Source organism: Coturnix japonica, chromosome 2 (genome assembly GCF_054131305.1).
Source record: "Coturnix japonica strain WE chromosome 2, WE-NBRP24, whole genome shotgun sequence".
In the NCBI taxonomy this organism is placed as follows: Eukaryota; Metazoa; Chordata; class Aves; order Galliformes; family Phasianidae; genus Coturnix; species Coturnix japonica.
This window is the reverse complement of record NC_140664.1, coordinates 116,005,414-116,149,592: the sequence shown is the minus strand read 5'-3', so window position 1 is coordinate 116,149,592 and position 144,179 is coordinate 116,005,414.

The following is a 144,179-nucleotide window of genomic DNA, read 5'->3' as shown; positions in this document are numbered from 1 at the left end:
TTAGGGAAAGGTCTGTCTATCTGTCATGAGCTGTGAACTTCAAGTTAGCAGAAAATGATGGAAGTTACACTTTAAAAATGAGAAATTAAAAATGTCAGATTAGCCTTCCATGCACTCAGAAAGCCAAAACAAATTTGACACACTACCATTATTTTTTATGTAAACCATCCAGTTTACAATGGTGAAATCCTTGTTAGATCTATTTGTCTGACTATTTTTTCCTTTTAGATATTTTATTCCTTAGAGGGTATACAGCATTACTTTTAATTGGTGATTACATTGCAATTCTAATGTGGCCACACAGAAATCTTTGTAAATAACTTGTTACATCACAGTGTTATTCCCATTTCAGCCAGCAAATGTAATTTAATGGAGTCTGTTCATTTATTTTATTTCATTTTGAAGAAAAATTGAATGGAAAGAAAATGAAGACAACAGAGATGGTGATTTAAAGATCTCCTTAAAAAATAAGCATCTCTATTTTACTCACCTCTCTGACACAAAAGACAACATATTTTAAGCAAAGGTCTCATCATTGTGTTTCTGATCAATCAATGCTCCAATTCACCATTCCCAGAATTAGTGTGGCCCAAAGATACTGAGATTAATTCTATTTCTTTTGATCTTTAATCTCGAATGATGCAAAACCACATTAGAAACAGTGTAATATTTCACAGAACAAAATGAAAATTCACTGTAACTGAGGATGACAGAATCTGGCTTTCATAATGAGGTGAGTGCTTGTAAACAGGACCATACAGGGCATAACACACTGCTTGAAGATTGTTTTCAGAGTTCTCTCAATATGAGTGCTAAGCGATGCAAAGGATTTGCAGTGAGATAACCAGGAATGAGGACATGGAAAATTTAAGGCACATTGCATAGGAATTCTGCTCTCCAATATTTTAGGCACACATTATACACAAATGTTTATTGCTGACATTAGAATAAAAGGAAGTTACTCGTACTTTTAAATTAATTTCCAAGTGACTACTAACTTTTTTTTATGTGGCTTCAGATTAATACCTAAAGTGAACTATTATCTCACAACAGTATAAAGAAAGAGCAATCTTTCACTGCAGTATTAAACTGCAACTAAAATGATGATGTCCCTGCAGGGCTACAACTTCTGGTGTTGATTTAGGTGAGACACTGAAGGTTCTATCTTCAGCTAACCACATATAAAATTGATCTAATCATACTTTTTTGTAATACCTCATTCTCTTCCTGACTTTTCAAGAGCAGGAACCATTCTATATTGTATATCCGTACTTGACTGAGTGAAATTCAGTGTATTACTTGGAACACATAAATGTTACAGTATTAAGCAAAATGGTATTGAAAAGCCGTTGCGTATAAATTTCATTCAAAAGAATACAAAATTAAACAACGAAAATAACAGAATACTTCACTTACTACTTCACATACTTCTTCTATGTGCTATGGAATAGAGATATCTTTAGGTTAGCTATTACAACAAAGACTGCTATCCCATACCAAATCTACCCTTAACCATAATTATTTTGGCACATTCTATAAGCAACTTTGAGTTTTTGTGTATGTGTGTGTTGGCATGTGTGAGAAGGAAGAATTACCTACTCAAGGCAAAATTTAATCATTCAAGCTAAGTGAAAATGCAGTGCTCTTCCTCTGGCAAGTTGGACAAGCAACAAATGGCTTGTCCCCTGAGGACCTGCTGACAAGCTGTACTCTGTTTGCTTTTCTGGGCTATTTCACTTAAATAAAACTTTAAGCAGGTGATTTAGTTCCTTAAGTGAGTCTCAGAGTGAGATTATTCTGGCAGGTGGTCCTCATTGACAGCATGCTTGATTGGTACAGTAAGCCAGTTCACTTATACTTGAGGATAGCTTTCCAGTCTCATTCTCCCTAGAGTTCTGATCTTTCAAGCACCACTTTTACACCCTTCTATGCAGATAACAATGAGGTGGCTAGGACTCCTTCTGCAATCTCATATTTAATTTTGGCAGCAGTGTAAATATGTGAACAATAACACAAACAATGATGAAGGCAAACATTCCCCTCTCAGCAGAAGTGTTCTTCACCAGCATCAAAAGAAAGGAGAGTAGCCTGTTTGGTCATTCTAAGGAGAGGGAGAAAGGCGCAGATATTTTTGTTATATTTTATCCTGCATACTTTTTGGGCTTTTTGGGCACAGAGGTCTAAGCTAAGATTACTTCAGATTTCTGCTTCCAGAAATCTGTTTGTGAGGAAATATTTTCACATATGAAATGCTTCCTTTCCAATACTATATTCCTAGACGAGTCCTTTCACTGTTCTATAGTTTAGGTTTCAAATATTTGGAGAAATGTCTTGTGTGTAGTTTGTTAAACACTTAAAATTTTCTGGACTATTCTGTTGTTGGCCACAACAGTTTTCTTCAGATCATTACAATCTGGTCCACAGTTACATATATATATATATAACACTGCTTCGTATGTTGAAGTGTGGCTCAACTTGAGTGAGCGGAACCGACATCTCTTAGTGCAATTGATCAAGTACTGCTGCCCCAAAGCTGGCAAATATTTGGCATTATAGTCAATTCTGCTCCTTGATAACTGATATTTGGTCTGTACGGTGACAGTAATATTAACATTTGTAGCATAAGAAAATTTCTGTTGGGATTTGCTATTAGATTAAACCATAAAACTAATGCAGCTTTGCTTGCTGATGCAGCAGACGCTTGGAGAAAAGTAAGACACTATTTCTACGCCAGTGAAAATACTGGCTGGTCTGTGTTATGCTGTTCCATGTATTTTATCTTGATTGTGGAGGTACTCAAACATAGAATCACTTTTTTGTCTGCTGCGCTCCATTTTCTCGAACAGTCATAAAGATCAAAAGCTAAATAAGTAGTAACAGCAAAATAGTGGTACCTATCTGTCTGCTTAACCTCTAAATATGTATTTAAGTCATTGCCAGATTCTGAAGTAGCAAGAGGAAGTTAGATATCTCAGCTTGAGTACTGTTTATCCACCATTTTCCACCATGTTTTTGCACAATATTTGTGTTATTATAATGTCAATTTTCTGTCTGGACTTACGATGTAAAAAAAACCGTGAGAAACTACAAATTGCAGCAAAATCCCCTTGTGCTGAAGCTGGTAATTGCTTTCTTGCCACTTTCTCTATAAAAGTGTCACCATCATATTCATGATCCATTCTTTTTCTTGCTGAATTGAAAGGGAGGAAGACTTATTCTCCATTCACATGTGATCAGAATGCCTTGAGCCTGGAGATCAAAAATAGGAGAAGAGAATCAAGAGATATAAAGAAAGGAAGATATAGGAAGATCATGAGGTCATGACTTAAAAAAATGTAGTTTTTTTCTATGAGATTATTTGACTTTAAATTTTAATTGAGAAAAAAAGGTTATCTTGTAAAGTAACTTTCTACAGCTTATTTTTTAACAAGAAATAAGAACAACCAGTAACTTTTCTCTACAGTGTAGGATTAATTTCTACCAGAAGATACTTCTGCAAGAAGAATGAACCTCTGCATGGCAAAGAATTTTTATACAAAATCATTTACATGCCACATACACACTGTATGTATACTGGCAATCCACACCTGCCTCTGCATTACTTTTAAATGGAGAACCGCAATTGCCGGTATCTTTGCCCACACTCTTACAAAGACGTCACAGTGAGTGTTGCTTCAAAATGCCTATGATTTTATTATGAAGCAAAGTTGTGCCACTGAATTCCTCCATGAGGAATAGATGGCAACCATTAACATTCATGGACACTTGCTGTACATTTATGGAGACCAATTAGTGGATGTGGGCACAGTGAGGCATTAGGTGTTGCACTTCTGTGGTGGCAACAGAGAGAGCAGGTCACCTCAACTAGTGCAGTTTTTTACTAATACAACATGCAGGTTTTTGCTCATCACTGGCAAAAATGCACAGGTAACTTAATTCCTATGCTGAGAAATAGAGTTTTGTAACTGAGAATTTGCTCTGTCAGTACAGTTATTGTGCTCTTTATTTATTTTTATATATTTTAATTGTATATACACACATATATATATTAAAATATAAAATATATAATATATTAGTATATATAATTATTCATTTCCATGGAAATAAATTGGAAGCATTACTTTCAGAGCAACCTAAATAAATTTTGTGGTACTCAAATTGATTACTTTTATCTTTTAGACTGGTCAGTTTTCAATGATTTCTTATTCATCATACAGAGTGTAATCTGCTCCCTAGAAGCAGATGGATGTCCTTCTTGAGGTATGTTTCTCATTGGTATAGCAGTGTGTGCTGAATAATAACCAACACAGATCCTCTAAACTGCACCAGCCAAGCCACAGCTACTTACTATGCAATCAGGCAAAAAAAACCTCACAAAAAACAACAACCACCAGACCAAAATGTTTGTTCTTCCAAAGCACTCTTTCTCTCTCTCTCTCATGCCTCATCTCCTCAGTTGCTTAATGTACTCCATCTTTATGCTTTGTGGCTCTTTTACTAACGCTCCATGGATATTGTTTAAATGGGTTCAGTAAGCCATTGTTTTCACAGATCTACCTCTGTTCCCTCAGCTGACACCATTTCTACAAAAGCTGCAAACTGCACTGTTGCTGCTGTTGGTTGATTTTGAGAAGCAATTTCACAGTGAAGATTTGCTTCTTTTTCTCTACGGGCTGTTTGACAGTGATGCATGAGGAGGCTCCTATGACCAAGTACTGGCCTCCCTTCTTTCCCTCCTGACACAGCCATTGCTTTGAGCTTTGACACAGCTTACAGAAGACCAAACTGGAATTGAGGATTTTGCTCTGGTCACCAGTTTCTCTCTGACACTCTGCTGTAAATGGAATCATTGAACCCTACCTTCCTCCGGTAGCATTATGGATTTCTTTAAGTTGTCTTGCAAATAACTGTTCAATCTTCTGCTTGGATGGTTATGTACGTGAGGTCTAAATACACAGATATGGAGGAAATGCTGAAACATGAGAATCTTACCCTGATATTCAGAGACAGCCTGTCCTACAGCTGTTTAGACACACAATCATCTTGTGATGAGTCCTATCAGCTTTTAACCTGGAGCTAGGCAGTAAATAGGACTTAAAAAATAATAATAGTTTCCACATCTATGATGTACATAAATAAAGGCAAGCTCTTGCCTTCTTTATACAGAAACTTTTTCTTTAAAAAGCAACTCTAATGTAATGACTTCTATGCATTTTTACTGCCATCTATTTAATGTTAACATCCAATAAATAACTACTGCTAATAATAAAAGTAGAACTGAAATGGAAGCAAATGCTATTCCTACTGAAATATAAATGATGTGTTTATGAGAAAAAAGTGATGCCCTACGGGACAAGTTATTGTATGCAATACATGGGAGAGTAAGAACGTAAGCTCCTTGGGGAAAAGTGACAGCATGCTTGCAGATTTGAAAAGCAGGGAATGGAAATATTTTGCCAGAACTCGTTATTAATATGTTTATTTTGAAAGTGCTTCTTCAGATTTTCTTTTCTTTCAAGACTGATTTGTATGTTCTCTGTTGGGCTTCTTTAAATATATATTCTTTTCTTTCTTTACTTGTTTACATATAGTTGTAAGAATCTGAGAGTTCAGCTCATAAAAGTGTGTGATCACTATTCAAACAAATTAGTAAAATAATGGATTTTAATTTTAAAAATACTCAAGATGACAAATCTCTTGCAAAGTAAGTATCACATCCAGATTTATAAGTCTGTACTTATATTTTCCATTTCTTTTGTCCATGTTTAAATTGAGTCTCTCATAGAATGTCACAATAAAATTTGAGAAGCGGCTGAGAGAAGAGAAAATGCTGTTGTTACCTTTGTGGGACACATTACCAAATTGTTGTGCTAAGTGTATTTTTTTTTCCCAAGAAGTTTCATCACTGTTCAAGTAACAATTTAGCTTTTGTCTGGATTACTCATTCTGCCAAATAGCTGCAAGATTCTGACATTAATGGGGATAACGGAATATACAAATAATATTTATACCTGAAATATAATCAAGCATTAGCAACTCTTGATATATTTGTAAATATGTTCTTATTATAATGAACAGAAATGACTTTCCCAAGTATATATCCAAAGAACGTCATTATTTTTAATTTTTTTGTGCCTGAATATAAATGTATGGTAATTAAAAAAAAATTGAATTAAATATTTAGTTCTCTTTTAAAAAATGAAACCATATGACATCTTTGAAAAATATATAATTTAAACAATAATCTATATAGTTTATTGAATGGAATGATGAAGTAGAAGCATATATAAAATGCAATAATATTACAGATTGTGAACTGAAATAAGTATATTTTTGTATTGATTTTAGAAGGTGATTTTTTAATTTTTTTTTTTTCATTTATTTCATTTTCTACTGGGGAATATTTATGTGAAATGAATAAGATCATATGTGTTCATTAATACTGTATTTATTGAATATTCCTAAAAGTAAAAATAAAATATATCTAATAGGCCCAGTGTGTAAGTTAAAATATTCTCATTCAAAATATTAAAAAATTCAGAAGTACACAGCACTCTGAACTACTTCTCTAATACCGTGTTCCGTAGCTGAATGACTGCAAAAGGACCATGCGATAAAACTGCAGTATCCATGGTAACCTTGATTGTTTTTAATAGCAAAGAATTAAGAAACATAAAACATTACTTGAATGGCAGCTGCCCTTAGACTGCATCAACTCCTCTAACAATCAAAATACATTTTACTAAGTAACAAACTATCTTCTCGTTATTGATGTTGTTGCTGGTGATGATTGCCACTACTAGATTTTCAATATCTAGTGTTTTGTTATAATTTCTACAATAGTATTGATATTTCATATGGTAAAGCTCTTCTGAGTTATAAAAGAACTCTTCTGAGGTATAAAAGTAGAAATGTTAATAGCTTCTGTCTTTGTTTGATCAAGAATAACGAAACGTGTCCTGTTGTTTTTTTCTATGATATTAATAAAACTTTTCTCACTCAAGATTCACAAGCTTCAACATCTTTAGGCACAGGAGAAAATTTTTGTCCACTTTGCATCATAAAAATAACTTATGCTCATCATTTCCTGCTAGTCATTCTCTCTTTTTCTGCTTGATCCAAATTTCTCTGTGGCCCATATGGTCCTACTTGATTACAGTTTCTTCTCCATTCACATCAGAGACAAATCAGTTTCGTTAACAATTATCAGTTTATTATAATACTACCTTACTAAGAAGTCTATGTTTGCTGTAGTCTTCAGCAACAATATATATGCTATCTATCCACAAAAAGAAAAAAGGACACAGGATTCATCAATGACTAAGTTCATCTATATACAATCTATGGAGTTAAAAGTATTCCTTGTATAATATTTTGAGATAGTTGCATTATATTTATGCTCTTTCTGGATGGCTTGATTCTGAGAGTAGACATCTCTAAACATTCCCAAAAGTGCTACTGTTATGCTGAAATGAAATTTATTCCTTGTTGGAGTCAATACTTACTCAAATATCAGTACTTACATGAATCTTGCTAAGTCTTGTGTGTATATTCTTCAGTGTGTATAATAATTTCCCTTTTTTCTCTGTAGATGCAGAAGAAAGCTCTGGCTGTTGGAGTACTCTCCATGGGGTTTAAATATACACGTACACCATCTGGTTGTGATCCGAAAACTCCTAGTCTGAGATTTAGATATAAAAACACATAATGGATTGTATTAGTCAAATTCCAAAAACAAAAAAAAAATGCAAAACAGTGAATTTAAGAAAACTTGATCAAGCTTAATGGTCAATACACAAATACAAAAATAGTACAAAAATATTTTGGCTGATTAAAATGTTGCTTTATTATTGATAAAGTAGTCTTTCTGTCTTGACATTTACTTTGCACTATATTATAATAATATACTACAGTTAAGTGAGAGCTCTGTTTGATGTCTGGGAAGTCATCATCAACATCAAACATCAAAGGCTGTCCAGCCTTTCTAAACAAAACTAGCCTGGAGCTGAAGCGCCAAAGGCTGAGGAAGTGTATTTCTTTCACATCTGTGGTTAGTAAGGTGCTGAGGATTACACCTGTCTTTTCAGCACAGTACAATACATATATATATGCTATGCATATGCACTATATAAATAAGTTTGTGAGTATATCTGACTATGTGTGCTTGTATACTTGTATAACATACCAATACCATTTAGAAGTGCGGTCTGACAAGACCAGTAATAATTCCAAAGTCCCAGTGACTTAACCTGTTCCCTTCAGGCAAGATCATTTTGGAGAAATTAACTCTGAAATAAGAAAACACAGATTTAAACTTTATTCCTGAAGGCTGTTACAGATCTGGAAAAACTGGTGAATGTACTCTTGATGTTCCCATCACCATTATGAGCACTGGCTGAAGATCTTTATGCATGGTACTTTAGGCAGACAACTTGATGTCTCCACTGACTACTGTATCATGGTCTTTCCAGCTTTGTGAAGAGACTATAGAGCCTCTTCCCTCCTCCACCTTTTCAAGGGGGAATTTCTATTCCCTAGTTCTTATAACCTCCAGATTCTGAGTAGAGCCATCCAGCCTCAGCACTCTGTTAGTGGCAAAAAACTGTTTCAATAAATTTTGTACAGGAAATATTGATGGTCCCTGTGGGCTCAGACACAGCTATTCAAGTTCAGGCAGATCACCAAGTGTTCTTTTTCCACCTGTCAGGAAGTTAAAAGCTGCACCAGCCTCAACTGCAAGTTATTAACTCATACAAAGATATTCCTACCAAATGGATTATCCCAAAGAAAATGAATATTTATTTTTTATTCTTCTTTTTCACACTCAAAAAGTAGACTTTCACAAACTGTGTGCGATTGATGTTAATGGAAAAACAAAAGAGGGGAAGGAGGGACAGGAGAGAAAGGGAAAAAAAAAGACGTCAAAACAAAACAAATTCAAATTCTTTCATTTTCATAGAATCATAGAATGTCCAGTGTTGAAAAGGACCTCAAAGATCACCTAGTTTTAAAGAATTATAACAGAATTTATGCTAGAATAAATCTCTGAATATCATCTGGACCCTAGGTGGCCTGCTGCTCAAAGCAAAACTAACTTTGAAGTCATATCAGTTTGCTCAGGACGATATACAGTTGAGTCCGGAATATTTGATGGCAGTTGTGCAATTAGCAAGACTGATTTCACATACAAGACTCACCATTCCATTCCTCCATTTTAGCACACCTTAAGATTCCATAATACCCTCCTTTGATAAAAAGAAACACCAGGAAAAACAAAACAAAACAAAACAAACAAACAAACAAAAAAACAACAGAAAAAACTAGAGATCATCATCACAGTATCATAGTCTCGTGCTGGTTGGAAGGGACCTTAGAGATCATTGAGTCCAATCCCCCGGGATTCGAGCCTTCTGTGTAGCAGAGCGGCACTTCTACCACTTCCGCCCACAAAGGGGATTCGAACCCAGGGCCTCCGGTGTTGCAATGCGGCATTCCTACCACTGCGCCACCGGAGCACAAGTGATTGGTTTCTCATTATGGGCCACTGTTTGTTTATACACTAAAATGCATATAGCATTTGGGTAAAGTGACATCATCATATGATATATGAGTATTAGGCTACACAGTGAACTATAGAGATGGCTATAGACCATCAGGCAGATAATTTATGAAAAAAAAAAAAAGAAAAAAAAGAAAAAAAGAAAAGAAAAAAAAAAAAAAGAAAAAAAAAGAAAAAAAAAGAAAAGAAAAGAAAAGAAAAGAAAAGAAAAGAAAAGAAAAGAAAAGAAAAGAAAAGAAAAGAAAAGAAAAGAAAAGAAAAGAAAAGAAAAGAAAAGAAAAGAGAAGAAAAGAGAAGAAAAGAGAAGAAAAGAGAAGAAAAGAGAAGAAAAGAAAAGAAAAGAAAAGAGAAGAAAAGAAAAGAGAAGAAAAGAAAAGAGAAGAAAAGAAAAGAGAAGAAAAGAAAAGAAAAGAAAAGAAAAGAAAAGAAAAGAAAAGAAAAGAAAAGAAAAGAAAAGAAAAGAAAAGAAAAGAAAAGAAAAGAAAAGAAAAGAAAAGAAAAGAAAAAAAGAAAAGGAAAGAAAAGGAAAGAAAAGAAAAGAAACAGAGAAGAAAAGAAAAGAAAAGAAACAGAAAAGCCTTCAGCATAAATTTCTTCAAAAGTTTTCTGAGGATGTTTGAAAACGCACTTTTATATAAGAGGCTCAAACTATAAAAATAAAATCTGTTAATAGAAGACAGATACATAATTTTATATGCACTACTTCGATTTTTTCCTGGGCTTACTCTACTACACGGCACTATATTAGTATAGTACTACATGATACAGTATTAAAATGTACCCAGAGACAGGACTGAGACGTCTGCGATTATATTTTCAGTTTTTGCTCACATGTTGGATTCTCAGAGACCTTCAATAGTCCCACAATATTTCAAAAACTTCAAGTTGCCCTCACAAGGATCTTTTGGCTCCTCCCATGCTTTTTCTTTTTAAGACAGCTCCTGACCACTGCAGGAATCAGAGAAACTTGGAGCTGTTTTATACTTTTCAGTATAGAAAACACTGACTTGGGTAATAATTATAGCTTCAGGACCATCCTCTTAATGACCTTTTGAGGTTTTTTCCCAAAGAGCTGGCTCAAATCTTTCTCCTTCCATGTGTCTTTGGCTACTATGGACTTATCTATATATAGTATAAAACAAAACTGAGAAATTTCTTTGCCAAGGCTATCACCTTCCTCACAGGAAGTAAAAATTATGCTATGAAAAGGATTTTATTTGTTATGAGAACTGATCTTATACCGGATGCAGACAACAGAGGAATGAGAGTTCTTTCCTTCAACAAACCAAAAGGGGAATACAACTTGTAGAAAAGATGTTTCTGTCCTAAAACCAAAATCTGAACTGTTTAAAACAGAGAATTATTGTTCTCTAAAATACTGCATTTCTACTGTTTTGTAATTTTTTTCTTTCATCATATTTTTATAGTAGTAATAAGTAGTAGGGCTAGACATCATACTTTTTAGGCATGCAGAAGACTTGTAATTAATAATAATAATAATAATAATAATAATAATAATAATAATAGTCACTTTAATATTTTATTTCCCTGGGAAAGAATGAAGTACCTTTTGATAGCTAGCAACCCAACATGATCCAACACTCACTTAAGAGGAAGATATATTTAGGTTCTTGCTTTACCTGATTAATTTTACACCTTTTTGTCAATGTTTTATGGGCTGGTTTGGCCTGGTTCCATGACTAGTGGGGCAGAGGGATTTCGAAAAATCCTTGCCTCTGGAAAAGGGAAATGGGGACCACAAAATAATTAAAAACAGAGGCAATGATCTCAGGAGAAACAAACTAATATTACTAAATATGGTATCAGGATGCAAGATAACACACTACAATACAATATAATTAGAATTGAAGCTAATAAATCAAATATAATGAGAGAGTATTTGAAAGCTGTAGGCCTTACAGTAATACTGAAGTGATGTATGCCGTCGGGACAGGCAGCAGCGAGGAGAGGTGAAGAAGAAATGAGCAAAGAAGAACCAAAGAGCCTCATCAGTTGACCTTGCCAGGAATTATCATCTCCTCTCTGACTGCAAAGCCCCCTGGGAAATGTAGTTCTTCTCTTCCAGACAGGTACAAGGAACTGGAGCATTAACACTTCAACTCCCAGTGCACTACATGATGTTATGATGTGGAATGCCAAAAATTATTATTAATGTGATTAATTATTAATGTGATTTCGTGCTATACAATCACTTTTACATCTGAATGATTGATTGTCTTTCGTTTTTATGTAGGCTGCTTTATTTTTTGGACAGGTTCTAAAACTAAATTTCATTGAATAAACCCTGGACTGTTTTTCTATTTTTTTGTTCTTATCTTCCTTCCTTCCTTCTTTCCTTCCTTCCTTCCTTCCTTCCTTCCTTCCTTCCTTCCTTCCTTCCTTCCTTCCTTCCTTCCTTCCTTCCTTCCTTCCTTCCTTCCTTCCTACTCCCTTCCTTCCTTCCGTCTCTCCCGTCTCTCCCTTCTGTCTCTCTCTTCCATCTCTCCCTTCCTTCCTTCTCTCCATTCTCTCCCTTCTCTCCCTTCCGTCTCTCCCTTCCATCTCTCCCTTCCTTCCTTCTCTCCCTTCTCTTCCTTCTCTTCCTTCCTTCCTTATTCTTTGATTTAGTGTGTTGATTTTTATTTATTTATTTATTTATTTTCAGTGACAAATATCCATCTTTTGGTAATGAAACAGGCCTGTAAATTCTCAGGCTATGTAACTATTTACTTGATAAACTGAAATAAATGGAAAGGCTTTAAAACCACTGATGGCAAGTATTTCCCATTAATGAGTAAAAACAGTCATGGGAAATTACATTGCAGATAAACGTCATTATCTTTAAATGCAAGTGAAAATGTTTTAGGGTGAGCAACCTGTCTCAGATTGTAAGCAGATTGTTAATTATTTTTTTCTTTGTGTGCACTATACTTGTATATGTGCATGAAGTCAAATTTTGAGATGTTTAGAGGATTTTTTAGATAGGATTATATTAAAATGTAACTGAATTTCTAGTTGGATTGCACTCACTTGTTAAAGAATTTTTTTATAAATACCTTGTCAAGAAGAGAATTTCTGACCAGAGCTCAGGAATTATTCATTGTCTCAAAGTAGCTAGAACTAGCAATGGTGTGTCAGGTTCATGTTTGCTTTACTGAAATTTGGATCTTGAGCTTGTTCTACTTCCTGGAGGAATTCTGATCTTCTGGGAGCACAGCTAGAACAAGTCACTGTCTGAATTTGCTTCTTTCTTGTTTTCACACAAGAGGGAAGAAGAGAGACAAGTACTTCTGTTGTCTTTATACATCTTTGAGGTAAAATCCAAACAACAAGATTTTAGTGTAAAAGCAATGAAATTTTTCTTAGTTCATATTAATAAAATTCTCATTTTTCTACTTCACAGATAATCAAAAATCTTCCAACCTTCTCTGGGAGAATTCTAGAACAATAGAATCATAGAAACACAGAGGTAGGAAAAGAACTCAGAGTTCAGCATTCCCTACAGGAAGTTGAGCAGGAGAGTGTTCATATTGGTCTTGAATATATTCAGCTAAGGAGACTTGTCAGTCTCTCTGGGCATCTAGTTCCAGTGCTCTGTCAACTCTCGCAGTAAAAAAAATCATTCCTAGAAAGGGAAGGAGGTAAAATAACAAGACACAAATATAGAATGTTCTCCTCCATACTTCAAAATTAAATTTTTTAGCGCTGAATATTTAAAACAAATACAGAGGAAAAGCCAAGACTTTAAAAAGGATCCTACCTTTCCAGTCATGTTAACCATATCATTCTGACTTGCTCATTCAGGTTCTTGAAAGATGGTCTCATCAATTTGTTGGAGCCTTTATAAACCTTGCCCAATTAACTGAGTCATATAATCTTTTTATTATATACAATTTAATAATATTCAGATCCCAGATGGTCCCAGAGCAAAAAGGAGTAGTAGTTAAAACACAAAACCAACACATATATCTGAAAAATGGAAGAGTCTGACATTTTTCTTTTTAAATAAATACCATATTTTAATTGCTGCAGCCCCAAGGTAACTATGAAGCCATATACTGACAGCTCATGCGGATTTTATGAGGTTGTTTACTCTGTTCATGAAAAAAAAAAATTGTAAAGCAACTGCTGAAGCTCATGATACTTACATCACAAGTTGGTAAGTATCTTTTTAAATAAGAAAAACAGTAAGAAAGATTTTATCTGCAATTAAAACCTAAGAAAGGTTTTAGTCAAGTATCTACACAAAGCTAAGAGGTGGAGATGGCTTCAGTATGAATTGTTCCCTGGGTGTACCAGTCATTCCAATTTCTGATGTTATTCTACTTCTATTTAAGAAAATTGTGAAGTTCTCCCTGACTACAAAGATGGAGTAGGTACATAATTTCCTCTTTTAATTTCAAATTCCCCCCTTCTAAAATTGCAATGGTACTCTCAAGTTCTCTTTTACTAGCTTTTCAGCTTTGCAAAGGTTCTTGTAAACAATAATGATGCCTTGTAACATAGTTCAAGAAAATAAGGAGTAATGCTGAAGTTACATTATATTAGTATTACATAAAAAGATAAATAGAAGAAGAAACTTGCCTGTAAGTAACATTTAAGATTATTCTGATCCCCAGTGTAAGTTAATGATCCATACCTCTACTCTTTTAATATTTATTTAAATTTATTATATATTGCTTCTTTACAAATCATAAAAGGATTGAAACTGTGATGAAGTGACTTGGTAATCTTGCAGGCACATTTCTGCCCTTCTTGAAGTCAATTATTAATTTTCGCAAAATCCACATCATTATTAAAAAGCAAATGGTTTGTTATTTCTTTATTGTACCATTATAGAATCACAGAATCACACATTTAATACTAGACCAGGCTGCCCAGGGCTCCATTCAACCTGGCCATGAACACCTCCAGGGACAGAGCATCCACAACCTCTCTGGGCAGCCTGTTCCAGCAACTCACCACTTTCATAGTGAATAACTTTCCCTGTTATCCAAACTAAATCTTCCCTCCTTCAACTTAAAAGCATTTCCCCTTGTCCTGCTGTTATCTACCCTTCCAAAGAGTTGATTCTCCTCCTGTTTATAGGCTTCCTTTAGGCACTGGAAGGCTGCAATTAGGTCACCCTCCAGCCTTCTTTTCTTCAAGCTGAATAAGCCCAACTCTGGCAGCCTGTCTCCAGCACTCTACTCAGCTTAGTGGCCCTCCTCTGCACCGTTTCCAACAGCTCCCTCTATTTCTTGTACTGGGGGCCCTAGACCTGGACGCAGTACTCCTGATGGGGACATCACAAGGGTAATGTAGAGAGAGACAATCACCTCCCTGCCCCTCCCCTTTTCTGATGAAAACTTGAAAGGAAATCATACGACTATTCATTTGTGATTTCCCAAAGTACATTCATAGCAAGGGTGGGAATAAGGGCACTGTACAGCAGTAGCTGCAGACATAGAACATGGAAACTCTTGGTTTCTGGTTAAAAAAAAAAAAAAAAAAAGACTCAAGAAATGGAGTTTTAAAAAAGCTCTTCTTTTCAAAAGCATTAAAAATTTTGTACTGTTCTATAAATGGACATCTGTTCTATAAGCTACACCTCAAAAAGATGACAATGGTTGTCATGTCAAATCTCAACAGGCCACCTTTACTCATGTTCTCCTCAGTTAAGAAATGCCTCTGAATCAGAATGAAACATAACCTTTAATATTGCATGTAAGAAATCCCTTCCTCTCAGTGGATTTGGTTTAAGTCAGCCTCTCTCCTTTACAGCAACTGTCAGATGGGAGTTCTTCCAAAATGAAAGAGATGGCATTTTGTGTTCTTCTTTCAATCACTCTCAGGTGAACAAAGATAAAATTGGATTAATACATCTACCTGTTTATTCTGATCTTGTAGGATGATAAACCTACTGTTATAAATCTTGAATCATACTTAATATTCTTGGCTCAGCTACAAGCATGCATATGTTTTGTATATATTATACAGTGGCTATTCCTTGAATCTCTCATCTTGTATTACCCATAGAATTTCTACAGAAGTCTTGGTTACAATTCAGTGCTACAGATCTGCCTAGCCTTCCCAAAGATCAACATTTGCTAACAAAATATTACATTTCCCCAGAACATTTAAACCTTCTGGGCTACAAAGAACAGATTTGTTCTCTTTTTTCTATGATAATAACTACTACAGAAATTAAGGAGAAGGTGGAGAGAACTGGTCAAGTTTTTCTTTCTTTCTTTCTTTCTCTCTTTCTTTCTTTCTTTCTTTCTTTCTTTCTTTCTTTCTTTCTTTCTTTCTTTCTTTCTTTCTTTCTTTCTTTCTTTCTTTCTTTCTTTCTTTCTTTCTTTCTTTCTTTCTTTCTTTCTTTCTTTCTTTCTTTCTTTCTTTCTTTCTTTCTTTCTTCCTTTCTTTCTTCCTTTCTTTCTTTCTTTCTTCCCCCCCTCCTTTTTTTTTTTTTAATTTGTTCCCTTTCTGTTTTGTATTCAAGAATGTATTTTCCAAAGAATATAAGCAGTAGATTTTCATGACTCCTGGTCATTGAAGTGAAGTAGTGAAGTTCAGATGGCCCCTATTCATATTTCTAATTCATTAGGTGCTTTCATACACACACATACACACACACACACACACACACACACACAAAAAAAAAAAAAAAAAAAAGAGAAAAGGATCACGCATGATATGCAAATACTAACTCCGAGTACCCTGTTACAGATGTAAATGGTAGAATGCTACCCAGGAACTGTGTCACCCTCTATGCACTGCAGAACAGCTTCATTCAGTCATGCTCACAGCAGGTATATTCAGCAGCATGCACATGAGACAAGTTGTTGCCCTATCTGCTCAGCATGTTATGAAAGATTTCATGTGGGTAATAAAATGGATGGTTTGCCTTTTAAAGGAGGAATCAAAGTGATCAGTTTTTTCCTTTTTTAATTTTTATTTTTACTTTACTCACCCCTCTCCACTCCCCCACCCCCACCACCCCCCCTGTTTTGTTTTTTTTTTTAAATCCCTCCCCAAGGATTTATAAATAGCATATATAATTAGCATGGCATGAACTCCAAATGTAATCAACAGCATGAAGAAAGGTTAAAAAGATCAGAAATTTTGGAATCTGCTACTTCGGCAAAAAAAGACTGCGTTGTTCAAAGAGCAAGAAAGCAGAGCAAAAGGTTTTGCTAAATTGAGGGAAAGTGCTGTTCATTCCTTAAACTGGTACTGATGGTAATACTGTATCAAAGTGTTATTAAAGAGCTGTATTAAAGAAACCAGTAGACTTTTGGTAGTATGTAATTAAATATGAATGAAAGAGACTCTTCTATTCGTCTTGTCATTACATGTGCTTAATTCTTCATTTCAGCACCTAGTTACTGATTGGCATTTGAAGTTAAATTGGTACCTAGTATGTAGCTAGAACATAAGGTCTCCCTTCATATAATATATTGTTTACTGTGCTCAGGAGAAACATTTTTGTAATTTACTGGGCACTTCTGGGAAGTTAGAGCATTGTAATTGTCACAGAAAAGACATGTGCAAACAGGTTTCCGTTTATTTAATTTACTGTGTGACAGACAGACATCTCAATACATTTGTAACTGAGTTAGACAATGCAAAAGGAGAATCTAAAGCTGTGCAGTTCATATTTTAATGGTAACATAAATCAATGTCACTCTGCTGATGTTAATGTATTCTCATCAATCCACATGAGCTAAGAATCTGTCCCACAAGCTGTCACAACCAATTCTTTGAAAATCCAGTGGATATTTGACACTGAATGTCCAGTTGGCTTTAAATTATATTTGAAGACATTAATTCATCTTTTTCAGACCAAAGATTTACTGAAACTGAGACCAAATTGTAAAGACTCTCAGAGGACTGTTCTTTTCAACATTTCAGATAATTTTCATTATGATGAATGCATGATTCAGAAGGCAAATAGAAGAATATGCTTCAGTTGATCAAGCTTCTTCACTCAAAACTCAGTAGAAGGGAAAAAATATTGTATGTTTTCCACATTATTTGTTTAAATTCTTTAAAAGACTGTGTTTAAGTAGAATTTCAAAATGTTCACGTAAAATTTAAAGGTCAAAACAATATTACATGTCATATGTCATGCATTGCAGACAGGAAATTTATATTTTGTTTTCCTGTCCTCTTTCTTTCTTTCTTTCTTTCTTTCTTTCTTTCTTTCTTTCTTTCTTTCTTTCTTTCTTTCTTTCTTTCTTTCTTTCTTTCTTTCTTTCTTTCTTTCTTTTCTGAGCACCAAAAATTGAGTATCCTATGATTCTCACTTGTAATTTAAAGAATTTCAAACAAAACTCAACTACTTCTGCATCAAAATATCCCAGTAATTATAAAACCCAGATAAAATATGTGAGATTCTAAATATATGATTGAGATATACTATCAGAATACAATTTAAATATATATCATGTATACTATATATATGTGTGTGTGTAGTGTATATATATTATATAATATGTATTATATTGTATATATTATATTGTGTATATATATATTGTATTATATATAAATATATATGATATATATATTGTCACAAAGAAATACACTGATGTCTTCCCTTTATATGGAGAATGACACAGTGTGTTGAAATGCTTATTATTCTCCTTAGTTTTTAATTTGTTGGTTGGGAAATGGTGGCAAATACAAATTTCTAGTAAGGGACCTGAAGTTTATTGCTATAACATTGCATTCCACTTACAATAGTCAATTTTTGGCAAAGCTATTGCTAACATATCTTTGCTTGTTGAGTTTCTAGAAGTAGCAGGTAAGTACAGGGAAAAAATAGATTTTACGTCATACAAATGTGATGAATAAAACCATGAAAGAAAGATCATTACTTTAGAAAGAAAGATCATTAGGCCTCTTTGCCCAGTAAAGTTCATGAGAATATTTAACTCTTTCTGGGTTTTTTTGGTCTTTTTCTTTCTTTTTTTTTTTTTTTTTAACTCTTTCTGTTTGTATTTTTGTTTGTTTTTCACGCTAAAGCTCACGTCATTTTATCGTCATTTTTATCACAGATAACTCTGAAAGTTCTTTGTGAAATATAATATTTATGCTATTGTTGCTACTCTGACAGGTGTCAATGTTCTGTCAGGATCAGTGACATCAAAAAAGTTTAGATCAGGAAGATGAAAACTAACTGTAGATCAGTGGAGATTCAAGGACATCTGGTTCATCCTTCATATATTTGATGACATTCTCCAGAATCTTTAGGAATCTGATATTCAGGTTGTCACAGGCATTGTAGCTACTCATCCTCTGTCAGTCACTAAGATAGACAAAAGTCAGTGATGAGAAAGGAAAAAATAACACCTCTGTTTACTCATAGTGATGAACATCTCAGTTGAACAAACTACAAGAATCATACCCTGGAAGAAGATGTAAGATAAACTATGTGTTGTGAGTCAATGACTCCTAAAAGTTGGTTTGAAGGACCTTGACCTGGTCAAAGATATCTCAAGGTTCTACACGAACATTACATTTTCAGAAGACAACATTGTCTCAACACTGTAGCATGTGCAAAGATAACTGGAAAGGCCATTTATCACTGATGTAGGAATAAAGCAACAAATTGTGACCAGAATGTAATTAAGGGAATTACTGTTTGTGAGGTGCTTTTCAATTGTGTCTGGGCCACAATGAGTTAGGTATTGTTGATTCAGTCATGCCTGACACACTAAAAACTCTGCAAACAGTAGTCATTACACTCCACTCACATTTACCCATTTGCTCTCAGGAATGTTGTGCCTAACCAACCTGATTACCTAATGATTAAAAGGTCATTAAGGCCACTGTAGAATCTGTGCAGTGAAAACGGATGGGGATAAAAGAAGGTAAACAGACAGAATTGGCAAAAGATTATTTACTATCAATATAAATGGAGAAATAGTATAGAAATTAAAATTGAAGGAAATAATGCAATTTTCTGTCAGTTAACACTGCCTTCCAGGAGATAAACCACCAACACCAAAAGTCTGTTCTCACACAGACAACAGGGTGATGGGAGAGAAACTGCTTGTGGTTAAGAAATTGAGGAAATTATGTTGATGCAGAAAAAATAAATAAATCTATAAGCCATTAGAAAGCTTGGGGTTTTCATATATTATTTCAGTTCTTAAAAAGCAACCTCAGATCAACATAACTAGCAGAAACAATCAGAACTTCTCCAACTGAACTTTTATTTTTAAATATGAAACTAGTGGTAGGAGAAAAACCCACCACAACAGAAAACAAACAAAAAATCCAAAACAAAATGTTGGGCTTGAAATTCAGCTTTATTCAATATGGGCTTTATTTTAGGGAATTTGTGAGTTACAGGCAAAAAATAACAACAACAAAAAAAAACCCTATAATACAGTGCAGCTAAGCTTAGTTGTTGTGAGTATGACATCCTTTAAAAACACTTAAAATGAGCATAAGGTAATTGACTGGCGTTGCATGAAGAGCACTAAATATTCCAGGTCCCATTAGTCCTGTGCTGTCCAAACTCCAGTTTCTAGAAATTACATTTCTAGTGCCAAATTCAAATCAGCAAGAGGTGAGAGAGGGGAGTCATGCAGCTGAAATTACTGACTGCTTATTTAGAAGGAACTGGGAATGTCAACATTTTGCCTGCTTCTCAAGACAGTAAATCTTTGAATTTACCATGTTCATGTGAACTGTATTGAAAGAACAGCCCCATTTCTTGTCAGCTACTTTAGCAAAATGAAGTGTGAGGAAAAAAACAAAAAAACAACAAAAAATATTAAAATAAAAGATAAAAGGTTAAGTAGGCAGAAAGAGCTGAGCAGGCATTTGGACTTTAGTGCATACAAAATTAAAACACTGAAAAAATTGCATTCACTCAAAAGCAAACCAAACTGTTCAGAATAATCTCTGTTCAGCAACAGAGATAATGACATTACTTCATATAAATATCTAATGACTTCAATATGAGGAGCAATCTGTAATGAGCTGTCATCTTAAAATACAAGAAACACTGCTGGAAGATGCAGCTGCAATCCAATCTCTACCTTTCCATTTTATGTGGAGCTAGAGGTTTTGTGATTATGAATGGTATAAAAGTATCTTAATACAGAACAAATCTCATAAATATGATTGTGTCTGTCTTTTTAAAGTGTGAAAAGTGAAGAGGAAAAATTGCTACTGTTATTCAGAAAACTCCAATGCCTAAAGAATCCTTTTAAATTTAGGTAAACACTAAAAAAGCATGAAGTATCTTCTAATATAAAAAAAATAATGTCTTCCAGATCTTCCACAGCAACACATAGAGAGACTGAAAATATTTTCAAAGTTTATCTTTAGGTTTTGGTTAAAACCTAACAGATGTCTGTTTCAACTTTGCTTCATATTCAAATGCTAGTGAATGAAACAAGGACTCTCAGGACTATAATATAAATATCAGCTGAAGAAAAAGAAATCACAGCATAGCACTGTAACATGCATACAGATGTTATTTGAAGTGCACATGAAGCAAATGTGTGTGTTAAACAGTTACAGTGACAAGACAGTAGAGATGATTGAGCAATTTATGAAAATATAACTAAATTATTTGATCACAATCTTATTGTCATTAAAAATAAATGTTCGCCTTAAGGCGACAGGAAAATCAAGACATAGATCAGCTCCTTCTTCAGAAGGTTTAAAGTTATTAGGTTTCACTAATGTTATTACTCATTTAAAAGTTTATACTAGGGGAAAAAAACAAAACAAAACACAAAAAAAAAAACACAACTCCTTCCTTTAGTAACAAGCTAGTGTTACCCAGGTAGAAAATGAAAATCACATAATTCACTTGACAAATTATCATAAATCTCAAATTCATCGTACCTTCACATGACATAGTTAAAAATAGGGAAAAATTTACGCACAATGGCTGAAGAAAAATGAAAGGATAAAGGAGCTGCACCAATACTAGCATATTTTCTCCCTTAGAAACTACTTATCATGAAGGTCTGAACATCAAAAATGTCTCATCAGAGAGAAAGAAAAGGCCTAGCCTTCCTATTATGTACTGCTTCTTACTGCATTCTAACATGAGAAATAATCGCCTTGTCTGAGACCACTTGTACTGTACTGCCACTATCACCAGAACACCTAGAGTGTGACAAGGTGCTGTCTAAGATCAATATTAACACATGAACTGATGTCCTGGTTTCAGTTGACACAATGTTAATAGACACTCAATGCTTTGCTTACTACTGAATGATGAAGACAAACCTAAAACCAAATCAGTACAGAAGAGCCCCTGAGTGGAGCCAATACAGCTGGCCTGAATTAGGCAAGAGGTTATTCCATACCACATGACATCATGAAAATATTGATAAATCTGTGGGAAGTTGGCTAGGGAATAGACCACTGCCTGGGGGACTGGCTGGGCATTGGTTGGTGGGTAGTGAGATACTGTGTTGCTAGCAGCGTGAGGGTCAACAAGCAAGTCCTGTTTTTAGCTGAGTAATATTTGATGCTGAGCAATTACAATGTGGAAATATGAGGGCTGCTTTGGAAGTAATGTTCCTATTTTATTGATCTGGCCTGCAACATCAGAGGCAAATGTAGGAGGTATGACAGGAGTGGTTGGGCCTTCCTACTGAAATTGTATTATGCTTTGTTGCCATATAAAAGATGGCAGCAGTAGGGCAATTTGACAAAACGGCATCCGACATGGAAGTGCTTATTAAGCAAAGACGTGGAGTTGAATTCCTTCATACAGAAAAATGACACCAACTGATATTCATTAATGATTGCAGAATGATTATGGAGAACAAACAGTGCATGTTAGCAAAGGGAGGTGATGGGTGATGTGTTTCAGAAGGGTTGACAGAGATGTGAAAGTCATGTTCTGGATGGCAATGTAGATCTTTACAAGTGCAGCATGCAGGCTCTTGTTCACCACTGGCAAAAATACACAGCTAATGGTGGTGACTATTTAGAAAAATAGTGTTTCATAACTGAGAATGTGGTCTATCCAGTAATGTTATTGTGCTCTTTGTATTTTTAGTAGTTTCTGTGGAAACAAATAGAAGACATCATTTTTGGAGTGACCTATGTGTATATATTGTTATAATTGTATTTTTGTTTCTTTTTTCCTTGTCTGTTTTAGTAAGCAGTTTTTAATCTCAACCCAAGAGTTCTATTTTATTACCAATTCTCTCCCTCCTCCCTCTGTGAGGGTATTTAGAAGACGTCTATGTGGTCCTTACCTGTCTGCTGGATTAAATCACAAGAGTTTAGAACAGAATGGAAGTACAATTTAATGAGGGATTTCAAGAGTCTGAAATTTATTTTCATTCTGTCTAGGAATAATTGTTTAAAAAATTAAAAAACAACGAGAACTAATTTTAGACTGAATAAAATGGCAGTATGATCAAAATATATTAGTGATATTTTTCTCTACAAAAACATTTTAGCTTCTAAGGAAAACAGATATTGTTACCTTTCCAGAAATCTCTCAACTGAAAAAAATTCTGACAAAGTTTTCTTTTCTCAGTAAGTAATTCTGAATGATCCACCTGTATCACTGAATCAAATATTTTCAGATGTACTACATAGATTTCTCTGAGTAAAACTGCTTCACAGTAAAGAAGATGGGGCATGTAGTTATGGTTTTGTGACTTAAAAGACCAATATCAGAGCTCATAATTTCCAGCAGTTTTTCTCCCTGCTGCCAAGACAGTAGGCTAAACAGGGCACGATAAGAGTTTTCTGTCTGCAGTTTTATTTCCTTAGATATTTTCTTTGTTAATGTAAATTAGAGATGCCATCAGGTCATTCTGCTTCACCACTGTAATGGTCAACTTGGTTACAATGGAAGCATGATTAGAAAAATGTAAAAGAAACCTGGAGTACAGGGATATTACTTCCAGTGCTTGTAGCTTAACCCAAAGTTTCATCATGTCATTTGTAACTGAGTGTACAGTCTGTCCTGTTTTTCTAACAGCCTTCCTGCAACCTCTTTTCTAAAATACAGCTTTTAATTTAATGGCACATAGAAATAACTTGATAATTAAACAAAGTATATAAACAGTCAGGGAAGACAGTATAGTCTTCTAAAGTTGTTTGATCTAAAATCATACCTTTATACTTATTTCTTCTACAGTATGCAGACATTTAAAAATGTCTAGGAATGATTGTTGGGTATCAAATAGTATCTCTCTTTCTCTTTTTTCTCATTTTTTCTTTCTTTTTTTTCTTTTTCTTTTTTTTTTCTTTTTCTTTTTTTTTTTTTTTTCTTTTTCTTTTTTTTCTCATTATCTTACCTCATGTGATCTCTAGTAATAAAATGCAGTTTAGGAAGACTCTGTGTATGCATTTATCCTTGGGAGATAAGATTCCAAGAACTGGAATGGCTAATGAGAGATTGTCAGATTTCCCAGCATCCATAGAAAGATTTACTTTTCATATCAATATGACATGAAAGCTATACTCTGACCTTCATTCATGTAATTCAGTTAAAGTACATCAATCATATTTTCTTTTCTTGGTTGAGTGGAGATCATATTGTTTCATTTTGGGAACAATTTGCCCATGGTGTATTAAGTACCACATTATGCCTCTATGAAAGTGATATTGTGAAGAAATAGGAACAGCAGCAGGAAATGTACCTTGTTTTTTTTTTTTTTTTTTAAAAAAAAAAGCTATAAATGATCTTGTCTGTGTTCTGAAAGTTGATTGTCTTTGCACCCAAAGACAGTATCATGTAATCAGTTTTTACACTAAGTTTCTTGTCTCTCCACTCCAAGAAGAAAGAAACACAGACCAGTTTAAAAATGATATGTTAGATTAAAAGGAATAATCAAGTGTCAGTGGCAAAACTGAGGAAGATTGAACTGCCTAAATCAGAAAATGGAATCTAAAATCTCCAATACAGTGTCTGCTTGGTTTTACTAGGCATTACTCTTTTGTGTCGTGTTCATGCCCAGATGTTAGCAACTAGATTCCCAACAATGTTGTACTGTTTTTTGAGATTTAAAAAACAAGATGGAGAGATACTTATTCTACTTAAAGCCATTGACCCTTTTAAATAGCATGAATGTCTTATTAATCAGTACCTTCCACTACTACCTAGTTATCCATGGTAGCCAACAACAGAGAAAAATTTTCTCCTCAGAGGAAGAGGATTCGAGACCATATTTCTTATCTACTATGTGAAGGCTCTATCAGCAAGGCAGCAGATAAGAGTATGTGTTCAGGTCTCTGCATGTGTGCAGAGACACATATAAATATTAAGCTTATTACCTGTCTGACCCTCCTCTGCCCCCACCCCTCTTCCGCCATCATCACTTCCCTTTACAGACTAAAATAAGGTTTGTTATACATTCTGTGCTTTTAATATTTTGTATCTATCTCATATTTGTTTAGCAAAAAACTTTGATTTGCTTTGCTATTAATTTTGGAATGCTTCTGGAATAGTTAGATCAGACTAATGACACCAAGTTCTGTGGTTTCAATTGCATAAAACCTTTACAGATTGTGTCATTCAATAGAGCTTGTGCTATGTGATTCTTCAGAATGCAGGACTTCTATCAGGTGGAGACTTCTGTACCACTGTTCCTGTACCCTCTACAATGCCTCTATCATGACACTAACAATAAGGATACCCTGTGACCTGTTTTAGAAAGTAGATGTCCATAAAAGAAATGTTTAAAGAAATTCATCCCAACATCATTGTTCTAGTAGATTGCAGTGGCCTTAGGTTGAATTCTAGATTGTATTGGAGGTAATTGTTTTACCAAATAATTTATTTCCAGATGTGATTATATTGTTAATCTGTAGAGAAACAGCAAAAATCCTCTCAATTAGTACAAATCCTTTGCATGAACTCAGACAAATGTAGCTGTTCATCTTCTTGACCAACATAAAGACAAATAACAGAGAAACTGTAACGCTAGATACCCTGCCAAGCCTAACTATCCTGTATGGAGAATGACCAATGCCCACGCCTCTGCAGTAATCTCCAGTGGGAATGCTTTACTGTGTATACTGGAGCTGAACTGATTTCAGACAATAGGATGCAGCAGACTATAGAGGAGATAGTCATACACAAAGCTTTTTTTAATTTTTGCTTGTTTTTATGTCCTCTACTCAGCACATAGCTCCTTATCATTTTTGCCTGTAAAGACTGCCACAGTAAGCTTTCCAACTTTATCTATCTTTGTTATCCCTAATGGAGTTCATGCTTGGTGTGCATAGCTGATAAGCACATGGAGTTGAAATCTCCACAAAGGACTCTATTTTAATCCTATGCAGAATCGAGTACATGGCAATCTTTCGCAAGGCAAGCACACCTCAAATACTAGTGCAGTCATTTATACACAGCTACCAAACACTCCATTTTAAAGTTTCTGATTGATCAATCTATTTTAACTTTCATAGGCATGCATGTTATGGGGATGGAAGATTCGAGATTTGGGAGAGGATAGCTGCTGTCTCATTATATTTTCATCTCCGTGCTGATGGGTGTGATTTTTAACGTGCAATTAGGTGTTAATGAACCAGAAGATCACTTAACAGGGCACCTTCTCATCCTTTTCTGTTGACACAAGAGAGTTTCCACCATTTTTTTGTATACTTGTAGCACAACTGTTCGCTTCTGCACTTGATTTTTGTATATCTAGTGTTTATACCTTCTTGACCTTAGTGATCTACTGTAATCTTTACTAGAATATACACAAAGATTAATATATTTTCCTAAGATTTTTAGTGAGAAATGAATATGGATTAAAGAATACACGTATCAGGCTATTATTAAACAGTTTTGCTTGGTATGCATATTTTCTCAATAGTTCTTTAATGAACGAGGTGTAATGTTTTTTTTGCAAAGGAAAGATACCCTTCAATTGTGCTTTACATTTCTTTATGAGATTTTCAAGAAATAAATTTGACAAATCGTAGACAATAATTCAAAAATAAACAGTAAGAATTGTAATAGCTTATTAAAATAATAAACATTTTACATTTCTTTACTTGTACTGTTTGGTAAGATACACTGCTAGTTTTTATCAGTTTTTCTTCGTGCATTTTAAGAGCTTATTATTACCACCTTTGATTCCAATAAATGTGTCAATGCTCATTAAATACATTAATGCTGTATCCGGATCCTTATGGTGTTTCTCGCTCTCCTGTGTGCTGTAAATTTTGCTCATAATGTCTGCATGGAGGTATGAAATAGCCCAGAAGGGGGATATCTATTCTAATTATATCCTTGTAGCCCATACTTGTGAGATATTTAAAATACAGTGCCAAAGACAGTTAAAAGATTGGCACTAGTCCTTTCATAGAGAACTAACATATGTTAACAGGTAGTGCATCTAACCTTCCCACCTAACCTACTTTCAATATTGAAATGCTTGTATGCACACAGTGGCATTTGTCACCTATGAGTGGAAAAAACTCTCAACAAAAGATCTGACGCAGAATAATAAAAGCAATCTGACATAATGAAATAATTCACCTATTCAAACTCTGGCACAGACCCAGAAAAAATCTGGGGGTGTTGTGAATTTTTCTTCCACCTAAAACCAATGAAATGTTCCCCTTCCCTGTTTCCTTAGATGATAATCATCACAAGCCCCTAATGATGCTTTGAATAACACTGTAAATGTTCTAGGAGTAGCTGAAATAATCTATGACAGTAACAAAATCTTTTAAAGTGTAAAGAGCTTACTCTGTTACTCATTATTCTACATGACCATATGCTGTTCTTTGTCCGAGAATGTGGGAATCTGCAAAAGAGGTGCTTTGGTAATAGGTAAAATATGTTGATATCTTAGTCAGAAAACCATTAGGAACTGACAAGTACATGTTAAATATCACAAATAAAAAAAAAAAAAACAACCAACCAACCCAACAACCAACCAAAAAAACAAAAAACCATGATGCCTGTTATTACAGTGAAATGTATTACATTTGTATTACATACAATATGTACTTTTTTAATAAGCACTTATATTTTATTTGATCAGGACCATCAAGATATGTGAATTCTAAAGCAACACAGAAAATTTTCTAGTAATTTGGAATTGTTGCTCATTTACTTAATGTACCTTTTAAACAAATGTCACTAAAATAAAAATTAAAAAAAAAAAAAAAAGTAAGTTTCTTTCAGTGTTATTTATGCAGCAAGAAAATCACCCATTTTAAATCATTAGCAACTGCTTTGAACCTTATAGGTGATTTCTAAGCTCTCGACAAATATTCTGGGAACTTAAAGGATATTAAAACTAGCCAATAGTAAGAGATGAGATGGGACACTGAATCCTCTGTTACACAGATTTAGTGGTTATGGACTTTAACAGAAGGGCAGAAGCGTTTACTCTGGGAAAGTCTAACTGAATAACAAAAGGCAGTTCCATAGAAGATAAACTTTTACTTTGCTGTAAATGAAAAGCTGTGTCACTGTGAATTGAGTAACTTTCTCTGTAAGGATGAATATGTTCCCTGATACATTTCTAGCTATTTCTTTGGTACTACTTCATTGCCAGGGTGAAAGTGAGAAACTTCACAGTTTTGCTTATTACTTGCACATACGTTTCCCCTTTCTCTTGGGTATTATTTGTCATTATAATGTATATGTTCTTTACACATTTTATGTATACACATATACATGTGCTGTAATCACACCAACCATTCTTTCTGGAGTTTGGGACTGGAGATTTGAGGTTGATAAATTCTGCTAACTTTGTGCTCTGAAATTTTCTTCTGAAAGAAACTGTTGCCATGCACTGGTTACATAGAATGGAAGAGTTATCATGTATCTTACAGCTGTTTCATTCTCCCTGCACATATTTCTGAGCTGTTCACATTAAACTCACTGCTGAACTTCATACATAAAATGTTTAGAGATTTACTTTCTTTCAAATAAGAACTGAGAATACCAGAGAAGCAGATAATAGCTTCAGGGAGGTGAGGAAATCATCTGTCAGTAAGTACTGTCAAGAAATAAACTGCTGTTACAACTGAAAGGCATATACAATTTACCAAAATGGTACTCCAGACTAGATCCCCACTGACTCAAATGAGAACTTAAACATATCTGAAATGAAGTCAACTCATTTGAAGGTATGTAAAGCAACAACCTGAAAGCTGTAAGAGTTCTTTCATTGTGTTCACCTAACCCTTTAACCTATCTACAGTAATACTGACATATGCTGCTCTGAACATAATGCCTCCTATTTGTTTCCATGGAATTTACAAAATGTACAAAGAGCACAATAACACTTATTTATAGAGCAAACTCTCAGTTACAAAACTCTATTTTTCAATGTAATTGTCACCATTAGCTATGCACTTTTTGCCAGTGGTGAACAAGAGCCTGCATGCTGCACTCATAAAAATCTGCATGGCTCTGGAGCATGGTTTGTTTTTTATGTTGCTGTCACAAATGCTGAAATGCACCACACACTGCCTCACTGTGCTTACACCCTCTACTTGGCCTCCATAAACATATAGCAAGCACTGATGAATGTGAATGGCTGTCAGTTTTTCTGCATGGAAGACATCCACACCTTTGTTTCATACGAACTTCCATGTCAGATGACATTCTGTCAGTCTGCTCCTCTGCCATATGAAAACAAAACATAATGAAATATTGGTGAGGAAGCTCAGCCTCTACTGCCATACCACCACCATCTGCATCTGACATCAAGGCCAACATAATAAAATTGGAACATTACTTTTGGAGCAGCTCTGTTCTAATAGATGCTTTTGAGAAAGTATAGAAATAGAGCTTAAAGGCAGTTCCTGAGAATAGTCCCCCTGTCAAATTTTCTAGTTACTTTCATAATACAATAACAATAAATAGTGCCTTGCTCTACTTCTGCCAACAGTTAGACAAACAAGCAGTCCAACCAGAAGTAAAGTAACAGGAAATAGATGTCAAATGTTACAACTCCCACAGATTCCTCTTGATATATCCTCTTGATATAAACCATATCATCAGAGGTGGTGGGGTCTTCTTTTTTGTTTGTTGTTGGTGGTTGTTGTTTTGTTTGTTTGTTTGTTTCTGTTCTTTTTTTGTTTGTTTGTTTGTTTGTTTTTGTTGTTGCTAGTTTGCTGGTGTATTGTTTGTTTGAATTTTCTGTTTGTTACAAGTAATTTGCCATGGTTCACAACAGACATTCATTTTCAACAGAAGTAAAAAAGAGAAAATATTCCCATTTCTTACTCTTCCACACATGGACACTCGTGTTATGGCAATTCCTTCATTCCACAGTTACATACAGAGTTAATCCAACCAACTATATTAAACTAAACAGCTATAGAGTTAGGTAAAATGAAATTTTTTTGGGCAGTGCAATAAAATGTTTCCTAGGATTGATGAGTTAAAGAAGGATCATAGAGTATAACTCCTGTACATTTTAACTCTTCTATAAAATATTTCACCCCGAGCTGAATAATTCCTGCATTTTTTAGATTTATGTCACATTCCTGGAGTTACAAGAAAAAACAAGGCTGTAAAGTTTGAATTCTTTTGCATTTGTAATCTTACTGTCGATGCAAATCAGCATTTGCAAATGAAAAATATCTGAATCATTATTTGAAGGCAAAAATGTTCTGCAGTGTTTGCTTTCACTGTTATTTTAAATAAATGAATTAACTTCCTGAAAATCAACAATATAGCATAATATCAGAAAATGGTGTGGATGAAACAACATATTTTCTGTATTCTTACATTCCCAAATCACAAGCATGCGAGTGTGCAACTTTAGAGAAAAAAAAAAAAAAAAAAGTAATATACCTGGGAAAGTCTCTTAGTAAAGTCAGGCTAGAAAGAAACACATTTATGCTCTAAACAAGACAGGTATTAAGACATCTGGAGCATGGATAATTGTATGAGTGTAAATATCACTCTCTACTTAGTTTTAATTAAGCATTATATAATTTTGTATATGTTATACTGCAAGTACCATACTAACTACATATAATGAGATTGTATTCACATGCCGTTGCTTAACCTTTGATAAAATTTTATTGGAAAACTGAACATAAAAACTTCCATTTCTTGGAATGCAATTTCAAGTAACAGCATACAGTCTTTTTTTTTTTTTTTTATGTTAAATTAGAGATTGCCTTGTAAAATGCAACTGCTTTTTAATGTATAATAATATTTCACTTACAACTTTCTATAATATGATGTGGTAGTATTTAAATGAAGATGAAAAGTTGTTACACAGCTATTCCAGTGCTTTATGATTTTAAAGTAAATTAAATATGTGAGAAGAGACGAGGAGAGGAGAGGAGAGGAGAGGAGAGGAGAGGAGAGGAGAGGAGAGGAGAGGAGAGGAGAGGAGAGGAGAGGAGAGGAGAGGAGAGGAGAGGAGAGGAGAGGAGAGGAGAGGAGAGGAGAGGAGAGGAGAGGAGAGGAGAGGAGAGGAGAGGAGAGGAGAGGAGAGGGAGTTACACGATGATTCATCTATCTACTGTTTTCAAAACAAGGTGAACAGAGAAATTTTTTATCTCATGAAATCAACTGTATTTATTTACTTATTTCTTATAACAAATATCCAAATCTCATCAAAATGCAACAAAGAATAAGAAATAATTTAATATTGTATGTACTAACTCTGAAATGTGCATAAATGGAGCACTAGCAAGTTTGACAAAGTGTCATGGCATAATTATTTGCTAATTAGCTAGTGTAGTCAAACGTAGGATTTATTTTTATTTACATGATTTTTCATTTTAGGACTCTGAAAAGGAACTGATAACAACTAGATGTAAAGAAAATTCTTTCTTATTTTGTTTATCTGATTAGGCAGTTTCAAAATGACATTGTACTCTGAAGTTCCTCATGCTTAGTGCCATCTTTTATTTCATTTTGAAATCTCACCAGGGTATAAAGCAAAAAATGGCAAAGACACTAAATTGAGTAATAACTTCTTGTTGCATCTCTGTGTTACTATGTGTTAGGCCAAGATACTAATGCCAAATCCTTATTGTAAATCACTTTGATTTGTAATTACTATGAACTGACTGTATTTTGTATTCACCAAGTATTTGAAATAAATTGCTTGCATCACTCATCATTAGTATCAAACATGTGGTTTGGAAAAACAATTTTACAAGGAGATGCTGTAACGTGAAGAGACAATTCTGAGTTCTAACAGAGCTTTTCTTACTTACAAGCAAAGATGATAAATGTTATTCCATGTTCTTTGATGAAAGAAAATATTTGTAAAAATATCAGTAAAAAATAAAACTTTTTAGAAGATTTCTTTGAACTCTGGGGATCAGTGATCTGATGAACTGTATTTTCTGCTCCCGTAACAAAGTCTACAATTTCAACTCTACCCTACCAATTGGTAGGGGTCAATCAGATGAAACAATGGCATTTTGAAACCCGTATGTTTTCCAAAACTAATATAGTACACAAATATGTTGCGTGAATAAAATATTCAAATGCTATTATAACTTTATGATGGGTATCAGAAAAGTGTTTTTACCAACAAGAAGGTTTTAAATTTCTTCTAGTATGGGAGAAAGGAACACGTAAAAGAGATTTCACCACACTTGTTTACCTCTGCTTTCTGCAGCTCACAATAACATGTTGGTTATGACAAGCAAGACATAATGCATTTAAAGAATCAAAATAATATAAAAGTAAGCAGGCTGCATTTTTGAGTGGGATTTGTTTAATATGATAACAACCTGACCTTACACATCTGTAATATCTCCACTTCAACAATACCTCTCCTTTTAGTGTATGCAGTGCACTATCACAGCTAATCAGACTGTCCCCTGTTAAGGAGGAGGAGAGAACATTATCAGTGTAAACCTTGTAGGAAATTTAAAAAAAAAAAATCATGAATTTGAATGAATAATTTAAAATCACAAATACATATTGCTGAGAAATGTTAATTTTTCTGAGAGTCCTCAATTAAAATGTACTGTTCAAGTTATTATTATTTCTGTTTCTACTTTTTCATATTTTCACAGCAGACATAGTGGATAGAGTAAGTAAAACACAGACAGTTTTCTCTACTTAATAAAAATAAGTAAAAATAATTTAAAAAAATGTAAGAAAGGTGTTGAGATTGAATCATTCTTATTTCTCTACTCAAGTTTAGAAAAATATATGCAAGCTCATGCACACAACTTTAGAAAAAGTGAAGAAGAACATAAGAATAATTACATTTACTTCCGTGATTTTTCCGTGATGGAAGCTGCCTCTTTATTACTGAAATAACTATTGCACAAGCATGTAGTGAACAATTACTCAGGCCAGACATTCCTCATTGAACAATAGTGAAAATAAGTCAAGGAGACTTAGAGAACTCATCCAGAAGAATTTTCATCATGCCCACTTTTGCTGTTTAGTAAGCCAGAGGCCTGAGTTCAATGATCAACTGAATAAATTCAGGGACGAACAGTATTTATACGCATACAAGTACATATACACTTTGAATGTTTCTTCTAAATATTTAGCATGTGTAAGGAGGGACTTCAGTTTCATGAAGTGGAACGATCAGCTCCTCTTCTAAGCAGCTCACAAAAATTTTGGTAGTAAGAGTCATCTTTGGAAAGTGGATGCCATTTATTTTTTTGGTCTACTCTTTGTACAGCATGGCCTTGTTCTCAGAGGCACATAGTGTTTACAGCTGAGTGAAGGGTATGAAAATTACAGTACTAGATGGTACTTACAGTAGTAAAAAACCTATTGTTTGTTCACAGTATGGTAGAAGTCTCTATAGAAATTATCAGTTTATGGCAAAATGTTGCCCAAATGTATGTGAGCATGACTCTTAAATCAGACATTCATCAGTTCCTGTATCTATGAAAAGAACTATTTTCTTTCTAGTTGTACTTCTTTGTATTTATTTATTTATTTATTTATTTTTAATTTAGTAAACCCAGACCAAATTATTTATTAAAACAATAATATAGTACCCAGTTCTTATACAGTGTTACAGAATCACAGAATCATAGAATTCCTCAGCTTGGAAAAGACCTTAAAGATCATTAAGTTCAACCATAACATAACCAAACTCACCCTAACTCTAACAGCCCACCACTAAATCATGCCTTTTCCCCAGTTCCCTCAGCCTCTCCTCATAGAGCATATTCTCCAAGCCCTTCACAAGCCTTGTTGCCTTTCTTTGGACCTGCTCCAGCACTTCAGTGTTCTTTCTTTACTGAGGTGCCATAATCCAAACACAGTACTTGAGGTAAGGCCTCACCTCACCCTAGGCCTGCTCAACATGCCATTCCTGATACAAGCCAGGACGCCACTGGACTTCTTGGCCACCTGAGTACACTGCTCACTTTGTAATTTTGTAATTTTGCTATCAGTATTCCGCATCATAACATCATCTTCTATATGATTTAGTATTTTTAAATACTAAAAAAAAAAAAAAAAAAAAAAATAAATAAAAAAAAAAAAGAAGAGACCCAATTGCATAGATGGAAAAATAAACTCAGCCTAAGTGTATTTTTTTTCTCATCATGCCTTTCTATTTGTTTCTTCCACAGGCACTATATTCCTAATCAAAACAGTGCATAGTCTTTTCCTTTAACTGAAAAGTTTAATACTTCTCCCAAATAATATACAATGGCCCCAGCTGACATTATGAATACCATTGTCCCTTGAACAGGCAGATCACAGAATCATAGAATCATAGAATGGTTTTGGTTGGAGGAGACGATTAATATGCCCCTGCTACAGGTAGGGAAACCTCCTTCTAGACCAGATTGCTCAAAGTCCCATCCATCCTGGCTTTGAATGCTTTCAGGCTGGGGACATCCACAGCCTCTCTGGCAACCTGTTTCAGCATCTAACTACTCTCACAGTAAGGAATTTCTTCCGATATCTAGTCCAAATCTACCCTTTTCCAGTTTAGAACCATTTCCCCTTGTCCTGTTGCTAGATGCCCTTATGCACTTATGATAAGTCACTCCCCAGCTTTCCTGTATGCCCCCTTCAGGTACTGGAAGGCTGTTAGAAGTTCTCCTTGGAGCCTTCTCTTCTTCAGGCTGAAGAGCCCCAGCTTTCATTCAGTTCTCATAGGGGAGGTGCTCCAACCCTCTGATCATCTTCATGGCCCTCCTCTGGACCTGCTCCAACCACTCAGTGTCCTTCTTGTGTAGGGGGCTACAGAACTGGATGCAATATTCCAGGTGATGTCTCACAAGAGCAGAGTAGAGGGGCAGAATCACCTACCTCAACCTGCTGGTGGTCATGCAACCCAGGATATGGTTGGGATTCTGGGCTGCAAGCACACCTTGCCAGTTTATGTTGAATCTGTCATCATCTGAAACCCTCAAATTCTTCTCCTCAGGGCTGCTCACAAGCTATTCTCTGCCCAACCTGTATATGTACTTGGGATTACCCCAACCCAGGTACAGAACTTTACACTCGGCCTTGTTGAACTTCTTGAGGTTGGCATGGGTCCACTTCTCAAGTCCAGGTCCCTATGGATAACATCCCTTCCCTCTACCATGTCAACTGCACCACTCAGCTTGCTGTCATCTGCAAACTTGCCGAGGATACACTCAATTCCACCGTCCATGCCACCTACAAATATGTTAAATAACGCCCAACCCAGAACTGTTCACTGAGGAATGCTACTCATCACCAGCTTCCTTGAACTGGTGAACTCAACTCTCTGAGTATGACCATCCAGCCAATTCCTTATCTAGTGAGTGGTCCATCCATCAGGTCCATCTTTCTCCAGTTTGGCAACCAGGATGTCCCTGAAGGGAACACGAGTCTTGACTATATTATATGTAACAGTTAAAGTAGTTCTCAAAAGCAGACAAAATGATTTGCCACACTGCTGTGCATCATGCCGATGTAGAAAATAAATCATCAAAAACTAAAGCTCACAGTAGTTCATTCTGTAAAGATGCTCTCTTTTCTCATAGATGTAAGGACAAGTATACAGACTTGTCTAAATATCAGGTACTCATTCTTATGTAAAGTAAGTCACACTTTAAGTGTTTTGATTTTGAAATGTCTCTTTTAATATTCCTCAAAATTTCCACTAAAAAAATTATTACTCTATTGCTTCATACTTAAACCTTAATATTTGTATTCCATGGCACTGGACTTAAATACATACCACTTCAATTATAAAACTACATTTTTGAAAGGAAATTGTTTTTATTATAACAAAACTTGGTGAGTCAGTACTAAATTGTTTTGAATGCATGAAACATTATGAAAACTCAATAATTTTAAAATAATATTTTTAAATACATTTGAAAGAAGCAATGAAAAATACATTTCTTACTGTAGAGCTGTTCACCATCCTCACCTTTCTAACCTCTCCAAAATGTAAAGGATAGCTCTTCTATTTAATGTGTTTGCATTTGCCACAGCATGAAAATATATTTTCCTACTTATAAACTCAGGCAATTCTATAAGAGCTGCCATAACCTCCTTGTGCAAGTGAAAGCTTATTCCTTCATGCTCACCATGGTGTGACTTATTCCCTGATGCACATGAAAGGACATTGTAAATAACATTTCAACACCCACAGCCCAGCTCATACTGTACAAACACAATGTATGGCTCCAGCCCATGACAAGAAAAAAATACTTTAGCAAACATTAGAAATATTAGTTACATCTGAAATACCTCTGACAAATATGCAATCTGCCATGTACAGAAACAATAACCATCATTAGAAAAGAGGTGAGGTAAAAGAATCAATATGACAGGTCTTCCTTTAGCCACATTATTGCATGAATCATGATAGTTTTACTAACTATAAAAAAAAATTACCTTGTTCTTCTTTTGCTAGAAGCATCCCACTTCTACTTCTACTACAAAGACAGCACTGTAAGCAACACAATCATTTTGACCATAGAGGGCAAGGCTCACAATCTGTGGGTTTCACTTAGCTCTGCTGTGAAACATATGATTTATTATATATAACATTTCATGATATCACTCACTAGTAAAGAAATTTGAGTGAGCAAGAGGAAGTTAGAGGAGGATTAATCTCCTCTGTTGCTTAGCATTTCAAGGACATAGGGGTAAAATTAAAATTTTGTTTTGTGACACTTGAGTATCAATGCCAGTATTGAGCATGTCTTTAGTTATAACCATTTTAAATTTTTATATTAATGACATAGAAGAAAGCTACCACTTGAATTCATGTTCTTGGTAGCAATTCTCCATGTACATAAGAAATGTCAGTGTCTAAAAGAAATCGCTTGATACTCAGGAGCTGAAGTAATTATTGGAAGATGAACTTGTACACAGGCCTTGAGCCTGACTTAATCTCCAGGGTTTTTTTTTGTTTGTTTGTTTGTTTGTTTTTGTTTTTGTTTTCCAGAGATAATGCTTATTAAATAATTCCAGCTTATATACTTCCTGTCATTGAACAAAATATGAGTGTGAATCATCTCTGGAAAAGCAGCTATGATTATGTTCTAGTCATTTTTTTGTTTCTTTGAACCAAAGTAAATAAAAGTTAGGGTAGCTCACTCATTGGTAAGTACTAAGAAAGTATTTTAAAATCTGTCTGTCCCGGGAACAATATAAATTACATACAAAATGTGATTTCTAAAAAATTAAAGAAAATTTAAATAAAATCATGTCTATTACACAAGATCTTCTATCTACAAGAGAACTGTCTCCTTACAAAAGAATGTGTTTTTTGTATCAAAGCATTTCAATTGCAACCTGCTATTAATGGATGGTTTTAGTGACTGTATTTGTGATGGTAGAAAACTCAGAGAACACACTGTACCACTGCTGTAGCTCATGAAGAAACAAATGCAGTGTAGTGTATCATGACAGACTGAAATGGAATTCCAGCCATGTGAAGGTAAATTTTCCAGCTGTGCTAGCACAGATTGGAATAACTCACTCATGACTGCTGCAGAATAAGTGTCAGTCCATATCTCAAACTGTAGCTATTAACCACTTTGTATCATCAGCAGCAGACAGAGGAAGATTCTAGAGTAACAAGGTTAGATTAATGCATTTCTAGGAAGAAAATTACATTTTATAGTATATTTTGCAATGCTTTTTTTTTTTTTTTCTTCCAAGAGATTTCACACAAGCTTCTGAACATTATTTATCTATTTATTTATTTATTTATTTATTTATTTATTTATTTATTTATTTTGTGGTGCTTCTTGTATGTTACTCATCAATATTTTTTTCTTAGAGAGGAAATCCTTATCTTTCTTGTGCTATTCCATGAATGTCAGACATCCTACTGAAGATGGTTCTACCACCATGATGAATTAACAGAGGTAGTGAGGCCCATAAAAAAGCTAACACTGGGAACAGAACTAAATCAAGAAAATTAATATAGGACGATGCAACAGAATGAGGGTAGGGAGGACGGAAGATTTCAAAGCGTGCTTTTTCAAAATGTCAGCTTCTAAAGTAATAATGCATTGTTTTCACTTTCAAAACAAAAGGTGAATTTTGTGGAAGAAAACTTGTAGAAACAACAACACTGATTTCAGCCAAGAACACTTTTTTCTTATTCACTAGTATCTCATCTCAGAATTCTGTGATTAAAATTAATCAGACCTTCAGCAAATTGGCTTGTGATTACAGAAAATGGTACTTCTGTGTGGTTTTCCTATCTAATGCAAGCTTAGAGGAGTTTGGAATCCAAGATCAGACAAATACTACTCTTTGAACTGGAAAATGTACAGAAATATCAACAGAAAATGCATATTACTATCAATGAGCACAGAAAATGCTGCTTCTTTTCTTTTCTTCGTTCCTGGATTCATGATATGTTACAGTTCAATGAATATGAGGTATTATCTTTTGAAATAAAATCAAGTACAAACATAAACAAAAGAACTGAAGAGAGAAAGGATGAGGAACATAAAAAATCTACAGGTTCCAAAAACAGAACTAGAAGCTGCATTGAGGTACATATTCTATTCTTTTCTCAAGAGCATCAACAGAAATAATTTTCTGAAAAAATACTTCAATTCACTCAGCTCCATCAGTGCAAACCTTTTCTGACTAGTCTTTCTAAACTCAGAATGTCTTGGCATATTTCTCATTTTATGCCAGTTCAGAAAAGACTAGCTTAATTTTAATTGTTATCTAATCTATCCATCACTGATTTCAGCTGCAAAACTCTTCCTCTACTCTTATGCAAGAAATACATGAAACTCAGACAGGATAGACCCTCTGTGTCTCGCAGCTACTCCTATTTCTCCATTTACTTTAAGCACACATGTATGTTTTATGTAATTTACCTTACATTTACATACCAAAAACTTAGTACCTCAGTGGTTGGTACCATTTAGTTTGTCCAAAACTAAAAGAACATAGCTCTTGTCCTTTTTCCAGCATGCATTTTACATTTTATTAGTCCAATAATTTCTGACTTTCTTGTGTTCTCAGAGCTTCTTTCTGTCATTTAAATAGCATCAGCAAAAAAACAGCATCCACCCAAGAAGGTTACCCATTTCTAAGCCAACCAGCATTTTCAGGCACCTAGAAGAGGCCATTAAATTAGTAAACACTGAACCTCTAAAAATCTTGAATCTAAACTTATCTTTGCAATAACACATAAAGTCGTTGAAATATGTGTTTAAACAACATTTATTTCAGTGAAAATCTTCATTAACTGTTTGGCAAATTCACTAAACTTCTCCCAGCTGCAGGACTGGAAAGAAAATGAACTCTAATTGGACTTTGAGGTAGCAAATCTGACATTCTACAGAAAAAGAACTATCTGAAAAATCTGCAGCTGGGGTTTAAGTTTGTTTTGGTTTGTTTAATTTAGATATTTCTTTCACCACAGATGTCAAAATCTTGTGAAGCTTTGAAACACATGAAAATGATTTATTCCAGACCCAACCAGCTTTTCACCAGCTGTAGAAAAGTCAAACTGGGTGGAAGTTACTCATTTTAGTTCTTCTCTATATAAATTTGACTCAAGCACTTATGACAGATATTAGGCTCCATTCACAGACTATTTATAAAATATAAAAGAAGGAAAATCAAACTAAACTGTCAGAAAGAAGGTGCAAAACTACAGATTTCAAAGCAATAATTTAAGAGTAAGTTACAGCACATAGTGACAGCAAGTGTGGATAACTAACTCCTGTTTCACTCCTTTGTTCTGCCACTTATAATCAGGAAAAAAATAAAAATAATACAAGGTTGAAAGCAATTCTCAAAAGACTCACCACATTGATGAGTTGATGTAATTGCTGTGCAGCCATGTCAAAGTAGCCTTGCAGTCTCTAGAGAAGAAATATTAGGAAACTTAATATTAGATTGCAGATTCCTAACGAGATGCTACAAATCAGCACCTAACATGAAAAATACATGATTGTAGGAGAACCTGTATGTCCAGGAAATGATCTGGATAGAAATATGCATACTTTAACACTAAGTTTGTAGACAATAACAGGAAGGTTTAAATCTATTTATAAAATTCTTAGATCTGATGAATTTCTAGATCTGAAACTTTTTTTTCTATACAACTGATTATTATTGCTGTCATCTATGCATTTTTTTTTATTTTACATTTTATCATAGCATTCTGGAAATGGGAACTTGAGTGCTACGCTAAGTATAGATGGGTATGACATAAAGAGTAATGTATGCAGTGGTACAAAAATGCTTCCTGCTTTTTCTCTCCCCCCCCTTTTTTTTTCCTTTTCCCAAATTTGATGCTCTCTTTGAATGTATTTCAAAGAACTCCCACAGTGATGCTGTGATTTCTTACACTGAAACAGTTTATTTGGTGCACTGTACTGAATATAAATAACACTCTGGAGATAATTACTTTTCATCTGGCCTTAGTTTGGGCCTTCTCTATGGAAAATACTGACTTGGTGGAATGAGTCCAGAGATGAGCCACCAAGATGATTAAAGAGTTGAAGCACATGACATGTAAAGGAAGTTGAGGTAACTGGTTTTATTCATTCTTAACAAGAGATGATAAAAGGAGTTCTGATTACTGTCTACAGGTATCTATATAGTTTGTAAATAGTAAGAAGCTGAAAGGTTCATTGTGATATGAAAAGAGACAATGGACAGAAGCTCCATAAAAAATAAATCTAGGCACTCTCAGGGAAATTTTAGGAGAAGGTTACCTAAAGAAGCTCTATAATCTCCATCCATACAGATGTACTCAAAACACTTCTGGACATAGCCCTGAGAAAATCCATCTAATGTCCATTGCAAGAGCAGAGAACTGAAATAAATGACTCTCAGCCCTCCCTGTGTATTGTTTTAGTCAATGAATTGAGCAACAAAAATAGTGTGTTAAGCCATTCTGCAGTTCTGGGAGAATATTCATAACTTTGTATTCATCTGATCATAGTACAGATTAAAATAAATAAATAAATAAATAAAAGGGAAAGTACAGGAAGATACATACAGAGAGGTAATTTACATATAGTTAGTTAATTACAGCTATTGTTCAAAATGTTAAAATAATTTATTTCTGTTATGAACATTCTGAAATGAAATAATCTGTACTGGAGGCAGTGTGTGCTCAAACACATTCAAAGACAAAGACAGTGTTGTCCATAATATTTTTAAACCACTTTACTTATTTATTTTTTTCTTTAAATAAAACCTAGTCATTTTTTAAAATTGATTTGACAGTCATTTTGCAATTACTGAAACTTCACTGAACTTGTTATTCATGTATATTGTTGAATCCTTGTTATTTCCTTTCTCTTCTCTCCTGGTGTATTTCAGTGAGACGCAAAGTATTTTCAAGTCTGGCTTGCAATTAGTAGCCTGCATTATACAGCAGACGTCTATCCTTGGTTTAACTTCGGTATATCTTCCTACATCATCAGGGACTTTTGGATCAGTATGCAGTTGATGCAAGATTGTGTTACTTTATGTTTAAGCATGCTGTTACTTGAGCACAATGCAAACCTTCATTGCCCTGTGTTGGATTGATTCCTGCCTTTTCTCAATGGTTCAGTCTCCCTTCTCAACTGTCATAACAATGCTTGTGTAGGTGTCTGAGGAGCCAAATCAAGGAAGCTGAAGCCAAATCAAGATAAAATATAACCATCAATTTGAAGCCAGATGATTTCCATGAATTGGATCACTGCATAATGTTTTGAAGAAAGTTTGGGAAGAAAAAATGAGATGCCCCCAAGTAATATTACAGTGACTGCACAAGGACAATTCAGTTAAACCAACGTAAAAGGAAGTTGCCCTACTAATAGGTTAATGCTGACAATGAAATAATGAAAATAACATACATTAGTAATGTCAGAGCCTTACATGATGGCTAGACAGGAGAAAATTATTACTACTGTTACTGTATTTGTTGCTTCAGATGGAATAACACTGGTGTTATAATGACACTTGACTAATATGGTGGAGGAGATAACTTTTGCAAAATAATCTGACTTTTCTGTGTTGCTCACTCCCTACTTTCCTCTTTTTTTTTTTTTCTCCTAATGTTTGAAATTTTTTCATGTATTAAGCTTGATTGAACAATCAGCATTCTGACAAATCCCAGTTTCTCTCTTTTCCTTCTCATTTTATTACAATCCATAAATAGAGGCAAGCCAGGAAGGGGAGATAAGTATATATCTATAATTATAACCGCATAAAAACAACTCTTGGAACATATTAATCACTGACTAATCTTCCATACTAATTTATCCCACTTGTCTAACAGCAGCACTTTCCTACTCTGATCTTTCCTATTCTGAGACAAAGGCTTCATGATCATATTCCTGACCAGACGATACAGCAAACTGGTATTATCATTTAGACTACTTCCTGATTCCCATTATCAGACAACTGTTAGATTTGTGTTTAATCTGAAAATTAAATCTCTTCATTTAGGAAGAGGAAGAAGAGGAGAATTTTTCCTAAATGTAGTAAAAATGTCAAAATGAAATTAGTCACTATATTATTATATTCAATGTAAAATGAGCAAGAGATGATAGATAAATATGATGGGGGATGAAAAGAAAGGCAGTCTTGGACATGAATATTGTCACTTTCAACACAACTAAGAACACAGAAGACAAAATCCTTAAATCCCTATCCAATTTTACTTCTGGCAGATGTGGGGACTCTAGATTACTAAAATTTAGTGAGTTTCCCTCACAAGGAGATAAGAAATAAACAAGTGTTGACTAACTTCTGCTCCTGCTGAACCTATGAATTTAGGCAAATTAATTAAGATTTTTAGGTGAATGACGAGTGTCAGTAGAAGATGATACTCTCTGTTATAGCTAGACCTTAGTTTCTCAGTTTTCTGTCTTTTTCTTTATTTTGCAATGGGGGAGACACTATGTAGTTTCCTCTTGGTAGCTCCAGAAACAAAAGCAAAAATTGAGTGACCCATTGTTGCCTATAATAGCCTGTGGATCAAAAGGATTTGACCCTTCTCTACTGCTTTTTATTTTGTTGTTCATTTACGTTGGTTGTCACAGATTTGTATTTCTTAAACTGAAATCTGCTGTTGCTGCTTTTTATTCTGTAAAGGACAAAAATATATTAAATCTCCAGACTCTTTGAGGGGTCAGAGAGGCGGGGAGGGGGACAGCAGGTTAAGGGAGAGAGCAAATGCTGTTTTTTTTTTTCCAATCTTTTCCACAAACTCAAAACAAAACAGCAACAGCAACAACAACAACAACAAACGTAGAAAAATTATCATTAAAATAGTTAACTACCATAAAGATAACTTGTTCGATTTGCTAGTATTATGTATTGTAAATACATTAGACTATTAAAATCACAGAATCACACAGAATCACAGAATTGTAGGGGTTGGAAGGGACCTCTAGAGATCATCGAATATTGAAGGAAAGTGTACTATTGTACCACATTTATTTCAAAGTAAAATATTGCCCTCAATTTACTTATTTACTCCCTTTCTGCATGGATTATTATTTTTTTAATAATCAGTTCATTTAAGTTACATTTTAAAGTAGTTCATTAAACAATACTAGTTCCATGACAGCAACTGGGAATATTGTTCTGGTTCAAATCTTTTAGAAAAAACAAAACAAAACAAAACAAAACAAAACAAAACAAAACCAAAAAAACTATATAAGATCAGTTTTTGTCGTTTCTTTGTATTTTCAGGAAGAACAAGTATTACTTGTTAGTTCTGAAGAACAATAAAGGAGTTTATCAAAATATTTGCTAGCATTCGAGTTAAGTGTATTTTGATAGGTCTTTTAAATAGTTGGAGGATGTTGAAATTTCATTCAGAAAAGTGGCATGAATTCTTGACACAGAAAAGAAAAATATCTTGGTAGTCAGCTGTACAAAGTTAATAGACCAAATTATAGCCTCATTTAAGTTGTTACAAATCTAAAGGCACTGCTAGTAAATTTAAATTTAGACTAAGCTTAATGACAGGAAAATTTGAGTAATACAGCAAGGGGAGATGCAGTTCACATGTTAATCAGTGGAGCAGGTTGATTGTTGTAGGCTTCATGAAGAATGTAGTACACATAAAAGACACAAGATACATCAAATCAAGATCAGAAGAATGCTCACACCTCCAACTATCGAAACCTTGCCACAGCCTAATGAATTTTGAAGCAGCGCTGTTCATCTGCTCTGGGTATGGGTCGTGAAATCCCCTCTTCTTTCATTCACAATTCCTGTGTTACAATACCTGTGTCAATATTGTTCATCAGTCATAATTTAGACACTGCAGTGCCAGTTTATGACACTATAAATTGAGATTTCCAGCTTTTTCCACTAGCTTTATTCATATATCTTCCAGAATTTTAATGGTAGTGGATGGTCAGCTAATGAGTGCTGTGAGAGAGGTCAGAGTAGAGCCAAAAGGCAGATATTATTGCTGTGAAATAATGAAGTCAGCAACACCGGCATGGAGATCAGTCCAATTTTAGAATCTTTACCTTATGCTGATATTTTGATTGCCCAGCCAGAAATTCAGTATATGGATTTATATATATGACACAATTAATAAATAAAAAATGGCCTTTGGCAGTTGAGAATAAAAACAACTGACGTTCCAAATGACTCCATTAATTCAGCGGAAGAATTTTCATCAGAAGTTAAAGAACTATGGGATTCTTAAAAGAATAATCCTTCTAAACATCACGGAAATGAAAAAAATCACACATTTCCACTGCATAGTGATGATATTAAGCAGTACAATTAACCTTAGTTTTTGAAGCAGTTGATTTTTTTATTTCATATTGAAATTTCAATCACAGATATTTTTTTCTCTAAAAGATGTAAATCATATTTCTACCTCCAACTATTTATATCTGACAAAGATATAAGCATCCATATACACTAATATTTAAACCAAGTAAAAAAAATATTGTGAATTATGAATGAATTATATGAATTATGCTGCATTTGTGTTTGTAACAACCATGTTACTATTTTAAATTTTTCATAAACCCAGACTGTGATAATATGAAGTTTTGCAATTTATGGTGTGGACTCATTATCTTTAACATTGGTGACTCATTTGGGAACGTACACTAGCCCACGTTAACACCTTGGTATGGCTAGTTCAGTGATCAGCTAATTTATCTGCCTTTTGTTTGTCTGGTAAATGTTCAGTTGATGATGTACTAATGACATATTTTCAAGGAGTGCTTACAGCATTCTCCCTTTTACAAAATTATACTATATTAAGAAATGTTGATATTAATTCATCTAAGAGAGGGAATTTGTAAATATAGTCACACCTTCCTCCCTTCACAGGTGAGACATGACTCTATCCTTCTATCTAATCTTTAACTTCTCAGTTTCTTTTAATGATGCATTTCTCTCAATACATCTCACAGTAGTGATAAGGGATTGAAAAATGAACTTCCTTACTTTGAGAGTAACAGAGCATTGAAACAAGTTGCTCAGAGATATTGTGGAGTCTCTGTCTCTGGAGATATCCAAGACCTGCCTACATGCTTTCCTGTGAAACCTACTGTAGGGAATCTGCTTAGCAGGGTTTTAGACTAGATGACCTGCATAGATTCCTTCCAAACCCTACAATTCTGTGATTCCTGTACTTCATATCTCATGACACTAAACACACTGAAGATATATTATTATTTTAAAGTTCTGCCATCTCTCTTTTAAACACTTTCTTCACAGAAAATAGAAAGCATGAAAATAATCTGTGCAAGAGTTGTATGAGACATCTATATTCACAGACAAACCAAGGAACAGAAGAGAATGAGACAGCTATGTAAAAACACCATTTAAGTTGTAAGAACACTGATATTTTTTCATGTGGATTTTATTAATTTCCTATAAAGTTCTTTGTCAGTTCAATAGGCACAATACAAAAACTCATCAATACTTTTTCTGTTCTTTTCAGTCAGGTGAGTTCAACAGACTTATTTTCGAATGGAGCAGGTGGGTGTACATACACTGTGTAAACAACGCATTCTTGGCAGGGTTGCTCATTGCCATTATCTCCTCTAGACACCAGACAGAGGGGGAAACCAACTCCTGCTTTTGTTGGTGCCAGACACCTGTTCATTTTTCTTCCATTGCATCTGCTTCACCTTCTGTTGCTCTGTCAATTGATTTTGGGCTGTGGCATAATTCTCTTCACTGTGAAGCATTCCTAAGAGTGAGGATTTTCTGTGTGTCCTAAGTTTTCTCCACATTTCTGATGAAATGTTTCCGTGTCATAAGAATGATCTTCAAGTAAGAGAACCATAAAATGCCCAGGGGAAAAAAAAAAAAAAAAAAAATTTGCTGAATTTTTAAAAACAATGCTGTTCATAGTGCAGTCAGAAAATAAAACCCTAAGCCATGTGAAGGACAGAAATTGCTAAAGCTAAAAAAAAATAAAGAAAATAAAAAGCTCAGTTTTCTTGAAATATTTAGATCTACTCACGAAAAAAGATCCTAATTGAAAGGGAAGACCCCTAGTCTTAACTGCAGTAATCAATCTGCCTTGTTACTTGCCTATTAATGCAGTATGTATTAATCATAGAACTATGGGTTTAAAGGGATGATAAAAATCGTGTAGTTCCAGCCTACTTCTGTGAGCAGGGATACTATAATACCAGAAATAGTGTCAGCAAGTTCTGTTGTTTTGTATTTTTATGTATTACCTTTAATAAAGCAGATATATGTAGGTCATTCCAAAAGTAATGCCTCCTATTGATTGCCATAGAAACTACAATTGATACAAAGAGCATAATAACATTACTTGATAGAGCAAATGCTCAGCTTCACAACACCATTTTCAGCATAGTCATCACTACCAATACCCTCAGCTCTGCACTGTAACCTGTGATGAAGAAGAGTCTGTTTGTAAAAATCTGCACCAGTGGAAGTGACCAATTATCACTATCATCACTACTGAAACACATCATCCAGCACCTCACTGTGCTCACATCCGCTGTTTGGTCTCCCTTATTGTCCAGCAAACATCAATAAATGTCAATAGGTGCTATGTTTTCCACATGCAATAATTCAGTTCTCAACTTGTCTTCATACATAGTTCCACGTCGGACACCATTTTGTCAGACTGTCCCTCTGCTGACACCTGTCACTAGCTACAAAATGTAACAGAATATTGGTGGGCCTCTATGGTCATATCACCAACATCTGCCTCTGACTTCATGGGACACTATAATGAACTAGGTGGAACACTTTTCGGAACAACCTTTTGTAATTTATCAGTCTATTGGCAGAGTCCTCAATCTTAGATTACTTATGACAACCCAAAATGTCAAATTTTGAACAGATGTTGACAACTTGTTGAAGATATGGAGGTGCTACAAAAAAGAAAGTTAATATTTCAGTCGTGTTCTTTACAAAAATATAGGTTTGCATAATTAAGCGCTCACTTAAGTTCTTAAGAAAATCATCCCTTAAAGTTGGTATTTATGTATGGTCTTAAAGTGTTGCTTAAGTGGTTCAAAAAGAATTACTTTAACATGAGATCAAGAGTTCTACTTTATGTTTGCTGTTATTTCTTAATATCTCCTGAGTTATGCAAAATATGTAATAAGATTTAGTTTTTTTAACAACTGGCAAAATAAGTGATACATTTTCTACTCACAACTAATTCAAAATTTCTTCACAGTTTAAGTAAAAAGAACAAATAACTTTCATATAAAACAAAGATTGCTATTTGTTAGATGTCTATTATGAACAAGATTTAAGAACATCTGGTAAGTCATAAGGGTACTGGAAAAAAAAGTAGAAAGCTGAGGATAGATTTGTCTGTTCTCACTCTAACCATGTTTTATGTTTGCCTGCAAGCAATTTAGTGAGTTCAGTAAAATGGCTTGTAAAAAAAGGTTATGCTTGTTTAATAAGTACATCAAAAATAAGTCTGTCTACTTACTTCCCTTTTGCAATAGTACTTGATTTTCTTTCTATGAAAGCTTTCATATTTGATGTGCTTTAAGCCATTTTAAAACAGTTGTTAACAAATGATTGCATCAACTCTCTGGAGGAAAAAAAAAACCTATGCAATTTATACTTGACAAAATGGAAATTTTTATCATGTTTGTGGTTTTCCAATGCAATGAAAGAGTCTTTTAAAAGGGATCTATTTTTATTTCTCCTTTCTCATGTGTTCTTGTGGATGTACAGCTGTTAGACTGATAACTCTTCTTTTTTTAAACTGGCTGTTGTTTGATGTTTTCCTTTTCAGAAAAAAAAAAAAAAAATCTTCCGGATAATATGCCTAAGTGTACTGAAGCCCTCCACTGGGGAAAAAAAAAATAGCTAAAAAAGTAAAAAAGCCATCCTGTACAGACCAACTAACTGGACTCACTCTTGTGGTATCTGGACCCCAGATGCTGCTGCATCTGCAAGTGCTCACTCTTGTTAGCAGAAGCCACTGCAGCATTGATTGAAGATGACACTGAAGCATCATAATAAAAGACACATTCATGCTTTCTTTCCCTCCATCCTTCTGCTCTTTTTTTTTTTCTTTTTTTTTTTTCTGTTTGCTCAAAACATGTCTACTCCACAGCCTAGGCAGTCAGGTGAGTCAGGTGGAGGAAAAAGCTTACTGCTGGTTTTGAGGTCCCAGATACAACACCCAGGATAGTTAGACATAGACTGGGGTGTGAAACAGTATAACAATAACATAATTTTTGTTATTAGACTTGAACCTGGGAGAGGCTAAAAGATGAGTGTTGTGTCAGTGGAAGTAGCTTTCAGTGCCTATTCTGATGACAGCTCATGGATGTGATAGAAAGCACAATGAACAAGAGATGAACAGGGCACTTTTTAAAGGAGTAGTCATGCTCTGAACTAGAACTCTAATACAGATGTAACTGGAATCTATACTAGCATTGTTAGCATGGAATGAAGCCCAGGTAACAGCCTTTACAATCAGCAGGCATTATTAGCACAGGTTCTGGCTCAACACTATGCTAATCACATCTACCTGGCTTCTGGCCAGCAAAAAGTGCAGGCAGAGGTCACCTGCCTCTGCCTAAAATGTACTGTATAAGCATAACATAAATATGCATTTGTCCTTCCTGTGGTACTATTATGTTTATTACAGTATTGACTAAAATTTTTTGCATGAGTTTAGTGTTGTCTGGAGGATGACAGTCCTGTAGAAGGTTTAAATGCATTTGTTTTCCTGCAATAAAATGAAATTTGTTTAAACATCTGCTTTGAGTTTGAGAACAGGAGGTAAAATATTTCAGTGTGACAGACTGAGTTAAATCAGGAATATGAATGCCAAAGGTCCCCACTCTCCTGTATGGAGAGCCACCTTGCCAATTAGGCAACAATATTTCTTGGACTTGATTCTTTTAGTTTTTTATGCAAAACAGACATCATTTTCTAAGGTTTGCCATCTTTCTGCCTTTACACTGCAGAGATTTTTATTAGTTCATTTGTTTGTTTGTTTATTTTAACTTGAAATAGCAGTAAAAACCTTAGTAGATTTAATGAAAGCTATTCTCTGCAGTCTCAAGCATAGTCTCAGGTTGGGAAGAGAATGGCTTGTGAGCAGCCCCTAGGAGAAGGATCTGAAGATGTCAACTGATGAAAGATTCAACATGAGTTGGCAATGTGCACTTCCAGCCCTGAAGGCCAAGCATATCCTGGGTGCGATATTGAGGTTGAGGTTGATATTGAGCAGGTTGAGGGAAGTGATTCTGCTCTTCTGCTTTCATGAGACACCACCTGAAGCACTGTGTCCAGTTCTAAGACTTTCAACACATGAAGGATGCTGAGCTGTTGGAGGAGGGCCATGAAGATGAACAGGCTGAGAGAGATTGGGCTCTTCAGCCTGGCAAAGAGAAAGCCCGGAGGAGACCTTATAAAGTCATTCCAGTACCTCAAGGGGACCTACAGGAAAGCTGGGGAGAATTTTTTGTAAGGGCATATAGAGACAGGACAAGGGGGGAATATTTTTTAATTGGAAGAAGGTAGATTTAGACCAGATAAAGGAAAAAATTCCTTACTATGGAGATGTTGAGGCACTGTAACAGGTTACCCAGTGAGGTTGTGGATATCCCCTTCCTGGAAGCACTCAAGGCCAGGCTGGGTGGGGCCTTGAGCAACCTGGTCTAGAGGGAGTTATCTCTGCCTACATCAGGGGGTTGGAACTAGATGATCTTAAATGTCCTTTCCAACTGAAACTGTTCTGTGATTCTTTAAATTCATTTGGTTTAAACTGTTCCAGTCAGTTTTAAAATAATTCACCTTTAATAGGCAACATACTGTTTTAATGCACTGCCCAAAACCATCTCCAAAATGCTGAAAACTGTACTGCTCTAGCTTCATTAACTGAGAACATATGTTAGCAGCCAATTTTTTAGTAGCTCCCTTGAGTAGTTCTGCAAGTCAAATTTCACTGATAATTGCTTTAATAAAATGTATTTTAACATAAAGTGCTTGATTTCTGAGGTTGCCTACATTTTTTTTTTTAATTTTTTTTTTTTCTCCCTACATTCAGCTTTATGTAGGCAAATATCTGTTCAGGCACTCTGAACCTTAATGGAACCGTCCTCCTGGTTGAACACTAGCTAAAGTACTTTACTGGGTCAAGGTCTAAAATGTACGTATACTTGTAAAAGATTTAAAATTCTTCATGAGTAAAAGAACGAGTTATTACCTGCATTTTCAGCAAATGACTACCTTATCAAGCTAAATATTACCTACTTAATTTGCACACCCCAAAATGGCACAGGAGCTGAAATGCTGTTGAGATCACTAAACTTGATCTCAAAACCAAGAAACTAATATTTTTTTGAGTTTATGGCAATTCCACAGGAAAGGATGATCTATGCGAGCTGAAAATAACAGTCATAAAATGCAGATCATGTCCATTGCTTTTCTTGGTTTACACATGTGCTTTAGTATACATTTCAACCCTTACATTATTTCTCATTCTTTGTATATTCATCATATTCTAATACAGCAGTCTTCTATCTACAAAAACTTAAATGCACTTTGAACTAAGATCCTGATATGCCAGCAATGTGGGAATTAACTGCTGCCAAACAATGATCACCTGTGCCTTGCTGAGCTCTTGCTAGATAAATTGTTAGAAGGCAAGTAATGGATTTTAAGTGACTACGGACTTTAAGTGACTATCTTTCCATCTGCTAATATAATTAAAAACAAAGCCAAACAAAACAAACAAGTTAGTTTCAAATCTAATATTCAAATATGCCTATAATTTTTGTAGGAGTTATGAATGAGTCATCTTAATTTTAAGATGAAGGTTCTCTGCCAGCTGGCACCTTTTTGGAAGAATGAGTAAAAACAGGTTCTGTCTTTTTTCTATACCATGGCCTTTGAAGGAGTGGAAAGCTTTACTACCATAGCCTGCAGTTGGCAGGTAGAAGAAAATAGTTTCAATTTCCAAACCTTAGATTCAGCAGATAAACTGCCGAATACTAAACATTCCTAAGACAGCACAGAAAAGATTTCTTTAGACCCTCACCAAAGTGGGACATGGTAAGCCCTATTCACTTAGCCTGAGGTAAAGAAGTAATCACAGAATAAAGAATCTTGCCTGGAATGATGAACTGGGGTAGTTGCTAAGAAGCTAGAACATATATTCTGCTTTTGTGATTCAGTTTACTTACTGCAGGAATTTTATTGTCATTTGGTGAAACATGAAGTACTATTGTGTTCTCTCGCATCTCATCAGTTGCTCAGCGGAGGAGTACGTCACCATTCACAATTCAGAAACCAAATATATAAGCTAAAGAATTTGATCAAAGAGAATCTTCCTTCTTGTCACAAATGAAATATATTTTACAATCCTTTTTCCTTCTGAAGTATTTTAAAGCTACATGTACTAGTATGGTTGTTTTTGTTCCAGAAGAAAGCCTTTTGTTAACTGCTAAGGCTTTATTATCATAGTTTAAAGGTATAAGTAGCTTATTAATATTATTGCTTACTTTTTTCCCTGTTATTCAGTCTACTGCCTTTCCCCGTTTCTACTCTTTTCTTCTTGTGATGTATTTTCTCCCAGCCAAATATGTCTAAATAACCAGTTCCATGCCAAGTAACCCCTTTGGCAAGAATATTGTTGGCCCATAATTTGTTTGAAAGTGGTGGATTGCTGAGATCCTTTCAAAAAAGCTGCATGCAAATCTCCACAAATGACTCTATGCCATTAGCAGCAAGAGCCCTAACGGAGTCATTGTAGTGACTGAACGTATATTATAGATCTCTCTCTGTAATTTAATTCTGGAACTGGTAATCTTAGGTAGCATGTGAAGAGCTGAAATGTTGCCCCACCATCCCCGTGTCTCTCCCTCATGCTCAGAGATAGAATCAAATCAATGGGAGAAATGTCCTTGCAGTAGTGAATACACATGTACTTTGGCATTTAAAAAAACTTGAGCCCTCTGTGGGATGTAGAACTTGGCTTTGAGGAAATTAGAAAAATCTGACATGGGTGCAGTCTCCCATCTTGCAGTACAAGTCATGATTGACAGGGCCTTTGTAAATAGAGGATTCAAGAAAGAGGAGCCTTTTAAAATTACATATAAGATGACTGAAATGACATTCAAAATACCAGTTTAAGCAAGAATGCATGTTCTGAATTATTCACATCACTATGTGCCTTTACATCTCTGATGAATTTCCAGGACATTCATTATAAAGCTGATCCCGTAGATCATTTAAGGAAATCTGCAGAAATTGAGTATTTAATATATATAATGGATTTGCATACATAAGAACAGTCTTCCTATGAAATACTGAACTGTACAACAAATTTACAGGATTGTTGGATTGAATAATCATAGAATACTTTATATGTAAATGTTACTGCCATTTAAAGCTAATTACACAACAAGAATACAAAAGAGAAAATGTTATTTCATATACGTATGAAATTAATCTAAAGAAGTTTCCAGTGTTGAAAATGTAATCTTCCTACAATATGAAATGATAGCAGAAACAAATTAAATGTATAATAATAAATGGAGTTAATTACAACAAAGATGTTAGGTATTCATTGTGAGAAATACCTAACAACTATTTATGGACTCCTCTAAGCTGACATTTTTTGTTTGTTTGTCTGTGCTAATTGTTGCAAGAACTGAGAAAAACAATTTTGATTTATAGTAGAGGTCAGTTACCTAATTCTTAAGAACAACTCCAAAAAGATTCCTATGTTTATATTCGCATAGCTCTCGATGAAACAATATCAAATTTGCAGAACACGCGTTACAGTTTTCAGATCAGCAATACTTTAAAAGATGATTTTTCAGATCCATTTTTAGGATTTAGAATTCCAACATACCTCATGTTTTTATTCACTTGTCCCCACTATACAAGCATCTCCCTAGAGGGTGCAGCTCCGAAGCTCTATGGATGCTAACAATTTTGTTTGGAATAAATCATATATTAGTAGGATTATTTTTTAAAGGAATTTTGTTCATTGTAGAATCCTTTAATGCAGTATTTGTTGGAAGGATATTTTGAAACAAAAATTCTTGTTTCATGCTGGAAACTTACAGCTAAAGAGACTATGCTCTTCAGTACAGCAGGATTAAGAAGAATCCCAGTAGAGTTAATTTTTCATGTTTCACCCCTGCAAAATTCATGTAGCCCTTAGTTTTGTGTGCCCCAGAAGATGTGAGGCACTTCAGATTTGGATACTTTTCCATAATAAAGTTGTGTGAAGAGAAGAAAACATTTAAGATCTGGCCACAAAAAATGAACATAGACCAGAAGAACATACTCAGAGCCAACATGTTGCCAGCTGGGTGTCTCTTGGCTGGGCTTCACAGTATTCAGTCTGATCCCTCAATCATTAAGATGAAATCAGCACTGAAAGATCCTCCAGAGTTTTTTTTGCTGACCTTCTATGTCACTTCTCTCTCTTATTCTTGATGTATCTGGCACACTGTGCTGCACAGATGCCTCTACTCTGAGTTCCCATAGCAAGCTGACACTTGTACAGTATAAGGAAAACAGAGGAGAGGCACTGAAAAGCGACGGGCCTGACAGTTTCAGAAGGAACAGCCAAAGAGCATGACTGGAGAGGTTGCTGCCATCTACATCAGGCAAATGTTTTGGAAGCAAAGGCAAGGGGCAGACAGAAGCTGTCAGCTTATACACAAAGACATTTCAGATTAGTAACTCATTTGCTTGCTGCTTTCAGTTTAAAAGCCCTGTATGTCAAGTTTTGACAGTACTTTTGAAAGTAGTTTACAAATCACTACTATATTTCAGCCTTTTTATCTTCTTCTCTAGAGTGAATGGAAATATCTGATTCTTGTATGAAAAACAAAGACATGGAGTAAAATGATCTATGTAGAATACACAGAGAGAGCAGAGAGTGACTTCCCATTAAGGCAATGTCAGCCAAACTCTCTTATGGTTGGTTTGGAATGAGTTTTCACTTTAGCATGAGTCTTTTGAACAGGATCAAGGCTTCTGTCTAGTACTAAATCTGATCATTGTCAACGGGTATAACATCAACTGAGTATACCATCTCTAACAGCTGGAAAAATGCCATTTTTTACTTATTAATATTCCAGGATTTATGAATGTAGTCCTATTTCATGATAAATGTATCTAATTGGTGGCCTAATTAAAGCTCAACTATCTTATTGCAACATTTAGAATATATTATGAATAACTGATGATGATTAATATAGTTACTGGTTTTACTATTTTTTTCTTTTGCTGTACTGCACATATTTTTCCTGATCTCTACAGACTATTTTGTTGACTAGTACACGTATCACTCCAAAAATAATGTCTTCTATTAATTTCCAAGGAAACTCCAACATATACAAAGAGCACAGTAATAACATTTCAGAGAGCACATACACAGCTACAAAATACTTTTTTTTAACAGTCACCAGCAATGAACAAGTGCCTGAATGCTTCACTTGTAAAAATCTTTATGGCCACCTGGAATGTGACTTGTCTTTCATGCTGCTGTTGTCACTGCTGAAATTTGCCCCCCACCACCTCACTGTGCTCACATCCACTGTTTGGTCTTCATAACTGTTCAGCAAGCCTCAGTGAAAGTCAGTGAGTCAGTGAGTGCCATCTTTTGAGCATGGAGGAATTCTCTTCTACACCATTGCTTCATACGTACTTCCAAGTTAGATGCCATTTTAGCAGACTGCTGCTCTGCTGCCATCTGTTTCACTGTAACAAAATGTACCGATATTGGTGGGAAGGTTCAGCCTCTATGGTCATACCACCAACATCTGTCTCTAATATCCTGGACTAACATAATAAAATAGGAAACATTGCTTCTGGATCAGCCCTCATATTTTAATATTAACTTAGTTCTCAGTGGGTCAGATTAGGATAAAAGCTCTCTTGTGACATACAGTATGGACATTCTGAAATCATAAGTCTTTTTTCATTATATATAGTTAGTTAAGAAAAATAAATAATTACATAAACAGTCATAATTATTTTTAATTTTCTTCCTATAATTATGTTTGTCAGATCATCAATTATTTATTAAAATTTCACTTTGCTCTTCTAGAAAACATTTATGAACTGGCCATTTACTTATTTATTTGCATGGTTGGTTTTTCTGGGTTGAACTGTAACCTTTTAGAGTAGCATTGGAGATTTTGCTTTATTTTACATGGCATTTATCCAGTGGTAATTTTCTAAATTAAACTCAGTTCTCAAACAACAGCAACAACAAAAAGCTGATGTACTGTGTTGCTCCTACAAGCAGCAGATTACTAAGTGCAGACATGTTGCAAACCTGCAGTTCACACCTTCTTTTTCCAATTGTATCATCAAGAATGTCAATTTTACATTTAGTTGTAGGTGAATGGAGGAAGTGCTAGAAAGGTTAGCACATGCATTTTCTGCTGGCATTCATTCCTGGGAAAAAAAATCCAGGAAATTACTATTAGTATTAACCAGTCCAAAACTGATCTTGTTCTCAGAATCCCTGCTCTGAGGCAGGGATTGATCAGTGAACAGTGCTAGGAAAAGGATAATAATCAGAAATAGCTCTGGCAAGGTGTACTGCTGTGGAGGTCCTGTCAGGACAATTGTAATAAAAAATGAGCACCTGGGGAAGGTTTGATCAGAAATGAAATTAGCAGAGTGAAATTCAATAGAAGCTGGTCTAGAAAGCAGGCTCTGGAACTTAAATAGTTGTCACTGTGCAACTGTGTATACTTAACAGAACATCAAGAAAGAAGGAAAATACAATCTGAAAGATACAAACAAACAGGAGAGTATTGATTATTTCACACTAAATCTGACCTAAAATGAACATTCAGACATTTGCTAAGTGAAAAGCAATTTGGAACTGTGGGAAGGAAACTGCTCCCTGTTTAAGCATAATCTAGTCAGAATGTGGATCTTCCTAAATAAGCAGGAGTAATTGACCCGAAGACCTTTAATAACTTTCACCAAAATGGCCTACATCACTATCTTCCTATGACAAGAAGACACAAGAGGGCTTAATGTTACCTTTGTGTTAAGTCATAGTTTTGGGCTATGTCCTACGGAATTACAGCACAAATTGTCATAATTTGATGTTAAAACAGTTGGAGTTACAACATATCATCACATTACTTTGCAAGTTTCCTTCTCAATAAAAGATGCTATTGTTGTTAATTCTTCACTGCATTAAAGTATCTTAAAATGTCCTAAACTGTGTTTCCTTTAGGGTATTAAACAATCAAGAAAACAACATCTCATTTTTAGTCAGATTAGGAGTTGTATGGTATTTGTCCAAGCCCCACAGATTTACTTGGTGCTCTCTATAGTCAGTCAAGACTATTCTTCTTATTTTCTTGCCTTCTACTTTCCCCTCAGGTGGCTGATTTCAGGTTCATCTTTTATAACTTTATTTCTCCCCCCCACCCCTGTTCATCTTCTCCATGCTACACACTATATTAAAAACTGTTTCTTATTCTCCTCAGCTGTCTGTTGTTCAAACTGAAGATGATAGGTCAATTTAACCTTTCCTCTGGTAGAGATTAAATCAATCCCATAATCAGTCCCCACACTTCATTATCTTTTTTGTCTTTCCTATCACCTTTTTTAGTTCTACAACCTTTTTGAACTTTACCACTGTGTAGATATCTGAACTCTTCATGCTATAGTTATGCTTTCAGTTTTTCTTACTAAAGTTTTCCTGTTAATCTCTACTGTATTCTTATTTTTTTTATTTACTGATGAGCACTGAGGTAAAGTGTTAATGAAAGTTTAAATGAATACAATATATCATTTTGGTGTGTAAGTCAGTAACTAGGAACACTGTATTATGTAGACAGAAATTGACAGAAATTGTTATTTTTTTCATGTGCAATGTTTTGAACAAGCATACACTGATTTTATGTGCAATTTCAATGCCTAACATTCTTCCAAGTAGAAGTTTTAGGAAGTTAAAGGTTCTGCTAATATTTGAAGTGATTGAAAGGCCAATTGAAATATAGGCAGAGGCAGGACTTTCATTATCTGTGCAGAGTTCTTGAAACAAGATGTAAAGTAAAAACCAGTAAATATATCTAAACCAGCAGAAAACATGAATTTAAAGATCCTTTGAGGTAAGGCTGAAAGACATTGAAGCTTCTGGGGCACCACGGAAAGTTAAGAGGAAAATATGAGTCATCACATAACAGTTACCTTCAATCTATGCTGCGAAGTTTATACACAAAATCAGACAGGATATATAAATGTAATATATATGTGTTTGTGTGTATATATATGTTTCTTTATGAATAATTCATGAACTTCTCAGTCTTCAAAGCCAATCTCAGTTTGACTGAGAGAGACAAATCACCAGTATTTCTGGTCTTATTTGTGATTTTTACCTCAGTTCAAGATAGATACACCCACAGATTCACAGTCTATAGTGACAGTCAGAGATATTCTACATTTGTGGAAAGCCCAGCCATAATGTATCTAACATCTAGTCTATTTTCCAAAAGCCAACAACATTATAGTTAATGACTTTGCCAACTATTTCCTGTTTTTTGCCTTTTCTTTTTTCTTTTTTTTCCTTTTCTTTCCTTTCCTTTTCTTCCCTTTTCTCCCCTTTTCTTTTTCTTTTCTTTTCTTTTCTTTTCTTTTCTTTTCTTTTCTTTTCTTTTCTTTTCTTTTCTTTTCTTTTCTTTTCTTTTCTTTTCTTTTCTTTTCTTTTCTTTTCTTTTCTTTTCTTTTCATTTCTTTTCTTTTCTTTTCTTTTCTTTTCTTTTCTTTTCTTTTCTTTTCTTTTCTTTTCTTTTCTTTTCTTTTCTTTTCTTTTCTTTTCTTTTCTTTTCTTTTCTTTTCTTTTTCTTTTTCTTTTTCTTTTTCTTTTTCTTTTTTTTCTCTCCTCTCCTCTCCTCTCCTCTCCTCTCCTCTCCTCTCCTCTCCTCTCCTCTCCTCTCCTCTCCTCTCCTCTCCTCTCCTCTCCTCTCCTCTCCTCTCCTCTCCTCTCCTCTCCTCTCCTCTCCTCTCCTCTCCTCTCCTCTCCTCTCCTCTCCTCTCCTCTCCTCTCCTCTCCTCTCCTCTCCTCTCCTCTCCTCTCCTCTCCTCTCCTCTCCTCTCTGGCTTAGGTTGGAAGAAATCTTAAGGATCATCAAGTTCCAACCCCCTTTTCACAAGAACACCTGCCAGATGCCAGATCAAGTTGTAGATCAGTTTGTGCAGGGCCTCATACAATCTGACCTTAAACAAGCTGTTCCAGCACCTCACCACTCCCTCAGTAAAAGACTTCCACCTTATATCTAATCTAAATCTCCCTTCCATTAGTTTAAAACCATTCTGCATTTTCCTATCACTATTTACCCACTTAAAAAGTTTATTTCCTTCCTGCTTATAAACTCTTTTAAAAAATTGGAAGGCCACAATGAGGTCTCCTGACAGCCTTCTATTTTTCCCAGTTGAACAAGCCCCGTTCCTTCAGCTTGTCTTCATAGTAGAGGTGATCCATCCCTTGGATCATCCTTGTGGTCCTCCTGTGGACCCTTTCCAAAAGCTCCACATTTTTCCTGTGCTGGGAGCCCCAGACTTTGATGCAGTACTCCAGCTGGGGCTTCATAAGAGAGGGGCAATCCCTTCCCTTGCCCTGCTGGCTACCACTCTTCTGGAACTCAGGGTATCATTGGTCTTCCAGGCTGCAAGAGATCTGTCTCATTCTAGACACAGGCACAATTACAAAATTGTCTTTCTGGTTAATATTATCTTGTGCTGATTGGTTTTGTTTTAAAATCCATCTGTAAAATCTGTTATTAGGACCCAAGAAGATCTACTGCAATCACCGAAACTGTAAATGATTAAGACTCTTATTTTCTAATATAAAAGACAAATATTAAATCATGACCAGACGTTGTGATGCTTTTTGAGATGCTGACTCAACTCTTTCTTCAGTGCTCTAGTTGTGGGAATCAGAATCCATATGCTGATAGATTCACTAAAGCTACAACTGCCTTAATGATAGTATTATAGAAAAGGTGATGGGAAAAAAAAATAAAAAATCACAACATTGGCAAACTTAAGCTAAAGCTGCAGAATATTTTTAAATACTCAAGGACTACATACTGAACCAGTGTGAGAAATGACTGTAACCTAGTGCTGAAGATGTTGTGGTATTAAGAAATATGCCTGATACTTTTTTTTTTAAGGTTAAACTCTGATTGGTGTCTTTATTTTACTTTCACAGGCATGGACAGATTCTTTTCAAATAAATTAACTTAAAAATACTATTCTTTCATTTTCTTTCCAAACAATTTGTTCTTTAATGCTCCAACTTCTACACTACAGCTTTGTCAGATCTTTCCACTGGCTTCTGAGTCGCAGAAGAGTTTCTTAATTCTCAGCTAATCTTGCCTACATGTCTCCCAGGTGTTGTAGCATCATTTATCTTCCTTCTCACTGAAGCAGTGCAACAAGAAGCTATCACACCCACCAATAGATCTAGCAATAATTACATTAGGAAAAAAAAAAAAAGTAAAATATGGAACACAACTTTTCACTTAGCAATAGTCTTGGTCTTTTCCTTTTCTTTCTTCACATTTTCCTCCTCCTTCCACTAACTTTTTTCCCTCTGGAAAACACTGCTGTCAAGATTCTCCAGAAAACATTATGAAGATGAGCAACATGTCATTTCTTCCTCAAAGCCCACTGATCTCTCAAAAGGTTTGCAATGAAGTTTAAACCTACTTATGCATGTGATTAGAAATTAGAGATTAATAAGGATTGACACAACCGTTTCACGAAGAATCTGTAATTATAGCTGTACAAATGAACAGAGAAAAAATACAAAGGAGCTATGATGCCATTCAGACCATTTTTTTAATGAATGTTTCCAATTTCATTTTCTGGGGCTAATCAGAAAAGTATTCTGCTGGAAAGAAGCCAAATGGTGGCAAATATGCAGCATTTGAAATACAATATTTGCATTTTTACAATCAGATTCTCCATTCTGATTCTGTGCATTTTTTTTTTCTTTTGTATATAATTTGTGTCAAAAAAAGAGGTTATTAAATGTGAAAAGGCTCAAATGCACTAATAATAGCTGTTTAATCAATGCAATTCATTATTTGAAGTGAAGAAGAAGAAACCTTGATAAATCTGTGATATAAATACAGAGGGCAACATTATATGTACACGTAACAAATAAATGATCTGTTATTTCTGGATATATCTTCATATTTATTTTTCTCCACAGGACTTCCATCAGACTTTGATTCAGCTGTGGTTGTTAGATCTCAAACATTTATCACACATTATCCAAGAGGTAAATGTCAATGTGAATACAAATAGCCCTTTACATCCCTAAACATAATCTATCGGTTGCCTGCAAGAATAAGATGCCAATGGGAATTAGCATGGTGGACAACATTTTTACTGTACCCTCCTGATTTCAAAGTAAAATACGAAGTACACAAAGAAGATGAAACTAGGTAAAGCTACTTGTATGAATGGCTCTAAGACTCACTATGGCAAAGTGGATAAAAAGTTACAGTCTGAAAATGACTCTCAGGATCAGGCTGAAGTTCTAAGACTGAGTACCTCCAGCTGACAGCATCCATGGTATCAGTTGGAGCAGGAATCATTGTGAACTAAGGTTTCCCATGCCTAGATTTCCTGGTCTAAAAAGAGAGAAGTCTTAGATGCAACATGATAATTAATGTTCAGATCATACAGAAAACAGGTTACCTGGGCATCTCAGTCTTTGAGAGCATGTCTGCTTCATGTTCTCTATTACTGAGAGATATAAATAAGTACCTTTAAAAATTACTATAGTCTTCCTTAGTGCCCTAGGAAGACTACCATTTTGAGGGTTTCTTTTTTGTAAGCTCATTTTTACGTACAGCTACAAAAAGAATTGTAGCTGAAAAATACAACTTGAAATCACTGGAATATTCAAGATGTCATAAAAGTTTTCTGGAAACCATCTATACTATTTACTGCATGCTAATGAAATTAATATTATAATGTGTTATGATTAATCAAGTATTGGTACTGTTAAGAGAAAAATTACTGCAAAAAGAACTGTTTTGTCTTACTGACAGTCATACTATATGAATAATACTTTACACATTAGGAAGGCTAAAAGCCTTCTGTGCAAAATTACTTCTACCCCATGAAAATACTGAATGTATTTTTGGCCATTCCTACATATGTCCTTCAAAATAGCTTTCAATTTTTCTTATTTATTGTTTTTATACTTCTGAGGGGATTTAGTTCTTAGTTTGATTATATGCAATTATTAGACCAGTTTTTTAATGCTTATGAGAATTTTTTTCTTGATAATATAGCAAGAACACTAACTAAAGTTACACAAGAAGCCTCCTTGACTGTATTACATCTTTTTTCCCTGCCTCCTTTTGCGTGCTTTTATATTTTCCTGTACCCTTCACTTTTCTTCAGCTAACCTGGAGAGAGCTGCCTAGGGAGAAGAGATCTGGCAGCAATATACAGGAGACCAAGAACAGGTTAGTAAGTGCTGAAGAAGAAATGTAACTACATATGCATTCTGAAGTTTATTCACGTTATCACCTTACAAGTGATTTTTACTGTTAATGGACTTTCTTACTTTTGAAATATCTCCTCTCCCCCAACTTCCTTTCCCTTTCTCTTTCCCTCTTATCCCTTTCTCTCTTGTTCCTTTTCGTTTCCATTTCCCTCTTGTTCTTTTCCCATCTACCAGAGTCCATTCATCATGCTAAAAGATTTGATCAGGTTCCAGACATTAGGCAAAGAAAACACAAACTCTGTAGTTGAAATTACCTTGATTAACTGAACCCAGTGAAGAATGCTGCAACAGTGCAAGTGGTCAAGTAATCACCTACTAGCGAGTGACTGTTATTCAGAAGATAATATAAGCTATTTTACACACTTGGAGTAGCTTCATATTTACTCTGTCAAAGTAGACTATCAAAGTTCCTTAACTGTAAAACTGTGATGTGTGGCAGTATTACAGATCTGAGCAACTGCTCTGTAGTGACCTTTCTGAGGAGATACAGAAAAAAGTAAAATTCTCTGCTTTAATCCTGTAAGGGTTATCACAATGGAAGTTCTAAAACTGAGGACAGATAACAGAATGAAGCTCTTAGTTTGAATATGCTTGAAGCTTGCTCCCAGCTTTCAGGACATAATTTAATTTCTCAGCTCATCTGCATTTCTCCTGCTTAGAACCTGGTGGGTCTCTACCAGTCTTTCCTACAATATTAAGTTATTAGCATCTGTATGATGAGAACTGTATCTTGATACTTCAAAATCCACAAAAAGTGTTTTCATGCTAAATGACCTTCACCTAATGTAAATTCATCTGAAGAAAATATTATAAAGGGTTGATCATAAACATTCAGCTACTTTTTCAGGAAGAACTAGCAAATATATTTATTGATTTATTTTAATTCAGTCCTAGCTATTTACCTTTGCTCTTAGAAGAATCTCAGTTCAGTTATTTATTTATCTTCTGAAATTTGCAGATGACAGGAGAAGAAGGAGAAGTATGATGAAAATGACTTTCAAGGTGAACCCCAATCTTAGCAGAGCTCTTGGAGGCTGAGTTTATTCAGGTCTTACATTCAATACCTTCGTTTTCAAAGTGGCTTACCATTTTGTACCCACTAAGAAAACGACTTTGGTTAACAATCTCTGCAATTTACTTATCTTAGTCATTTGACATTTACTTTTTGTGTGTGGTTAAAACTGTGAATTTAGAGAAGAATTGACATTAGTTCTAAAACCTTGTTTTTCTCCACAGGATGTCTAGGACAAGGGTCTCATGTTCAAACTGGATAAAAGTACTGTGATTTAAGTAATGGGCAGTACACTTCTTTTACAGGAAAATACTTCAGGTGCCTATTGCCTTGGGAAACAAGCAGAAGAGCCACAACTGAGAATCAGACAATACTGCTGTGAAGAAAAATATGTTTTGTGTGTCCTTTTTTATTTTTTTATTTTTTCTCAAGGCTACTAGAGAGATGAAGCTTTTCACAAATAATAGGCATCAGTCCTAGCAGAGTGGTGAGATTTTATTGAAAGCCTTTTTTATTTCAGTAAAGATGTGAAACACAACAGTTAACAATCGAGTTTTCTATTGATACCTCAAAACAATGCTAGAATTAGATGGTTTCCTTAAGTGTTGCAATCAACTGCTCAATGTCCAGGTGGAGATCATTGTACAGTGACGTTCCTCAGAGATCCATATAGTGACCAGTACTAATTAGTATTTTTGATGTTGACATGGAGAATGGTATTGAGTGTACTCTCAGCAACATTATGGATGACACCAAGCTGTGTGGTGGGTCAACACACTGGAGGGAAAGGACACCACAGAGAGAAACCTGGTCCTGCTCAATAAGTGGGCATGTGGGGGGGAAAAAAAAAAAAAAAAAAAAGAGGCCAAATGCAAGAGCCTGCACACGAGTCAGGGCAATTCCAAGCATTAATATAGGCTATCATAGAATCATAGAATCACAGGGTTGGAAAGGACCTACAAGATCATCTAGTCCAACTGGTATCCCTTTACCATACTTACAGAAAACCACTACAGCATATATCCTAGCTCCCTATCCTATGTAACACATAGGTAGAGAGCAGCCTCTTGGGAGAAGGATGTGGTGGTATTGGTCAATAACTTTTCAGCTTAGTCTAAGCTAGCATTTTGCACTTGAAGCGCAGAAAGCCAAACATGTCCTGGGCTAAATCAAAAGAAATGTAGTGAGCAGACTGAAGGAGGTTTTCATTTATTTCTTTTCCATTCTCATAATACTCTACCTGCCATACTGCCATACTGCATTCAACTCTCAGGCTCACATCATAACCAATTAGTGTGGCTCCAGAGGAGGGCTGTGAAGATGGTAGAGACTGGAGCACCTCTCCAGTGAAGATAGACTTAGAAGTTAGGATTATTTAGTTTGGATAGCATAATGCACTGAGAAGACAATGCTTCAGCCTCTCAGTACTTGATGGGAGCCTAAAGGAAAGATGTGGAGGGAGTATTTAGCAGGGAGTTCAATAAGGGTTACAGTTTTAGACTGATAGGTGTAGCCTGCATAGCAAAAGAGAAACAATGACTAGTAAAGAGCATCTCTGCTGTGTCCATACTGAGCACTGCAGTATAAGTGAGTTACTCAAGCCATCTGTTTTATCTATGCCTCAGTTAAGCTCCTGGTTGTGTAAAATAGTCTACAGGGAGCTTTATAGTCCTTTGTTTACTGCACTTGATTACACTGTGTGTCTTGACTCAAACAATACATGTAGTAGATGAAAATTTATAACTGATTTATGTGTAAGGTTCCGCAGGTTCAGCAGGTTGCTTTGCAATTTGTAGAGGAAGAGGCATCTCACTCTGAGGGAAATATTTAAAAAAATAAATGCAGGCTTAACTAATAGGTACTCTTTTAACATTTTAGCAATAACAATTAGATGTAGCTTTATATTTATTTATCTATAAAAACTTGTGATGCACTCCTGAAATGTGAATGGTGTGGCTCATTAATTTGTTTGCCTTATGTTTGCTCCTTCTGACAATTGCATATACTTTGTTATTTTGTTCTTGTGACTGTATAAATTTGCAAACATAAAACTCACTCAGTTTTAGACAACTGATTATTTTTATGTTAGAAAATACATTGATTTCTAGCTCTACAGTTCAGATTGTAACAGCTTAAATAATTCTAAACCATTTTCTTTTGAGATTTCTGCTCTGAGTGAAACTTGCATTAAATCAGTTGCTAACAAACAAAATTGCCTAGGAGGGTAGAAGCTGGGGACGAGGCTTGTAGGTACTTCCTCATCAGTAGTAATGCTCAGTTTTTAGTTATTTTATTATTGTCTATAAATGTCTAGAATGATGTATCTGGTGAAGAATTTGAGTTACTGACCCAGAACAATGTGAAGGCTAGAACAATAATGCTGTTAGTTTGATGTGCCATTATGAGACTTTTTAAAGTCAAAACAAAAATTTGTGCTTCTGGAGCAGCTCTTTTCTATATTCCTCTGTTGGGAATATTTAAACCTGGTGTATACCCTTCCATCATGGTGGTGCATTCGCTGCACTGATATACACTCACTGAAGCATAGTTTTTATTACCAGCGTATGTTAATCTCACAGCAAACAGAAACAAGCAGCAAAGTCATAGCAAATTTCATACATTACATGTCTTTGTCTTGTTAGCAACAGTGACATCAACTATAAGCCTTTTTAAATCTCATCTTTTCATCTCAGTTATTAAACATTTCTAATACATTTTGAGAAGTTAGATTTATTTCTCCTTTTTCTGAGAGTCTTGTTTGTTATTTTCATTACGTAATTTTACAGCATTACCATATGCTCTTTTAATTCAAATAAACATTAATTTAAAAGACTAGGCCTTACTCCTCATACTGTGTGTTGTTGGACTATCCTTAGCTGCTGAATGTGAAAGTTTTGACAATAATTGTGGACTAAGTTACTAAAAAAAAAAACAATGAAGGAAATAATAAAATCTTTTTTTTTCTTGTTTTTTTCTTTTTCAGTTCAGTTGTAACCTTTGCTGAACAAAAAAATCCTACAAATATTTGAGTCTGAGTACACCAAAATCTCTGATCTAGGCCAGTGACTTGGACAGTTACCAGTATTCAGATGTAGAGTCAAATTCTTGACTTTGTATTCCAGAAATGTTAGTTGTTGTGTTTTCGTTTGTTTGTTTTGGTTTGGTTGGTTGGTTTGGTGGACCATTTTCTTTTCTTTTTCTTTTCTTTCTTTTTATTTTAATTTTTTCCCCTGAGTGCTATGCAGGCATAAATCACAAATAGGACCACACATAAAAGACAAGTGATTAAAAACATAAAGGATGTGGAGGTTCATAATGAGAAAATAGAATACTTCACATAAAGAAAGCCAATGCTTGATGATATACTCAGTTCTTTTGCATCTTTACTCATTCATGTGGCATAAAACTGAGAACAAAAGAGACTTCTTGATTAATGACCTTTACTAATCATTCCAGTAGAATACACAGAGACACTTCTTATTTGATTCCACTACCAAATTAAGTTTGTGTTGATCATAAATGTCACTTGCACACAAATCACACATAAATATTCAGAATGATCTATATTTTACCAGTTATAAAAGAATGCTTGGCAGCTAGAATGAGTTTAAACAAGTAATTAGTGCAAAAGTTACTAAACATTTTAAATAAATGTGCTGCACGAAACTCAAATTAGAAGAGTCCAAATTTAACAGTGTCTTGATTACAAAGGTATCTGTGTTGGAGGCAGGTTTGCCATCTATAAAAGAAAAAAGAGATTGTGCATTATAGGCTTATTTGTAGAAAGTAAAAAAGAAAAAAAAAAGGCCATGTGAAAATTGATAGAAATTGACTCTGGAAGTGTAAAATGAAAACAAGAGGTTATTATGTAGGACCTCAGTCCTGAGGAGTTGAAATGGCGCAATAGTGTGCACCAGAAAGAGCCCCCTATGTGACAAGGGACACATGCCAAAAGGAATACTGAATAGATACTAAACCATAAAATCCTTAAGGTTTAGCTACTATTAAGACTTTTTAGTTAATAGTATAAATAAATTGTTCAAGAAGAATTTGAAGACAAAATAACTAATGATCATTTTAAATAAAGAGGGAGGGACAACATGAAAAAAAAAAAGAGTGAATATGCTGTTTTGATAAATTAATGGGAAAAATACAATAATTTCCTGAAGTTTTGTTTATTTTAGTTGTTGTTCAGTTCAATTATATAAATTAAAACTGTCCATGAAAAAATTCCTGGGAATAACAGGGAGGCAACTGAAAGGTTCATTAGCTCCTTCTTACACATTAGTAATGTACATGGTTCATGGTTCGTTATGTATAGTGGAAGAACATAATTGATGTTTCTCCTGTCAACAAGCCTTGAAAACCCTCAGTAAGTATTTGAATAATAAAAAAGTAATAACAGCAGAGTCATCGTTAAAAGAATATATCAAAATTTCCTTCATTTATTAGTATAACATAATGAAATTAAATTTTAAGTAATCGTCTCCCACATATACTTAGCTTAAAGACTTGAGCATGGCTTGTTTGCTTGTTAGTTAGCCTATAAAATTTTATCTCTGCCACAAATCTTGCTTCATTTTAAAATGAAACTTTCAGCAATCATTAAGATAAAATATATCTCAAAGAATATTACCTCTCTTTTAGTCTGAAATTAGTATTAAACATTTATGAATAAGAGAACAAGCTTTTATGTGGCAAATTCCAGGCTCTTTTTTTTTTTTTTTTTTTCTTTTTCCCCTCATATCTGTTTATCTATAATGAAAAAAATATATCTCTAAGACTTATAGTTGTAGAGATACAATTCACAGAAGACTTTGTGTGCCTTTCTACAGGGACCATAGAGTTCCCCCATCCTGCAGAATGTTTTGTTTGGTTATGAATATTTTGCCTGGATTTGAAGGCCAATAATATCACCATGTACCTATTACAGACTATCTTTAGACAGTTTTGTATGCAAAACTTTAGTTACTAGAAGAATACACAGTTAGTGTGTAAAACTGGCTGCATAGACTTTTTAACCAACACTATTAATGCAAACACAAAAAACTGGAAGACAGTCTAATAATTAGGAACATATAATACTCTTATTCTTTTCCTATGGAAGCTTTACATGTTACTAGTTGTACCTGACTTTCATAATAGTGTTGAAATAAGTAAATGAATAAGTAATCAAACCAATAGCTTAACCAGTAGCTTTCTTTATTACATTACAGACTTTCAGTGAAGCAGCTGCATTTTTGCTAATGCATTTAAATTCATTGTTTGAAACAATCAAATTATTTCAACTGGAGCAATATATAGTTAGAGTTCTGATGTCTCTCAGGAGTTGCACTGGGACTACAACAAAGAAATACCAGAAAACATATCTTTACTTAACTGAGTAGTATGAAGTGTTACTATATGTGATTTTGGCGAGACTTTTATCTGGAATTTCAATAGAATGATTAAATTGAATTTTGGTTCAAGCCTTGATTGCCTTTGAAGAACACATTTCAGAGAAACAGAGAACTTTGCATCTACCTGTCTCTCAGAATTTTCCATCCCACCATTTTCAGGCAGGGCAGATTTGATTCCAGTGCAATCTTTAGGCAGTACAAACCCTCCTGTAGATGTATGTTCATGTATTTCAATGGAATAAAGAGCAAAACAAAGGTAACCAAGGTGCTGAATACATAACCCAGAATTAAATAAATATGACACAGAAGAAATAATGTGCAGCATTTCCTCACAACTTAAACTGATGTTCTCCATTGTTTTCCAATAATTTTTGCAATTTATTTTATGGATGTCACTTACAAAATCTTATGGAGCTAATCTAGACAGAATTATAGCTAAGCTTTTCTTACCCTTAGGCACTTTAGTCTTTGCAGCCTCCTGCTGTTTGCTATCAGTGTTCAACCTGCTTTACTTCTGCAGCCTGTAAGAAGAAATTTTTAGTATTCAATATTCTCCCTTTTTATTCTACCTTCAAAAGGTTTTTCACTCATTTTATGTAGTTAGGCTATGTTGTTACCACCACTTTCCTTGTTTCATATCTTTTCATTTTTCACGCGGAACAGAACATCGCCCACCAGCACCACAGCAACTAATACCTGCTATTTTTTCCATATTAAATTCCTATACACAGCTTTATGAACAATACACAACTACAAAAATCTCACAGTTGAAAGCTGGCATTGAAGATGAGTGAATATGCAAGAAAAGGCTAATAATTTATCTGAAAATTCATGATATGCAATGCCACTCTACAGGTTGATACATTTTGGTTTTGTAAATGTTCTTTTTGCTTCAGTGTATCTGGGAAAGTTTACAATCAAATTCCTTGAGCTTTATGAGTACATCAGGCTTTTTTCTTTTTTTTTTTTATTTTCTTTCCCCCCCCTCCCCCCATTATGTAGAACTCCTGAATTAGATTTAAAATTGCTAGAAGTGGTTATTCATATTTGTTCCCTAAATAGGATGAAATATGATCAGTCATGCTAATTATAAATATATAATTCAGAATATTAAGATTTGACAGTTTTATATATCAATTATATCTTATAACTAAGTTTTCTTCTTGCATACAGCACATGTATAAATACAAGATGGTGGTCTTTATTAAAAAGTTAGAAGTTGTAAAATGTAGTTGCAGCACAATAACATAATAACATAAGTTGTTTAAATAAAAGGAAATACAGTGGTATCTTAGAAGTTCTGGGGTAACATTTTGTAAGCACTGGATTTTCATTGGTGGTCTTTTATTCAATCTGTTAATTTAAAACAAAATTTAAAAAAATTGGAAATAAAAGGATATCAACTTTTTTTTTTTTTTTTTTTTTTTTTTTTTTTTTTTTTTTACTGAGGAATGTAAGGAATGTGTAAAACACATACTCTATCTTTTTCTTATTGCTGATTATGCATTTAGGTTTAGGTTGGCTGTTGCAGTGTGTGAGAATAAATAGTTCCAGCTCCATATAAATATATCTATGCTATAAATCACATAAAAAATGGAATGGACAATCATTAAAAAGAGAATTTGTTTATTCTGAAAATGTCATAGCAGTAAATGTTCACATTACTGAATTAATATTTCTACCCATATGTTTCTTTCCAACAACATTCTGGTATGCTGGCAGTCACAGACTATTTTGTTTATGCTATGATCACAGACTCACAGTGAATATGCTTCCACTAAAGTGTCGGTGGCTGGATTCATTCCAGATTCAGTGGTTTCAGAAGAGAGGCAGGCCATACTGGGGCTCTGTGTGAGGCTGCAGTGAAGTGCCAAACCTAGCCCAAAGGATTTTGAATTGTGATTTTGTTCCAGATTCTGCATGAACTGAAATAAATTGGATGTGTGATTGACTTAGTGGGCTCCTATGGTCTATCATGGGATTCTTCATGTCATTTCCTAAATCTTTGATGTAACTGAGCACCGAGCTACCTTCGTACCTACAGACATTCAGTCTGTGATTCTGCTGTTATATTTTGAAACTTGATTTCTAATGTCAAGATGAAGCCACACTGCGTGAAAGGATAGGTTAATATTGCGTACACATTTTTGTTTTATCAAACTGATTTATTTATTTATATGAATTGCAACTTGGACTCTTCCTTCATGTGTTCTTGAATGTTTTAGTTTTGAAAAAATTGCAACTCCAGATAAAATGTGTTCAAAACAAAGGTGAGTCAAAAATTCATGTCTGAAAGTGCACAATAACGCTAACAGCCTATCAGGAACTTAACAACATGACAGCTCTGAAAGCAAATGCAAAGCTGCCAATAGTATCTGGGGAGTCAGCCAAGAAGCCAGATGCTACCAAAACCCATATCCTCTACTGTTTGGTGTTATGGACTCCTGTGGGTGCCAATGAAAGACAAAAGGATCTAGTGTACTTCATAGAACAATCTGCTAAGCCTCAAATGCCTCTACTACTGTTGAGAACAACTTCCTTCTGAAAAGTTATAGGGAAAAAAAACAACAAAACAAACAAACAAACATGCTGCATTTTAAACAGGAACTATGCATTAAACATCTTAGTGACTAAAATGGTTATTATGTTAGTGTGAGTGTCAACAAGACTTTTTTGAGTACTTGAAGATTATGAAGTGTTAGCTTCAGAGACAAGAAAGTTCAAAGAAGGATACAAAATTCTCATCCCTCGTAAAATAAGAATCCTAATGTTTCAGTAATTTTTCAGTTTTTCCTTCTAAACTGACTGAAATTAAATCATGCCAACATCCATTTGGTAAGGAGGCATGAATTCTGAAACTAAATTTGTAGGTATCAGGAAAAAATTACTACAGAAAAGTGTGGCAAATCCCATGGTTTGTAATGAATTGAAGAAAAATGTTCAGTTAAAGCTGAACATCAGCTAGTCACAACCTACCTTCATATATTGGCAGCTTTCTCTTTCTCATTGCACTCTTTTCTTCTTTACATTGAATAAAGCTGTATGATTTAATATTATTTTCCTGAACGGCACTGTCTTGTAATGGCAGAAAACCTAGTGTAAATTTAGTTTGAGCAGTACTGTTAAACCAGCACTAGCAGAGGTGAAATCTCTGCTTTAGATCACCAATCTAAGCAGTGTGAGACTACAAATCCATACTGCAAGTTTGTAGGTAAATAAAATAGTAAGTCTGTCATATGGTGCCAATGAGTCATGCTCTATGTATGATGGTGTCTCAAAATAACAGACGTTTGTGAATAACAGAGATCAGTTCCATTCTAATTTCACCAAGAAGAAACAGAAGTTTGTACACTGTTGAATTACTGGATTTCATACCTCTAGGCTGCATGTGCCTCTTTATGTACATTAAAAAGGGAATTTACTCTGAGAGTTTGCTTTCCAATAGAGTGACGCAATTGCAAAAGGATAACACCATATTTCATCCAAAATTTTAAATCAGAGTTCAGTCAAAAGCTTGTTTAAGTTGCCAAGTCAGAATTCATGAAGGCTCAACTGATATTATGATACAGTTTGCCCTTGTCACAGGTTGCAACTTCTCTGAATAGGAAGGGGAAATTACCAAGAACAGATAGGTAGGTAGCACCTCGTTTCATCAAAAGAAGCTACCGATATAGCAGAGAACACAGAAAGAGAAATGGCTTGCTAAATATGTTTCTTTGGAAGAAAAGGGAAACAGTCCAGGTTCCCAGTCCAGAAGGAAATGTTGATGTCATAGGTATAGCAAATAGCCTGGTTTTCCCATGAAAACCATAGCTCAGAAGAGCATTTTCTCTGTCCATAATGCTTCTGCTCACAAGCTGCAAGGAAGGAAGAGGTAAGCTGAAGAAAACACTCTTATAACTCACTTTGCAGGCTTGAAAATGAATGTAATATGAACTGTATTATGGACCCTTTACAAAACTGGGAGTAACAGTGTTGACTGCACAACTGTTTCAAATGCCAAGGCAATTTTATTATGACCTTCCCAAATTTTACACGTAGTGTTCTGCTCTTTTCAGTGCTATAATGTTCTTAACACATTAATTTCAACTGTTAATTAAAAAATAGATAACAAAGGTGGAAGATTTAATGTTTTTGGGTTTTTTTGTTTGTTTTTTTTTTTTTTTTTCCAGCCTTCATTCTGGTTGGGAAACAACAGTTTTATCAGTGTTTCATCTAGTTTCTTGTGCTTATCTAATAGATGGGAAGAGAAGGTTTTCTCAGTTTTGATAAGGACTGAAACATTTCTTGTGGGATGAAAGTTTAAACAGTGTGCACATATCTCCTGATTTATAGAGATTTATGTATGTTTATATGCCATTTGGACTGAAAAGAGAAAAAAAGAAAAATGAAACAAAAAAGTACAAGTAAAGAAACAATCTGCAAATCCTGGAAGGGGCATGAGATTAGTGCTTCACATTGCATAGATTCAAGTTTATAGACACAGTCTTGCAATTAATTGAAATGAATGCAATTAAGGCAAAGTCGGTAAGCATAGAAAAATGGAGGAAGCTGTGGAATTTTATTTAAGAAGTAAATAAATAAGCATTTGCCTAAGAGTGCAGAATCTAAAAAGATGGATGTTGTTCAAGAGTTTGACTTAATGGTGTCTTTGAAGAAATATTGCTTTCCTGACCTGACTGTATATATTTAGAAATCCATGGCATTTTAATATTCTCTGAGATCTCAGAAAACTGGCAGTTTAAAGTTGTTAGAAAAGTGTCTATGACCAACATGAGAAAACAGTCTCTTCATGCTTTTCAATGCTCAAAACATATTCAAATGTAAAAATCCAACAATTTAATTGCAATAACAAAGTCACTGATGTGTGTTTATCTTTCTTTTACACACAGGGATTTACTAAAAATCACCTTATGGAAAAGTAGTTCTATGTACTAAAATCCAAACTCAATGGAGCACTGCACATAAAAGTTATTAAAATCAAATGGTTCTTCTAAACTTTAAATTTAAACTTAGAGCACCAGATTACCCAAAAAGAAATTAAGTGAAATGCCCCTCTGGGAAATGGCAAAACCAGCGCACTCTGCACAAAAATTCAATGACAAACCAAAATAAGAACAATGAATTTCCATGGAAAACACGTATTTTCAAAATGTGTATATTTGCATATGTGCACATGTTCTAATACTAAACACTTTAATTTCTTGATTACTACCAAAAAAAAAACAACTCCCTAAAAGCATGTGACTTGTAGGCTCTTCTTTTTTTTAACTTGTTTAAATTCAGAGTAATGCAGAGGGCTACTTTAAAGTTTTAGTTTTGATATTTTCTCTTTGCACAAAATATAAATGTCAAATGTTTAACAGAACAATCATATTACCAATATATAATTTAGATATATGTGTTCTAAGGCCAAGGTCAAGTGTCAGGAAAAATCATCTGGTCTCTGACAACCTTTGTAGATTCCACACTCAATCAAAGCCACTTTGGTAATTTATATGTCACATTGATTAGCCCATATATTCTTCAGATAATTTAATATTAAATCAAATGTTCGCAACATTCATTATTACTAGCTAAAAACCAGGCAAATGTTGTACAGTACAAAAAACTGAAAACAGATAAGGAAATATGTTATTGCAAAGGATATCAGTAGACCTCCTGGCCATTGTCAGTAGTACCCATCAGTTCCTTTATTAGATGGGAGAACAAGACTAAATACAGTAACTGGATTCCTGTGAATATAACTAGGCCTGTAAACAGACACCAAAGTTTGTTGTGTATGGGTTAGCTATCAGCTACATAGGTACTCATTCTTCACCTGAAATCTTATTTGGTTTTCCAAACAGTGTTAAATGGTCTAAAAAACAACATCCACTCCTCTACAAAGCATTTTCCCTTTTACTTTCCCAGTCCAGGTGTAATAGCATGATTTTTTATATTTATAATGATTACATTGTTCAGTGTACATGGACACTTCTCAGGATGCAGGCTTCACTGCAGAAATAAAGAACAGGACTTAGCCTCAGTCCTCACTGTCAGGCTTCCTATGTCTCTCATGGGGGGAGCAAAATCCCTCAGTACGCACATCCAAACTGTGGGCAGCCGGCTTCTCCACAAGAATGTTGTTGGGGACAATGTTAAAGACTTTACTGAAGTCCAGGCAGACCACATCAACAGCCTTACCTTCACCCACTAAGCAGTTCACCTTATCATAGAGTGGAATTGGGTTTATCAAACAGGATCTACCATTCACAGAAATCATGGAATAGGTCCACTTACAAGCTTGTATGTTAAGGCACATGCAAAATAAGGAGATGATCCAAGACAGCCATCATGGCTTCACCAAGTGCAGACTGTGCTTGGCCAACTTTAGACCATCTATGAGAGAGACACAGCTTCAGTGAACAAAGGAAGAGTAACAGATGCCATCTATCTGGACATGTGAAAGACCTTTGATACGGCCCCTCATCATATCCTTATCCTTAAGTTGGAAAGTAATAGATTTGAAGGGTGAACTGTTCAATAGATGAGGAACTGATTTAATGGTTACAGAGGGTTTTGGCCAATTAATTTGTGCCTAGGGGGAGGCCAGTGACAAGTAATATCCACTAGGGAGCTGTCTTGGGACTGCTGCTCTTGAACATCTTTATAAATGACACAGACAGTGAGTTCAATTGCAGCTCAGCAAAGTTTGAAGATGACACTAATCTGAGCAGTGCAGTTGAACAAACAGAAGGAACAGATGCCATGCAAAGGGAGTTGGACAATGGACCCATATGAATCCATTGAGATTCAACAAGTCCAAATGCAAGATATGTGGGAGAAGAACTGGGAGAAGAACTCCTTGCAAACATCCCTGTTTAGAAGGACGTGGAGATTGTGGTGGATCAAAAGATTGACACAAGCCAATGGTGAGGCCTGGAAGTGTCTTCATTATGCCCCCATCTGGAGTACTGCACCCAGTCTTGGGGGCCCAGCATAGGAAAGATGTAGAGCTTTTGGAGTGAATCCAGAGGAAGGCCACAAAGAAGGTCAGAGGGATGGAGAACACTTATAAAGAAAGATTGAGGGAGTTGTGCTTATTCAGCCTGAGGAAGAGGAAGATCTGGGAAGATATTGTTATCTTCCAGTACTTGAAGGAAGCTTAAAAGCAGAAGGGAGACAAACTTTTTGAGCAGACAGATTCTATGCATATATACTTTCTCTTCATTAAATATTTATATAAAACAGTTCTATCTATTTTTCTCTATTAGGAAGTTTTTCCCTATTTTTCCAAAACAGTTTTTTTCCTTTCCAAGTAACTCTTTGCTATACGAAAACATTGCACAAGCAGTAAAAGTAGGTGAATTTAAAAACCAGTACACTGTTTCTTTAAAGGAACTTGAAAAAAACAGTACTTGTAAAGTCCAGCAAAGTACATCTAATGCTCCCAATAAAATCAAACCTGTACAACAATTAATTGAGTAATTAGCACTTAAGCCAGAAGTTCTACTTCTTATTAGTCATCTAGATGATCAGCAAAAGAAAAAAAAAAAAAAAAAAAAAAAAGCCTCATTGTCTACAACATGAAACAAGGTTACTTTTCCCTAAGCAGTGCAGTAGAAGGTACATAAAATCAAGTATGAGAAATCGTTTCCCTAATGCCACTCTTCTCAGTAGAGAGTTCCTTTATTCAGTTCATAAATTCTCTTGCTTGTTTGCATTTGTAGCTCTCCCACAGAAATTCACTCCGCTGATCTAATGTTATATACCGACCAGTTTAGCTCTTTTATTTCTGTTTGAAATGTAGTAAGCTGGCAGCAGATAAAGAAGGTTCCAATACCTTTACTACTGGCTTCTGCACAGAGATAAATTAAGATCTAACAGAGTTTCAGTAATTTATTTGTTTCTTGATAATATCTCAATATATATTTTGTATTCAATAGGTCTTGTATGATTTCTTATCTGGAGAAGAGATTTCTATCTTTATGCACTTCTTCTCAGAAGACAGAGACACCTCTTAATTATGAAGGAAGCAATGGGTAAACACTGGAAGAGCTAGTCATTTGCTGTTATTTACAACATATTTATATTATGGTTCTATAGGAAACCCAAATGATATCATGGTCTGATACAGAAGAGAAAGACAAAGGAACAACTGCATCGTGAAAATAACAAACCTGGAAGATGATGCTCGTATAATTTTGATTTCCAGTTATTCACCTAAGAAGTAATTAATTATCAGATATTCTAGAGGAAGGACTAACTCAACCCCTTTATTCCATCAACTATTTGCATTTAATTATTTTGAACACAAGAGATGTTAACATTAATGAATACTTTGAACTTACTACTCTTTCACTTCCTACTAACAAAAGTATACATACCAAATATCCAGAATTTTGAAGGCCATCCAAAACCTCTGTTATTTCCTGCTGTAATTCCTTGCTGCTGTGTTTTTATACACATACAAGAATTTCCATACTGGAAAAAAGACTTATTTCCATTCACTAATCCTTATTTTTGCCAACTTTTTGGAACTTTTAATAATTTTGAAAATAACCTAATTCACTTCACTATCAAATTTCATCAAAGTAAATGTTACTCTTTTTATTTTGACATTTTTGAATCAAACTGTTTATAGCTGAAGTTAAAATTCCATACATCAGAACCTCTCTTCATTCTACAACAAAGAAATTCTTCAGCAATCTCCCGTTATTTTGGGGATTGCATCAGTTTCTATAAGGTTGACCTTTTTACAATGTTAAAGCATCCATATATCAAGATTATGATCTTTAAGATCATTCTAAGTAAAAAAATAAAATAAATAAATAAAAAGAAAGAAAAAAAAATTAATCATCTTTGTGTCATGAAGAATTGTACAATGCATTTGGCTCTTAAGGAAAAAAATGGTTGCAACATTCCCTTCTTTTGTCTTCTTTCTTTTATGGACAAAAATAACAAAATAAAATCAGGAAACAATGTTACAGATAACTAATTTTCATATTTCTCTTTTACATACATTCTGGAGCTTTCCTCGATAGTAAATCAGAATCAGTCAACAGAAATGCAGTGAATCAAGTTTTGCAGTTCAGTGAAAAGTATTTCATTGCCCCCCCTCAACCCCCCCCACACACTCTGCATCCCCCCACCTCACCCCAATAAACAGGAAAAGTATTACTATGGTAATTTACAGTGATTTAGAAGTTTCTTTACATCATCACATCTTCTAACTTGCTTTTGTCCCCAAGTGTACTCCATTTATTTCACCACAACTTATATACAGGCTCATATTTGTAGTCCTTGGAATGCCTTGGATGTTACCATCCCCTTATCACTTTCTATAATTTCATTTACTAATTTAATATTGTTGGTTTTACTTTTGTTCATTTTTGATAAATGATGATATTCAGCAAAACTGCAGAGTTCATCATTCAAAGGCATGGCCTTTCAGAAAGATTTCATTAAAGTCAAATATCAAGTCCAACAAATCATAAGTGTAGGTACTTGTGATTTTTCTTCTATTTTCTCTTCATTACTCTGTGACACACTCAGAATAGTCTGCCCTGTAAAACTACAGGAAGAAGCACTTTTCTACATAGTACTATCTCACCAAGTTTGCAAAGAACAGTCCAGCATAACATGGATAAGCCTGGTTGCATTTCTTAATTTTTTATTTCTCTAAAAAGTAATCTCAATTGGAAAAAAAAAAAAAAAGAAAAAAGAAAAAATGAGAGAGAGAGAGAAAATCATAAATTTATTTTGAACTCATGGAATGGTTTCCAACTGAAGATGTTATTTTTATGTCATTTATGTTATAATATTTTGTTCTTAGTTTTAATTTGGATCCAAAATTTATCTAATTCAAAGTTTAAAAATGAAAAAATTCTACAAAACAAAATAAACTTAGCTTGGATTAAAAGTTTTTCAAAGTTTTTGTTCTTTTAATTATTTAAAGTGTTTTGATTTTTCTATTTGTTCATTTCCCAGATAAAACATTATTATCTGTTTTACAATTTCAACATTGTTATGGAACTAAAAGTCTAATGATTTGAACAGCTCTACCTTTGAATCTTTTTGAATCTTCTTTTTGAATCTTCTTTTCTACTTCCTGAATCCCTTTTACCTAAATTCAGGTGGTATCTATCTGAAATGATGCCTAAATTTTTTGACTTATTGAGCTTTCAACACCTTGTAGCTTAGATGATGAACCTTTATTTGTTGAATATAAGATTTCATCACAGGTGAAATTTTGAGTTTTGGTTAAATTTTGTATCTGTATAGTCACTAAATACTCTCTAGCTTTCTTTCTTTATTCTCATGGCTTTGCTTTTGGTATATATTTTATATTATTTTTTCTATAATGGAAATTACAATTGCTTTATACATTTGAAGAACAAATATCCAAACTGGATCTTTGAGAAACAAACCAGATTGCAGCAGAATCTGTTCATCTTGTGATATCTCTTTCCTGAAACAATAAAGTTTATTAAACTCCTCTGATAAAGACTGTGACATGCAGCCTAAAAGTGAGAGTAGCTCCATTAGTGGCATGCCCTTTTGAAAATGTGTATTGCACACAACATAATATGCTCCAGGCTTCCTTTCTATACAGCGCCATCTTGAGAGTTATGTATCATCTGTTTCTTCTTGTGATGAAGTATTACTCAAACACATCATCAGCCTGAACAGTGTTTCAAATGATTTATAGGCTTAGTAAATCATTAGAGTAAGGAATACAGATGATGTATTATTCAAAGACGGTGCCATGGGTAAGAAGGTAAGAACAAAAAGCAGAAAGCACAAATTCACCCCATGCATAATATGGCTGCCCTGAGATTGTACATGAGTGTTTATTTAAAATGAGGATAAAGACTACTGCTCCTCCTCTTTTATGACTCTGGGTTCTACTGGGTCGTAAGGAACTGTATAAAAATATGTATTAAAAAGTTAATAAGATACATACATGAGAAGACTCCTGAGTAAAGTTACAGGCAGTAGGACCCTTGCACTTACCTTTCCTAAAATTTGTTTAGATTTTTGCATCCTAAACACCTATCTGGAACAGAGGAAAGTGGGAATGTATCTATGTGTATATAAACTCATGAGGATGGGAGTGTGTGAAGAGAGCAATGATTATCTGGTTTTTGTCAATTTAGAATGTAGTTCTGGATCACTTTTAAACTGCAGCAAAGTTAGCAGAGAAAGAAAATATCTCAACTCTGCTTATGGTTACACAAATAGGACAAAGCCTTTCAATACATAGCACAATATAGGAGTTTGTGGTTAAAGAATTTGCCCCTAAGAACTTGACAGTAGCTAGGAAATCCAGAAGTAAGTGTAATAACGCATTCTGTAGCCTTTTATTTCTTGCTATTTTAAATTACTTCTTAGACTACAAGACACAGATGATACAGACCTAGACCTCTTATAAAAAATGCTGTAAAGGAAAGAACAGTGAAGAAGTCTGGTATGACTAACACTGAAATGTAGTTACATTTGAGAGGTAGCAATTTATGTATATACAGCAATGCACTATTAGGTATTTCATAACTTGTCTCAGTGAAATACACTGTATAACGAGATTCATTCAGCTGAAATGTATATTTCTGGAGTGAGAGAGCCTATTTCTTCCTTATCCTACAGCTTTTATTTCAGATCACTGAAGGGCTTGAAAGTTTGCTTTCAAGTGGCTTGTCACAGCTCTAACCATGGTCCTGTATTGTATAAGGATACTGGATAATAACAAGAGGTTTGTTCATGCACACATATCTTAAACTTTCCGGTGTCACTTCAGGCAATATTTCTGCTGAAGATACAATAACTAAAAGCAAAAAAAATTATTAAGTTCAAATGTCTGCAGTGTCAAACAAACCACAAATGAACATCCAAAATATTAGGGAAAGGATAATTCCAACTCATCAGAAGATAACCACAAATCTAAATGTCTCAGAAATAACCAGTTTAAGGGCTCTAAGTTTATAACACAAAAATAAACCAAAATAAAATATATATATATATATACCTAGCTAGATCTTAATATACTATATATACCTCTTGATGTTTTAGCTAGAGAAGCTGCTTTTATGGTCTTGCTTATATCTGGGGTACTGTTTAATTTTCCAGTATTTTTATTTTTCAGGATTTTATCTGAGTCCAGAACTTTTATTCTTGAATATCACAGTATCACAGTCTCGTGCGGGTTGGAAAGGACCTTAGAGATCATTGAGTCCAACCCCCGGGATTCGAGTCCCTGGGTAGCAGAGCGGCACTTCTACCACTTGCGCCACAGGGGGGATTCAAACCCAGGGCCTCCGGTGTTGCAACGTGGCATTCCTACCACTGCGCCACCGGGGCACACAATATCCTTTCTTTTTGCTGACTTTTAGACCCCAAGAATATATTAGCAAGTAGGGAATAAAAACACAGAAGGGACCGGTCCAATGAAATTTATATACAATAATTAACAGGACTTTTCTGTAATAATTAAAAAACATGAAGTATAAATGTTAGCATCGTCATGACTGGTCAAACAATAACTTGAGGGGGGGTGGGGGTGGGGGGGGGGGATATTTTTTTAGAATATTAAACTACAGTTTAGCTTAAAGTAATATACTGGATTGACAAGTATAAAGTATATTTCCTTCTGCCCACAAATTTTGAATATAATCATATGCACCTGGGCAAAAGCCCTGAAAAAGAATTTTAGAGGCAGGTGTACAGGCAGTATCAGTGTTTACATAGATCATGCTAGAAAATCTTTTTCCAGAGGAGCAGAGGAATATCTGTAAGCATTAAGAAATAAAACAAATCAATCCTCAGTGGGATATCAGGTTTTGTATGTGTGCATGTTTTCCTTTTTCCCCCTCCAGTGTTTCCTTTTGGAATTCGTTAATTAATGGAACAGTGTAAGTAAAGCTCCTTGCCCAACTATGTGCAGTTTATGTAAATTAGGTGAAAAACTTACTCAAAGAACCAGAATATTTGAGCATTTGCTGCATAACACTTATATACATATTTCCATCTACAAAATCTTTGAAAGATGCATTTTCTAGGGCAAAGTCCTGATTATGTTGTGGAACAGGTTCATTCTGAAATGGGAAGAAGAAAAGAAAACTGAAATGTGACATATAAAAAGAAACGAAAGCTATTATAGCGTATTCAAAGCAGGTTGATAATGAAAATAGTTAAGTGCCTAGAGGACAAGATGTATGAGGAACAGCTGAGGGCCCTGTGTTTACTCAGCCCAGAGCAGAGGAGGCTGAGGGGAGGCCTCCTGATGGCTGCAGCCCCAAAGGGAAGCACTGCTCTCTGGTGACAGTGACAGGGCCTAAGAAAACAGCATGGACCCAGGGGAGGGTCAGGCTTGGGTTAGGGAAAGGTTCTGCACCAGAGGGATAGGCTTTCCACAGCAAGTAAGTGGTCACTGCACAAAGTCTGCAGACTTCAAGAAACATTTGGAGATATCTCTCAGGTGAATGGCTTGTGTAGTGAATTGTGAGAACAGCTTTTCTATATTGTGAGAACAGACTTTTGCGTTACTTGAGCAGATATAAGCTGAAGGATGTATATGTAAGCTCAAGAACAGAATGCAGACAAGGCCATGGAGAATTTTGTCAAGTGAAGATAATAAAGTAGAATAGATTGGCAGTATATCTCATAATTAAATGAAGAGAAGCAAAATAATTAGTAGAAGAACAGCAGTACTTAGAATCTCAGAAAGCATCACTTATAAAGGAGACAACAGGGTCTTAGAGTTTTGTCTAAAGAGTACAATACTGAGAGGGAACTGCAGTACTCAAATAAAGTGAAAGGCTTATGAAAAACTGTCTACTACACATAAAACAAAACTTAATGGTTTTAAAAGTTATCAAGGGAGATTTAAGTTCTACATTAAAGAACATTCTAATGAGGTCAGATAAGGTTGCCTAGGGAGATTCTAGAATCTCTGTCATTTGCCACATAATTATTGGGAATAATTTAGATACAGGTGATCCTTCCCTGCAGCAAGTTAACAGATGAAATGCTTACTTCAGGTTCCATATTGTATTTTTTTTGTGATTGTGTGTCCCTCTGTACCACTCAGTATGTATGTTTATACAGTTTATGTCTGCCACATTTCTCATCCTGCTTCAAGCTTTATCCTTTCTTTTTTTTTTTTTCTTTTTTTTTTAAGAAGGAAAAGGCAAAAGACCTGTTAGATGAAACATTATCTTAAAAAAATATATGTTGAAGTTGCATTACCAAACACCAGACTTGGATGCAAGTATTAAGACGAGATGTTGTGTTTAGTTAAAACATAAGAAAATGTACAGATGTAAAAAGAGAAGGTTGCTTTCAGGAGTGCTGGCAGAGAAATGAAAGTTATCATAAATTGAGATTATTTATTTAGTATCAAAATTAAGGTGACATAAGTGGAAGGGATTTAGATTTCCAATATGAACTATAATGTAGCAATTAAATCCTTTCAAATGCTTCAGTATGTCCCAGAAATGTGTACATATTGGGAGAAGAACTCCTTGAGAGCAGCCCTGCTGAGGATGTTCTGGTTGGTGTAAGTTAAAAGTGTGTACACGCGGCCTGGAAGGCCATCGGCATCCTGAGCTCCATCAAAAGCTGTGAGAGGGAGGTGACTGACACTCTCTGTTCTGCCACTCTGAGTCCATGCCAGGAGTACTGTGTTCAGATCTGAAGTCCTCAGCACACAAAAAAAGGCATAGAGGTTTTGGAGCCGATCCAGATGAGGGCCACAAAGATCATCAGAGGGATGGAACACTTCTTCTGTGAAGGAAAGCTAAGGAATATGGGCTTGATCAGGCTCGGGAAGAGAAGGCTCAGTGGAGACCTCATTATGGTCTTCCAGTACATCAAGGAAACCTTAGCAGGAGAAAAACCAACTTTTTTTCACAATATAATAATGCAAGGACAAAGGGAATTTTTTTACTGAGTGTGTGGTATGACACTAGCACAGGCTGCCCATAGAAGCTGTGGATCTCTGGACATGTTCAAAGCCAGGTTGGATGGAGCCCTGAACAGCCTGATCTAGTGCCTAATCTAGTGGGTGGCAATCCTGCCCACGGTGAGGGGGTTGAAACAAGATCTTTAAGGTACCTAATCTGTTCTATGATTCTATGTGAGTATTAATATATTATTCTTGAATAAAAATAGCGCTTCAAAATAAATATCTTAAAGTACTTTGCTTCAACACATTTAGCATCAGATTATTATTCAACTTTTGATTTTTTTTGTTCATGAACTCACTATTATTCTCCTTATGTTATGATAAACTGAAAGATCTGATCATTAATAAAGTTTTTAGGGAAGATTTATCTAATCTATTAGTAAAGTCCATGAATAAGTACACTTAGTGAAATTATTAGATGGGTAAAAGGCTCACACTTATGAGGAGAAAAAAAATGGAACAAAGTAATGAAACTGAGGCTCATATAAAATACTAGCCTTGTAAAGATAAATGTTCTAGAAGAGCTTGCTAGATATAGTCTTGATGAAGACAGGAAATACTTCCAGACCTGTACTCATCAGTTGTCTTTTGTTTTTATTATGTTTAGTTATAAGCAACTCTGTTATATGTATAACAGGATGGGTTCCTATTCTCTTACATTGAACACAGAAAGTTTTTCTACAGATAAGACAGTTTTAAATCTTATCTTCCTTCAATCCCACCTTTGTTCTTTAGATATGACTCACTGAATCATATCCACTGCACACCTTCATGAAATATATTATGCTCCAATGACCCATTCCACTTTGAAATGTAATGACCACGGTGGGGAGCATGGAAGATCTTTGCAGCAGAAAATTATTCTCTCTGGCCTATTTCAGCAGTTCAACCATATAAGTTCCATGGTCTTAATAAATAAGGATGATGCTGTGGTCAAGAGATAAAAATAAACTTCTTCCCATGGAATTTCTAGCTTCCAATGCTGTAATTTTGGCATTTGAAGTAAAACAAAAAACAAAAACTAAAACAAAACAAAAAAAAAATCACTTTTGATTATAGATGTCATAATAATTTTCCTAATATAAGTATCAGGGAAGATAATGTATCATCATCATTATCTTCTGCTTTGAAGTCTTAAGAGAGGGAAGCAGTAATTTCTTGTGTATGTTTCTGAGCACATTCGGGGCTTATGTGTATGTCTTAGGATATGCAGTCATATCTTAGTTTAAAAATCCACTATTATGTTTTTTATTTGAAATAAACTTTACTCAGCAGATGAATTCACTTTCTTTAGCAGAAAGGTTTCTCTCACAGGCTTTGTTTCTGAAAATGCATTGTTTCTCATACCTCACTGAGTACTGCTTCTTTCTCTCTGACACGCTTCTTTCATTCAAGGATAGATTGCTGTCTAGTAATGTGCCACAAAAGGCTCATTACCACTGAAGAGTGAGAGGTTTTCATTTTACACCCTCATATTACAGTACTTTTCCCACTCCCATCTGCTCATGTAAATCTCCTGATAAATTAATATCTCTGCCAGAGAAAAGTTATTTACTTGATCTTTGGTTAAGAACTTTGGTTCTTTTTGGTTAAATAATTATAGCCTTATTGTATCATTTCCATTGTTTTCTGTCACAAATGGTATTTCTCTTGTAGCTTGAATTGTTAATCGCAGAATTGCTTCCAGGTGTCTGTGGCAATTGAAGTGATGCTATTAAAATAATAATAATAATAAAAAGGTTGCTTCTAAGCCTATGAGAGAGAGAAGTCTGTGGAGTTAGAATGCAACTTCTGTACACAATCTCAATAATACACAGAAACAAGCATGTAAAAGCATGTAATCAACTTGTAGTATTTATTCTGTGAGAATGAAGTATGACTGGTATGGAGGAATTTGATTGCAAAGACAGCCAGTAATTCATATACTGGTTAAGGTACTAAAGAGCACTGAGTATTGCAAAATAAACCATGAGCTCTCTGGGGAAGTCATGTGAAAAAAAAATGTAACACTTTTCATAGAAGAACACTGTAATTGTGTATCATTCATTACTATTACCATGTCAGCCCTTAATAAAATCATAGAGAACTTGTAAAATTCACAAGTAATGATATTAACAGAAACTATTTTATTTATTTATTCATTTATTTTAGTGAAAGCACTTAGAATCCTAACAAGTTCTAGGTTTTACACCCATTTCAGAAAGAAATGGTTACAATCCTGGATTTTGACTTTTGTTTGGTTTATTTATGTAGTGAAATCATTTATATATCTTCCACATCTTACAGTAATTACTTCTTTCATAATGCTAATTTAATACTAGTACTTATTACTAATAATAGTACTATTGCAGAAGCTTAACAGAATTACTAAAGGAAATGTGAGTCTCAGAGCTGAGAACTCAGGCTTTTGACTGAGATATGTAGTTAACCCCTTATTATTCTAATTAGAAAGAATAAAAACATATAGATATCCTATTAAGTTCTAAAATATCAGATTAAAAGTTAGTAAATAGTCTCTTCAAAATTTGTCTGAAGCACAAAGTACTTACTCAATGAACTGAAGACCAGGTCATTACACGTTCACTTTGTGTAAGGTCTTGCAATATACAGTGCTAATTAATGAATGTTTAACCAAGGTGAATTACAGTGGCTTTCCTATGTAAGTCAACATGACCATCAGGTTTATAACAAATAAATTCATTATGGTCATTGAACGAATATTTTATGAATATGGAATTGAGGATGTCTTATGTTAAAAGTAATCCACAGGGAAATATCTAAGTAAAGTAATGTAGAGATTATACTTTAAATGCAAATCAAATGGGAAAAAAAAAAAAAAAAAAAAAAAAGACAAGCAGTCTAAGCAAGACAAAATACACTGCTAATTCCTTGAGAGGCAATATACAGAAGGGAAACAAGGGTCCTTTGGAATTACTTGATACACACACAACAAAATAAATTTACAGGAAGTGTGAAGAGGAAGAAAGGGAGCAGCTGATGTCTTTTGATTGTAAGATACAAAATAACAAACCTCATGTGATTCTTGGTCTTAAAGAAGATCAAATGAAGTAAAAGATCTGTGACCAGGGTCTCAAGGGTAGGAGTTTAACTCTGGGAATTCAGCATGATTGTTTGCTAAGGATCTTTATAGATATGTCAGTTCAGACTAGCAGATAGATATAGAGATGAAAAGTTCCTTTTCTTCCCAAAGTAGTACAGACAGGATCTAAAAGGAGGATTTGTGTTTTATGTGAAACTGTAAATTCAACTGCTGTTGAGGCAGAACATTATATGTGTCAGTTTGTGATACTGGATTTATTCAGTAAGCAAAATAACAAGCAGATGTGAATACTTATGAAAAGACAGAAAAGATTATGCTCAATCTAAATAATTAAGGCAGGAAAAATATTCATGATAGACCACCTTACTAAAATAAAACAAAACAAAAACCAACAAAAATTAATTTTGAGATGAATTTGCACACCTGTAAACTACAGAAAAGTCAGAAAGTAAGACATTATCCCCTTCATTCCTTTCACCTTATCATCTTTACATGATCTCAACTATATGGCCCTTCAGTGAAAAATGTTAGTGTCTCAATATTAACCCATCAAATTAATGACTGAGAGGAAACACACTTAGTACATCTACACTCTAAAAATACTGATTATTCAGAATGCAAATATCTTGATACAACGTGATAAATTTGGTATTTTCATATTTTTTGGAGGGAGAGAGAGAGGGATCAATACATTTTGTTTAATGAAAATGTAAACATTAAAGATTCTCAAAGCACATGAATGTCTCTCAAAATCAGAGAATAATTTTCCAGTAAACATAAAATGTTTTGGTCAGCCTCCACATCTGAGAAGGTTCAGACCATTGCTCTTTGTATTAACCTTATCCTTTCAGCTGCAGATTATTTGAGATTACTTTGCATTCCTTTACTATCATACCTCAAAAAATCCTTTAGATTATGCTTTTTAAGCAAACAAAAAACAAACAAAAACATGCCTTTCAGAAGACTGAAAATCATTGTTTCAACAGTAATTAAAATTAAGAAGTAGTATTCCAAAGAAGCAGATCACTTTGGAATGATACATAGTCTATACAAATATTTCAAAATATTTAATGTTAAGATACCTCTAATAATGAGCTAGATGGCATCAAATAGTAAAATTTAACCTACATCACATGCCTTTTAAAACAGGGTAAGTAGTAGGTTTCAATTTCTTTTTCTTCTATTAAAACAAACAGTAGTTCTACTCTAACTTGCAGTGTCTCTGATAACAGCAGTCCCATAATTTTCAGTGTATTCTGCCTAAGAAGTTCAAACAATTATGGTCAGCACAACAGTAATGTTTATCATTTTCAGGAGTCTCAGATAAACCTGCTGATGTTTGTGACATTTCTTAGACTGAGATTCATTACCTTGTCACAACAAAGAAATGTGCAGACCCCAAAAGGTAGAGCTGCACTCCATGCAATAGCATCAAAGGTCAATATTCTCCAACCCCCCACCCTTTGCCCAAATGGTAAAATTTCTTGATGCTTCATTTGAAATGTGCAATGAAAAGCTAGAAAATGTGAGGATGCAACAAGACACCATACATATAGACTTTGAGAACACAGGGAAAACTACTACAAATACTTTAGCTCCAGAAAAGCCCCAGCTGAAATGAGAGGCAATTATGTGGTTCTCTATGTAGCAAACCTACCAGAGATCCTGAACATTACAGTCAATCCAGTTGTTCGTAAGTCTGCAGAAAACATTCCCTGGATGTCATTTTTCAACTTTAGTGTCATGTCATTCTTCACATACAAAGAAACTAAGATATGTTAAGATGTTCAAAATACCCGCTGTTAGATCTTTAATGACTAGGGCATTCTTACAGTGAAAATACAGCTTCCTCTCTTCACTTCAAATCTCTAGAAATAACAGATTTCAAAATACAATTAAAATAGTAGCAAATATAAGTATACTTGTGGGCAAAATTAAGCGCAGGGGGGTTGGAACTACATGATCCTTGAGGTCCCTTCCAACCCGGGTCATTCTGTGATTCTGTGATTCTGTAATAGCTGAATAAAGCTTGTAGTACCTCACGTATATTGATTATTTTGATAATTTCAAGAGCTGAAACAATACATCTGATTTTAACAGAAAACTCCAAGTTATGTAATAACAGTTGTCAGTGCCAGAAAATTGCATCAGCATGGCATGGATTGGAACATGTGAAACAGGCAGTTCTCAGGGTATTGGGCTTATGAGAATTTAATGCTGCAGTTGAATGCTGGGACTGGAAAGAGATCTCATGGACTAAAATAGATATCTATTTGGATATGATGATTGAAAATTTTAAGTATCCAGGAGTTACCTAAACTTACTTGCAATTAGCCTCCTTTGTATATATATCATTCATTTTTCTCTCACTGCTTGTAGTTAAAATCATGTTGATTTTCTCTCTATAAATTTATTGGGAAACTTTAATTATGCTTTACCATCTTACCTTCGAGAAGAATATAAATCATCTGGATAATATCCTGCATAAATAGTTATGCAACTATGTTGGTTATTCAGTGCTTACTACTTCAAACACATAAGTGTAATAAATCTTGAGTTTCTAGAATTTTTTGTGACATCATCACTAATTGTAATGATGTGATTATACATCATATACCAGAATCATAATTGCATTCTAATTATGCAACAAGAATTATTTATACTAAAACAGGCAATTATGTGTAATTATACTAATGATGTAAATGTGCAAGAATTAACTGAAATTGATTTGAAAAGGAACTAGGGAGATGTATACAAATAAAACACATTTGATTGCTGGAAAAAAAAAAAAAAAAGAAAAGAAAAGAAAAAGCAAACTTCTCTTTGTTAAATGTTAAATCTTAATTATGTATTAGAAACATAATGCAAGGAAATGTCCCAAGGTCATTTTTCCTCCCAGAGCTGCTGCTAACTGCTGCTATTCTCTGGCCTCTAAGTAACGTAAGAGGTTTTTTTGGAACTGTTTAGCTAGATGGAGAAGGAATCTCTTAAGAGCACTCTCCAGAAGAATAATCTGTGGTTAACTACAACATAGTGAAAAATAAATGAATCTTGTGTTCTTCATATTTTCCTCAAAATAACTAGTTGTTTTACGCAGGTACCTCTAACTTTCTAACTTACTTTCTTTGTCAGTATTTGCTTTCTACACAGAAAATGTACAGAAAATTTCTACACATTTTTGTTCTTACACCCCTGCCTTACATCTTTCTATCCTCGTTTACCATTAGCCAAATCTACTTATGTTTGGAGAAAATCTTTGTACAGAATGACATAATCATGTAGTATTTTATAATCATTAGCAAAGCCTGTAAAACTATCATTATTGGATTCATATTTTAAAAATTCTTATATTTTTTTAGCGTAGTTTTCATTGTGTATTCACAGTTTAAACCAAAAGCTTATTAAGAAAGCAAAGGAATTCTGAACATTACAGTCTATAAATAGAATAATTCACACATGGGCAAATTGTTCTGTGTTTCACAACTATGAATAAAGTGCATATTTAATGTACTCATTGATAATTTCCTGCCACAATAAAATAAACTAGCATATAACATCTCTATGTGTGTGGATCTCTGAATGCATTGCATATATATCTAGGTATACATGTATGCATCTATACATGTGGATTTCTTTACATGTATATTTCATACTCATATATATGCATCTGGAGAGTTTCTGCTGTGCACTTTCATTCTGAATTATGGAAGCTGTTGATTTCATTATCTGATTGCAAATGGGGTTTTTGCCTCATTAGTACCAGTATAGATGGTCTGAGAAGAAATATTGGTTATGAGTCTTATCCTATGGGAACGTCACCTCTGTCATCCTTTCATGTTTCTGGTCAGATCTGAGCATAATGAAGTATTATGAAATGTTTCAGAGAAAAATAACTTTTTGTTTTCATAGTTCTACTTTATTCCAGATATACAAAAATGTTGTGAAGTCATGATATGATCATTAAAAAGAAATTGTAAATCTCAGCATTAAAACATTAGGTATTACTTAAGTGTTATTTCATTTGTCTTTGAGAAGTGGAACACGAAGTAATCTTTCAACATGCAAAGTGATGTCTTAACAGAGTTTTCAGATCTTGCCTGGGGCTCTCCTGAAAAAAAATTAAGAAATTAGGTTGTTAGTCCAGCCTTGGTCTTCATCACTGCATTTATTTCTCATACTCCAGAAACAACAAATATGCAATGGTAGATTGATGGGTGACCCCTCTTCTGCACTTCTGCAATTATCTTGTAAGCTTGTACTGCATCATAGAGCTTATAGTACAAACTTTATTTTGGGTAGGTATTTTGCTAAATCTCATGCAAGAACAAGGGGTTTGTTTTCAAGTCAAAATTTTTGTCTCCAGGTTTTAAAATACATTGCTTATTATGCTTATTATCATTGTGTTAATTTGGTATTTACTTAACATAATGATAATATCTGCTGCAAGCAGAGCTGAACTTATAGGGCTCAGCAACAGATATAAAAAATAAGAAGTCCAATTTCTTAAGGAAACTGTCTGTTATTTATTATCCCTCTGTAAGCCCTTTCTATCAACTTCTCAGAATAATAACCAATTTCAATCAAATTGAAAATGGGAAAGACATGACAGAGCTAATTAACTTCTCTTAAAAGTTCTGTCAGTTGAGCTGATGTAAGAATGAAAACTTCATGCTGAAATAGAGGTAGACAGTAAATCCTCATTTACATTGGCAGCCATTGGCACTGATCAGTATCTACCAATTATTCTCAGAATAAGTGGCTTCTATACTATCCTTAAAATTAAAGGATATATTATATCCTTTATATATATATATGTATATGTATATGTATGTATGTATGTATGTATGTAGTCACAGAAAGCTAGGCTACTTCAATATCTGTAATGTTTCACGTTTGTTTGTGAACTTTCCTACTCAAGTTAGTTTCTTCTTATATTTTTACAGGTTTATCAAGTTTCACCCGAATAGCTATCAGACATGCAAACATGCGTCTTCTGGGTAATGTTTCAATTCTAGGGTAACAAGTTTTCTGCATGAGTAAGAAAGCTGAAGTTAAGCCAACAGCTAAAACTTACAGACTGAAATAGTTGTTTAATAGTTCCAGTTAAGACACACACCGGATATGAAAGAAAAACTGAATTCCCAAGACATTTGCAGAACTTGTAACAGTGACTTGGTTGAAAGTGATTCAGAAATATTGGCACTTTCTGGTTTTGAATTTTTGTCTTAAAATTGATTAAGGAAGGTATCCTTGTCTACTTCTGCTTTAATATCACTACCAAAATTATGTTTGTTAGATGTCACCCCCAAGCAGGGGAAAACATCAAGTATTTTCTTAAGATATCTTTTTATTTAATACTCTTAAATTCAGAAATGCTACGTAGCAATAGAGACATGAAGAATTGTCATAAAAGAAACTAATGACAAAGAGAATTACTGCATAAATATAAGTTAATTTGAGTTTGAAAAAACTCTTTACTTTTACTTTATATCTGAAAATATTCTGCATTGAAGCTTTAATTTTTCAATGAAATGTGCATCCAGATTGTGGAGATGCAAAGAATATTTGATGGGAAATCAGAGGTGTGTGAAAAAGTAAGAATTTGGAAGTGTTCTGTTTGCCATACATGCTTCTTCTTCATGGAGACTAGTGTTGAAAGGAATTGACAAGAGTGTGACTCAGCCAAACTGTAATGGTCTAGGCAGTCACTCCTCACTCCAGACAACTCTTACTTATTTTTAAATGAAGCTGATGTACAGTTAAGGCTGTGACACAAACTGACTGAACTTTAAAAGTTACAGTAAGAATCTGTCCCTTGTCCTTTTGTTCTCAGAGATTAGTGCAGCCCTCTGACCTTCAAGCACAATTTACAATATAGTCGGTAAAATAAGAGGGTTTGACCATAAACGGAGAGTTCAATCACTGTTATGTTTCTTAGAGGAATGTGAATGCTCATTCTCCTGGCCATTTTATCACACGGCCTGTGTTGTCTGGTAGGTCAGTTTTGTACATAGGTTTGCATAAGACAGTGCAGTTATGCTTAACTTTCATCACCATTTTCAGTGAGATAGCACATGATTTCCTTCGGCTCTCCTACTACAGTGCATTCTAAACATTCTAAACACAGAAAGGCACCAAAATCTTTTTTTTTTTTTTTCTTTTTTCCCAGCCTATTGCTCACATACTCAGTTATTCCTGCTCATTCAGCATGTTATAGAACATTACAGTAAATTAAATATTCTTCTGGAGAAAGTGGAGGGATTTCACAGGCTTCATCTACACTGGGTTCAGCTATGGATGTACTTAAATCTGAAAAATATGCGCTTCAGTCTTAGTACCAAGGTAAAGCAGCAAATAGAAAGGCCCATTACATAATTCTGTTATACAAGTAACTCAAGTTCTATTGAGTGTGATAAACCTCAAATGATCTCATAATCCTGATAAGATATATGAGATCAGCTCTGAAAGTAATGCCTCCTATTTTTTTATGTTGACCCACAACATCAGAAGCAGATGTTGGGGATATGACAGTAGAGGCTGAAGCTTCCCACTAGTATTCTATTACATTTTCTTGCAGTGTGACAGATGGTATCAGAGGGGTAGTCTGACAAATTCATATCTGACATGGAAGTGTATATAAGGCAAAGGTGTGAAACTGAGTTCCTCTACAAGGAAAAAATTATATTCACTGATATTCACTTACACTTGTTGAATGTTTATGGAGACCAAAGAATGCATGTGAGTATAATGAGGTCGTGGGTGATGCATTTCAGAAGAGGCAACAGTGACAGTGGATCTCCTCCACTGTTGCAAATTTTTACAAGCATGGCATGCAGACTCTTGTTAATCGCTGACAGAAATGTATAGCTGCCAGTGGTGACTGTGTTGAAAAATAATGTTTTGCTACTGACAATTTGCTCTTTCAAACAGTCATTGTATTTGTATCTGTTGTAGTTTCTATGGAAATACATAACAGGCATTATTTTCAGAGTAACATGCACGCAGTATTCAAGCTGACAGGACAATGATTTTAATTTTTTTTAATTTTTTTTTTTTTTGAGCTATATGAAAACAATTTTGACATATTTTCAGTTTGGTTTCATTAAAAGTTAAGCTTTATCTAGACATTTCTTGTATCCCTTTTCTGTCTTAACTAAGCTATTGGTCAGATTTTATCTGATATTTAAAAAAAAATGTTTTAAAGGTAAGCTCTTATGAGTAAGATCAAGTTGAAAAGCAGTCATGATTTTCCTGTGATTTCTAGTCAATTAATATAGAAGAACTGATAATAAGAAAAGCACCCACTTTGGAGATCTTTCTTCTTTAGAGAGCAAGTTTCTACCTATAGTGAACCTCTTTATCTAAAATAATCAGTGATATAGTGTACACTGGAGATTTGTGGGGGAAAAAAATGTCCTTTGAATACCAGGAGAGCTGAAATTAATCCACCTTTTCCTAACAGTGCACATAATTTCTTCATCAGGATAAAGACTGAAGCAAAGGGTTTAAAAGACATAAAAATCACACAGGCCAAGAGCACTAGCTATGGTCAAATGATTTACTAATCACCATTAGGCTACATATGCAAAGCTTTTGGCCATTGTGTTCCCAGCTGGCAGCTACCACTAACATCTGGGCCATTCACATCAGAACTGGCAATCTAGAGAATTGTTCCTTCTATCACTTCCAGCTAATACTGGACTCCAATTAGTGCTCTTCCAGGCCCACCTGCAAAAATGTCTAATAGCTTCCAAAACTCCAAATGTTAAAGCCGGGGGAAGGTTACATGAGTAGAAAATAGGACTACAACTACTTGGCTTACTGTGGATAGAGGGATTGTTCTCTCTATTAATTCTTTAGTAAATGACTGTGGTGACCAACTCCCTAGATAAAGAACTAAAGTTATTTTATTAGGTGTATGTTCCCTGAGTTCAAGTCTGCTGATGAAATCAGAAGTTCTCAAAGGTAAACAAAAATCTTATTTCTTTGTAAAGTGATTTCCCTCTGCAAATACCATTTCTACCTGGGACCTAACACTTAAACAGCAAGTGCAGAAGTGAGGGATAAGTGAGTATTTATTTATGATTTTGCTTTTATTTAGCTAACATTAACATAAAAGTCTTAAAACTTGCACTCCACTATTTTCCGACAAAAATGAACACAATGCTGCTACCTCCCATTATCCACTTGAATGTACATTTTTAAAATTAATTGCAGCCTTCCTGTAAAGTTTTGAACATGCAGTTTTGAATTTTATAACATTATAGTGTCTCAAGTCTTTGCTTCCCTCCAAGAATAAGCAGAAGTAATAGTTAAAGCTGCCCTTGGCTCCTTTTGTATTTTGGTTTTTTTTGTTGTTGTTGTTTTTTTTTTTTGTTGCTGTTGTTATTGTTTTGTTTTGTTTTGTGTTGTCTTGCTTTGAAACATCAAAGCTTCATGCTTCATTTACTCTGCTTTGTAATTCTATCTTTCACCATTTCAAATATGCAGGTATCAAAAGGAAGTAGATATAAATCAGTTGTGCCTTAAGATTTACGTGCACTGAGATTTCTTCTCTGTGTTTTGTTTTGGCCAGTAGACCAGTAGACAGAGTATGAGTGTTGGAAGTCATTGGACTTTTCATGATCTTGTGTTAACTTATGTGTTATCCTGTTATCAAAGTTTCCAAATGCTTATCAGGCATTAATGAATTCAAGAGAAACTTACTGTATATGGCAGATATGGACCAAGTCTGGATAAACATATCACATTTGTCTTCTTTCTTAAGAGAGATTCTTGATTATCCCTTTCTCTTCCAGTTCCAACAGTTTGAAAGATTCCCAGTAGCATACAGTTCAGGCCATTATATGAGAGCTATAAAGTAATTTGGATTCACCTAAGAGTGCAGCCATATAACATGTCTTTCCCTCTAAAATAACAGAATACTTACTCTTTCAACTTGAGCAGAACATCATGCTGATGATTTCAATTTAAGTAATTTGATTTTAGAATAGTGCATTCATTTCATTTGCACAGGTAAAGAAAACAATGCACTCTTATTATAGTTAGATGCACAGGATTTGTTTTGACTTTGAGATAAGCTGTAATGATTCCAGTATGCATGAGAGACAGGTACACTACTGTGTTTTCAGGTGTAGAAAAAAAACAAAACAGTGGGAAAATGAGAACTTATATGTAGAAAAATCATGTACAGTTCTCATCTTTGAGGAGCCCTAATTTGGATATTGTGGCTTCTTCTAAGCAATAGAATAAGGATGCTTCATTTTCCATTGTTCAGTAAATCAAATTTCTATTAACTAATAATGAAAGCATTCTCAGCTGTCAGCAAATGAAGATTTTTTCATTGCTAAAAACTCTCTATATGCCTTATCAGTGAAAACAATTTTGTTCAGCCTGTCAATCAAAGCATTTATGACTAAATTAGTAGACAAACTTGAATAGCATCACAATTATTTATTTTCAAAAATTCTGATATTTGAGGTAGCTTTTGTTATTTTGCCTGAAATACAGTATTTTAAACCACACAACACAGAAAAATAAATCTCCAGTAGAGGTAAGTAGACAAAGCTTTACCAAATCCTTTGTTGCTACACTGACTTACCACCCGTTAACCTCGGTTTTTGTATAGCCAATATAAAAACAAGATAAAAGAATCTGTGTGAGAATGTCAACCACTTTAGTGACTTGTTTCTCACTACCTTACTTCACCACATTGGCACACAGATTCTCTAAGGGAATTATGGCCCTATTTCTCTGAAGAAGAGGTTGACATTGTAGCAACTCAAGACTAATTGACTGGTACTATAATCATCAAACTATAAAATTAATTGTATTAATACTAATTAGAGTAGAAAAAGATGATCTTATGCCATTGGTACAAGACTGGGTATTAAAGAGTTTCCATTGCTTTTCCCTACTGATTTATCGTTGGGTTCAGAAGGATGTTTGCTATGAGCTGTTTGCCACACATTGCAGTTAGTAAACTTATTTACCATTTTTTTCCTCCTTCATAATGCTTCTTCAAAGTTAGAGTAAAGAGTAAACTAATTCATTGGCAGCACTTGGAAACCACTCACGTCAAAGTAACCCAGAAAAATTAGGACTGCACTGTTTTATATGAATGGTTCACTTCTGCACTGGATATCAGCCAGTTTATCTATCACTAAAAAATTCATGACAGGATAATTAAGTGGTATCTTTGATTATTTCTCCAGAAAGATAAAAAAGTCATTTACCTGAGATTAGAAATGTTGGGAGAAAAAAGGAGTCAGAAGCTCCAAGTAGATTGATGTGCTGTGTGTGTACATTTGTTACAAGGAAAAAAATATGTCTACTTTATTGTTTATTTGCACCAACAATTTATATTCTCTAATTTTTACAGCCAGATAATGCCTTGCTTTTGTACAATCTCAGGTTATGAAAATGAAGGTTTCCTGAGATCTTTCCACTCAGTTACATCCAAGAAAGAACCATAATTTTATCACTCTTGTTAATCTAATATTTGGTTTTCTTAATCAGTTTTTTCCCTTTTGTCTTAAGTGAGGGGGAAAAAAAATGGATGAAAGTCCATAATTAACTTTTTGTAGCCTTTGTTGTTTAATTCTCTAGTAGCTGAAGTTACTATTTCTGTTGTTACAGAATACCAATTGGAATTTTTGACAAAAAATATGCCTTTAGTATTAGGCACCCATATGTGACATAGGCTGTAACATATTCACAACATAGTGTGCTTGGTAAGTAAGAGAATTAATAGTTTCCCCTGGAAATGAGGTGTTAATCTCAATAGATCTACACCTGAAAATGTCAGGAACAGACAGCTGGAAGTTCAAACTGCTGCCTTCAGTTACCTGCACTATCCTGAGGCCTGAGCTCCTTTCTATCTCACTGAATATTTAATATACAAACTAACCAGAGTTAGAAGCATGAAAAGGCCTAGAATTTCCAAATATCTCTCAAAATCTGTCAAAACAATAAAATTCAAGGTGCTTCACTCTGTCACATAGAATCCATTCTTCCTATCATTGAAAGAACTGGGAAAGGAATTACCACATGCATTCTGAAAACAAATCAGAGCAGAGAAAAAAGCTATTATTTAATAATTTGTTTTTAGGTATAATATTCTTTGGTTCTGAATCACATATCTTCACTCACACTCTTTATGAAACAAATGGTTACTTAGTTCCCTTAAATATTAAATGCTGTTGTAGGTGCATATTTTTTGTAAATTCACAGATAAAATTTTAAATTTTTGTCTGCATGCTGAAGATAAATGTCATGTTAGTGTAGCATAATTGTACTTATTTGAAAGCTATTTATTTATTCTTTTCCTAGCAGGTTTACTGGACACAATAGCACTAGGATTTTCAAGTCAAAAAGTTCAATTCTTACTTTCCTAGAAATCAGAGCACTTTTCAGATGTTCTCAGTATCAAGATGTTTCAGCACAAAAAGAAAACATTTGAAATATATCAATATAGAAACATAATTAACAAGAGCTAAAAAACGTCAATAATTTTATTGAAAATATCCTTCAAGATATAATTGAAGAAGTATAAAAATGTCAAGATTTATCATAGCTAATGAAGCAAGCAGCCAATAAAAGAATATTTTACTTATTTATTCCTTTCTAAAAGTTGTGTCTTTTTGACAAGTGTTTCTATGCTTGGCTTACATTTCAAAGCAGATATGTTTTGAATCATGGTGGAGAGATGGAGAGATGCCTTAACACTTTTGCTGAATTATTAAAAAAATAAATAAATGAATAAACAAAATCAACATTTTTCAGTGTTTAAAATTTGTGTTTCCAAGAGGGGTAGCCTGTATTCTTGAACCCGAAACTTAACATGGACTACTTGGTAAAGAACAAGACATCATTTGACAAGTTTTCAAAATCTTAGCACAAAACAAGAAGTATGCATATGAAAAAATACCTGAGCACACTATGATAAAAAACATTCAGTTTACAGTTGTTTGTTGAAATATCCACATACATGAGCTTCTGTGTTAAGTGACGTGATAAAATAGTGATTACATATAACTACATCGAGACTTTGGACAAAAAAGTTTGGAAAAGGAAGAGAACCAGAGAATTTCTTTTTCAATGTACGAACACTAAATCTCATATATTTCATGGTAACACATTAAATTCAGAATTCACTGATTTTATAACTGCCAATGGTTCTTTACCATGATCTGTGATGGATTTGGTTAAAATATGATCACATTCAGATGACATTTTTACATTGAATTCAATCCTATATTTTAATTTAATTATTATGAATACATTTTAGAATTTTCACTCTTTATATAATACATGACAAGGACAACAAATTTCAGATATGGATATTCTTGGATCTTCTGTATCACCTGCTCAGCACGGAACTGCAACACAACACTTTAACTGCTGGTACACTACATAATGTTATGATGTGGAATAGTGATAGATAGTGATAGAAAAACACGAATCTATGACATCTGTGATTCTATGAAATACAATTTTCAAGTTCTTATTAAAAAAAAAAAATGAAAAAAGGAAGGATGGAAGGAAGGATGGAAGGAAGGAGGGAGGGGGAGAAATGGAAAAAGAAAAATGAAAAGCACTTTTTAAAAGCATCTGGTTTTCAGCCAGAAAATGTGGAAAACATCTGAAGCAAAGTCTCAGTGAAAGAGAGCATTTTCATTATCATAAAAGTATTTCACAAGAAGATAAACTTCCCTTTACTAGCTACATTTCTTGCGTTTTTACCATTTCTCTGCTTTTTCTAATTAATCTTGGCCTCAAGGCCAAAGGCATTCTCTTATGGTGATAACAATAGACATACTGTGTATATACATTTCACATTCAGTTTCTTTCCCAATTAAGTTCTAAAATAATTAAGCTCTGTGACTGCATTTTTAACAGTTTCTAGCTGAGGATCTACGGGATCTTGAAAATTTTAATTACATAGGGAAACAAATGAAAAAAAATCATTGCTCAGATTTTTATGTGGGCTACAAACTAAATGGAACACACAGAAAAACTGGTAATATTTTATAATAATTCATCTTGAAGTTTAGTGTAGTGTGGTAGAACAGTAAGCGTAATCTAAAACATATTTTATTTTCCATCTTATTTTAAAGGGATGGTATAGGTCAGTTACTCCAGTCAAACTACATAGATCCATGACTTCCATTAGAGATGCCATTATAAGCATTAGGTTCTCTCTTTTTATTTCAGCTGAACACCTATGTACCAGTTAGATTTTTCAATATGTGCAGCAAACACTACAGCAGAAAGTAGAAATAATGCTTGACATTTTTTATTTTTTATTTTTTTAAAGGTAGAAACAGTGATCACAAACTGTTCAATAGGGTAGACAAACAAAATTTCAGTTTTGTTAATTTTCAAAATGAAAGAATGCTTGTACAACCAACAGCAGATATGGTAAACTTAAAAATCTGGTATCAGATATAATCCAAAAGCCTAAGAAAGGAAATAGGACTCTGAATATCCACAGCATACAAACACATTTACAGGCCTTTTAGTTAAGACATCTGGAAGGCTTAACAAAGCTGTCTATTCAATATGTATCTTAACTGTATCAGAATACATGGCCATCATCAATTCTAAACGTGAATTTCATTTCATTTTATTGCAAGATTTTGTGACAAAAACTGTCTTTTTTTCTTACTTTTTCCTCCTGTTCTGTGAAGTTCAAAGTAGGTTTACATCAGCATATGTGACTGTCTGGGAAGTTGTTTTTTTTGTGTTTTGTTTGTTTGTTAGTTTTTGTTTGTTTGTTTTTTCTTATTTTTCAAATTAAATGTGAAATTTAACAAAAAGAAAAGAATCTTAGTCCAAAAGGAGTCACATGAAAAAAAAAAGGCTATGGTGCTCTCTTATTTACTCTTTGATGATACTACATACAATAGAACCTCATTTTGGAAGAACGTTTTAGCTGAATCAATGGTTCTGCTTAGTTCAACTGGTAATAAAAAATATATTAACAAATCCAAGGACATTTTAAAAACTCATGTGAAAGATCTTAATCTCTACAATCTACAGCTATATCAATGACATAGACAGCAGGATAAATTGGTCTTCAGCAAGTCTGTAGATGATGCTAGTCTGAAATGCCATCCAGAGTGATCTGGACAACCTTGAGAAGTTTATTCATGTATACCCAATGAGGTTTATCATGTAGTGGGTTGGGGCAATCCTAGATATGTGCACCGAATAGTAGAACTCCTGGAGAGCAGCCCCGCCAAGAAGGATTTAGTGGTTCTGGTGAATAAAAAGCTGGACATGAACCAGTAGGATGTGCTTGCAACTGACTGTATCCTGGGCTGCGTCAAAAGAGGGGTAATCAGCAGGGAGGGAGAGTCCCCCCAACAAAAAACATTCTATTATTGAATCAATTTTGCAGTTTCGGTCAATAAATATGAGGAATCGCCCAAAGGCAGCAATTTGGAAAACTGTCAACTTCTCCCAGAACTGAAGAAATTTGAAGAACAGTGCTAAAGAACATGACTGCAGTCTTTTATACTTATCTTTCAATCAGATACCCTTCAATCAGTGAGATACAGAAGAGATGCAATCTTTATTTCCTATGTACTTTTACTGTGTTATTTTTAAAACAAAATCACAAGTAATCACACTAAATAGTCAAACAGTTCAAAACAAAACCTTCCACTGGTTCTTCAGTCAGGTGAAGTTACCACATGCACAGTGGCCTCTATCCTGTTATCCTAGGTTATATTCCTTTTCTGTTTGGATATGTGCACCCTGCCAATTAAAAGAGAATACTTTCCTTCTGTTAATACCACTGCCCTTAATTAGAAGCTTTGATGCTTTTCAAGAGAGATTAGACAGAGTCCATCTGTTTAGGCAGAGGTTTGTTTAACACTGCATATGTAAGATCTTGACAATTATAGTCATATGATCACCAAGCAATTGTGTTATTTGAATGGCTTACATGTCCTTGAGTGACTTCAGCTAAGTGGATTATTTTTTGTTAGTCCTCTATTTTCTCTAGTTCAGGAAAAACTAAAGACCTTATTAAGTTCTTTATTCATAGCCACCATCATCACATATACTAATGCGTATTAGTTTTCTAGTTATGGATCTTGCTTGCTAATTTAGTTAAATTTATGAGTCAGATTGAAGTACAATAATTTAATCACTAAAGAAAAAACTACAAAAAAGAAAAGCCTGTTGTTCTACCTATGTTTTCACGCACTGAAAACAGGAGAAATATATATTAAATTTGCAAGTATATTCCTTTATTTTTAACAGACATGAAATCTGTGCTTGAGATTGCCCCTGCAATTGACCTTGCTGAACTTCATGAGACTGGCATGAGAACACCTCTCAAGTCTGTCCAGGTCACTCTGGATGGCATACCTTCCCTCTAGCATGTCATCTGCACCACTCAGCTTGGTGTCATCTGCACACTTGCTGAGGGTCCCACATCACCAGCAAAGATGTTAAATGACACCAGTCCCAGCTCCAATCCTGGAGGAATGCCACTTGTCACCAGTCTTCACTTAGGTGCTGAGCCGCTAGCTGCAACTTTTTGAGTGTGATCATCCACCCAACTCCTTCAGCAAGCAGTCTGTCCATCAAATCCATTTTTCTTCAGTTTGGTGACTAACTGTCATAATGACCAGGATGTCATAAGATGGTGTCATATACCTTGCACCGATCCAGGTAGATGATGCTAGGCTTTTTTTTCTTTTTTCATTAAGGCTGTAACTCCATCATAAAGGGTTACCAAAGTCAAGTGTGACTTGCCCTTGATGAAGTCACGTTGGTTACCACCAATTATCTCATCTTTATTTTTCATGTACCTTAGAAGGTCCTTCAGAGGATCTGTTCCATGATCTCGCCAGAAGTGAGATTGACTGGACTGTTGTTCCCTGGATCTTTTTTCTCTCTCTTTCTGAAACTGGGTGTTATGTTTCCCCTTTTTCAATCAGGGGAAACTTCACCAGACTTCTACCACCTGTCAGATATGATGGGTAAGGGCTTGTCAACTTAATCTGCCAGTTCCCTCTGAACTTTTGAATGAATCTTATCAGGTTCCATGGTCTTGTGTACCAAGAAAGTCAGTAGTGATATTTTCTATAATTTTATATAAAATGTAGAAATTGCATGTTTTGGACATAACAGAAAATGTATAAAGAGTTTCAATAATAAATGAATAAATAAATAAATAAAATAGAAGTGTTGTGTATGTAATGAAAAAATGGTATAGAAAAAAGTACTTAATAAATACCATATTTACATCCTAAAATAATAGCTATAGTGAAAATAATTTAAATATAGGCTTAAGTGAAACACCTGTGCCTCCAAAAGGAAAGTAATTACTCAGGCAGCGTTCTACCAGAATGTAAAATAACCTAAATTATTTATATGTATTTGTACAATTGATTGCATTTCTGATATGATTCCATTTTGAATCATAAAAATATTCCCTCTAATGCCTACCTTCATTTTCAATGCAAAAACTGCAAGTTTTAGATATTTTAGACAATTACAAATTCTTTAATATTGATAATAATGTATTTAATTTTTCATAGATTAAAAATCATTTAGCTAGCAAAAGACCATTAAGTTTATCAATTCCTAACATGTCTCCATCACTTTGTTGCCTGATTTTTCTGCATTGTTGGTTTTATTTTCTCCCTCTCCTCTGCAAGCCCTTTTCTAACTGTCAGTGAAATCAGTATGAAAGAATCTGTGGGCTTTTTGCTGACCACTGCACGATTACCTAATGTGGGGAAGATCTTAAGCAATAGAAAGTGGTAAAATAAATATATATGACAGGGGTTTTCTACTAGAAGTGCAAGTCATCTAGCAGAAGATTGTGTAGTGTCCTAGAAACTGCAAGTAAACAGTGAAGCCTCCAGCAAGCACTGAGATGCTGCTCTGTGTGAGGCTCAAAGGCAGTTGCTGTGGACAGCACTTCAAAGAAGTTTAAAAACTGATGTAAGCACATCCCAGCTTATGATGAAAATGCTAGGTGCTTCCAGCATCCTGAGAGACTGGCAAGATATGCATTCATTTCTTGGGAATGAAATAACCAATTTTTCCCTCTGTTGACCATCTGCTCATGCAATTGTAAAGTAGTTATCTAAAACATCCATTTAAAGTCATAGCCTGCATTATATCCTAAGTATAACCCATTTCAAAATGCATTAGCAAGAAGGATAACTTGTAGATCATATTGAAAGTCTCTGATTTAAGTTACAGTGATCAAACAAGAAGTTGAAAGCATTCTGCCAGCTAGGCTTAGGAAAGATAAGCAGGAAGTCTTAAGTACGGCATTATGTGTATGGTCTACTGCTCACATTGCCATGAGAATTTGTAGTCCTCCAGTTCTAGCACATGGGGAAAGAGGAACAAAACATATTTTTAAAAAGGTCAGAGAGGGTGGTGGTATATGGTTTATCTCAGTTATTTTGTTGCACATATGTATATCACTATAACAAAATTTCATTCTTTTCTCTCTGACAGGTTTAAATTGTATTTTTCTATTCTGAAAAAATCACAGTCATGTACACATTAACTTATGCTTGATTTATGCTTAATCTTTTTTTATAATTTATAAATTGTGTCAGAATGCATACACACACAAACACACACATTCATACACTCAGAATTTATCTGTTGAAGAAGCTTCAGCATGAGTGACTTATGCCTGCCTGGTTTAAGTATGGGAACAGAGAAGTTATCTCAGAGAATGTTTAAGGCAATAGTTTAACCCCAGCAGCAGCTTAGTACTATGCAGCCACTCACACACCAGGTGGAGATGAGGGAGAAATGGAAAGGTAAAAGTGTGAGAACTTGTGTGTTGAGATAAATCCTGCTTATTAGGTAAAGCAAAAACTATGTACGTATGCGAGCAATATAAAACAATGAGTTAATTTGCTACTTCCCAACAGCAAGTGGATGTTTAGACACTTCTAGGAAAGCTAACATTATGCTAATGTTCCCCCACACTCTGTCCTTACCTGAGGAGAGGAGAGGAGAGGAGAGGAGAGGAGAGGAGAGGAGAGGAGAGGAGAGGAGAGGAGAGGAGAGGAGAGGAGAGGAGAGGAGAGGAGAGGAGAGGAGAGGAGAGGAGAGGAGAGGAGAGGAGAGGAGAGGAGAGGAGAGGAGAGGAGAGGAGAGGAGAATCTACTGAAGAAATGCTTATAACAATTCAGAGATTGAATATTGCACTGTAGTAAAAGAAAAAGAATTGAAGAAAAACTGAATGTCCTGGAGAAAAGTAACTCAGTTCCAGCATGATGCAGACAATTATCAGGTGAACTCAGAGCACTGTATATATAATTGTTAAAGAGAAGAAAATATTCTAAAAAAAAGAGTGGTGAGCATGATGCCTTATGAAATTCTGTAACAGATCCTCATTCCCCACTCTCCTTTGCTAATTTCTAATGGAGTGCCAGCTTAAACATTTTTTGTGTGTTTGTGTTTACACTAGAGTTAGTAAAAATCTCTCAGATAGAGAAGTTGCACAAAATGCATGCCTTTTTTTAATCCTCCCATATTTTCTGTTTGCAGAATCACTTCTTTCTCCTTTAAGTGTGTTTTTTTCTAAAAAAGCTGGAGTTTTATACTGTAAGACTTGGATTGGAAACAAATTCTTTATCTACTCTTATTCTAGTAATAAATAGAGAAGAAATATGTAGGCCAAGCTTTGGCTCTGCTGAAACTGAAAAAGATGGCAGGAATACCTGGTCTTTTTGTCTGTGTAGGTTTCTTTTGTGTGCTTTGCAGTGTAGTTCATTCCAGTGTAGATAAAATAGTGTTGTTTTTTTAAACTAGTACTGAGGTAATTGGAAGAGAATGTAACCACTATAAGGAGGCAAGAAATATGGAGGGAGCAGAAGGGAATAACCTTGGTAATAGGAGGCAGGATGTAGCTTCTTGATAAAAAGATCACCCTGAAACAGAGTCAGACAACAGATGTACAAAGCATAACCTGATTATTAATGAAATATTTAACAATATTTTTAATCAACGACTTGAGTAGGGAGTTTATTTGTAATACTAGGTTAATGTGTTTGATACTAAAAAACACAGATATTTCAGAAAATGGACATTGCCCTGTAAAGGAAAATGGAATCCAAAGCAGAATACTAGAATACTCTATATAGTCTGAGAGTATAAAGAGACCCAGTGTTACACCTACACTGTGAACTGCTGGATAGTAAGGACTTGCAGTATAATTATATGCTGAGATATTTTTTTCTATCTGCATTCTCATAGATAATATTCATAACACTTGGCTGCTGTATAAAAGCTCTTCTTTCATTATTTTACAAGTAAAAATATAATGCACATAGGCTTTGATGTGAGTATTCTATTTCCACTTATCTTCCTCTATGACTACTTACATAGGTTTCTGTGAAAGTAATGACTATTGAGGCAGGGGGAGTGGACTAGGTGATCTTTCGAGGTCTCTTCCAATCCCTGACATTCTGTGACTTCCATAGAGATTACAACAGATTCAAGGTATAAAATAACACTAGTTGATAGTGCAAATTCTCAGATACAAAAAACTATTTCTCAACATAGTCACCAGCATTAGTCATATATTTTCATCACTGATGAACAATAGTCTGCATGTTGTGCTTGTAAATAAATGCACCAGCAGAGGTGACCCACTGTTTCACAGCTATCTGGGTGTTAGGAAAGTGTTAGTTTGTTCAGTCCAACTTTCACTGTGTTCACATCCACTGTTTGGTCTTTATAAGCAATCAGCAAGTGTTGATGAGTGTCAATCATTGCAAATTTTTTCACATAAAGGAATTCAGTTGTGGACCAGCATAATAAAATAGGAAGTGTAACTTTGGAAGGACCCCTCACATATCATTAATTTTCATTTCTGTCGTTTACTCTGTAGTGTTATAGTAATCCTTCTATTTCCAGTGTTAGAATTCGTAGCTGGCAACTAAAAAAAAAAAAAAAAAAGAAAGAAAGAAAGGTGACCAAAAAGATTACTTACATTTGTTTCCATTAGAGTAAATGATCTTTTGTTCTGAAAATTTAGATGCTTCTAAAACCCCACATTCACCTGTGTGGGTAAATATTCCAACAATGTCTGTACACAGAAATTTGTGATTCACTTTTGATATGTTTTGAGGGCTTGTGTCAGGTTTTCAGCAAGATACTCTACTGATTCTTTATCGAGCAATTCTTTCATGTGTCATGAGGTAATTCTTCTCGATTCTGGTCTGTTCTCATGGACAGCACCAGTCTCTTCTAGTTCAGACTACTTATTTCGGAATCACAGTGTCTCCTTTTTAATGTATACAGTTGTTTATGGGGATATGTGGTGAACCAGAAAGAAGAAATGCTCTTTAACATGTCCTAGTCTTAGATGACCCCACATTGTCATGTATCTACAGTTAACACTAAACAATTTCTGAAAGCCTATCTGTAGCACTCTGGTGTAGAAATGGGATGAAAATTGCAGTAAGGAATATAAGTAACAAAACAAACATGCTGGAAAATGAATAAATCTGAAGTGTCCTCCTGAAAGCAAATGTACATATATTTTTCATCTAAAGGGTTGTAAAACCCAAGCACAGTCATAATAGTTCCTACAATTCTGAAGCACAATTTGCAGAGATTGCTTTTTCCATTATGGAAGCAGAGGCTAATTATCAGTGAAGAGCATGGAAAAAGGTTAATTAAGCCAGAATCTGGAGAAGCAGAAGTGTGTGTTTACACAGTTTCGTCCTTACAGAATTGTTTTTCTAAGACAGAAGGAGTTTGTTTGTATTAATAAAAGTGATCTCTGATTCCAGATATTTAGCTTTGGTGGTTTACTTGATTCAAAATTCATGAAGTTAGAACTATGCTTATGTAAAGACACTTTGGTCTTTTACACTTTTTAAAATATTCACATCTATGATAGTAATCTTTCATTTCAAAATAAATATATCTTAATTAGAATATATTGAATCAACATTCACTTTAGCTAAAATGTAAAAAGAATTGAAGACGTTGAGTTTTGTTGACATCCAACCCAGAGTTTTTAGATATAATCCTCTGGTACATTATGTTTATTAGCATAAAAATTGACTTTTTATCATTTACTTTATTTTGTTGTACTGTAGCTAGTTATATAAAGAAGTTTGTGTTGCTGTACTATATGGGTTTTTTTTTAAATATATACTTAGGGTGGCCTTTCATGATGGAGTTCCAGCCTCAGTGGATAAAGGAAGAGCAACTGAAGTCATCACCTGGATTTCTGCATAGCATTTGTCATGTCTTACATGACATCCTTGTCACCAAATTGGAGAAAAACAAATTTGATGGATGGACCACTTGCTGGATAAGGAGTTGGCTGGATGGTCGCACTCAGGGAGTTGCAGTCAACCAAGTGAAGACCAGTGAAAAGTGGCATTCCTCCAGGATTCGTGCTGGGACTGGTGTCATTTAACATCTTTGCAGGTGACATGGGACGCTCAGCAAGTGTGAGATGACACCAAGCTGAGTGGTTCAGGTGACATGCTAGAGGGAAGGTATGCCATCCAGAGTGACCTGGACAGACTTGAGAGGTGTTCTCATGCCAGTCTCAGGAAGTTCAACAAAGTCAATTGCAGGGTTGTGCACCTGTGTAGGGGCAATTTCAAGCAGAAACACAGATCAGGTAGAGAATGTCTTGACAGCAGCCCCATGGAGAAAAATTTTGGGGTGTTGGTTGATGAAAGACTCAACAAGAGCCTGCAGTGTGTGCTTGCGCAGAAGCCCAACCGTAATCATAGAATCATAGAATGGTCTTGGTTGAAAAGGATAATAATACTCATCTTTTTTCGACCATCTTCTGTGTTCAGGGTCACCAACCACTAGACCAGACTGCCGAGAGACACATCTAGCCTGGCCTTGAATAGCTCTAGGGATGGAGCATCCACAAGCTCTCTGGGCAACCTGTTCCAGTGTTTCACTGCAGTCTGAGTGAAAAATGTCCTCCTAATATCCAACCTAAACCTCCCCTGCCTTAGCTTAAATCCATTACCCCTTGTCCTGTCACTATCCACCCTTGTAAACAGCTGCTCCCCCTTCTGTTTATACACTCCCTTCAAGTATTGAAAGGCCACAATGTGGTCTCCCTGGAGCCTTCTCTTCTCTAATCTAAACAAGCCCAGTTCCCTCAACCTTTCTTCACAGGAGAGGTGCTCCAGCCCTCCTAGGCTGCATCAAGAAAAGTGCGACCCAGCTGGTCAAAAGATGTCATTCTGCCACTCTACTCTGCTCTTATGGGACCCCATATGAAGTACTGTGTCCAGTTTTAAGGTCCCCAACACAAGGACATTGAGCTGTTGGAGCATATCTAGAAGAGGGCCACAAAGATGATCAAAGGTTTGGACCACCTTCCCTATGAGGACAGGCTGAGAGAGGTGGAGTTTTTCAACCTGGAGAAGGTTCTGAGGAGAGCATACAGAGGCCTTCCAGTACCTGAAGGGGGCCTACGGGAATGCTGAGGAGAGGCTTTTCAGAAGGTCATCTAGCAACAGAACAAGGGGAAATGGTTTAAACTGGAAAGTCTTGCCAAAACTGGGGAGCAGTAAATTTTGGAGATTAGGGGAGACATTCCAGGGCTCAAAGTGCTGATAATTAGGACTCAGATACAGAACTGATCACTTCTTGGTCACAATGTGATAGTGAATTGTTAGGAAATAACATAGTTTACAAAAAACATCTTAAACGCCTTGTTTCCAATCCTTTTATTGGATTTGAATGGGAGTCCATCAAGAAAATTTAAACAACAAAGGCATGACCCAAAGTGTTATGCCTGAATTTTAAAAGACAAAAAGGAAATGAGATGGTAGGGAGGGAGTTGCATTTGTCTTGTTTTATTGCTCCTGATGGAGAAAAATCTAAGAACTATCCTGCTGCACAAAGGGGATCACAGTGTCAGCAGAGGTGCTTGAGACATTTGTTTTCTGTATGTCTCTTACCCCAAACCCCAGCTCACTGTGTTTATGACAAAAGTAGAAGAGGTAAACTGCAGCATACACATTTTGACAATGCTCAAGCAGCCCACTGGTTTTCCAAATCATCAGTAAAACTCTGACTCCTATGTAAACAACCATGGGAAATTATATGTGTTAGTTTTACCTGCATGAAGAAGCCCTTCTATTCAAAATACATAACGAATATTTTTTGAGTAATAATCCATTCTGGATAGATTTATTTTATCACCAATAGCCTGCTTAAAGTGTAATTTTGAAACTTAAATTTGAATAAGCACAAAGACTAAATGTAAAAACAATTTAGATAAAAGCTCCACTATTTATGTTTAAAGATTTCAGTGATGTTCCTTGCATAAAAATAATTCATGAATATATATACTTACATATTACATATATTTACGTATATACATGGGTGCACCGTGGAAAGCATTTTCCTATGATAGTAGCCTTGCTACATTCATTTCTATAGGTTTCAAAATTGTATCATACTAAATGCCAGACTCCTAGTGTTCATGTTTTTGTAATTTGTTGTCTTAGGCCAATTCCTTCAACTTTTTCTTGCTTTGTTTATAAATCTCCAAGGTAAACTGTTGACTTCAGACATTGATTGGAGGTGGTTTGGGAGTCATTGTTAATATGGAAAACATTAGAAAGCCCAATTATGGTCCATTACTCATTTTTAGTGCATACATTTTCTGATTTTTTATCACAGAGGGTTTGTAAAAGGAGAATAAAAGACTTCTGAATAGGTTCCTTGGTGGTACATTGTAAACTTCAATTATTTGTTCCCAGAAACATTTTTTCTTTTTTCTTTTTTTCTTTCTTTCTTTTTTTTTTTTTTTTTTTTTTTTAGAGAAGTGAAATCTCTTTTAAATGGAGAATGGTTCAGAAATCCCTACTAAAAAGGCATTAAACATTCCTTCATTAATAACAGTAATCTGGAATCCCAGAGTGCACTGCCATTTTAAAATGCAAATCTAAAGATGTACTTTTTTTCCCATAGACCATTATTAAGCTGAAGTCATTTTACAGCTGCAGTGTGGTAGCCACCACTTCTTCCTGAGGAGGAGGACAGCAAGCTGTTAATGCACACCTGTCACTCACAAAGGTGACTTGCAAAGCAATTGGACAAAATCATTAGTCTGTAGCAGGAAAAAATTGTATTCCCCTGTAATTTTCAGTATATTTGCTTTTTTTTTTTTTTTTTTTTCTTTTCTTTTTTTTCTTTTTTCTTTTTTTTTTTTTTTTGATTCGAAAATGCAATACTCACCACAACCAATTCATAGTATAACCATAGATGGTACAAGGATGAAACCAGATCAGTCAAAAAAAGCAAAAAATTTTTGTTTTCGTCACAGCTTTACCCCTGTCACACAGAGAGACTGGTGGATTCTCTCGTGCATATTGACTTTCAATAGACACTGATTCCAGAGGGAAGAGTTTGATTTACCTGTTTCCAAAAATGCTGCTTTCATTAGTCAGGCAAAAGTTCACAGAGAAGATGTCAGGCTCCTTCTGCTTTGCAGTCACATTTTGTTAAGTAAAATCATCAAATGTACTTGAAAAAGCTTAACTTCTCCTCTCAGCATACAGTCTCAGTTCTGAGTGTCAGGTTTTTGTTTTTTTTTCTTTATCAAAAGAGGATGATTGTACTTTTACCAGTAGCAAAGAAGTGTAATGGAGGACCAGATGACAGAAGTCCTGTCAGCTGATGTGTTGACATTTTCCTGTATGTGTCCACACCAAAGGTGTGATTGGAAAGACATTCTAGATCATTGCTAAATTCCTTCCATAAAGGCTTGGATTTGTTATTTATAACACTCTTCTTTTATCACATACACACACACACACAGAGAAATTAACTCTTGTAAATACCTTGTGAAAATCCTTATGTTTTAGACTAGTTTCTTTTTACAGCATGTGCATCTCAATTTCTGGCTTCAGTGCAGATAGAGTGAGGGAAGAGGAAGAATGAGAATGGAAAATGGGGGTGGGTGGGAGCTTTAGTTTAAAATGCAGACAAATCTGCCTTTTCTGCTTGATGGCCTGTAACATTTCCATGTAGTGTACTTTGCATGGCAGAATAGCTACTAGTAATAGAATTTCTCACAGTGGAGGTTAATTACTTTTCAGCTATAGCAAAATAAATTTCCTGTCAAACCCAGTGACAGGAATATGCCACTGTCACTATTTTTACCTGCAATTTTAATTCACTGTTAATATTTGACACTAGCTTGCATTCAGGGGGATGATTTCATGAACAGTAGGGTTTCCCTATAGAGCAGGGCAGACTATCAGTACTGCAGTCACCTCTCCCTCAGTGCACAGCAAAGGAAATTAACAGCCCTGTCTCCATCTTTAATGAACAAAAGAGAACTTTACAGTGATGAAACAAAAAGTGACATGAAAAACAAAGTGCACCATTAAAACAGAGCAGAATAGTGAGGTGGCATACCAGTTCTCAGTTCATGTTAAGTATGGTAAGCAAACCAGAACAACATAACGCATCTGGGCTTTAAAGGAGTTTTTTGTTGTTGTTATTGTTGTTTGGTGTTTTTTTTTTGTTTTTTTTTTTTATTTTATGTTTCATTACTTTGGTGTAATCACTGAACTCATTGGACAAGACAACGGTAAGTAATATAATATATCCTAATTGCTTTCACTTTCCTCATATTAGTTCTCATATTTCTTTCTCTTTAAAGACATCAAGAAATCTCAGGCAGAATAATTCCATTTAAGTGTTGGTGTGATATGCATTGTCTCACACTCCTTAGGCAATACAAAATCCCATGTGAATTCAGCTTAGTAAACCTTGGGGACATAAAAATATATTCATGTCTAGGGTTTTCCAACCTCCCCTAAGGATAGCTAAACTAGAAGGAAAACTCAGTCATTCAGCTTCCCTTATCTGAGTCCTATTTTCCAATATTTTAGTAATTATCATAATACGATTGCCCAATTGTGCACTTGGCCCTATCTGTTTTTTAATACTTGAGGCCTATTGTTGCACTGTGTAGGAAAGATAGAGCACTTAGACTGATACAGTATCTCTACTTTTAAGAAAATGAAAATCAAAAAGCATAAGATGAAATACCAAGTTTCGGCACACAGGCTTTTTCCTTGTAAAGTAGACTCAGATATTTCTCTCTACCTGTGCTTGCCATTTTGCAGTGGCCTTAAGTGGAAACTGAAGTGAGATGAAGTCATTGAAGTACATCATGGGCAGATGAAGAAGAGCTGCATCAATCTGGTGAAGAAAATTACAGGGATGTATCTTACTGAAGTAACAGAATGCTTGGTGTTTCTCATAGTCACTGTGGACAATAATGGACTCTTTCTGATTGATTTAGTCTAGTAAATAAATAGAAATATCAAGGGAACTTGCTCGAATAAGTGTTTTGTGAACAGACTATATGGGAAACACTGTGAACTTAAGCACTAGAATAGGCTCCCCAGGGAGGTGGTTGAGTCACCATCCCTGAGTGTGTTTAACAACCATTTGGATGTGATGTGCAGGGACATGATTTAGAGGAGGGCTGCTAGAGTTAGGGTAATATGGTTAGGTTATGGTTAGATTTTATGATCTTTAAGGTCTTTTCCAACCTGAGCAATTCTAAGATTCTATGATTCTAACTTACAGGACTTCCAAAAGCAAATAGCATACATGACATAAAGATTTCTGAGTCTCCAAAGAAGTTGTCTGCATTTTTAAAGCAACAAGGCTAACACTAGGGTGAGTTTTAAAAATGATCTTCAGAAAGATGGGAACCTCATTCAGAAGCATGGTCCCATTGAAAGAAATGACATGATGTGGATCTGGGCAGCATGCTCTGGATTTAATACTTTGGTCAATGAAGGTAATGAAGAAAGAGTTTATGGAAAAACTGAAATGGAATTCTGGATCCCTGCCTCATTTTAGGAACAAATAAAAGAATCACAGAATCACTAAGGCTGGAAAAGACCCCCAAGATCATCCAGTCCAACTGGCCACCTACCACCAATATTCTCCCACTAAACCACATCTCTCTGTACAACATCTAAACATTTCTTGAATACCTCCAAAGACAGTGACTCAACCAAATCCCTGGGAAGCCCCTTCCAGCACCTCACCACTCTGAAGTACAAGGAAAAATACAGGTCACAGCTTCTCATGTTTTAAGTACTTTATTTTAGTTGCAGAGGTTGGTTCCTAACAGGGACACATTAGATTTAATTGATTCTATTGTTAAAGGGACTGGAGTAATTTTATTTATTTATTTACACATTCATTGATTGATTTATTGCAAACCACAGGAGGTGTCACAGTTTTCCAGTTCTTTAAAGCCCCTCTAATCCCATCTGGCAATGTAGTTAGAACAATTGGGCCTACTAAAATTGCCTTTTTTTTTTTTTTTTTTCAGAGCATTACACTCAATTCTGTCTGTTAAAGCAAAGATGAACTTTTGGCTTAGAAACGAAGCTAACCCAGAAGGGTGCTATTCAGCATGGTTCAAAATTCTGATTCACTTTCTTAGCTATTTCAAACTGCTTTATGTTGCTTGACTCATATTATTCATCTCAGTGAAAATCTGTATTAGTGAAATGTCAGCTCCTTTGTGGTAGCATACGTACTTTTTAAAATGTCTGTAGGTTCATAACAATATTAAAACAGGCACCATTCTCTCAGAAAAAGTTTCTATGACACAGTTCTAGCCTTTCACAAAATATACCCTAGTCAGCATGGTGCATTTCACATCTACAATTTCAAAATTATCAAAGAATCACCCAGCATTTTGGAATATGCCCATATACATTTTGGTTTTCACTTAAAAAATTGTTGACAACCCCTAAAATTATGAAGAAGGACTCTTAATCTTCATTTTTTTGTACTCTGTTTTCATTTTGCTGTCAACTGTTGCTGTTAACATTTATACAGAAATAAAAAGTCTGGTAGCAATATTGCTTGGAACATTATTTATTTTTTTATGAAACTTTATAAAGCCTTAAAAAGAAAACCATGGTATTGAACAGAAAACAGGCAACATGACAAAGTAAGCTCTTGTGAAATCAAGTCTTAACTCTGGAAATGCATTGAATTCCATGTAAAATTAAACTGAAGGCACATGAGCTGTAGATGTAGGCATGTGATTTTCTAGTTGTTTCTGTTTTCTTCCTTAAGTTTTCTCTACAGCAAATATTCAAAGCAGAAAAATATCACACACACACACACAAAGTCTCAAGTTGAACTGTGGTAAGTTAAATCTTATCCTGCCTGGAAGATCAGGCACAGCTTCCCAGGAGATCCTGCTGTTGTTGAAAATAATTGCCTATGGCTAATACAATCTGTTATTAAGCAAGTTAAATGCATTGTGTGGTCATCTAACAGCATAACGATTTACATATGTTGCTTTCATACGTAGCTGTTTCCACAAAGGTTTAATTATGAATACAGCTAATACATACAGTGTCTACAAATGAATGAAGAGGAAGCACTAGATCTTCTACTTACTGTACTGGGCACTAATAATCTACAAATATATAGCAGTGTGTTTAAGAAGACAAAAAATAAGAGAGGCAGGGAATTAGCTCTGGAACTTTGTTTATAGCTGTGGTGCTATGTAGAATCAAAAATAAGAAGAATTGGTATTTATGACTTAAAAAGCATCTCCCAAAGACAGTGGTTCCTATCCTTTGGTCTTTTTTTGTCATTACACACATTCTAATTTCTCACGTCTAATATGGCATGGTACAAAATTATTAGCAACAAAATCTGTCTTCTAATCTTGGCTGCCTTAAAAATATTAGCAATGGATGCCATTTATCATCATATTTCTTATTAAAGCTTGGAAGAAAGAGCACACAGCAGTGCATCGTGGAAGGCATAGCTGTGAAGAAAAGCACTTTCTGCTATTTTCTTGCTGATTGTGGCTAATGTTAAAATAATTACTGGTAAAGGATTTCCCTGCTGCTTGATTGCCAAGTTCCACAGTACCAAAGACTTCAGGTTTTTCTCTATGTAAAAACTTTAGTTGGCTTAGTTTAGCCTATTATATATGTCTCTTGCATGTTTTCAAAATCCCTTAACACCTCAAGCTCCCTTTGTAAGGGACCTGGCAAAATCAGAGGCTTAATGAAGACACATTGTGAGGGAATCTAGGCATTCTAGTGACTTTTCTTTTAATAAAAAAAGTAAGCTAGGTGGCGTTGATTGAAATTCTGTGTGCTGGCTGTGGACTTTATTCACTATGCTGTTTTACTACAATCATCTGTATTACTGAGAGCACTCTGGGAGCAACTTCAGCAAGGACTGGCAACTAGGAGACGCTTTTAGAAAAGCATTTATTCACCAATTTCTGTTTGTGATAATGTTTTCCATTGCAACTTGCTTTTATTTTTCTTTCCGAATTGTATAGGATTCTTGATCTTAAAACAGGAGGACTTTTCAAGTTGATCTACTTTGACACTCTCTGTACTTGTTCTTACAGGCTAACTACCAGAAAAAAGTGTAGCAAGCTTACCAAAATTATTGAATTTACTAAGATACAATAGTGATGTATTAATTAAGAATAGTCTACAAAGCATGTTTGTAATTTTAATTATCAGACAAATCTAACATCAAAATTGGTGTACATTTAATTCAGATGTACAACGCAAATATGCATTTGCATCAGATCCACCCAGACTGTGACCCGTATTGCAGATGACCATGCTGGGAACAACTGTTGAATGTTTTCTTACTCAGAACGCTACTGCTGTGAGCATACTCCTTGTTACAGGAATTTGTCCTGATATGGGCAACACTTCTCAGCCCCCTCATCTCCTGCTCTCTAAATCTGTGGCTATTGGTAAATCTTAGTCATGAACTGTGTGAGTCTGTCTTAGGTTGCCACTGTTTATTTCAATACAAAAATGTAGCACTTTGCTCTGACGGGCTTATTCAATCACATGCAAATTCTTAGCATTTTGAACTGTAACTATGTGGACAACCATGTACTTTGCAGCAGCTGTTATTTTTAGGTGAAATACCACCACCTATAGAACACAATCAGGACTCCTGATAGCATGTAAAGTGGAAATATAAAGATAGTTGATTATTTCGTGTTAGGTCTAGACATTTCATTCTATCATCTGTCTTTTTTCATCACCTCCACTGTGATATCCTGGAATGGAGTTCCTGACATGTAATAGAAATCTGTGGTAAAAACATTAATATGTTCCCGAGTTCAAGCAGTCCATGTTGTTTCAGAAGTAAATGGAAAGTCTCGCGACCTTTTCATTTACTTCTGAGACAACAGGCTTGAGAGGAAATATTTTGCCCGCTGTTTTAGTTTTAAATTACAATGCCATGATTTGTTTCATTTCTGGGTCACCTATAGCAACCATTACTTGGAATGACATGAACAGTCCATGCTGCATTTAAAATATTTTTGGGTTAAAGTCCAAATGCTGTAATTTACCTAACTTTTTATTTTTTTTATTTTTTCTAACAACAATCACATTCATTGCCTTGAAAAATCCTGTTCTTCCCTCAACATTGCACCTTCTGAAAATTTAAATAATAGTTTCTGTACGTGGTAAGAGATTTATCACTGCCTTGAGGTAATTAATATCATGTTCATGCAATCAGTGGCCAAAATAATATCTTCAGTACAAATGAGTTTTAGGCTAAAATACAGAACACTAATTTACTTGGGTATGAGGCAGGTTTGATTTTATTCCAGTATTCATAGTGTCCATGTTTGTAAGGGCACCAAACAAGTTTATGCTGATAATTATCTGCTTGAAAACACAACTTTTAATTTTTTAATATGTATCCTTTGGGTTTTTCATAAGAATTGTAAATATTTATAGCATACACAGTAGACTAATTCTCCCAGACTAACTTTAAGCAATATTAGCTCTTTTGAGCTCAGTCCTCTTCTGATGTCCTGTATATGTCAAGAACATCAGCTACGGTGTGATTTTAAATGTCAGGGGCAAGGTCTGTCAAGTATCATTTGTTCTTTTACAAAAAGCTAGATGTGTGTTTCACTTAAATTGAGATTGTTCATTTCAAGCAATACCCCTATGATAGAGCATAAAGATAATGTCAGTTTTAGCTGAAGAAGAGAGAGGTTTAACAATAACTTCAAAAGGCAGCTGATCAGCAGACCTCGACATAATTTGTGCCATCACACCGGCTACCACAGCCTAGCTGCCCTATACAAAATATTTGACAAAGTCTGCCACAGCAGTTGCTGCAATATTTATAGGAATACTGCATATGCTTCTACAATTATAGCTGCATCAGCACTTTAATTATAAACCTAATCATTTCTAAACATTTATTACTAAGCAAGAAAAAATCACCCTCAGCTGCAAGTTGGATGTGTAGTTTTCTCAAGTGCATACTTGTAGTTTGCACTTAGATTCTAATAGGTTAAGTTCAGTGTCTACTGAAGACTGGAGGCAAGGGGAAATGGAAAATTATTATTTTACTGATGTTTTATTCTGTTGATAAAGAATCTTGCATGGGAAAAATACTTTTCTTCCCACGCCTTTGATAATAATGTAATTTTGTTGCTGTTTAGCTGAAAAAAATCTTGACTGGCATAGCTGAAATGCAAGAATATCAAAAGAGATAAGATCATATACAATAACAGCCAGATATTACACCATAAACATTTACCGCGACTTTCACTACAAAAAGCACATTGCTAGATGACCTAGTGTATTTCTGGACTGAATATTTCAGTACTTGTTTTTCTGCTTATTTTTTAATTTTACTACTTTTTACCATCTGCAGACATTTGCAGGCAAAAATAATGTAATATTTGAAATTTTAATGATATTTACAACACTGAAGAACAGATCTACTCATGAAAAGACAAGATCTTTAATTATTTCATTCTCTTCAGTATCCCATGAAGCATTACAAAACATTCTAAAAATGATAAACACAGACACAAATAGAAACAAATAACCATAATCACATAAATACACATACCTATTTGAAAGGATCTGCCATGTGTTTATAGCAGAGCTTCATTAATTATTCATTAATACTTATCTTGCCAATTCTGATATTTTTTTCTCCAATATAACCCCAATGAATTCCCCCCTTATCTCTAAAATCAAGCAGCTGTATGATGTAGAATGATATTTGGCAAATTCTATGATCATAAATTCTTTCAATCATTTTGATTTGTTTACAGATATATGTTTTCTTCACTCAGTCTTTTAGAGATAGAATTGCCTCACATTCAAATACCTCTGCTATCATGTGTGCATGTTTTTCCATATGAAGTGTTTTATAGAGTAAAATACAAATTCCATTAATACTTATATGATTTTGGGGTGAAAATGGCACTCTGATAGATCTGGAACAGTATTGCCTACACTGGTTCTTTATGTTGAGGTCCATACCATGAGATGCAACCAGGTGCAACTTAAACAATGAATGGAGCAAATGTATATGCAATTTCTGATTGGCATAGTTCTGTTCAACTGCATGAGATAAGATAATTTGTCCATGAACTGAAGTGAAACTAGACTCTGTCTACTAAAGCATTATCATAAGCATTATCACTTGCCACCATTCATATTGCTTTCTAATGTGGTACCTTTATGTTCAGGTACGTCTACATCAGGGATTCACAGTATTGCATTTTCATGATAGTTATTTAAGGTCTTTCACAAAATTTTAGTTCACTGCCAGGGATCCAAAGTCACTAAGAATGTTGACTGTCTTCAGAAATGTTTTGGCTTACTTCTCTAAGACTACATTTGAGATGCATTTTGCTGGGTTGTGTGGCTCACTGGGACTGGAAACCAGTGAAGTACAATGTAAAACATGATTTTTACACTTTGAGTTGATTTTTTTTCGCTTCAAACTAGTGTCCTCATGACATTTTAGCATAAAAATGGGTGAATTGGAATTTTATTACTACAGAATGCCAAAAAAACTTCCAGAAAACACTTGCATTCCATTTCTAAAACAGAATCAAGTCCAGTATGCTCTAAATCAATAGAAATGTTCATATAAAATTCTCATGTGATTGGTATGTATTGACAGGACTGATAAAGATTCCTTTCTTCTGCCCCTCCCCATCTGTCTCCTTCTCTCTCTCATTTTAATGCTACAAAGAAAATTCTCCTAGCTTATAATATATCTAAACTTAAAATACCATTTGAGTTGTAGCCCAAATGGTGAAAAACATATAGTCAACCTGTAGGCTGACAGAGATTCCTTTAGTCACTGCTCTTTTTTCCTTCCTGTCATCATCGCTCTATGATTTTCTCCAAGCTTCAGCATTCCATTTCAGATCTTCCGACACTTTCTGCCAGAACATTAAGGTTTTTTAACTGAAGCTCCATTTATAATTATATATAATGATTTTTCCATAATGCTACATAAAAAGAAGTGTCTTCAATGTACTTGACAGTACACACGGAAGACAAATGGTCACTTAGAATAGTTAAAAGAAGTGAAAGAGCATTATGCAAAACAGCTATTCATAAATGGTAAAGTAGTTGAATTTAAAATACCGAAGGCTTCTGAATCATTATGGTGATTGATTATCATTGCTATCTACAAATAATACACTGATATTCTTGGTTAAAACAGTGAGTTTACTCTATTTAATCATCCATACGAAGAACACTAATCATTATTTCATTTTAAATTAGTTTTCAGAAAAATTCTCTTAAAAAAAAAAAAAAAGAACAACAAACTATGCTCAAGAAGATAAAAAGAGAATGAGAAGTCTTACTTGGTGTTTTGTCTTTTTAAAACAGAGAACATATAAGTTCCTATGTACTCTGATCAGAATGAAACATTAGTGAGAAAGTCATGATTTGACTTAACCACTAGATAGCATGACAGAGTAGAACTGTGCACAATAAGAACAAAATTTAATTTTTTTTTACAAATAAGCAGGATCCCTACAGCAGTAGCTCTAACACTGAATGCGCATAAAGCCACTCTCCCTGCCAACTGATATAACTGTGATTTGTAAACTCAGTAAGACTCATAGTGCTGAATTTTATTTTGACATGCTCCATTAAACTCAAGGTTTTTAACTTTACCAGGAAGAGAGTGGTTCCACATGTAGGATTTCCTATTTAGATGCATTTAAGAAACAACTTTATTACACACTTTATTAACTAGTCATTAAAACCTACTGGGTTTAACTGTTTTAATTATAAAAGCTGTTTTCCTCATGAAGAAAAGAAGGTGATACCTGAAAACTCAGGGAATCAGATTTCAGTGTATTTTGACTGGTAATTCTATACCTTTCACATGGCAGAAAAACAGTATTTTAAGGCAAATTTCCACCATGTCATCGTTACAAAGTGGAAAATCACATTCCCAATGTAATGAAGTCACTGATAATTCATTTTATGCTACTGAAGGTGCTAGGATCTATATTATATTAATGTAGCAAAACAGTTAAAAAGTGACATTTTATTGTCTCCTTAATTATATTGTAAATACATTTAATGAAGCTCTTATTTAGTTGTACGATTCATGGTAAATATACCCTAGCACTAACCATTAAGTATACTTTGCAAAATTAAACGTCTTACAGAAACAATATAGTAGTGTTTTATGGGAATAAGCATGCTTATGAATCCCATAATACTTTTATTTTCTTAATACATTCAATGTAATTATCTTAAAAAAAATAAATGCACATCTTAACAATTATATTTTATTCTTTGTCTTCTCATAGATCCAAAGATAGAATTGTATTCAGTACCCAAGGAAAGCTGACATTTATTGATAAATACTGCTGTCTTTGACAAAAATAAGATGAAGTCTTAACAGAAATATTCTCTTTGAAGAAGAGTTTATACTGTTTGGCTTTTTTGCAAGGAACAGTCATATAGCATAGTTAACAAATGATACTAACATCTGCCTCTCACAAAAAGCCAAGGGAATATTATAAAGGTCACAATGCTAAATGATGGAGTAACTGATTAAGACAATCTTGTTAGATTCTGTATTGCACACAATAGTATAGTATAAAGGGGGAATCAAAACAGAATAATTTCACCTCCTGTTGTGTGCACTCTAATGTTCTAATGAAGGTTTCAATAAGGAATGGATCTGAGTTTTCAGCCGAAGCTGAGATTATTCTGTTCTACTGGCAAAATTAATTTATGATAGGAGCAATGATGGCTTTCTCTTCTAACACTATATTTGAAAATGAAATGCAAAGTTCATTTACATTCATTCACATCAAACATTTACATTATTCTAATTATTAAAAAAAAAAATAAACCAGCCAAAAAACTATTTTGCTTCAGATTTCTAGGGAATTAAAAATAATAGATTTTTAGGAAACATACAGAAATAAATAGTGAGATAGGTAGTGAGACATAGAAAGATTCTTCACTGTCTACTCTTCTAATTCTCCCTTGGCTTCAGAGGCCTCAGAGATATTAATCCCCCTGCTTCTTTGTACTAGCTTAATTTTTGTGGCATCACTTCATGTGTACCTCTATTGGTAAGAAAGTTTCAGATCAGGTAGGTATTAATAAGGTACGTAAGTTGACCTCTGACAAGCTATCCTGAGGAGGATGTCAAGTTGTAGGTGAGAGTCTGCCTTGCCCTGGACAACTTGAAATGAATGACTTGGTATGACCTTTTACTGCATAACTAAGAATATCCTGTTGTTAAGCCTTGCAAAAGGATAGTAAACCAGATCATTACTTTTTGATCACTAAGTTCTGATCAGAAGAATACAACTCTAGCATCTCACTGTATTCTTGATCACATTGAGACAATTTTCTAGGTAGTAAAAAATATATGATCTTGGATCTCTCTTCAGACTGTATCAAACAGGTAATATTTAGAGGCATAATGAGAGACCCAGAATAGGCAGTAGTATTTTATACTGCTGTTCCCTATGCATTCTTTGTCTATTCTCAATGAACAAAAAGTTCAAATTCTAGAAACAGTAGAAAACTAAATATTTTAATTTTAAAATGAATGTACACTGTAGAAATTCCATTGGCCTAATAGCAATTTTAAGTAGTAATAGCATTGAAAATTCAAAGAAAATTTTCTATATTTTCTGATCTCAAATTATTTTCTGAGTTTCTATATTATAAGGCAAGATGCATTTGCAGGAAAGCCTCTGAAGATGCACATGCAATTCTTCCTAGTAACACCAAAAACATCTGAACTGTTTATACAGTTTTATAGTAATTGAAAGCAGAGTGGCATCTTCTGAAGAGCGAAGAAACAGCCTTGTCCCAGAAGATGGTACTGTCTGAAAACAAGCTGCTATTATATTTAGTAGAAACACTTTTTCAAAGAAAGGATTTGGAAACAATGAGGGGAAAAAGAAAAAGAAAAAAAAAAAAGGAAGAAGAAGGGAAGGATTGTCTTAATAAAGCCAGAGTATTAAATACTTTAATATTATTTTCATCAGTACGGAGCCTTTTCATATTAAGACCTCAACTAAGCAAATATTGTGCTACAGACACATATTTTTGTTGTAGTTATTTTAACTGTACATTTGTAGGCTGAGACTGGCAGTTCTCTGTGCCAACTCATTTGTTTTAAAATTCTGTATTTTATGTGAATAAACAGGTATATGGGTTTATAAGTGTTGGGGTCTACAAACCATGACAGTTAGTCTGCATGACTCACTGGGCACTGAGCAATTCATAGTAGTCTGTGTTTGACACTGTTCATAACTGTGGTAGTTCAATCAGCAGGAAGTTAAAATAATAATAATAATAATTATGGATCCATTTGCAAATTTGCATTTTAGAGAAGTTACTAACAGGAAAGCATACCTACACCCTTCTTCAGAGAAGCAAACAGGAATTGCAGTGACTCTACATCAGAATAATTTTGATGATAAATATGATATCCAGGACAACAGCGGCATTTTCCCTGAGAAGACTGAGAAAATCAGTCACTATCTACCACTACTTGGTGCAGCCCATCATTGAGATGTCAAAGTCAGGAGGACTATTGTGTCCTGCAGTCTGCTAAATCCATTCACTTGAAATTGTAACATGGACAAGCTTCAAGAAGCCAAAGCATGGTCCCTGTCTTTGGGGCATCAACATCAGTTCCAGTGTGTTATTACACTGGTATGCATTTTTAGTGTGTTGTAAAATTTCTAGCAAAAGCTTACAGAAATGCTAAAGCATATATTTTCTCTGCTCCAACTTCAATTTGGAAATAGTGAAACCACAGACAAACAATCCAGTTTCTGGGATTTTTTTTTTTATTTGAACCTGGTCAAAATGTATCTTTCTTAAAAAGTATATGTACATAAATACATCTTTCCAAACAATTGAACTTAGCAGATCTTAGAGAAGGAGTTATGGGAATTTGAAAATAATTAAAAAGACCTCAATTTCCGTTTTGCTACTTCTTCAAGGAAGTGCTCTCAGTTATTACCTGGAATTAGGTTCTTCCTAAAAACATATATTGAAGACCTCATGAAGTACCAATTGTGGATAACTTCAATATATAGCACTTTATTGATTTCAGTAGCACAGAAGAAAAATAATAATAATAATAATAATAATAATAATAATAATAATAATAATAATAATAATAATAATAATAATAAATAGAACAGTGTTCTGAAATATATTAGCTTGTTGGTCTTCATTTATTTGCAGACTTCTAGTCCTGTTTTGCTTTTTCCAGTTCCTGAATACAACATGTGTTTTCAAGCATACTCTATGAAAGTGAATAAGACTTAAGTATTTCTGTAGGCAGGAATCAACTCCAAAGTTTCCAGTATTTCAATACTGAACAAAAATATTATAATCTGAAGGAAGTTACAAATGTAGTGTATTCACACATTATACATTTTAAGGGTGCAATATTACAGACTGAATGAATGTACTAATGATGCATGCTCTCTAAGACTGTTATTTTCCACAAACGGTATAATTCATCATTTTTCAATAGGGCCAAATTTTCTATGAACAGAAATGACCAATTTCTGTGGCACAGAAATTAGTAGAGCAATTGGACAGCATTCAATGTCTATTACAACTGAATGGAAAGGAAAATTTAAAAGTGAAATTTTAAATCAAGAAAAATGATACATTCAGCGATTAAAGAAAATTGCTTATGTATGTATTTTTTAATATTAAATTTGACCAAATAACTGTTTTTGTTAACTAGACTGTTTGGAGGCTTAGCTTTTCATCTTAGCTTTGGTATTCAGGTTTTTCAAATTCATGAAATAAATTGTGGTATCATGACTTTATAAACAATATTCCAGATAATAATATGAATCTGTCAAGATTGGAAAAAGTGCTCTCAGATAATAAGACAACATTGCTCACACACAATACTATGCGTTCTGAACTCCAACAAGTCTTTCTACCTCTTTCAAATAACAATAAATAACATAACACAGATACACCAAACTTATGTTTGATATAAATGAGAGAATACACTTTTGTGTAAAGATTTGGATGTACTTTTCTGATGAAAATTCAGACTCCAGTTGTTGCCAGCTTGCAAATTAAAATTCAGAACCATAATATTACTTTTGCCATCTTCAAAGAGGTGCATGTATGCCTATTTTCAACAGCTTTTATTTCTATTAGTACTTTTGCTCTATACCTAATAATGTCATTCTAGTTTAGACTTTAAATAAAGCATTATTGATATAAGCAAAAAAGCAGCAAAGTAATCTGTACAAATTTTAGTAGAATAATAGCATAAGTCCACAATTTCCACAAAAACATTGACAACAAATAATCACATCAGACAAGTTCCTCAAGCAGGCTGGAACAACTAAAGTAAATTCTGAGGTGAATCATTTAAAAACTTAGTAGGGGATTTAATCTTGGCATCATTTGCATTGAAACCAAAAGGCAAAATATACATTCTAAATACTTGTCTGAAACAATATTCTTAAATAAATATATTTTATCTTATATACATTTTAGCAATTCATAAGGTAAAATTCTGATCTCAATTTGTTCTACTGGACTAAATAAAAATACCTTGTAAAAAATCTACATTTTTAATCAGATTAGGTTGGCTTCCAACCCAATATTTTAAATAATTGGACAAGAAAGTAAAAGCTTTTCCAAAAGACTTGAGAACTAAAATGAACATGCCAGAATATCTTTACAGAATCACAGTCTCCACGTAAGCACTGCATCTACCGTATTCATTTAAGCATAATTTATACTGTATAGTTTATTGGATGCTCAGCCAGATGTTGTTACAAAGAATAGAGAAAGTTTGTATTACTAATTACCATTTCTAATGGCATTATACACTCCAGCATCTGTCAGTTCTTTATATCTTTCTACTGGATGACACTGTGATCTATAGTTTCTTCCCACATCCTGCATATAAAGCAAACTATGGGTGCACTTCACATATTCAGGAGAAATACGGTGCTTAGGTTTTGTCTTGCAGATTTCTGTGTGCAATCTTTCCAAATAAAGACTTCCCTTTTTAAAGAAATCAGTTTCCACAATTGTTCAGTTTGTACTCTGACTGGGATTCCTCATCTTCCATTAGAAGTGCTACTGTGAACAAACCATAAGTAGAACGATGGTAACTTTAAAACCTAAACATGAACACTGTACACTAATGCAAACCCAAACAGAGACATTCGTAATGTACTGCACTGAACTTTAGAAGTCACAACAGAAATAAACAAACAGCAACAACAACAACAAAACCAGAGCACTTTTAGTTGCATCATAACACATACAACTGTACTCAAATATGCTCAGAAAGACTTTGTTGCACCTCTTGTCACATTACTTCACTCTCCAGACTGTCATAATAATTGAAAAATTAACTGAATTTTTATTCAAAGCAGACACAGCTATTAGAAAAGGCTGATAGAAGTAAAAATTTATGTTAAGACCAAGAAAAACTTCTTAAAAAAAAAAAAAAGAAAAAAAAAAAGGACTGCATTTATTAGAAAAAGCTCAGTTCATTAGCATTCATACTAATTACACTTAAAGGGCTAGCTAGGAAGCCATCAGTGCACCTTTAATCACAAAAATGAATGATAGAACAATTAATATTTTTTCTTTAGCCACCTGTTTTAGCTGTACAATTTTTCATACTTATGTTTTGTCTTCCCACAAGATCTAAGTGACTTATTATAATATATACTTGCTCAGAAAAATTAATTCTGTTTTAATTATTTGGATGCTTTTTTATTCTTTTTCTTTTTTCTTTTTATCTTTTTTAAAACTTTCTCTCACTAATACTCCTCTGTGGTAATGACATTCTTAGAAAAAATGTTTTTTTCTATTCCATCTGAACAGATAAAAAAAAAAAAAAACAAAAGTAAAACTTTACTTCCCTTGGTATCTCACTATTCTCCCAGAAACCACCTGAGTATGCAGATGTAGTTGTATATATAATCTCACCTCCTCCTTCATTTGGACCATAAGAGTAGGTTTCATCTTATTATGCACAGAGCTTTTTGGTGATGGTATTTCTAGGTGCTGGAGATTGATTGGCAAGTCAGGTGATTTCTCACTTCCAGGAATTCTGTAATTATTTTTACACTTTTATAATACAGTTGTTCTCTTATCTGGTCTATCACAAAGGCTAAGAACAATTATTTTGAAAACATCATTCAATAAAAATTTATATAATGTCCGAATAGATTTGGAGTGATTGGAAGATTCATACAAATGCATTCATATAAATGCTTGGAGATAATTGTGAATTATTATTCCAGTGTATATTACTACACATCTTTATACATCATAATCATAAAAATAGATACTGGCTCATAAGAGTAAAGTTGTGACGCTTTTAGCTACACCACAGGTAAGCTGCATAGTCTGCTTATGACAGTATGTAGAGACTCAGCTTCAGAGATAAAGTTAACATAGATGTTTCACCAGTCTGAATAAGGATTCAAGTCATGCTTCCTTTGCATCTATGCACACAAGTTTGAAGATAAGTTCACAAAGAGAAAATTTTCTGAAATATGCTTAAAGTTGTTTTCGTGTGTGTGTGTGTGTGGGGGGGGGGGGGGGTTGTTTCTTTGTTTTGTTTTGTTTTCTGTTGTTATTGTTTATTTTTAATTTGATTCTCTCATATATTTCAGTTCTACAGAACAGTATCCCTGAGAGGCCACCTGAGTATTAATGTGACTGGAGGTATATTTTTATCTTCCTCTGTCAATATTTCTCTTCCACTGAAAGACCCCTCAATGTAATGTTTAAAATGATTACTTATGTTGCCCCTCTTTCTTTATGTATTATTTTATTGATAAGACAATATCTAGGCACAATCCCTAGAACTGTCTAAAATGGAAGTGTTACACATGATATAGATGGCACAACAATTAAAAGAACATGGTAGATTCATGGAATCTTAGAATTATAGAATGGTCTCAGTTGAAAAGGGGCCATAATGATCATCTAGTTTCAACCGCCTTTGCTATGTGCAGGGTAACCAACCACTAGACCAGACGACTCAGAGCCACATTCAGCCTGGTCTTGATTACTTCCAGGGATGGGGCATCCACAGCCTCTCTAGGCAACCTGTTCCAGTGTGTCACCACCCTCTGGGTGAAAAACTTCCTCCTAATATGTAGCCTAAACCTCCCCTGACTTAGTATAAAACCATTCTTCCTTTTCCTAAGACTATCCACCCTTTTCTTTCTCTCTCCTGTTTGCGTGCTCCCTTCAAATATTGGAAGGGTACAATAAGATCTTGCTGGAGTCTTCTCCAAGCTAAATAAGCCAAGTTCCCTCAACCTTTCCTGATAGAAGAGGTGCTCCAGCCCCCTGATCATCTTAGTGGCTCTCCTCTGGACTTGTTCCAAGAGTTCCACATCTTTCTTGTGCTTGGGTTCCCATACCTGGAAGCAGTACTCCAGATGGGACCACAAAAGAGCTGAGTAGAGGGGGAAAATCACCTCCCTCTCCCTGCTGGCCACTCCTCTTTTATGGCAGCCCAGAACACAGCTGGCCTTCTAGGCTATAAGTGCACACTACTGGCTCATGTCCAGCTTCTCATCTACCAGGACCCCCTAGTCCTTCTCCACAGGGCTGTTCTCAAGGAGATCTTTCCCCAGTTAGTATAAATACATGGGATTGCCCCAGCCCAAGTGCAGCACATTGCACTTGGCCTTGTTGAACCCCATTAGGTAGCAGGCTAACTACCTCAAAGGGAAGAGGAAACATACTCTTTCAAGTAAAAAGGCAATTTTCTTTGGTTCAGAACCTCCATAACTTTTCCCTTTTGTCACATGCTAACTACAAAGACTTACAGCACTAATCAGCTAGTCCAACCTAGAAGGCAGGAATCAAAATGACTTGTGATTAAGACAACTATTTTTGAAATAGAAAAATCCAGTGCAGGAGTTAGAGCAAGTATAGGTGAGATAGAGGAGGAATCAGCAATGAGCACTGCTCTTATACTGTTTTCTATTTTTTCTACTTGCAGCTGCATCTATTCTTCTATTTTTACTCAAGCTTTACAGTCAATCATAGCAGAGCCTCAAACAGATGTGTACAGCAATAATATGATAGTAAAATTTTACAAGCATGATTCATTTTAGTTTTGCAGTTTTTAGTGGAAGAAAAGTCTGTGTACTTACAGAAAATATGGCATACATCTTGTCAAGTGGTATAAAAATGCATTCTGTTTTGCTTGAGAATTACACATGTGCTATGCAATTTGTCCATCTCAATTTACAGCTACAGTACCTAAGGTCATTCTTATGGAATATCTCACAAAAACGTGAGATCATAAAACAAGAAAAAAGAAAAAAAAAAAAAAGAAAAAAAGAAAAGAAAAAATGAAAAAGAAAAATGATAACTGGTTAAATTCTGATGCTGGTTATTTCTCTGCAACATTGTTTTCTCCTGGTAGCTATTTAGAATAAAAATTGAAAGTGAAATTTATATGTGCTCTTAACAACAGAAGCACTTAGAGCTAGCTGAAAAGAAGAAATCTCATTTGTGAGAAAAGGGTTGAGTTAGATTTCCTGTGACTCCTATGGTCATATCCTGAAATATTTGTGAGATTGGAGATGTATATGCAACATACTGATGATAATATTCATTGACCTCAAAAACTTCCCTTGCATCACCACAAAAAATCAAAAGGTCCATGTTGAGCAAGGTCAATGTCAATTTATTCTATCTTTTTTTTTAACCATGAATATAAACTGATATCTAAGAAATAAAAATGAACTAAATGTTTAAGATATTTTTCTCTGTTACTCTTTGAATTCCAACTATTTTTAGGTCAGATATTGTGTGAATTGTTTCCTTCTTCAACACATTTCTAGTTCTTCCAGGTCTTTGTCTAGTCTGTGTAAAATTTCTTTCATAACAAATGAGGGTAAAATAACTCAATTCCTCTGAATTTCTCGGAATCTTACTCCTGGTAAGGTCTTTTAGTAGAAGACATTATAAACCGATTGCGATTATTTTATCAAATTGACATGTGCAAGTTATTTGTCACACAATCAGAAACAGAAATAATTGTTTGCAATTCAGGTAAATAACCATGCAATGCTAATAAGTTGTTACTAGTGGAATGTTGTACTAAAAAAAGATAATAGTGTCACCACAAATTAACATGGCCCCTTTTAAGTAGTCTTGAACAACATTTAAGATATCATAGAAAATAGGATAACTGGAACAACCTTCGAAGGTCATCTGGTCCAACTGCGTGACCTCTAAGGCCACATCAAAGATAATGCATGTTATTGAAAGTATTGTCCAAACATCTATTGGACAGTGACAGTCATCAGCCACCTATCTAAGCGTTAGACCACCCCCATGGTAAATAAATACTTTTTATTTCCAATCTAAGGCTCTGGAGAAGTTTTGTGCCATTCCCACACACCCAGTCTTTGAGAAGAGACTGCTGCCTCCCTCTCCACTTCTTATCCTAAGGAAGTTGCAGAGAACAATATAATTGCCTCTTAGTTTTCTCTTCTCCAGACTAGATAACCAAAGATTCCTCGGACTACTAGGTTTTTATTACAAATTTATAGGAAAACAAGCAATCAAATAAACAAGAAAAATGTTGAATATCTGGATGCTGGAATTTAGCAACTGGTAATGGTCAAGTCTTGCTATGTGAATGGACTTGAGCATGAGCCACTGGAGATCAGCCTTGCTGAAAGGGAGCTGGAGTCATGGTCAACAGCAAGTTGTATTCAGGCAGCCAGGAAGACCATGTGTATCCTGGAGTGCAACAAACAGCATTGCTAGCTTGTTGAGGGTGCATCCAGTTTTGGGAGCACAAAAAGAACACACAACTATTAGAAAGTGTTCAGAGGGGGGTTACAAAGATGTAGAGGGATAGACATATGAGAAGCAGCTGTGAAGTCCCTTGGTTTGTCCAGACCAGAAAAAAGGAGTCTGTGAAGACTTTTATGATGGCCTAAAGCTTCTTCACAAGGGGAGCAGAGAAAAGCTGATCTCTGCTCTCTTGTGACAGCCACGGGACCTGAGGGACTAAGAAGGTGCAACAGGGGATGGTCAGGCTGGATGTCAGGAAAAGGTTCTTCACTGAGAGGGTGATCAGGTACTGGGAAAAGCTCCCCAGGTCACTGCCCCAAGCTGCCAGAGTTTAAGAAGTATTTCACTCTCAATCATATAGTCTGATTTTTGGGTGGTCCTGTGTGGAGGAAATATAGCAAGAATCTAATCCTAGAAATCATGTGAGGTTATTGCTAGAGAGTGCAGTGAATATATCAGTAAGGATATAGGGAAAGAAAAAGGAGATAAAAAAAGCTTGCATACCTATACAGGGAACAGAATAATAGCATATTCATATTTAAAAGGAATAGTGAAATTATTTTTTCAATTAATGATTAAGGAAGACATTGAAGTATTGAATACTGGGGAGTATAGGCAACAGTTCATACCTGTGAATTTGCAGACTAATAAGTTATAGATAAAAGATAGATGGAAGACAAAAGCAGCAAATTGTGTCTTGAAATAGTACCTATGGGTTCTGTTTTGAATAGTAGATCACAATGCAAATAAATAAATGAAATACAGTTAATCAAAGATCTTTCTGCAGAATGGATGTGTTTGGCTAGTCCTTTGTAATGTCACAGATTGTTAAAATATTTCTCCATTCAAGCAATAATGGTATATAATTTTAGTGTCTATTTGGGGAAGAAGGAGTGACTCTTCCTGAAAACTGAGCAGTATGGTCCCTTGATCACTAGCTACCTCCTCATTTTCGTCTTGCATTGCAAGCAAAATGCCAGCTGCAAAACCTATTTTGCATCTAGTTGTGATTTCAGAATTAAATGCAATGCAATTAGTTCCTTTTATATGTTTGGTAATCTTGTTAAGACAACTCATTAGGTATCTTGGCAATTGGAAATTACTAGGTTTCAGAACATGTGCATTTCCTTTGCGAATACCAATTATTTCTAAATGAGGCAATTGTTCTTTAAAGGAAAAGGAAAAAGCAAGTCCCAAAAAGTTTTCTGAGCTTATACATTGCCCTGACCTTTAAAAAGCTTAAAGTAGATCTTTGTGCTTCCCCTGTTAAACTCTAGATATGTGTAAATACCTAGATTTTCCTTTTAATCAAATCATGTCAAAAGACTATGTATGTTGTTTATGGGAAGCATGTATTTTTTATCATAGAAGTATTTAAGAACTGATGAAGATAAATAATGCAGGTATGATTTCTGATTCTCAGGCACTTACTATCCATGTAGGGGGGTATAGTGATATATTTCTTATTAATTTATGTAGTTGTAGGAAAATGTTATAAAGCAAACCAGTTATTAGGATGCAGTTATATCTTCAAAAATTAGATGAGATAATATTGTCAGTTCTTAAATAAATATGTCATTTCCTCAGTCTCAAGAAACATCAGCACATCTTTTCCACACAGTTTACACTTTCAATCCATTTCAATCCAAGAAATCTTCTTGGCTCTGTGCAGCACTGCACTGTAACAACATCAATATGTTATCAACAACGTTTTTCTCCTAAAGCCAAAATATAGCATTGTAGCAGACATTATGATGAAAAATCAACCATGTCGCAGTTGAAACCAGGACATATCTCTTCCAACGTAAGCCATTCTATGATTCTACAATTTACAGTGTGCGTATGTGTATGCATGCATGTATGTCTTGTTATTTTAAACTACCAAATTTGCATTCACTGTGAGTAAACAGCACTGTTGCACTGGTGACAGAACTACTGAATCTAATCCCTAAAGTCTAGGAGTTAAGACCACAGAACTTTTTCTAAGACCAAAAGTAATCAGAAATTTCATGTAAGGATATGTTAATGAGAACACTGCAGCTTACATTAAAAAATAATGATAATATATTAAAAAAAAGATATGTGAAGTCTGCTATTCCATTCTTCTCTTATATGATGGAACCTAACACTCCATTTGCCCATTCAGCTTTTGTGCGTCACTGCTCACCTACTACAATCACATGAACACTTTCACAAACATTTATAAAAGAAATGGAATGATTGAATTTGAGGAATAGGCGACCCTATTAAAAAAAAATAAAAATAAAAAAAAAATCTTAAGATGTGAAAATTGGAATTTGAAACTTAAAATTTAGGTTAGGTGAAAATTCTGTAACCCTAACTAAGACAGGAAAAAATAAAAAATAAAAAAAAAATTAAAGGCTATAGTGACATTTTAAAATCAGGATGGACTTTTAGGGTTAAGAAAATAGAGCAGCAAAACACTGTTGATTTGGAAGTTTGGCCATGTTATGGTACTTCCCACAGATGTTTAAATGAAAAAGAAGTATATTCAGCTGGTCACAAACTACTATGCTGGCATCATGTATCTTTACAGTTTTAGTCTGCAGTGCAGTGTGGAATACAGTGTTTATAGTGTGTTGCTCTGAAACAAGGCTATCAGTTTTCATTCCTATTTGGGTGGCAGAAGATTCATCTACAAACAGTGCTGAAGAGAAAATATTTCACGTGAAAATTGCCATTAAAAAGCTCTTTTTTTTTTTTTTTTTAATTAAAACTGACATAAATGAAAATAAACTGGTCATCTTTCAGTCAGTATGATTGGCACTGCAAGGAGAAATCTAGCTACTCTGGGCAGGAACTTTTCAATTTTTCAAAGGTTCAGAAACAAATCTTTCTTGAATTGTTTTGAACAAAATGAAACATTTCTATTTGTAGTCAGCCTGATGAAATTCTACTTGGTCTCAACCTGTAAGGGTAAGTAGGATAAATGGCCTATGTACACCATGTTGAAAGATGGCCCTGAGGAATGCATCTACTGATATTCCTGTACTGAAGGTTAAGGCATCTTCACACTTTCAGTGTCCATGTACAAAAACACATCTCCCACATAAACATGTTCAGATCTTACTGGAAATGGCAAAACAAAAAAGGAAGCAAAACACAGATCATACCTTTCGCAGAACTGCTCTGGAAGTCTGCAATCCTTTGCAATGCGGGCATATCCAAAAATTTCTGATGAGTTTGTAATGGCAGGATCAAGTTCTGGCTGTGTTGCTGAATGGAGAAATTGACTATCATTGGTCTATCATTTTGAATAGTCTGAAGTACTGACTACTATTATTCTCAAGTATGCCTGCTGGTTCCAGAACAGAGTTTACAATAATAAAACTAGACACAAACCTACCAGTAAGGTGCTCATAAACACTCTAATTAACTCATTCCTATTCTGCCACTTTCACTAGTCTATGGTTGCTGTTTAATAATATAAGCTTTGTTTTTGTTGATGACTTCCTGTAGCCATGCGTATCCATGACAAAAAATTATCAGTAATTCAGCTTCTTCCTCTCCAATGTCCTTTGTGGATCCAGATCTGAGAAATACTATGAAACCCTACTGTACCATTTTAACTGACCTGAATGCCTCATGTACCACCAGATGATTAAATGATCCTACTGTAGTTAAAGGTAATGCCTAATAAAATTAAGCCTAACTCTTAAGTTTACTGATATTTTTTGGAAACCAATGGGTTGTGTGCTGCTTTACCCACTATGCACCACTGATTTTTAATATACTCTGACTTTTTTTATGTCCCATGAATAAATTATGCACTTTACCTGCAGTAAAACAATCCCCTCAGTGTAGAATCAGATTAAACAAAATAATAAGTGTTTATGAACTTATATAGTCTAGCTACACTTATAATGCATCTTTCAAAATTTGCATCTATACTTTGTACTGTACATTCATGATATTAAATATGTTCAGTAAGCTAAGCAATAATCTATACAATTAATAAACATTTTGTGACACTGATTGTTATAGCTTGTTGGCTGTTGGTTTTTTGTTTGTTTGTTTGTTTTTTTTAACTTCTTATCAGTATTGAGCAGATGGGATGTAACTATGAAAAATTATATTTTAAACATGATTACTATAGCTGAATTGCATTTGAAAATTTTTGCTCAGTGAGGCATTTACAAATACAATTTAACTTGAGATGAAGCTTCATATTTAAGTTATTTCTCCTCTGTTTTACACAGTGATATTTAAATCGTCTGTGGCATGCAAGAGAAAACAGAAAACAAATTGCATAAAAAGAAATAAGCACTGTTTTCAAAGAAAGATTTACTTAAAATGTCATTTTTCAAGAAAATGTTTGATTGATTCTCTATTCAGTATTTAGCAAATCCTTTTTAATACCAGCCTTAACAATATTGTATGAGGGACGATTTTTGATTGAAACTTAGGATTACAAAGCAGTAATACATTTTTTTCCATTGCTATTTATATGCTTATAGTAAAATCTTTTATATTAAACATCCTGCTATAGTCTTTGATTTAAGTGGGGGGAGGAGTGAACTCAACTCGGACCTATAATCCATATCTGTAAAAAAGTTGTAAGTAAGTAGAAAGTGGAACTAGATAAAATGCACGTGGCATTCAGGCTGACAAACTCTGGACATGAATTCACCCAAAATATGCCTGTATAAGCAAGTTTGAGGTGTCATGTCATAAATAACTTCTAGTTATTTGTCCTTTGAGATCCTGTTCTGTTTACCTGCAAAATTTCAAGGAAAATTGTTCTTCACTGAAGAGGAAATCAAGACCTTGAACATGAGTGTAAATAGTAAAATGAGATTACTGTGACACCTGTGGTAGGTTTTAAAGTACAAACCATATGCTCTCCCATCTTGAATCTCAAATTCATCCTACTCCCTTATGGCAAAGCTACAAGCTGCTTTGCATTCCCTAGAACTCGCATCTTATTTTTGCTGAATCAAGTGTCCATATTTGGATTTAAAGTTCTTGCATTCTGAGAGACAAGTGTTATGCCACATATGCCTTAGGCTTCTTTTGCTATTTCTTAAAATATAAAACTAAATTCCATATCATTCATCACTGTATCACTGCACTGTGTCTGATCATACTATTGCATCATACTATGACTAAATCAAAACAATGGTGTTTTACATACTGCATCAGTATTTATCTGTTTTGTTGTTCTTGTTTGTTTGTTTTTTCCAAAATTAAAAAGATCAGCAGTGCATTGGTAAAATGAAATCTTTGTAATGATATAATAATGAAAACAAAAGAGAAGGAAAGGCAGAAAGAGAGGGAGAGGAGGAAAAAGAATATTTTTATCAATGGATTTCTGATGAGAACTACCCTACCTTCTCAAATCATCAGATCTCTGCTTTGGCAAAGCTGGCAAAGGGAGCTGTGATATTTTTTCAAGAAAACACGAAGAGATTGCTAGATGCAGAAAGAGATAAATGAAATCACAACAGTTTATTATTATTTTTTTTTCTTTTATAAAATGTAATTTTTAAATTTTAGTTTATATTCACTTTCCTTAGAGAATATTTGTAACAGTTAATGATTTATGAAGAACCATAGAGGACTGTTATAAGCATTTTCTTTATGTATTAAGCAGATAATTATATTTGAAGCAATCAAATTATATAGACAGATAACAAAGTAAGACAACAACAACTAAAAACTCTTCATGGTGTTGCATTCATCCACCTCTCTCCATCTGTCTTCTCTTTTGTCATTTTGAGACTCAACTCCTTTTAAATTAGGTCCTAAACTAATACATAGAATAGGCAAACATAGCTTTGTAACTGTTGAGAATCATTTTTTTTTTCCTTTCTTTTCTTTTTCATTTTATTTTTCCTCTTTCATTTTCATTTAATCCTTTTTTTCTTTTCTTTCTCCTTAGATCTTGTTTACTTTTCTTTCTCTTTTCTTTTTTTTTTTTCCTTTACCTTTCTGTTTTCTTTTCTTTTTTCTTTTCTTTTTTTCTATTTTCTTTTTTAATTTTGTCTTTCTAGTAATTTCTTAGCATACCAGAATTTAACTAAAATAACTCTCAATGAAAGGAGAGCAACAAACCTCTCTGTGTAAATGCATTATCATAGATTGTGTTAGGTTGGAGGAGACCTTAAAGATCATCTAGTTCCAAACAACTTGTCATGGGCAGGGGTGCCACCCACTTGATCATGCTGTACATCCAACCTGGCCTTCTGAACATCTAGAGATGGGACATTAAGACCCCCTTTGGGTAATATATTCCAGTGCTTTACCACACTCTACGTAAAGACTTTTTTTCCTAACATCTAACCAAAATCTCCCCTCTTTTAGTTTAAAGTCATTCCTTGCCCTGTCAGAATCAGACAGTGTAAAAAGGCAGGCCCTCTCCTGGTTGTAAGCTCACTTCATGTACTGGAAGGCCACAATGAGGTCTTGTCACAGGTTAACCGAAAATCTACCTGCATCCGTGACAGGGGGGACTGCTGGCCCCATGGGGCCGTGCGCCTGAAAGGAAGGAAAAGTTAATTAGCAAAGAAAACAGCAGCAATGATCTAAGGAGGCACACTTATTTACTAAATACTATATCAAAATACAAGATAACACAGTATAATACAATATAATTGAAATTAAGGCTAACGAATCAAGCAAAATAGAAGAGAGAATGAGTTCCAAAACTGAGAGGCCTACTGTAACTCTAGGCGAAATGGCTGAAGGCTCCCACAGGCTCTCCTGGACACCAGAACTTGAAAAACCTCAGTCCAGCCTCGGAGTCCAAGTGCTGTGACTTATCTCTGACCGTGATGTTCTCTGGGATATGTAGTCTTCTGTAAGTTGCTCATTCAGTAAAATTATTCATGCTTTATATGATGTTATGATGTGGAATACTGATAGCAAAATTACAAAATTATAAAACTATGACAAGTCTCCCCAGAGCCTTCTCTTTTCCAAGCTGAACAAGCCCAACTCTGTCAACCTATTCATAGGAAAGGTGTTCCAGCACTTTGCCCACCTTTCTGGCCCTCTGGATCCACTCCAATAACTCCCCATCCCTCCAAGTACCTGAAATTGGAAGCCCCAGGCTTGGACACAGTACTCCAGATTGGGCTTTCCAAGGGCAGAGTAGAGGAGGGCAATCACCACCACTTTTTTTAATGCAACCCAGGATACTGTTGGCCTTCTGGGCTGCAAGAGCCCACTGCTTGCTCATCTCAAACCTTTTATCCATCAGGACCCCCCAGTCCTTCTCCACAGGGCTGTTCTCAATGAATTCTCCTAGTCTATACCCATATCTGGTATTGTCTTGACTTGTTCTGGTTAAACATCATTAGATTTTCATTTTCCTTCTTTTTTATTATTTTTTTTTTTTTTCATAAGAGAGATTTTAATTACTTTCAAGAGAAGAATGGTAGGAAGAGTTTAGAAGTCAGTTAACCAGTCTGACTGTGAGGTTGAACACACATTGTTTTTCAGTCTTGATGCCTTCAGCAGCATACATGGCTTGGAAAGATCTGATATCCATGGATTGTATAGCATCATGGTCACTGGAGTTAATTCAGTGAGTCACCCAGATAACTAGTATAAACATACAGCAGGGTCTGAATTGTACTCATTCCCCTGTTCATCATTTGGAGAATATTTCAGAGATTTAAACCAAAATGACAAATCATTAGTGTATTACCTGCTCCATGTGTATTGCTGCTGGTGAAGGAAAATAATACAGTGTTACACTCTGGGGCATTTTCCAAAAAAATACAAAGTATTTTCCAAAGCATTTCTAGCTTAACAAGAAAATCTGTTCTAGGACCCTCCCACAATATGATTCTGCACCATAAACAAAACTTCCAATCTGCTGTACCACTGCAATTCTGTTTATTTTTAAACATTACAGATTTCACTGACACTGAAACAGTTTGTGTTGGAGAGGAGAGATAAGGAGACAGTGTCTGGATATCATTTCAAGAGAAAACTCCAGCTCCTTTGCTTTCTCAGATAGATAGCCTTAAGCACTGCCATGATATGTACATCAGAGGTTAAGAGAGAGCTCTATTTTTATGTACTGAGCTAGTCAGAAGAGAAGGTCACAACACAATACCAGATTTTTTCTGTTCTTAGAGAGAAACTTATGTACCAGCAAGGCTGTTTTAAAAGAAAAGTGTGCATCTTTGCCAGTGCTCAACAAATAAACACAGACATAAAGCAGAGACTCTCTTTTTGCTGCTTTTTCAGCTGCTGCCACTGTTGCTGAAATACTGAAAAACTGTAACAGGGGAAAACAGTATCTGGGTTACATAGAACCACTGAAGTGTTTGAAAACCAAAAAGCTGTATGCATGTGCAATCTTTTAGATAGCAAAGCTATTTTTGATAGGGCTGACATCAGCTGGGTTCAGATACTTGAGAATCTCTTGCAGTGGCAATTTTTGCAAATAAATTCAAGAGATTCATACATGCAAGTACTCAAACCTTGTAATACATATTGCAGTAAAGAAATAGTATTGGGATGGAATTTATTTCAATTAATTTTAAAAAACAAATAAATAGGAAAAAAAAAAGAAGAAGAAGAAGAAAGAAAGTAATGACTTTTTATTTAGTTTTAAGAAACTGGAATCAGGGAGATGCACTGAGGTGCACTATAGGCAAAAGGAGACCATCCCCTTTTAGTAACTTTCAGATTTGCAGATTGTAATTAAGAGCTTGTAAAACACACACCTATCTATCTCAGTTGCTTTTTAGAAGTTACTGGTCAAAACTAGATGAAATATAATGAAAGAAAATCTACTGAGCAGTTGAATGATACGCAACAGTCAAAGTCCAGTCACACGGTCTGTGAGACAGAGGGATACAGCTTCTCACGGTTCAGCTGTTCATGTTCCACTGATGGATGTTTATCACTTTTATAGCTTTTTACACAGTGACTCAACTCAGAACAGCATTTCCACTCAAAATTTGGATGAAAGATTAGATTTTAAATCAATAAAATTTTCTTCTAAAGACATTGTAAGGGTGCAGTGTCCATACAGAATTCTGTTTGCCTCACAGTTTTCTGGTTCAATGGGAATAGTTTTTCTTTTGCCAAACATTTAAACTTTCATGTTCCCCTCTAGGTCAAGAGCTCAGTCACCCCTTGTAATACCACTTTTTCTTCTCTCTTATAAATTATGATATTACTATTTACCTATTAATTTTAAATTCATATTTTATATTTCTTTGTGTGTTACAACATCTTTTAGAGATTTCAGACGTGTGAGATAAGAGTATTTATTAAAAAAAAAAATAATAAAATAAAAAAATTGAGAAAACAAATTCAGGTGATAATCTTATTTTGAACACTTGTTTTACATCAAACCACTTGCTGTTCTCATAAAAATAAGTGAAAGCTTTCCTGAAAACTGAAGTACTTCACCTACTCCTTAAGAAAGTCCTTTGTCCATTTGTCTTAGTGCTTTCCCCAAAGCATAATGAGTTAGTAAATGTCAGAATAGACAAAATCAGAGAACATCTTAGACAGCATACCCTAAATTTACAAATAATTAAAGAATTTAGTATGAGCTTTATTTTCATATGCAAATTTCAGCTACTGCAAAAGAAATGGGGCTTTACACTCAAGAAGTAGCTACTGGGGTTACAATCAACAAACAATGAATACAGATTTCATATTTTGTTAAATATCTCATCTTTTTAATTTTCTCTTCTTGCTGCACCTACTCAGAATGCTTTCTTTACATGTGACGTGCCTACTCCTCTGTGTTTTTGAGAACTAAATTCCCAATTCTCACTCATTTGCGCACATCTAGTATTCTAAGATAAGCACCTCTTGTCTCTGCAATCACCTTACTCTAGGAAAGGTTACAGGGAGTCCAATCCATTTACTACTGAAGTCACTATAGGCAAAACTTCACATGCATTGCTGGTAAATAAGGGGAAGAAAAAAAGTAAAAAGAAATGGCTGGACAGGATTATCATTGAAAATCCTCAAAAATATCAGTTCAGAACAAGACATGTTCAATTTGGAAATGCCAACTTTTCTATTTCAAAGGGAATTTTTTTATTTAAAGTCATCTTACATTTTGAAAAATAAGGGTTTTCTTTTCTTTCATCAAATATCTTGGAGAATGGAAGAAGAGAACTATACACTCTGAGCTGTTTTAAATCAAGTCCATTTTTTTTTATCACTTCTGTCACTCTTCTTAGCAGTGATTTAGAACAAACACCAACAATCTTTCTGGTTTTCAGCCTTCTAGGTCCTATGTGGACATGACCCATATGCTAAATTTATCAGTTAGACAATCAGATAAATAATCAACATCTCAATGCAATTTCCTTCTGTCTCATCCTTGTTATCCAGCTCTATATCCCTTTTCTATAAACTATCCCTGTTGACAAACTGCAATTATATGTTCAGTTTATTCACAAACAGCACTTTTTGGCCAACTGCAGAGGAAAAGAACTGAAACCTTGGTTGGTTTCCTGTAGAGTGAGTTTTTAAAGCATCTGCTTTATTAAAGTAAAAACTTCACGCTCTTTCCATTTGTGAGAACAATATAATAAGTACCACCTTTGTATTTATCTAAAAACTTTGTGTTCCTGCTTTAATAGCCTACAAGATTGTTGATGGAACATACACTGTGTATTGTCAGTATTTTGTAAGATTTTAAAGGTGTTGTGATACTTAACATTTCCTTGATTGTCTTAAGTGCTAATATTTTACAAAAGTTCCTTCTCTGCTGTTTCTAAAAACATCCTTTTTGATGGTGCACAAAGCTGTCATTATTCTAATTAAGAAAACCCAGAAGCTTTTCTATGATTGCTTTGTTGTATGCCTTGTGGTTTAACAAGGAGCAGTTGATGCAATTCAATGTTAATACACAATGCAATATCTCCTTAATTAAGAAAAAAATAAGATTAATAATAATTCTAATAATAAATTAATTCATATTGAAGTTGTTAAAGTTTATAGAAAGAAGCTTTCCTCCTGATATGTTTTCTAATACATTGGAAACATGCACAATACTATCTGCCCCACAACATGCATTGTAATTCATGATAGTGCATACTTTTTTCATGAAATGTTTTACCTACTACAGACAAAATTATAAACACTGAAAAACCATTTGTGAATTCTGGCTGAAGACACTGGACAACCTCAAGTGTTTTTTCAAGGATGCATATTCACCTCTAGGAGACTTTAACGTTTATTTTTATAAAGAACACAGAACTTAAACAAATTTAAATGAAGATTTCTGAGAGGGAGATTCTTACACAGAGGACTGGAATAAACATTACAAATTAACAAGGTCATTGAGTCTTTAAAAGTGATTTGTCACAGTGGTTTTGATGAAGGGTATTTATAAGAGTAAGTCAGCCATAGAACTGTCAGTGCAAAAAAAGGATGGGCAATGAGATTTCAAGGTCTGTGTTGGAGGAATGACAATGAAAAGTAGTCAGATGCTACATAATGCAACAAGACCTGCAATAGCACATTAGCATTTGTTGGAAGCATTTCTCAGAAGCATTTCTTGTATACTTTTTCAGTCAACCCCTTTTTCTTCCTTCAGAGTCCTGTCTCTGTGCATATTCCTGCTCTGACAGTGTCCCTCTAGGATCAGTGTGGCCCAGGCTTGGTAAAAGGGTCTAAAGAACCTCAGCTGCTGAGATGGGAACGTGAGTGCACACTGTTCATCTCAGCACGGCACCCCAAACTATCCAAGATAGCATCAACAACCAAAATTATTCTTGTCCTCATCAGAAATTGTAACCAGTGTATCACCACCACTGCCAAGACTGGACAGAGCAGACTCCTTTCTGGATGCCGAGAGCAGGCTGTGGGCTGGGTGACAGCAAGGGGTGTAACACACTGGGACATACTGCAGTTATGCAGCATCTTCTCTGCATATAAGTGAGTGCATATAAGTCTGGGTATGAGGTATGGGAATATGGATGCAATTTGAATTTTCTAGAATTGGAAGTAGAAAGCTGTTTAGAAATGTGTAGGTGTGTGCTAACAGAAAGGGGTTAGTACTGTGATTTATCTGTTGAATTGCTTTTATTGATCTTGAAGACATGGATCACTAAATGCTGGTTAATTACTGTTGCTAATAAAACACATCACTTTTATCCTGAGTTGGTTTAAACCATCTCAACTTAGCCCACAAAAAATGTTCCAAAATAAACACTTTTTAAAATTATCTGGACTGAAACAAGTTACTGGAACTAGAGAGAGGATATCTATCTGTCTGTGTATGTATACATGTCTGTGTGTGTGTGTTTATACACACATTCTCTGACCTCTGAGGGCTATGGCTGCCATTCAACAAGACCTGGACAGACTGGAGAATTGGGCAAGGAGGAATCCAATGAGGTTCAACATCTTACATAGAATCTTACATCCAGGGAGCATAACAGCATGCACCAGTACAGGTTAGGGGACAACCTGCTGGAGAGGACCTCTTTGAAGAAGGGACTGGATGTTCCTGCTGTCTATAATTTGGCCATGAGCCAGCAGCATGCTCTTATGTCCAAGAAGGACAATGGTATCCTGAGGTGCATTACAAAGAGTGTGGCTAGTAGATCAAGGGAGATGATCCTCTCGTTCTACTCTGCCTTGTTGAGTCCACATTTAGAATACTGTGGGCTCCCCAGTTCAAAAAAAATACAGAGATGTTCTAGAAGGAGTACAATGGAGAGCCACAAAGATATTTGAGGGCCTGAAGCATCTCCTGTATGATCAGTTCAGCCTGAGAAAAAGAAGACTGAGGAGGGATCTGATTAAAGTTTATAAGTATCTGAGGGAAGATGGGAGGGAAATTGATGAGGCCAGGCTCTTCTCGGTGGTGCATTTCAATAGGACAAGCAGTAATGGCCTAAAACTTGAACAAAGAAAGTTCCATACAAACATGAGAAGTAAGGGTGATAGAGCTCTGGAACAGTGTCATGGTTTTATGATTTTGGGCTATCAGCACTTCACATTATAATATCAAGTAGTGCACTGGGAGTTAATGCTCCAGTTCCAGGTACCTGACCCAGAAGAGAAGAACTACACACCCCAGAGGACTTTACTTACAGAGAGGAGGTAAAACTCCTGTCAAGGTCATGATTCCAGACTCTCCTCCTTGGTGCTCAAGCTGACCTCATGTCTTGCATTCAGCATTCGTGTAAAGCCTTCAGTTTTTGGACACTTTCTCTCATATTTGATTTACTAGCTCCAATTCTAATTATATTGTAGTATATTGTAATATAATGTGTTATCTTGCATTTCAATATCATATTTAGTAAATTAGTTTGTTTCTCCTCAGATCGTTGCCACAGTTATTTTGGGAGCCTATGTCTCTTTCTCTTTATTTTCCCCTTTCCAGATTAATGGATCCATGTGTCTCTTCCCCCCACTAGTCACAGAACGGGGCCAAATCAGCCCGCAAACCGTTGTTTGTGAAATGAGTAAGAGGGAGTGGAAAAAAAAGCCAGAAAATACATTAATGAAAGGAACAAAGCATAGGAATTTTGTGGGAGAAGATTTATATAGGCAACACTATGAATGTTTCCTTCTGTTAGGTATTTCTGAATCCATTTTACAGATTCTTATAACAGCCATATAATTTCCTATTAATTTGTGGGGCAGGAGTTGGGAAAACATTTCACATTCATGAAAGGTCACTCACATAAAGCTTGATAGAAATGTTATTTCCAACCTGCCTAAATACGAATGTAATAAATGC